Source organism: Carassius auratus, unplaced genomic scaffold (genome assembly GCF_003368295.1).
Source record: "Carassius auratus strain Wakin unplaced genomic scaffold, ASM336829v1 scaf_tig00216111, whole genome shotgun sequence".
Classification (NCBI taxonomy): Eukaryota; Metazoa; Chordata; class Actinopteri; order Cypriniformes; family Cyprinidae; genus Carassius; species Carassius auratus.
In genome coordinates, this window is record NW_020528413.1 from 562,851 (window position 1) to 677,864 (window position 115,014).

A 115,014-nucleotide genomic window follows, 5' to 3' on the forward strand; every position below is an offset into this window, starting at 1 on the left:
GCCAGTTTTATAAATACTATTCAAGATTTGAATTTTGTTTGCATTATTGATGCACTTTTTACATAGTTAACACTGTAGATTTGAATCTTGTTTGTATTAACACTGTGATCCCAGCTAGAATTTTTGTGTTCTAAAAATGTTCTCAGAACATTACCATGATTGTTTTAACAATGTTTTTAGTGGGTAGTTTTATTTTTGTTCCCAGAACGTTCTCTCAAAAGATAGGATAACGTTCTCTAAAAATATTGCAAAAATGTTTATTAATAACATTATTAGAACATTATCCCCTAACATTCTAATTAAGATTTAAGCAGATGCCTTGCCTTGTCTTGTTTAAAGTAATAGTTTGGTATGATGTCACCATAATGGTGGTAAGTGTTGGCTTTAGTTGTGCAATTTGACACTTGACTTATCAGTGTTGTTCTTTAACTGCTGTAATCTTTATTGTGGCAAAAACGGCAAGAAAACATGTGGTTTGATGGTGCTGGTTGCTTGCTGATGAGTAACACATCATCACATATGTGGTCTGTTTTACCCTTTTTTACCAAATCTAATGTACAGTGTTACTTGCATATTAATTATTAAAGCAACTTAATGGCTAAATAGCCTGAGACAAAGCTGAACTTAAAGCAGATTATTTCAATGATTTGAGAAAAAAAAAAAAAAACTTTTTTTTTCTTGTCACACAAACATCAGGATTCAGTGTATGAATCTCAACAATGGTGACATGCTTCATGCTGCAATGTATTCTGGGTACATCACACAAAACTCATTCATGTCACCCAGAATGCACTGCGGCATGAAGCATGTCACCATTGTTGAGATCCCTACAGTAATTCTTGAGGTCTCTGTGTGTCTAACCTTTCTCTGGTTCATTAACAATGTAATTTAAAAAGAACAGACAAAATATGACATAAGTTTGCAAGATCTTATGCATTGCATCTGCTATAGTCAGTAATATTTAATTAATAGCATAGAACTCCAGATAAAACATACTGACCAGATTACTACATGAGGAAAATCCTAATATTAGTAAGTAACCAACATAATCTGATGACATTTGTCTCTGACTGTTTTCGCTTTAACAAATATAGCTACAGCAGTTAAATGAACCGTAACTGAAAGAGTCATACTGTCTAAGGACTGATCACCATAATGGTGACATCAAGCTAAACTATTATTTTCAATAAACCATCAACACCTCTGTTAATCTCAATAAGAACATTTTTACATTTACGACATAAATAAATCTTGTTTATAATAAGTGAAGTTGGTAATACTGTTTTTGGAGTTATTTACGCGAGAGTTTGACACCAAACAGGGGTTGGGTTTTCACTTTCAACCAACATTTGACTTCTGAGCCATGTCAGTCCACATCTAGTGTGATGGGAAGCTTTATTAGAATGTTAGAGAATAATGTTGTAACAACGTTATCAATAGATATTTTTAGAATGTTTTTAGATAATGTTATCTTAACTTTTAGCAGAACATTCTGGGAACTAAAATAAAACTAGCCGCTGAAAACGTTCCTAGAACATTAAACATTTCTAGGTGGGTATCTGCTTTGACAAAATCTGTATTTTATAAAGCACTATATAAATAAAGAAGACCTTGCAAGACTTGACAGACCTCTATTACTGTACATTTCTGCAATATGGACATTACACTGGCAGTCATTTCTGCAGTGGTGGGCCGCCAGAGCAAAGCCTTCTCTGCTGGCTTAAACCCTATCAGAATCACTGACTTAGTTTTAATATATCTTTTCCATAAATATGCATTCAATTATTTCCAATGGTCTATTCTCTTCATTTCACAGATTTTCTCTGGTTGCACTGGTCTAGCAGTGTATGTTTTTTTTTTTTTTTTTTTTTTTTTTAGAGCTTTTATGCAACCATATTTCAGCAATCGTGTTACCAGGGTCAAAGAAATCTGCATGATATACCTATCTGTGATGAATTCAGTTATACCGAATTTATGTGTAATAGAAATATAGCTGTGGCATCATTATCATGGTACTACGAGGTGGATTTATTCATGTAGGACTCCACTGAAGGCTCCACTGAATATTTACAATTTGAATAGTGATTATTCCAGTTTTGGGTTGTATTAAAAATGTCCTGCAGTGTATTTTACGATTATTAAACAGCTAAACAGTTTCAAAGTATTGCACAAAAAATTAAAATTTTGGATTTGTAATTAATACCCTAAATGTAATAATAATTAAATTAATAATTTTGCCAGGCACTCCAAAATAAACATTATATATTTTTATTCAGTCAGTAATAGTATTTATAAGTATTTGGATCAAACAATACTATGAAGATTCATGAAAAGTTTGTAAGAGATGACATTTAACTTTCTGTAATCAACACATTTTGGTTATATGATTATGTAGCACATCCATCTGTGAGAAGGCTGTTCCGGAGGTCAGTGATGCCGATGTATCGATCTCTGTGTACTGGAGTTTGGCTTTCCTCTCTTGTAGGCCAGTATTCAACCCAGGTCTGCTCTCCAAAGATGTACTGCAGACTAAAAACAACAGAAAAGTGAAAGCAGAACATACAAAATTACAAACTTGGCTACACTTGGTACAAGGGTCAAAATAAAATTGTTTCATACACTCTTGAAAAACGTTTACACCACTTAAAAAAAAAAAAAAATTCTCCAAAATAAAATTTTATATTTTTAATAAAACATTTCTTCAAAATAAAAGTCCAACATTTCGGCCAATCAGACAAAAGTATTGGCTAATGCCTATATTTAAAGGGGTCATATGATGCTCTTTAAAGATCATTATTTTGTGTATTTGGTGTAACAGAATATGTTAACATGCTTTAATGTTCAAAAAACACATCATTTTTTTTAATACTGTACATTATTGTAGGTTCTCTATGCCCCGCCTCCTTCCGATAAGCGGAGTCTCCTCTGATTGGCCAATTGACACTTTGCATTGTGATTGGCCGAACACTGCAAGAACTCGTCAGAAATGTAACACCCCTTTCCATAATCTCAAGCTTGTTCTTTCAAAATAAATGTATACAGTTAATAGTGCCCTTAGTTTTACCATCAGTTAAATAAAGTGCTTTTTCTTTCTTCTAGATAAACAGACTTCTCCCTGACATGACTGGATCAACACTAACTGCAGTTACTGAAACCAATCCTACTTTATTTGCGTGAACATTTGGGAGGCATTATGCAAATACTTCCACATAGTGACGTAGAGATGTTGGGGCGTGTTGGAACAAGCCATTTCAGGGGGCATGGTAGAGTCTTAACATTGATAAAGAATATCTCTTCGGATTCGAGTCTTTGGTCTTTGCAACTTTACAGATCTTCTTCATGCACCAAGAGCTTGAAACACTCCAAAGAAAAAGGACAAAATTAAATAGCATCATATGACCCCTTTAAACAAAAATGTCAGATATGGGCTGATATATCAGCCTTGCAGATATGTCAGTTGAAAAATAAAAAAAAAGTATTGATCGTAAAAGATGTGCATTCAAGTCTGTTACCTATCTCCAAGTTTTGACACATCTTTTAATAACATAAAACAGAACTTAGCATAATTTTAGATGAAGAATATAGTCACATCATTAAGCCATGCACAACACTCAACAGACTTCAGATGCATAAACCTCAGGCAAATCCTGCTATCTTGAAGACACACAGTGGACACCTACCTTCCCCCGAGCTTTGGCAGGTCAACAGATCTGCCCATGATGAGGTACGACTTGTCTTTTATCAATCCTAAATGTTCTCTGCAACTGGGACGGGCCAAAAATTCTCTCACTGTCCCTTCAACATTCTCATCAGTACCTGCAGGACACAACAGCATTTAGGAAAAAATTCAACTGCAGTGCAATTTAGCCTTCTGTAGAGCATGTATTAGAGAAAGACAACAACATTTAACAGGAATCAGACACATTTCAAGTTAATTTCATGATCAGTGGAGGAAACAATGATCCGTACCTTCTTTTAGTACCTCTTCCACCTTCATTTCATAGATGTCAGTGACCATTTTCAGATCCATCCCCACCACCTTGACTTTATAAACTGTAAAGCATATTATATCGTTATCTACATATGGAACTATAAGGGTCAGACCAAAAAATTTGATTATGTTGAATTAACAGACATAGTCACTATAAAGAGAGCAGTGTATATCACTTTTATATTGCATCCCATCAGGAACGAACAACTGGAGCATTAAGGTAGAAAAAATTGAGTAAATGGTGAATCTTAATTTCTGGAAGTATGAAAACATGAATTAACACACAGAACTGAATGCGTTTACCATAATCCATGCCAGCTTCACAGGCTTTATTGAGACGCACATCATCTTCAACATGGTTTTTCTTCTGGTAACTGCAGTCCTCTGTGTTTCGAGAAGTTAATAATGTTCATACAAGCACATACACACTTGAATTTCTCTTCTTTCACATTTCAGATTAAAATAAATCATAACTTCTCCAAAGCTTAAATCTGGTAAAATAGATAATTTCAGTTCAACCTCAGCAGTCTTACAGACTGGTCTGTTTCACTACTACATTTAGGACAGATTTTGCAGGCTAACATTATAAGTGGACTTCAAGGAACCACATGAAAGTATTTTTGTGGCTGATAATACCTTCTGCGCACTGGCACTGGTCTCCCTTACACAGTCTGTATAGAGCGGCATCTTCCCTTTCAGGGTGGAAGAACTTTGTACAGCGTGCATCTGAAAATCACACACAAAATAGATATGGATCACACAGAAATGTTTCATCAAATGACCATATTACCAAATTTTCTGGAATATATAAGTTACGTGAGCACAGGGTTATTTGTATAGTGCATTTCACACAAACAAAGTTAGGCATGCTGTTTATGATTCATGTTGTTTATAATAAATGGCGCTATATTTTATGTTGGTTTCATACTTGTATTTGTAATTTCTGTTTAATATACCATTACAGGATTTGTTGTGGTGTGAGGGGAACTAAAATGCATGCTAATATAGTTTGCAAATTTTCCATTTTACATTATTTTCTTATTTCTGAATGTGAAAAAGTGACTATGCAATGATGCGTCTTATCTTTTCTTTCTCTATTATTGTCTTTTTTTCTGTTTTTGACAAGTTACAGTCATGTGATACTTATATTTTCCCATAATGCAGCAATATTACAATATCTGCTTAGAATTTTTTTTTTTTTTATTAAGATTATATTAATTACCTAATATATGCATGGCATAAAGAATAGTGTTTATTTTTCAAAAATATTTGTTTTTATAAATAATGGAACTTAATTAATATATTAATGTGAGGTGTCCAGTTTAATTAAATATAAATGTGTGTGTGTGTCCATGTCTGTGTGTGTGTGTGTGTGTGTGTGTGTGTGTGTGTGTGTGTGTGTGTGTGTGTCTGGGTGTGTGTGTACCAATAGCTTACCTGGTGAGTAATATTCATATATTGTGACTGCAGCAGGTTGTAGCAGACCCACATTTTGTATTTTGTGCATTCTGAAGGCAATTCTTTCTGTCTCTCTATGCAAAACCTGATCAAACAGAAATCAAAGCAAATGTATAATTACATGTCATATTGTATACTGGAGACGCAACATGTTAATATTTGCAGTAAATGGGGGTGGGGTGGGGGGGGGGGATGTGGACATACAGCCATTGGCCATATGCCACATAGGTACTTTGTTTTGTGCTTATAATATTAAAAGAAATATGACTATCCACCTTTTTCCTAAGACCCATATCGCTTTGCACAAATTATGGGAGTAACTTCCATTTACACTGTAAACAATCAGCAAAAGTTTCGCTCTATGAATGCAAAAATAAGCATTTTCAAAAACTGGGAGCAATGAGGTGCCATTATTTTACTCACCCTTCAACCATTTATCATTTAAATAGGAAATTTAAAAGTGTAAGTCTAATAACATTAACAAATTACTATCAACATACAATGAATAATTTCTAAAGAACCTATTTCTATCTGCAGCAATATTAAGAATGTGTTAAATATCATTATAGTAATTTAGATCTAAAAATGAAAGACTCTTAGTGCATTCCATGGTTTATATTGTAAATGAAATCGGGAGAACAGGCCACAAATGCATAGTATTTGTATACATTTTTCAATTGCTTACAGTAGAATACAAAGGAAACATGAAACTATTTAGCAGGAAAATGCAGCGGGCTGAAAATAGGTATTCTATAGATATCTTTGTTATATCATGTCACATTAATATACCAAATGTAGCATCATTCTCCTAACTTCTGAAAATACAAAATTAAAGAAAATGCACAGCCCATTCAGTCAAAAACACTTGATAATTATTTGTAGCGCAATCTTCTGATTTGAAATCATTTGTTACAGTCTTTTTGAGTTGAACTTCCCCAAACCGGAAGTGCCTCCCATAATTTAAAATGCATAGGCTTTTAGGTAATATGGTAGGTATTACCTACTTTACCTACCTATAAAAGGTAGGTAATATGTCGGCCACACGGTACACAAACATGAGCACAGAGTCACATGGAACCCTGTGGATGTGCAGCTATTGAATATTAATGAACACGTTGTCCGCCAATCAGAATCAAGCATATTTTTTAGAAATATACAGCAAAAGCACATACTTGATAGTATGCTGACATACCTTTTCTAAGTAGAGGATAAGGGATCCTCGCTCTGAAAGCACTTTGTCCATCTCAAATTTCTGAATGTATCTCTCCTTCCCTGTGGACAACTAAGGGCAAGGAAACAAGAAATACATGATTAAAATGCTTTATGTCCTGCCTGTATATGATGTGTATATGTGCATGCACGATCAAGTCACATTAAAGGGATACCCCACCCCAAAATGAAAATGCTGTATAAATCACTTATACCCCCATGCTGTTCAAAGCCCGTAAAAGCTCTGTTTGTCCTTGGAACACAATTTTAGACATGATGATGCACTGTTTTTACATGTATTGAGATTTTATTTGAAATAAAATAGTGCATCCTTGTGGCAAGAGCATACACAGCATATGCTGATGTGGAGAGACAAAGAGGAGACTGTTGACAAAGGAATTGTTGAATAAAGTTATTATTTCTGTTTTCTTTGCTTACAAAAGGTGTTCCTGTCGCTTCATATAAACCAGATTGCACGTCTGATGGCAGATGGAGTATTCTGACGATGACTTTTCATACCTTTTATGGACCTTGACACTCTTATTTACTTAGCAGTCTATGGGAGAGTCTCAAGCATCCAGATTTTCATTCAAAATATCTTAAATAGTGTTCTGAAATCGAAACAGAGCTTTTACGGGTTTGGAACGACAAGGGGGTAAGTGATTAATGACAACATTTTCATTTTGGGGTGGAGTATCCCTTTAAGTTATATAGCATTTATATCTCAGACATTGTTTCAAAGCAGGGTCACATTAAGCCAGACAGCAAACATATAACAGTGTCATGGTTCAGACGTGTTAATGCAGCTCAACTGTGTCAAAATGGTGAAATTCATAAAAACAAGTAAATTTCAGCTGTAAGTCCAACAGAATTCTGTTGGCATCTGATCTTGTCTGATCGTAACAGCCAGACATAATACTGAGGAACCGTGCTAGTGATAGCGGTTTAGATTAAAACAGCTACTAGAAGCACTAGAAGCAATTAAGGGTTGCTTCTAGTATGTTCTAGAATAGTGTAATTTAAATTAATAATTTTAAAATCATACAGATGGGAGGCATCACTTCATTGGTTAAGTATCACAATACCTCTTGCAGATCTCTGCTATCCACAGAAAATCCAGTCGGTATGCCAATATCCAGAATAGACATGGTGGCATCGCGTTGATCACTTTTGTAGCTGTGAAATCGGAGATCAAGAGCAGATTTTATTAACAGGTTTTGTAGTTTGCTCCATCTTCTTCATCTCCGTTAAGGCTGCTTTCAAAGTAAAGCTTTTGGTGTGAACCTGAGAACCTATTATATTGTAGTAACACAGAGCTGCTCATCTATGAATGAACATGTTAATGTTCTTTGTAATGCGAGTCTTTATGATGATAAGCAGTTTACTTGGGCTAACAGCCTGAATAAGCACATGCTGATCAATTACAAATAAAATAGTTTCTTGGCATAAAAATAAACTAATTAGAATATGTGTTCACATACTAGAAGTCCATTGTGAGCTTGTAAGTTTCAATGGCTCCATCTTGATTTGCTAAAGATAAAAAAAAAAAAAATAATAATAATAATAAAACAATAATTAAAACCAACAACCAACACAGTGTTTTGGAGGTTTTCTTTTTGTATGGAAAGGGCAGGAACTAAGTCTTACGTGTATCGTCTTTCTCCATTTTAACAGTCAGATCAAATAAAGTACAGTCAGACTTCTTCTCAGCAGGTCTGGCGTAGTACATCGTCAGAACCTGAACACAGCAGCACGTCTCTGATTAGATGTTCACACGCTTTTATCTTTCTGTTGACTGTATAAACGCTCATGGACACTCACTGAGAGAGTGGCTCTTCCAGTTCCTCTAGCAGTCACATTGAAGTCCTGCTTTATCTCCACCTGTGGAGTGAACACTGTTGAGTCTCAGAGTAATAGACATAATAATATATAATAATTACTATTAAATGACATAGACAATACAAATGATGGACGATGCACAACTCCCATAACCCAATAAAAACAAAACTGACATGAGCAGCAAATCATTTTACTCCTCACCCTGTCTGATCGTATATGATGTGCGTTTTCTCTTTTAAAAGTCCATCTGACAGGTTTTCGTCTTCCTGACACGGACAGCTCCACGTCCAGATTGAAGTTTTGTTGGTCCCTCACCTGTGTGCGATACTCAGCCACGGCCTGGAAAACCATGATGGTCGCCTAGAAAAGACAGAAAAGCATTCAATACCTGTCCTGCAGTGTCAGTCACAGTGTTTATCACAGTCGGAAGATGAGGTGTTGATGTACCTGTGTGGTGCCATAACCACCATAGTAAGCCTGTTGTCTGGCCAACCAGTGCACTGCCTCTCCTGCTTTATCAAAGTCTTTGGCCTTCACAAGAGCCAGCACAGCGTAAGCCGTCGCTTCTAGTGAGATTGTATCCCCTACAGGGACAAGCCAGGACAGACCGGCTGTTTCAAACACAACACAGAATTAGAAACAGGACTGTCTTGCTGTTACCTAAGACATTAACAAGCAGCATTGTAATTTTATTGTTCCATTATGTAAGCTTGGTTCAAAGTGAGTACTGGTGCAAAGTGCATCTCTCTCTCATGGCTTGCTGACTCGACTGACCTTCTTGTTGGGTGGAGTGTCTCATCAAGATGTCTTTTCTGAGTTTGTTCTCATTGGCCATGGCGTAGCTTGTCATCACAACAGTGTAAGGATTGGTCATTTGTGGAAGTCGACCTTCCAAGAAGGAAACAGCTTTTCTGATACTTTCTCGCAGACTCTATAAAAGTGTATGTTAGAAGTTAAAACCAAGAGGAAGAGTGTATAGTTCTGGCAAACACAGTGGTGGAAGAGGTGCACTTACAGAAACTGATTCAGCACAGATCTCTCTGCCCTCTTGCATGGCAATCACGACAAAGGCTGTTAGAGAGCCATCTGCATTTTTGCCCTGTACGTCACCCAGGAATGAAGGACAACCAAAGAGAATTTCACAAAAAAAAAAAAAAAAAAAAAATTAAAAGAGTTTATTATTAAATTAGCAAAGCATGCTTGCTAAAAGAGCTTGCTAAAATATTTCTCCAGGACTGCAGGACTATAAAATATTGTAGGATAGTGGCAGAAGCCTATAGGTATTGCAAACCCATCTTGCTTTGGTTTCATAATTCCTAAGAAAGAGAGAGAGATAGTGAGAGAGAATTGAAATCCCTTTGTGTTCTTTCACCAAACTTTTCATTTCCACTCAGAAACTTTGTATTTGCTCACAAAACGTTTATGTCCACTTGTAAAACTTTTTGTGTTCCCCAAGAAACTTCATTCATCAAACTTATGCAGTCCCCCTAGAAACTTTATGGTCACTCGAAAATATAATTTTTCCTCCCATCACCATTTCCACTTAGGGGCTCTGTATCTTACAAATGCACAAAAGCATGTAAACGTATTATTGCATTTTAATCATTAATTGTAGATCAGCGTAATTACTTAATGCAGTTCTACTGCTAGTTTCCATTGTTGTCCTCTACAGGCGAGTTTAAATACAGTCTGTCATAATGACATTCAACTTACCACCATTCCTGATGAAAGCACAGCTGAATCCTCTTTAAAGGAGCCGTCTGGCAGTTGTTTGTGGAGAACCAGCCACTTGAGGGCGCTACAGATCACATTTTCCTCTATAGTAACAAGGTTATAGGCAATGGAGAAGACTTTGGCCACATATGCTGTCAACCTTTAACAGACAGAAGCAAAATTATGCTAAAAAAGTTAAAATTTGCTACCAATAATCTCAAAAACAATAATAATAAATTATTGCAGGGGAAACTGGGAATGAAATGAAAACAAATCAATTGATTGAAATTATAATACCATGTGCTGCTTGGCCTGTGTGTGTATACAGAATAGGAACCATCTGGTTTACGGTAGCTCAACTCCCCTTGATAACCTTCATACAAAAAATAAATAATATTTATTTGCTTATTATCTGTTTTTGATCTAAAGTTTTCAAGAGAGCATCTAAATCACCTGTTCTGATATGGTTAAGGGCTTCAGTACGGCGCTCCATGCCAACAGCCTCCCACTGATTGGTGTTGTCCAGATAATGAGTGGCAATGACAGGTAGAGTCATTTTTGATGATGTTCTGCTCTCCACATCCACTGGGTTGGACAATAAGGCGACCCATGAAGTCTCCACTGATGGCCTGCTCGATGGTCTGACCGATCTCCTCACCTGAAGGGATGAAATTCAGGCTGAGTATTCGGTTTTCAAATGAGCTCTGTTACAATGAGCTGTCATTTCTGCAACACTTTCAACACTGGTTTGATAGGTAGGTTTTTAACTGACAGCACAATCAGTATTATTTTCAGACTGTAAATAGTGGATCTGGATATTCTTTAGGTGTAATCCATAATACAATCCATAACTTTTTATTATCATTACTTCTAATGGTCTTCTTTTTTATTCTAATGGTCGGAAAATCACAATTTCGTAATTCTGTCATATTTCCAGGTCTTACTCCGGTAGTGGACACACCCACGCTGTGGTTTGTGTTGGTTTGACTCGACACAAGAGCGCGGGAATTGGAATAATCAAGAAGGGTATAACTGCAGCCTGGAGATCTCCAAATAGGGGCGGGAACTCCAAAATAGGTTGTGGCTTCCTCCCATTGAGAAACAGGCACATGACACACTTACTCAATATTTCCCCCAATCCACTTCAGTGCAAACTCTGCCCCACAACTGATTCTGAAGTTTTTATTGGTTGTGTCAGTTAAAGTGTTTCCTAAACTATGCAACAAAAAAGCTAACCGTTTGCTAAATTAACTCAGCTGGGAGTATATGTGAGACCGCACTCAAGAGTGTGAAGGTGTTAAAATAGGAGTGTTAAATTAACACTGAAGCTGAGTTAAAGTTAATGAGATAATTAAGTGATTTATTGAGTGATGATTGACCATTATTGACGGTACCTGATGTTAACATGCAGAATCAACAATTTGATCACTATTTTAATGGTGTCACCATTATAGTAGTCAGTGTTTGCTTTAGTTGGGCCCTTGAGCCCTAAAACGTTAAAGTCAAATTTTAATTGGCTGATATAACTGAGTTATAAAACTGATGGACAAGCAAAGACTATTGTTATTTCTGAACTACTGAGTTAAAGTTACACTGTTAATTATTGCAGCCCTATGATTCTTCAACCAACTATTTCCAGCATTTTAAATACAATCTGAGGAATTTCTTAAAGGTTGTTCAAAAATCATTCAAAAGAGTCTTTCTGTTAGACATGCAAACATCAAGAATTACCTGTGAATCTCAACAATGGTGAAAATCCAAAAAGTATGTTGCAGTGCATTCTGGGTGCCACCTATCAAAATTCATCCATTGCTCCCATGATGCATTGCAGCATGCATACATTATTAGCTGAATTGTTTCAGTAATTTTCTTTATTCTCACTAGTCTATTTTTTAATGTTCCTTTTAGTAGTTTGTTTACTAATCACAATCACAGGGTTGTTATAATCAATGAGTTCAATCAAATATGTTTAGGCTTTAATTGAGTTTGGTGAACACCCATGTTTTGATTTTCTCTTGTCTGCTTGTCACAATTCAGTTTTAACAGCCAAACCAAATCTGACTTTAAAAATGTAAGGCTCAAGAGCCCAACTAAACCAAACTCTGACCACTATAATGGTGAAATAGTGATTTTCATCTTTGTTGATTCTGCATGTTAACATCATGTCTCGTCAATAATGGTCAATCATCCCTCAATTAATCACTTAATTATCTCATTAACTTTAACTCAGATTCAGTGTTAATTTAACACTCCTATTTTAACACTTTCACACTCCTGAGTGTGGTCTCACATGTACTCCCAGCAGAGTTAATTTCTGGATTTTTTGCTGTGTACGGTCAATTCTGTTCTGTGATTTCTCAATAAAATAGCTTAGAAACAGAAAAGTTTTGGCATATATTTGTTGATTACTAAATCCCACAGTGTCACTACTACTAGAGAGATGCTGCCATGTAGAAATAAATTCACACACGCAATCGCTCTCACTAATGCATTCATATAAATGTAATATTTACTGTGCTACTTTATCTGTATATGTTGAAGAAAGTGCAGAAATCTGTTAGAAATAAAATGACACAAAGGCAAAATAACTGATAAAAATGAGCTGTTATTTGAGCAATAGCCATTTATGCAGCTGTGTTATATGCCATAGCTGTGCACAAGGTGTTTTTCAGAGCTCCAGACTTATTTGCTCATTAATGACGTCATCAGCGACTATTCGTAGTTGACTCCACTTTCACCACGTAAAAGTCGACTTTTAAAAAATCTGTAGTAATACAACCCCTATATATATATATATATATATATATATATATATATATATATATATATATACACACATACTGTAAAAAATTATTCCCTTTATTTACTCAATAAAATTGTTAAAAGTTTTACATCCAATATTATTAATTAGGTTTAACACATTATAATTAATTAGAAATACTCACATTAGATGGTTACAAGCAACCATTCAAAATCAGTAGAATAACATGAAAAAATAAGTGAAATTCACACAAAAAATATTGATTTTATTGAAAACAAACAAACAAAAAACACTATGCTAAAGAATACTATGTTATGCATGCCAGGCCAGTAGCTGGTGATCATGAAACACTATACATGTTCACATTTTTGTTGCTTAAATAGATATGATACAGGCATCATGTTCAGAATTGTTTGTCTTCAGTCCCCCAAAAAAGAATAATTGAAGACACCTAAGGTTCACAAACTGAATCACTGAAGAAAAAAAGGGTACATTTATAGGGTTACCATTATAGTGGTCAGTGTTTGCTTTAGTTGGGCTCTTGACCCTTGACTTTTTAATGTTACATTTTGTATGGCAGTTGTAACTGAACTATAACAGCTAGGCTTGCTAAGAGAATTGTGGTCCTGGTTATAATTTTACATAGTCATTGTTTGGCAAGTGTGTTATAAATTGAGCCTGTTCTCTGAGACAAATTAACATTCATCCAAGCAACACTTACAATTTTTCCAGACCTTATACTGTTCAAACATAGGACAAAACCAAGTCACAAATCCAGACCAAATGCTGTCAAAACAAACAACACCCCATGATCTCTTTCTTGGCTTATCTAGTGGCTGTCTCACAATTACAGAAACCAAAAAAAAAGTTTTGTTTAAAAGGTTAAGGGTCAAGATTCCAACTACAGCAAACACTGACCACTGTAATGGTAACCAAAATTTAGATTATTCCATTTTTTTACATCAGGGGGCCCGTTCTTCGTACATCGCTTATTACATCTGAGATCAAATGACACATCCAAGATGATATTATCGTGCTAATCATGATCCAGCTAATTGGGGTCTTCGAACACACCTGTTGTGTATGATCAGTATCGCTGGATTGAGTTATCTGAGATAATTGCGCGTTCATGTGTTGGCTTAAAAGGGGAAATGTATCGATACTCGAAACCATGATCAGCAGTGCAGTGATTGGCTGGTGGCAAGACGGCAATGTAATGACGTCATATAATTTAAAATGACACCTGACGAAAAACTAGAAAAAATTCTGGACTTTTATAAGGAAACAGCCAAGCAAACAAAACTACATAAATGTTATAATAGATACATGAAACATATAATAGATACATGTTTTTATTTTATTAGAATTTTTTTCATGATTCCCAATTATTTAGATTCCCAATTTATAATAGTTGTGCAGTCTTTCCATTTTTATTTCAATGTAGAAATTATCTATTCACTTAATTTTATATTTGGACAGATTTGTTCTGTGACAGCATTAATGAAAGTTTCAATATCATGTTATCTGCATCTCCTGCACTCCATCAAGGCTCTCTTATAATAGCAGTCATCACTCAAAATAATGCACGACTCTATTGTCTGTATAGCATGTGTGTAAGACTACAATAGAATTATGAAGTAATAATTTTATGACAAATAAATATTTCAGTGAGTAAAACTGGCTGTGTCTATAGTAGGCTGTTATGGACTACACATCATTTTTATATTATTTTTAAATATTTTTTTAATGATTATTATTTTAAATTATTGTCCCTGGATCAGTACGATACTTTTGTAATAAATTAGCGGTGGTAGCAGACATATTTTGAGTATCAGTTCTGGTTGAAAAGAAGCGATCTAATCCTGTTTACATGAAATAAGCCTGCTCCCGAGCAGGTTTAAGCTTATGGACCTGTTGCTATGACAGCAGCTCCGGGATGAGCTTCGGAGAACCAAATGATCCAAGATCATGCCAAATCGTCAACATTCAAATCCAGCTAACTGAGTTAGCGATGTACGATGAACAGGCCCCAGGTGTTTTCAATAACTCTGTTTTGGGGTGCTTGAAAACATAAGCTTTTGAACATGATGCCTGTATCATCTCCATGTAATCAACTAAAACATGAATTTGTGAATTACATTTTTGCACTATGTTTCTTAGTTGCCAACTACTGGCCTGGTATGCATAACATAGTATTCATTAGCATAGTGTTTTGTTTTTCTTTCTCAAAGAAATGTTTTTTTACTTTACTTATTTTTGTGCTATTTAACTCATTTAAATGGTTAATTTCTAAGTATCTCATTTGATTAATTCTAATGATTTTTTTACGTTCATGGATTTCTGTTCCCTTATTTGGTCACCTTCCTTTTCTTGTTTTGGTTAATTGATTATTCCCCACCTGTCTCCAGTTCCCTCAATAACGCCTGTGTGTTTAAATACCCGGTCTTTTCAGTTCCTCCTTGTCCGTGATTGAATGTAACTTAATGTATTTGTATCTTAACCTATTGTGAAGTTAATGTGGTGTTGTGTATAGTCTGTAATCTTCTTCGTTATCCAGTAAACTCCTCATTTGTTCTAGATCCTCCTCAAGCTCTTTATTTTACGTTAGTACACACCCCAACTTGTAACAGAATTGTTATGTGTTACATTTAATAATATTGATTGTAATCTGTTGCCATGATTTTATTAATTAAATATAGTGTATTATTTTAACAGTGTACACCAACTACACACACATTAAGATTAACGTGCAACCCTTCCTCTATATGCAGGCTGCAGCCGGGTGCTTCTCGTTTTATCCAACAAAATCAATATTTTTGAATACATTTTAATTATTTTTTTATGTTATTTTACTCATTTTGAATAATTGCTTTTAAGCATCTCATATGATTCATTCTAATTAATTCTAATATGTTAAATTTAATTAACAATATTGCTTGTAATCTGTTGCCACAATTTAATTGAGTAAATATAGAGTATCACTTTTACAGTGCATAAATATTATTACATTTGACATTTATGTCCCCCTCACTTCTGAAATGATTGCTAGTCTCCTGCCCTGTAACATAACTGATATAACACTTTAGCTATAAGCCGTTGTATGTTTATTTGGGGATCAAAAATCCTGTGGCTCCATGTGAATTTTATTTGGTGGGAAAGGCCTTTTGACTTTTTTTTTTTTTTTTCAAAGACATGTCTATAAAAAAATACGTTAATGTGCTATTCAAACTATGGCCTAATCCTGTTTTATATTCTAAGCCCTCTCTGTGAAACCAGAACATAGAGTTCATTTTAAATAATGTTGTCAGTCTTTATCAAATGTTTTTGGTCATGTGAATTGCTGTGAATTATAACTAAAACAGATGATGCATGATGCAGCAAATGAGGTAGAGCTAAAAAAAAAAAAGTGATTAGTTGTTACAAACCAGCCCCAGCATGAGGTAAGGATGCAACAATTTTTTTGTGGACATGAAAAAAATTGGCATTATAATTGTAGATAGACTTCACCTCTATTTACCTTAAAAAAAGCAAAAACAAATCACTAATTAATTTAAAGCATCTATTTCCTTACCAGTTATTGAGATGTACGTGTGAGCAGGTGTGTCTGGAACCCGATCAGCTGGTATTGCACCTTTAAGAAGAATAGGTTTATCTCCTGTACCATTTGGGATGAGAAACAGAGAAGAACAGTGAGATGGAGGAAGAGTCATGAGTCATGTTCTGATCACATTTTGCACACATTTGGTGAGTACTGAGCAAGAAAAGATCAGGGACCTAATTTATCAACAGTGTGTAGAAAAGTTAACCGGTTCTTATGCACACCAGTAAGTAATCATTGTTGATAAATCTTAAGCACAATGCTCATTCACACTCATGGACATTTGCATTCAGAAATGCCTCCAGTGAACCTATATGGTGACAACACCTCCCTTTTTGAATCACATGAATGTATATTGTATGTCCTCACTGAAATCATGGCAAAGAAAGCAATACTGACCGAGAAGCCATTCTTTGCTCTCACTAAACAGATCAGCATGTTCTTTTGAAAATTTACTCTGTACAGGGCATTTGCAAGATCAGCCATAACACCATGGCCATAACATCAAATGACTTCCCAGCTGTCTTTTATAGCTTTTCACACCAATTATGCATATAAATGTTGAACTATGAAATTAGTAATATGAGTATTTGTAAATAAAGGACACAGGAATCATGTGGCAGCACTTTCTTTTTGTAGTATCCGACTTCTAGCACTAGATTTTTTTTGCAAAAGCATGCTCAGAGTTGAGCTTGTATTTACACATGGGGGAAGTCATGGCCTAGTGGTTAGAGAGTTTGACTTCGAACCCTAAGGTTACTGGTCGGCGATACCATGACTGAGCTGCTGAAACCCTATTGTAATTGTTAGGATTTTTTTTTTTTTTTTTTTAAGTGAAGTGTGACGTGACATAAAGCCAAGTATGGTGACCCATACTCAGAATTAATGCTCTGCATTTAACCCATCCAAAGTACACACACACAGCAGTGAACACACACCTGGAGCAGTGGGCAGCCATTTATGCTGCGGTGCCCTTGGAGCAGTTGGGGGTTCAGTGCCTTGCTCAAGGGGACCTAAGTCGTGGTATTGCCGGCCCGAGACTCGAACCCACAACCTTAGGATTAAGAATCAAACTCTCTAACCACACATTATTACTCCACCCTAAAACTGATCGTGCAAACCAAACCGTAAATTGTAGAAACTTGAAACAAATAATACAAATGGTCAAATAATAGAGCTCGATTTGGGGAAAAGCCACCAATGTATTATCCCAATTGGCCAATAGGGGGCACTACAGTGATCAAAAATGTGTTTTGGTTCATAACTCCCAAACTGCATGCCGTAGACTCCAAAATTGTAGATTTATAGGTCCTTGGGTCCTTGGGTCAAGGCAAATTTGTGGTGGTCACTGTGATTTGGGGTGTAGGAGGCCTGGTTTTTCAGCAAATTTATCCAAAACCTACTTTTACAAACTTGTCCAAGGTTCTTCGCACTATTGGAACCAAATTACTGCAGAAATGTTCTCTAGACAGTAAATGTCAATGATTATCACAGTCGCAATGGGGCACCAAAATGTCAGAAAGTCGAGGACCAATTTTATGAAAACGTCTATAATGAATGAAATTTGATATATTTGCCAAACTCACTTAAATCTTTGGTCAAATGAAAAAAAAAAAAAAAGTGTGCAGCTCTCCCACTTGGGAGGCACCAGACTACCAGTTAAAGCATTTTATATTGACCACAAATATGTTACCTTACATTATAAGCAAAAGACTCCTGAATAGAGATGTAAATTAAGTTGGTGTTGTGAACCCTTGCCCATGCTTAGTAAAAGTATAACCTGTGGGAGAAAAGGTGTTTTAAACCTTATTTTGGGGCAAAGTCATCAAACTTTTTCAGTGATTTTTATCATGTTTTACTCCTGTTTCTATACATGCAGATTTATGTCCTGGTGACCAGTGAAAGTACAGTTCTGACTCTCTGCCCATTCATTTAGATAGGAGCCTGGTCTTGTTAGTCTGATATAGCTGCTCGGAGGCGTTGCCAAGATGGCGGCCGAGTGGCACGACTTGCCTAAAAAGAGTTTGTTATAACTACCCAACCATTGGTCCGATCAACTTAAAAATTGGTATGCAGTGTCTTGTCCAAAGTGGCACAAGTACCTACAGTATAAGAAAATTGGCGAATCTTAAAAACATGGCCGCCATTAACCAATGAAGTTTGAGCACCTATTTGACAAGGTTAATGGAGTTCGATTGGAAAACAAAACTCAGTGGACATGTTTGACTCGTGGCCCTAAAGTTATGTAAGACTCAATAACACACAAATGGTGTGCACATCCCAAACATCCAAATAGGATGCAGGTGCAAGACAACTGAATACTATAATCAAATAAAAAAATGAAGTCTGCACACTGAGAACTACTGCTCCAGAAGAATTTAATTAATTAAGCTCAAGCTTGAGCTTAATTAATTAAATTCTTCTGGAGCAGTAGTTCTCAGTGTGCAGACTTCATTTTTGTATTTGCCTAAAGTTATGTAAAACATTTTAAAGAAATCGGCCACTAGTTGGCTCTAATGAGTTTTTTGGCTCTGTAATGACGTGTTGTTTCACATATCCACACAATATGCATATAATTTGATAGAACTTGATATAATTTGATAGAACCTTTGACTCAAAAACCATCGCTGTCAATGAGATCACTTATTAAATAGTCTCAATTATGTAAAAAAACTACTTTTGCGAACTATTCTTGGTTTTCTTTTTCTTTTTTTTTCTTTTTTGCATAAGCTCACTCAAACCACTGCAGTAATATTCTCTGGAATCTCAAGATCAATAATTATCAAAAAAGATCATTGTCATTTGGTTAGCTATAATAGGGTCATTTAGAAAACATTATACCCCAAAGCCTATAAAAGGTAAACAAAATCACAAAACTTGATAGATGACTCTTAACAAGTAAGCACAGTTTCATGGAGATCAGACCATAGGTGAAGCTATAACAGTTAAAAAGCCTTCAGAAACACAATATTTTAAATTGCCTCAACTACTTGTGAACTAGTCCAGTTTTTTTTTTTTTTTTTTTTTTTTTTTTACTCAAAATCAGTCAAATCAGTGCAGCACTATTCTCTAGGTCAATAATTATATATATAAAAAAGTTGAACATTTGCGTTTAATCAAATATAAACCTGTCCTTTTATAATATGTTCTTTACATTGTGTACCTAAAGCCTAAAATCCCAAAGGAAAGCCCACACTGTCTCTCAAAACTGTGTAAAACAATGCATAATTTCATTCTAAAAAAGCATGCAAACTTTAAGAGAAATTGGGAAAAACAAAAATAAAATAACACTATAATAGTTATAAAGGTTAAACACAGTGTTGTATGAGAAATTGCAATTATAACCACTAGATGGCAGCAGAAGACCACTAATGGGCTTAATTTATGCATTAAAACAGTATTGTTCATAGATTTGATGGATTCATGCTTAGACATTATAACATCACTGTTATAACATTTAAAATCACATTTAGTCATAGCCTACCATTTTGTTCATACAGTTATCTTATTTTTTACAATTATGCCAAAATTATGATTACAGTGAAACCTCAAAATGACAAAAACCCTTAAAAAAGAAAACTTGCAATAAGAATTGAGTCACCTATCGTTTATGTAAAATATCTATATCTGCAACAAAATGTGTGTGCATGTATGTCTGTATATGTGTGTTTGGTTCTGCATGTATGTGTGTTTGTAAGAATGCTTATTAGAATATTAATATACCAGTTCAACCATTTAATTTTTGTTTGTATGTATCTGTGAGTCTATTCTCCATTTTAAATGTCTTTTACTGTCAGCCATTCACCTAGGTTTGCCTAGACCCTAAAAACATACCACCTTAAAGGCCTTAAAGTGCTTGAACCCCTTAATTGCTGCTTGCAGCTCTATTCATAATTATTTGTCTTGTCTGGCCAAAGGTAAAATCACATTAATGCACTGGATTTTGTGACTGAGTGCAAGTTTATGTGGTCCACAGTAAATCTCACCATTCTTAGCTGGATTGAGCTCCACATTTTCTCTTTTTAATGGAACCAGCACACCCTCAGCCTGAAAGAGAAAGAGAGTGCTAACTAACCATGATGCTTTAGTTTATCTATTGAAAATATGTCAAACATCTATTGATGATACGTATGACCAAGTAAAATGAAAAATTGACATCAGACGTACCACCACTTTCAGCGGCTTTCTCACTCCATCAGTGTAGATAGAATCATATGCTGAAGCTTTCACCTCAATCATGTGATTTCCCAGTGTCATGGGAATAATCACATATGACACGGATATGCTGGAGCCTTTGTCAACATTTACTGTCGTTCTGTATTTGCCTTTCTTACTGGCAGAGCTGCAGACATCTTCTGTTTCCATGAACTCCACACGAACCTGGTGAAAACAGGTGAAAGAGATTTAAATCACTTAAATATCTAGACAAAACTTCCTCCAAACTAAATGCATATGAACTTTGTTATGAAATGTGAGATGATAGGATATATTTCTGTTTTAGCACAGAACAGTATCTTACACTTTTCTTCAGTTTGAGTCAAGATCAGCTCAGAGATCTAAGTGATTTAACTCCAGCAGAAATGTTTACTACAACGCGTATGGCTATTATGTACATAAAAACTGAATACATTTTTAATATTAAATCTGATCTACCTTCTGCTTCTTTGGGGTGTAGTTGTGAATAATGGCCCTGATTTCCAGTTGTTCGCTGCGCACAGCTGAGTAAGGCATCTTGAGGTCAATGAAAAGGCTTTTAAAAACAACCATCTCCTCAGGTTCTGCCACACAGATGCCTTTGAGGAGGAGAACAGACACACACAGAAGTTCTTAAAGCAAAAGATCCTGGATGCTAATGTTGTTTTTCAGAGCATGTATTCTGGGTTTGCAGCTCGCCTTACCAAGTGTTGGTGACAGACTGACAGCTAAGATCTGCCAGGTAGTGATAGAGTCTTTCAGGTAGATCACCTTTTCTTTGGTTGGTATTTCACTGGAATATGCAATATATATGAGAAAATACAAATATGGAATATGAGAAATCACAAGTAAAACTAGAAACTTTTGAAGTAGAGTTCAAACACTTGTTTACCAGCCTAACAAAGACTTATGTTTTACCAGGACAAGGTTCAGATGTTCATTTATTTATTATTATTATTTTTTTAAATATAAGCACATTCAGTACTGTTGTATATCCCTACTCCGTACCAATTAACATTTATCTATTAACTCTTAGTGGATGTTATTGCATGTTGTTGAGCTAAAATAAACATTCTAGAGTGAGCCACATAAAATGCATGAAATAAAAGATATTAGAGAAACAATGCATGCTCATTTTCGGAGGAAGTCATGAACTTGTCAGCTGAGATCATGGGATATTCTAAGACTTATATAATGTCTCCAAATCACCATTTGTCACATAGCTCAATCTCCTCCCAAAGCCAACTCTCAGGGAACTGTGTTCGTGACACGATCTCTTCAGAGTCTGTATAATAGTCGTCATCATCATCACCTGTTGCAACAGATCAAGAAGAGAGAAAAAAGGAACACATCAGATAATCTAAGCAAATAAATTTTACCATTTTTCTCTTTGGTGACTATCCATTTTCTTTATCATCCATTACTACCACTTTCCAAACTACCCGAGACTCAAAATACCATTGTCAATCACTGCCACCAGATCCTTGTCCAAGTGAGAATCTGATGGTTCATTCTCAATTTATTTCATGCATTGAAAGCACTGCACAAGTTAGCGGAGCCATCAGTTCCTATACTTACTACGAGCCAGAAGCAACTCCTCCTCTTTATCCTCCATGTCCTTGTGGGTTTTCATCTGGTTGCAGCAGTGCAGGAAGGCATCTACACAATCTTTTCCATCGACTATGTACCTGGATCTTCGCTTACAACAATAGCCGAGTTTATTTTCCCTCATCCCATCAACACAGCACTGTTTCAGTTCAGCTTTTTCAGAGTATTTTTCAGCTGAGAAGACAATGTTAGTGTAGAACAATGAGGGGAGAATGAGAACTACAGAAATACATAAGACATGAAAACGTGTTTGAGAACTGAGTTGACCTAAATTAAAAGAGCTTTGGGTCTTTAACATAGTAAAGTTCCCAATATACTTGAGAGAAAAAAAAAAATCATTCGAAACAGCTTGCCAAACTAAATTTACTTAATCTTTCTGGCTGGTTAACGCCTTCAGACTACCATTGGTCTGTGACAATTATAGGTAGGTGTGGCTCTGAAAATCTTGTGAAAATCTTCTCTGGACCATTTTGTCTCTTTATTCTATTGAGGTCAGACATGAGTAAAAATACTAATAGAATGTTACACAGTTTAATGATGTAAAGCTGTTTGCCTAAAGCAATGTGTTGTGTAAAGTGCAACGTGAATAAACGTGACATGTCTTGTCTAGAGTGCTGAGCTGGTGCAAACAATGCTCATTACTATAACCCTGTGCTTTCTTAACTGCGGTTTTCTCACCACTGTTATTCTTTGCGCTATTCTGTTTTTGGGAGGAAAGCATGAAGCACATAATTACATAATCATTACTCCTAAGCAAAGAACAAAAATAGTATGAAAGTGACATTCAGCCAAGTATGGTGACTCATACTCAGAATACGTGCTCTCTGCATTTAACCCATCCAAAGTGCACACACAGAGCAGTGAACACACACACACACACACACACACACACACACACACACACACACCCCCGGAGCAGTGGGCAGCCATTTATGCCATGGCTCCCGGGGAACAGTTGGGGGTTCGGTGCCTTGCTCAAGGGCACCTAAGTCGTGGTATTGAAGGTGGAGAGAGAACTGTACATGCACTCCCCCCACCCACAATTCCTGCCAGCCCGAGGCTCAAACTCACAACCCTTCGATTGCGAGTTCAACTCTCTAACCATTAGGCCACGACTTCCCCAGCGTATATCCGGGACTTAAGAAAAAGCAGAATATCCTTTCTGGTTTGAATTGTAAGAGCAAAATCTGTGCAAATGTAGCTTCTCACTCAGTGTACTAGTGATCTTCTGGAGACTCTCAGCTCTTCGTCTTCTCTTTGGAGGTTTGGGACAGTCGGGCACTAGAGGACAATTAATTGGAATTAATTATTTTATTGTAAATATACTTGGGTGATGTTATAGAATTTAAGAGCAATAATACATATTTAGTAAACTTAATCCAAGTATATACCAAAACCACAGAACTAAGACATGGGGAGACAAATAAGAGAAAAGTTACAGTACAACATTCAAGATCTGACCAAAGACAAAAGAAACAAAGGGACAAAGTACATGTGAGAAAAAAAGAAAACTTGCTACAGTAAGACGCCTCAGATTTAAAGCCAAAAGTACATTTAATGGGATTAAAAATGCCTTAGTTGAAGGACAGCTAAGTTACCCTTGGAAATTTCTTTGTCTAGTGAATAAAACTGTAGAATAATATGATAATAATAATAATAATAATAATAATAATAATAATAATAATAATAATAATAATAATAATACTTGTTCTGATGTTGGTGCCTCCTGCAGAGCTGGACTGAAACATCAGACCTGCGTCAGTGAAAACCCCCATACGGTCCCTCCCACCTCCTGCTGTACAGCCAGTGTCATGCTTCTCTATGATGTCCCAGATCTAGAGGTGCAAAAAAAGACACCAGTGATGTATGTTTTAGCCCAAAAACATCATGTTGCACTGTGAAGTTTGAAGAAGATCCTTCACCTGAGTCTGAGTGAGTCTGTTCTTATTAAGGACTTGCACAGCCTTGTCAACCACCACCAGACCAACTTTAGCTCCAGGATCTCCAGTTATTTCCAGCTTCACCTCATCTCCTGTGTCATAGGTATTCATCTTTTCCTTAACCTTAACTTGGAGCTGTAATTAAAACAAGAGATGATGTGTCAGAAAAACAGACCTAGTTGACACATCAGCTACTTCTTGTGATGGTTGACCCACCGTTCCCATGCAAGTGTCTTTCACATCGACCCAGACTGAGTCAGACACCACCTCAGATGATCCCACATGATAATAGGCCACAAAGCGGAAGGATGGCACCATGTCTTTGGTTACAGGCACAAGCAGAGACACTAAAGATTGTCCTTTTCGCTTAAACCTGTCTACGCTTACAATCTGACCTTTACTTAAGATCTGAAAAGGAAGCAGATGAGTACAAATATCGTTAGCAGCTTTGTGTGGTTTTAAACACAAGCTGTGGTAGTAATCAAACATAGATGCAAGTAACTGATACATTTGTCGTACAGATGAATAAGAAATAACAATTATATTTACCATGTATGTGTAGTCTTGATCTTTGACTCCTGGACTTTGTCCAGTGTTCAGAAAGACTTTCATTGAATCACCCATCTGAAGCTCAGCAGCATCAATACCAATGTGCATGTAGTTTTTGGAGCCATCTTTGGGAATGTAGGCATCAGCTGTCATCTTCTTCACTGCCTGCTGATCGTCTCTTAATTGTGGATCTTTGGTCTTTGCCTGAAAAAAAAGCATGCTGATCCACACAGACAACAAATAAATGTAAATAAACAGCTAATTGCACGCCTTGGCAGGTCTTACAGTGATCTCTTGTGTAGAAGATCCTCCCAGAGTGTTGACTGTAACCTTCGCAATGCCATTGTGTTTTGTTTTACCTTTGACAGCCCCCTGACTGCCCACCACTTCCACTTCCACATTCACAGCAGGCGTCTGGTCAGGATTTGTTACATAGACCTTTTTTAAAACCCAGTCCAAAACAAGAGTGATCTCTGTTAATAAATTGATGAAATTGTTGCTCATTTCCTATAACCCTTCAGGTTCTCAACTATCTGGGCAATGTTTTATACCGAGATGTCGAAGGGCATTCCAGGTTTGAAGAATTGTGTTGTTTTTTTGAAGTGGATGGTGTACGGTGACGTCACAATCTGAATACCTCTCCTTTCTGCTTCCACCATTTCACTGCCTGAAACACACAAATGACTAGCTTCTCGCATTCAATCACACACATGTAAACATGCATACATATGTACAGTATCTGTTGAGTCATACCACTTTCTGTTAAAACACTGACAGAAACATAGATTGATTTTCCAACCAGCTGGTTAATGTTTGGAAAGGTCTTAGTGATCATCTGATGTGTCAGTTCTGCAGAACCCTCTCCTTTAATGATCTTTTCATATGAGAAAGAAAAAATAACAAGATGAAGTAAACGGTTTTAAATTTCTTTTTTTTTAAATTGTCCTCTAAATTATGAGAAATTGGACTTATCCTAACTTGGAAGATGTTAAATGTCTCTCACCGGAACTTTTTTCAGAGATGCAGGAATACTTATTTTCTTCTCACCGTCCATCACACCAAACACCACAAATGCATAGCCATCCACCTTCTGTCCAAACAGGTACCTATAAAAGGACATCCAATTTCAGCTGTAAAAACTGATTACTAGTTAAAATTAAATTCACTTAGTGTAACTTAACCATGTCTACACTGTAAAACCCAACAAGTTAACTTAACTCAAAACATTTGAGTAAACCGATTGCCTTGGCTGTAAAACCCGACAATTAAACTTAACTCAAATGGTTTGAGTAAACAGATATCCTTAAGTTATGTTAACTCAAACCGTTTGAGGAAACCGATTGCCTTAAACCATTTAAGTTGAAAAAACTAACCGTTATGAGCACTCTGAACTTAATTCAGTTGAGTTCACTGAAAGAAGATATACATTGCAATTAAGTGATTAAGTGATTAACTGAGTGATAATTGTGCATTAGTGATGAACAGCTGCTGTTAACAAACAGAATCACTGAAGAGAAACACAAGAACTACTACAACTGACTTCAGACACAGCCTTAGATGAAATCAACTGAAATAAAATACATGAAATCTCTCAAGATCTGATTAAACAACCCCACAAACAGCATCACCAGCTCCACTTATTAATAACCAGACTGACTTTATTTCTGTCAGACGTCTACAGAAGATCTTATTGAGAATGAACTAAGGTTTAGATGTTGATTTATTGTTTCATTTGAAGTAACCATGTTAGAGATCAGTGTCTGCTTTAGTTGGGCTCTTGATCCTTGATTTCTGTCTTAGTCTTTTCTCTGGCTGTTATAACCGTGTGTTTCTAAAACACATTTGTTGTAATTCAAAAGCCCAGAAGAAATATCATCAGGTGTTAACCTGTACCTAGGTGTAGGTTCTTATACTTTATATTCTGGTGATTCTGTTTGTTAACAGCAGCTGTTCATCACTAATTCTCAATCAGCACTTAGTTAATCACTTAATTACTTGAATGCAAAGTTTTAAAACGTACATGGTTTAAATCAAGGCAATCTGTTTACTCAAACGGTTTGAGTTAAGTTACTAGTCGGGTTTTACAGTGTAGTTGATTCAGGCATAATAAAAGTAAGGGAACATTTAATCATCACAGTATAACACCAAGTCAGTTAAACTCCAAGGATATCAATCTGTTCAACTGACCCTTTGCAAAGACCTGTCCACCTTAGTTACTGTTGCTATGTCCGAAAAGCCATGCTGCTCTCACACCACACATCATCTTCTCACACAGTGGAAAATACATCGCAGAGCAAAGTGGAAATAGACAACACCCCGACAGCAAGACAGAGCAGTTGACTTTTGGTTAGAAACAAAGTCTTGTTTTGACATATATATATATATTTTTTAAAGAAATTAAATAAATAATATTTTGTGGCTCTTTAATGTGTCAGGACAGATCACTGTATTGCCTCAGTTCAAGCAGCACATGAACCGATCAACTTTTTATTTTCTTTTATTTATACAGTAGAAAGATGTCAATGAACACCATTTTCAAGGATTCGTTTTAAAGGAATTTAAGTTAATTTTATCGATCTTTTCACTAAATATGATCCTTATTCCATGGGATCATTAAGAGCCCATTAAAGCTGCATTGAAACTGTTATTTGGACCTTCAGTCCGTTTATCCCCTTGAAGTCCAAAATATGTAGAAAAATACTGTAAAGTTTTCCTCAAAAACCATAATTTCTTTTTGACTGAAGAAAGACATCAATGTCTTGGATGACATAGGGGTGGGAGGTAAAGCATCGCAGAATTTTTATTTTGGAATTGAGCTAATCCTTTAAAGTCACAACTAAGCTGCCAGCGGCCAACAGTGCATTTACCATGTTTGATCAATCAAGTCTTCACAAATCAACACTTTATTTGCTTACAATAAAATCCACAGATGTAAAATGCTTCAAGCATACCACAATCACTTATATATTTTTCCAGATAAAATTAACAACAATTAAAATACACCATTATTTTTGCTCAAAGATTAGGAGTAATACATCAAAAGAAACGGTTTATTTGTGTACACTCACAATAACAACAAAATAAATAAAGAAAATAAAGAAAACACTATAAAAGTCACACTATCCACATAGCAACATTGTGTCGGCCCAGATGCGGTCCACATCTGGCACCCGTGGAAAGATGATCTGGCCCACATGCAGTGTGGAATGATGGCCCTTGGGCGGACCGCTCCTGTTGAGAAGCACCCGGCTGCAGCCTGCAGATCGAGGCGGGGCTGCACCTGGGGCGGGGGTTGCACGTGTAGCCCCACCCCATACCTACTCTGATTGGTTCAATCGTCTTTCATAGACTTACATGATAGGAAATGTGTGCGTAGTTGGTCTAGGATGGAGAAAGTGGTTTAAAAAGCTAAAAACGCTGTACAGTTTTATAAAGCCTTTACTATAATGCTTTTTTTATTGTTAACTTGACTCACTATTTCTGATTTATTGAATCAAGAGATTGCTCCGAAGCAAAAATCTAATGATAAATCTATTTATACCCGCTGACAATGGGAGTGGCTCAAGTATGTTAAATCCACTAGCCAATTTTAATTGGCATTTTCTCTTAGACTCAGAGATGATTGGCCTCCCAAGTGAGACCCCATATGTCGTTCGACATAACTCGTAGTGACCGACAGATAGGGAACTAAGTGTTACCTTATTTATTATTATTATTTTATTTTTATTTTAATTTTTTTTTGAACAGTGCACTATATTATTTATGAATTAAACAAGATCAATAAATGCTGTAAAAATGTATTTGTTCGTTTCTAAAACATAACGCATTGATTACCTTAAGTTAAGTTAAGTTTCAGTGCAGATCTACTGGACAGTGACTAACACAATAGAAACAATGTTCATACTACCAAAAAAAAAAAAAACTGAATTAACCACAACTCAAAGTCATTAATCTTGAGAAAAGATTAATGTCTCTGTTACTTTGGAAGTTTTACTATCTCAACACGGAAATAAAAGGTTTTTTTTTTTTTTTTTTTTTTGGTTGTAGTGCATTAATTTGTGGTTTACACATAGATCTATTTTAAATCAAAGCATTGACACTGTAGATTCATTTTCAATAAAGTGAAGTAGAATATATTTTCTCTTACTTAGCTTCAATGTCGACTGTCAGACTCTGATCACCCACATAGAAGAATGACTTGCTGGGCTTTAATTTGACTTCAAATGTTGGAAGTACTAAAACCACACCAGACAAACAAATAAATAAATAAAAAAATACTTATCAAATCCTTACACAACAAGATTTTGTTGACTAAGGTCTTACCATATTCTTTGACCTCAAAGTCTGCAGTAAACTTCTTCTGAGGAGTGTTTGAGAACAGTGTGATAATCTTCCAGATCCCAGGACTGAAACAAACAGAACACATCCAGAATCATGCACATGAAAACAGGGGATAACTTACCATAAACAGAGTTTTTCTGCTGTTTATTGATAAATGATTAAATATTGACCATATAATGTACATATATATATATATATATATATATATATATATATATATATATATATATATATATATATATATATATATATATATGAATAGCTTCATCCCTGATATTGTTTTACACACCTGGCAATCTCAGGAATGAGATATTTTCCGGACTTCATTCCTTTGACTGGAAATATCTTCTCTGATGAAATTGTGATCCCTTGAGGATTCTTCAGAAACACAGAAATCAGCATTAACACAAATAATGCTCATACAGATGAAATGTCATTAATGAGAGTGTTGGTGTGTGTGTGTGTGTGTGTGTGTGTGTGTGAGAAACAACAGTGTTTACCATGATTTCCACTGTGATTCCCGACTGACTGAGTGGTTCCAGGTTGGGCGTCAAAGAGAAAATCCTGTACTGAACTGCAAAAGAGGTCAAAGCAGAAACTGGAACACTTTGTTTGAAAGTTTAATGTATTATGATTGTGGTTGTTGTTGTGTGTTAAATGTGTTAAAAATTGCACCATCAATAGTTCACAATATCTAACAACTAGAACAGTATAATAGCTATCAAGTATCTTGTATTCCAACATATAATATGTTTTTTTTTTTTTTTACTTAGCTTCAGATTTGACACAATGTAATTCATAGTCACTTAAAGACTTTCTTCATACAAAATAATTTCAGTTTAAAAATTAAATTAAAACCTCACCCTTTTAAAAAGTAAATACACCCATTTTGTGGAACCACCCAGAGGCCACTGACACTCCAGATGTTCTACTGTAAATTTTAATTGCTAGTATATTGTGCGCATGCACTAGGGATGTCAACGAGCAAAGTCATTAAGCAGTTTAATTTTAGGCTGCATGCAGCTTATGCACAAAACATGTGCAAGCGACTTTGAGTGACATGACGGGGCTAAAACATTTGGAAAAGTATTCACAAACATACAATTTACACATGTAATGTGATCCAAACTTTAAAAGTACATTAAAACAGAAACAATACAAAGTTATTTTGTATTGAAAATGTACACCCAATCTGTATGATCTCATGCTGAAGTAACACATTTAAAATTCGCATTGTGCATTCAAGGGATACTCCACCCCTAAATAAACATTTTGTCAATAATGACTTACCCCCATGTCGTTCCAAACTAGTGGTTGCATGACTAGTGATTTCTGCTAGTCGATTTCTTGTTAAAAAAAATATATATATAAAAAAAAAAACACTTTAGTTACTCGACTACTTGGGGTTCATGTTACTGTAAATGAAAATACATTAAATAGCTCTTATCAATAAATGCATATTAATTCATAGCCTTGTGCAACAATTACATATGTAAATTGTGTTCAGAAGGTGAACGGAGCTTTTACGGTTTTGGAACGACATGGGGGTAAGTGATTAACCCTAAATTAGGCAAAGTGACCCACGAGTCACATAGTTTTTATTGTCTTTTTTGGGGCATAAAAACATTTTATTAATGTTTTTTAATTTATCAATGCCTGGTCTTTTTCAAGTATGCTGGGCACATGCTTCAAGTTTTCAGTGATCTATTAGTCAGCCTGATCTAAATCCAACAAGGCTGCCAGTCGTGGAGAACATTCAGATTTTGAGGTAGGTAATTATATATAAAACTTACTTTTCTTTTGGAAAAAAAAAATATATATATTACTGCTAACATTAATTCTGAGCATTGTCTTAGGGTGCTGAAGAAAAAAATTTAGTCATATGTTGTTTATGTTATTATTTAGCACGTTTTGAAATGTATGTGACTCCTGAGTCACGTTGCCTGTTTAGGCTATAAAAAAGAGAGTATTGAGTATATTGAGAATATATGTAACACTACACAAAATTTAAATGGTTGTAATTTAAGAATGTTTTGGAATATAGACATAAGTTTGGTCTTATTTTTAAAAAAAGAAAAAAAAGAAAAAGTAACTTCAAAAAACAATTACATTTACTGTAAATCAAATGTACTCTAAATGTTTTATATAAAATATATATTTTACAAAATAATTTTTACTCTAAAATTACTATCAAATCAAAATCATATGTCTAACCAATTTGTGTTCTAAATTTTAATTTGATATCACAAAATTTAACTTCCCATGAGATTTTTAGGCATTGTACCAAAAATAGCCACTGGGTGTCTTTTATGCATTCTCCTGTATCAAATTTATACATTTCAGTCTCAATATCAAAAAACAGTTGGCATATGGGACAGTGAGACTCAGAACTTTCAGATGATATGTGTTTTGTCAAGATGAGAAAAGTTTTTTTTTTATAAAGTAGTTCAAATAAATTGTGTAATAAAAAACCTGACACCACCCACTAGGTGAGGAGCTTGCTAAAATAAATTAAACCCATAACTGTCACCGTCCCACCTGTGGGATGCTTGGCACTCTTTTTTGTTGTTGTCTTTTTCTTTATAAAATCTTTTAGTAATCATCATATGTCATTTGAAAGTTTAGAAGCCCAAGATTCATTGTGTGAAAACCATTGTGGTATCGGACATTGCTTTACCATGGAAATGGTACTTTAAATTCTAATAGCGGTCACCTCCTCCTTAGTGGGCAGGGTCAAGTGTCATAAAACATAATGCATTACGGTCTTCTAGAAACCAAAACTTTTTATAATATTGGTAACAAATATATCATTGGAAATATCTGAGTCTCAGGATTTCATATTTGCTGGTTATTTTGAGATAGAAGTAAAATTAACAGAGAAATCTTGAGAAGAATTCAAAAATTTCAAAATAGTTTTGATGACTCCCAGTGGCTGTGTGTGGTATGGCACCCTAAATAAAATCTCACAGGAACCTCCATTTTTTCATATCAACTTCAAATTTGTAACGTAACTTATTTAGACACAATGCTTTAATTTTATACAAATTTTAGAGTAAAACCTGTTATGTAAAATATTTATAATAAATAAAATAAAATTAATATAGCACATATTATTTACAGCACATTTAAACTTCTATAACTTATTTTTACTTCAATTAAAAAAAAAAAAAAAAAAATCCACTTTTGCCAAAATCTGCTAATTATCTTCTTTAAAAAGAGACCAACCTTAGGATAACCTTTGGATAGTGCACTTTAATGCCTATTTAAAAAGTGGGGGTAATAAAGTACCATTTTTATGGAAAAGCAAGTGAAAATCCGGCAGCCATATCACCCTGGAGCCCAAGACCGGTTTCCCACTGAAGCTAAGCAGGGCTGAGCCTGGTCAGTACCTGGATGGGAGACCTCCTGAGAAAACTAGGTAGCTGCTGGAAGAGGTTCTAGTGAGGCCAGCAGGGGGTGCTCATCCTGTGGTCTGTGTGGGTCCTAGCGCCCCAGTGTAGTGATGGGGACACTATACTGTCAACAAGCACCGTCTTTCGGATGAGACGTTAAACCGAGGTCCTGACTCTCTGTGGTCATTAAAAATCCCAAGATGTCTTTCGAAAAGAGTAGAGGTGTGACCTCGGCATCCTGGCTCAATTCGCCCATTGGCGTCTGACCATCATGGCCTCCTAACAATCCCCATATCTGCTGATTGGCTTCATCACTCCGTCTCCTCTCCACCAGTAAGCTGGTGTGTGGTGGGCGTTCTGGTGCACTATGGCTGCCGTTGCATCATCCAGGTGGATGCTGCACACTGGTGGTGGATGAGGAGATACCCCCTGACTATGTAAGCGCTTTGAGTGTCTAGAAAAGCGCTATATAAATGTAAGGAATTATTATAAAATGGTTTTCAAAAGCTGAATCTTGAGTTCGTAAGCTTTTGAATGATATATAATTTGTCAACATTACATCAGGTAAAGTATAGGATATAATTGTTTTAAGCATGCAGTGGCAAGTAGGCCAGTAACAGTTAAGAGATTAATGTCATTTTTTATACCCTAATCAGGCAACGTGACCTGGGAGTCACAACTCATAAAATCCAAAATATATAAAATATTTCAAAAATTATTTTGGATATGTTTTACTTAAGCTCAGATGATATAAAAAAATGACATGCAAATATTTGTTGCTTATCATTTTCCACTCTTGCCTGTTTAAGGGTTAAATACAAAATTTTGGGTGAGTACACAGCAAAATCTCCCGTGTTAATTTAACACTCTGAGTGTGGACACATATAAACACTGAAGCTGTGTTGAAGTTAATGAGATAATTAAGAAGTTAATTGAGTTATGATTGAGCATTATTAAAGACACCTGATGTTAACAAGCAGAATCAACAAATGAGAAAATCAAAATGTGTGTGTCACCATTATAGTGGTCAGTGTTTCCTTTAGTTGGGATCTTGAACCTTCAGTTGTTAACTTTAGATTTTGTGTGGCAACTGAGTTAAAACATACAGAAGGACCAGAGCAAAGTGGCATTGATTGTGGTTTTAAACTATTGTCATGGAGTGACCTGAAGGTCTGAGTTGTGATTTCTTTATTGCGTGTATAAATTAGGTGAAAGATAAATAGATTCAGCATTTTTTTGACATAATACGAAATGTTTTTTTTTAATTATTTTTTTTTATTTAGTTCTACATTTTATATATATATATATATATATATATATATATAGCCTAGACACACAGACATCAATAATTAGCATGAGCATTACTACAATGGTGACCATCAAAAAAAGCATGTTGTAGCCAATAAAAATGTATCCATGGCTCCCATCATGCATTGCGGCATGAATAAATTATGAACTGAATTGTCATTGTAACATTTTATTCTAACTATATTTTATTTATCACAAGCCAAGATCCCAACTAAAGCAAACACTGACCACTATAATGGTGACACACAAATTGCGATTTTCTCGTTTGTTGCTTCTGCTTGTTAACATCAGGTGTCTTCAATAATGCTCAATCATAACTCAATTAACTTCTTAATTATCGCTTTAACTTCAACACTGCTTCAGTGTTTATATGAGTCCACACTCATTTTTTTTACACAGAGATTTTGCTATGTCTCCCTTTAATGCTCTCTATATTTATATATACATAAAAAATGCTATCACTTAATCATACCTGTGCTAGCAGGGGTGTAGATGGGTTTGTCTGTTTGTACAAAAATATATCCAGACTGGAATGAGAGCAGGACCTCTTTCTCCAGAATGGCGGATGGAAACTGAGCTTGTAGATACACATACTGCTTCTCCAGAGGATCGTCAGAGAAATAGTCCTGATCATCAGGGATCTAAATAACGGGAAATGAATTAGTCCCCTGCCAGTTTAGAATAAATTAAAAGGCATTTTACAAATCAAATAGTTTTAACCGTACAAGAGACATCACATATATGCCAACACAAGTAAAACGGTATATCAAAGTGATGTCACCTTTATATCTTCAAGGATTTGGAAGTTGTTCTCTGGAGTCAGTCTCACTGATCGAGACAGTATCTCCTTGTCTTTTTTGGGGTGGTTCTTAACTATGATCTTCACTTCAAAAGCTACTCCAGTGTAATCCTGAGCCTCCACAAACACTTTCTCAGAGGAGCCCACCCTCAGCAAGTTAGGAGCTGACAGAACAAATCTGAGGATATCAAATCAGAGCATTTGAGAACAGATCAATTAATGGCTCCATGAACAAACAGTGTTTGATACTCACAGCGGTTGACATAGTGTGAGAAGCGGTGAGGAGAGAAGAACCACAGTCAGAAGCAGTAGCTTCACCTCCATCCTGACTGTCTGTGTGTCTCTTCCTGTGAGTGTCTGTGAACCCGCAGTAGCTCAGATTTATACCTGCCTCCACGACCCTGAGTCCAAACTGCTCTCTCGCTTTGATACTCCTCTTCCCATCATGGCGATTAGGCAACACATATGGGAAGGGGTGGATCTTGAATATATATATTTTTTATACAATTTCCAAAAAGAGAACAAGAAGCTCCAGTCGTCGTATACAATATTGTTTATTGCTATTTTTTTGTGTGTGTGAGAAAAACAAATCAAAACAAAAAACTAAGTGATTAAGCTGTGCATCCCTATATAATTTAAATGTCTCCTAATATTATTTAATCACATTAATACTATTATTTTATCTTATTTATTATGCATGTTATTATGCAACCCATATGCACATGAAACCAAACAATTACATATTCAGACTATTATGGTTGCAGCTCACAAATGTACTGAACTAGAGGCATAACCATCTGTTTTACATGAATACGTTTGCATTCCAAAAGTCCTAAATAATAAAATTCCCTAATTATTTTTTTACAGAACAAAATGTAAACTATATGTCTGAAATGCATCACACTTTCCATAATGACCTACGGAATATTAAATAAATGTTGTGATGTCAAAATGTTGTGGAACTGAGTGTAGTTTTGTGTAACAGACAGGAGACTTATAAAGAGCTTGAAGAATTAATTTCAGTTGCTTTAAGAATCAGAATGATTTCCTGTAAATGATTACACTTGTTGTGTAAATTCAACCTTTGGTAAATTGGCAGCTGCTCTGTTGATCTTTTAGGGATCCAGAGAACTATTGAACAGAAGGCCTAAATTGTCAATAAAAATGATGGTGATGTTGTAAGCTGTGCTTAAATGAGAATTGCTGAACAAATTTTAACTTGACTAACAACATCATCTTTCCTCTAGAATTCATATACACGTTATTATTACTTTTTTATTCAAATAAATGTTAACAATAATTAAGAAAGTGGGTCTTTCTAATCTCAGGTTGCTCCAGTGAGAATGTCACTGTCAGTAGAGGAGAAGTGAGTGTTGTAACACATTTTGTTAAACATCTTTAACAAACAACTGTAGCATTTTTATTATGTGCTTTTATGAGCCCTATATATATATATATATATATATATATATATATATATATATATATATATACACACACACAGCGCAAAATCTCCAGTGTTGTGTTAATTTAACACTCTGAGTGTGGACTCATATAAACTCTGAAGCAGTGTTAAAAGTAACACTGAAGCAGAGTTGAAGTTAATGAGATAATTAAAAAGTTAATTGAGTTATGACTGACCATTATTGAAGACACCTGATGTTTACAAGCAGAATCACCAAACGAGAAAATCACAATTTGTGTGTCACCATTATAGTGGTCAGTGTTTGCTTTAGTTGTGATCTTGCCAAGAGCAAAAATCATCGAATGGTGATAATTATGTTTTAATATAATCATTGCTTGACCTTAATCATTGAACTCATTTACATTCTCTTCTTATTGATTGTAACTGCTTTGATTCCACAACTAAATAGTCTGTATTTTCTATACATTTTGTAGGCATCTCTTGTGATTCTGTTATTCAGATTTTTTTATTTATTTATTTTTTTAATAGAGTTTTAATTTTAGGCACACACAGATAATAAGAGTCATAATATGAATCTCAACAACAGTGACAAACAAAAATTCACATAAAAACAGCAAAAATAAAATATAGTTAGAATAAAAAGTCAAAAAGACAGTTATCACAGGAATAAATTATAATTTAAAGTATAATCAATTTAAAAACAATTATTTTAAATTGTAATAATATATCACAATATTACATTTTTTTTTTTTGTATTTTTGATCAAATAAATGCAGGCTTGATGAGCAGAAGAAATTTCTTTCAAAAACATTAAAAATAGTAATGTTTCCAAACTTTTGGTCTGTACTATAGATAGATAGATAGATAGATAGATAGATAGATAGATAGATAGATAGATAGATAGATAGATAGCTTAATGTTATGATTTCACTATATTAATGAGCTGACCCTCACAAGAACAATGTCATGGTCAGTATCACTAAATAAACACCTAAAGTTATCGGGATTTGTATAGCCCTTTAAAAAACTTTGCTATGATGATAATGATATTGACATTTAATTTTTTAATACATTTTTCATTTTATGAGATTGAATATATAAGTAAATTATCATTTAGAATAATTCAATGGTTCTACCAATGCAAAGAGTCCATTACAACTATTACAGCAAAAGATGAAACCTGAAAAAAAGAAAAGTAAACAAATAATAATAATAAAAATCATTAATGTCAACTTCATGTCCGCTAACCTGTCTCCCATTTGATATTCATTTTGAAGTTAACTATATTTTGAATAATAATAATTTATTATTATTATTATTATTATTATTATTATTATTATTATTATTATTATTCTGTAAGTGATGTAGGCAATTTAGGGATAAGTTAGTGTGAACGCACGCTTTGGACGAAGAGTTTCGTGAGAGGAACAGGTAGAGCGAGTTGACGCGCTTCCGGACGCAGGTGCGAGAGCAGCCGTCATGAGCGCGTGGATGAAAAAGAAAAGCGACTGCCTCGCGCTCTTCGCGTGGACGCTGCGGTCTTGATCTTTTGAGACTGAAAAATAATCACAATAACAGTTCCTCCGCGGGAAACACATCAGTTTCTCAGGTAAGCTGAGTTTCTCTTTCAGTCAGGTGGTTGTTCGTGTTTTGAAAGCAGCTCGTCAAACCGGCTTCTCCACCGGCATTCCGTGACTGACTGACTGACTGACTGACTCATCTGATAAAGCTCACCTCACTCCAACCCAGCCGCTGCTTGCTTAGTACATGACTTCCAAACTCGGAATTTAAATAATCTGTGAAGAATTGATCATCAGTAACGAAAGTTCCATATAAAGCAACTAGGTGTATAGTTCTGCAGTGTATTGAAGAATACCCTGGTATTATCGTGCTTGAGGGATGTAATGTGAGGTATGTCTAAATTAACCTTTGTTTCTTAGGATCTTAAATAGTTCGTTGTAAATCTCAGGAGAAATGTTTGATATAGTTTTGAAAATTAAATCGTGTTTGTGTATGAATTCACCAGGATTCACTTTAGAAAGCTGGTTAAGCTCTGAAAACACCACTTGTGGTCATTATGTAATTTATATACGTCAGTTGTTGTTGTAATTTAATAGTTTGTTAGTCTTGTTGACTTTTTTACTCCTAAAATGTGAAGGAAAGAAAAACAATATATATAGCTTATAGTTTAACACTTACTGTTTGACTATAATTTATTAAAAATATATAAACATCACCATCCTGGTAGGGACCAACATTTTCTTATGCTGCATCTATGCTTCTTTGTGTGTGTGTGTGTTTACCCCCCCAAAAAGTAAATTCTGTCTGTGTGACTTGTTTTGAAGAATTGTCAAGTACAATTCTTCAAAACAAGTCACACAGACAGAATTTACTTTTTGAATGAATTTACTTTTTAAAATGAATAAACACTGACGTTTTCAGAAAAACACCATTAGTAAATTGCATCATGTCAAAATTAGTTAAGGACACCAGTTTAGTTCATTTACTGAAAGCCTTGGTTCGGCTTCACGGTGAGTTCAGCTGTGTGTTATGTGTTTTTTTGTGGATGTCCTTGTAGTTAGTTGTAGGTTAGTGTTCTCCGAGACTAATAATTAACCCCGTCAGTCCACAGCCGAACAGTAGACTCTTTTGAAATGATCTTCTCATCTGAGAATGTGTTTGTGAACTCTAGGAATTTACCTCTTGCTTTTATCTTCCTCCTCCACTAGGTTAAAGTTCCCTTCCAAAATGTAAAAGGATGACCACTGTGTAGTCACAATTAACCAGGTACTTTGCTCACACACACACACACACATGCAGATACTCACATCTTGTGTCTTCTTGAACGGACAGTCACACAGAAATTCTCAGTGTGTGTTTGTGTTCACATGTGCCTGTGTGGAGCATCATGAGTTTGGAGAGCGCGTCGGCCCTGTTCATGCCGGTGTTGTTGCTGCTGGCTCTGGTCTTGGTTCTGTTCTCGTGTGTCCTCCGTAAGAGGCAGAAGATGGAGGGATCATACCAGCCCGGTGCGGAGGAGCGCAAACAGGCCAGGAACCACAGAGCTGAGAGACCCGGGCTTGCTCTCCCACTGCCCAAAGAGGAGAGACTGATCTGAACGATGCTGCAAGCCCACCACAGAACTTTCATTATAACTTAATATTGATATTTATGTGGAGTCCACACACGTGTGCAGTCCTGACAAACAAGTGAAAGATCATGGATGGAGAACCTATGAAGTGGTGGTGGGTATTTATTTGACATTTTTGAGAGAATGGCGAGAATGCTTTCACATCGCAATGCACTGCTAATGCTGACATATCCATTCAAGTATGCATGAAGAGGTTTTGCTATCACACTTGGGATAACTGAAGACAATGGGAAGTGCATTCATCAAAAGTAAAAAAAGAAGCCATAATGGTTTACAAGTAGAGCCAAAGTTTGACTTCCACTGTACTTTGTTTACTCACCTGAGAGTCTTTATGAAGGAGCCACATGGCAGCTTTACCTCCAAAATAGTTTACCATTGTAATACTGAATACTTTTAATGACTTAAATGTGAATGTTATGGTGCAGGTAATTTATTTTGTTTATTTTTATTTTTTTGGAGAGAAAAATATATACTGCACAAATGTTGTTTCGTATTAGATTAGCATTTCTGTAATATCTGTAACACATCCATATTTTTTGATCTTAACGTGATGAAGTGACTGTGTATGATTAATTAAAATGCATCTGTGAGTAAACAACCTTGTTTTTGGTTTTGGCTGTGTCAGTGTTTGCTCTGAGTTAGCAGCATGGTGCTTTGTAATCTCTGATAAGGGTATTTTGTTTTATAAATTATTAAATACATCTGGATAAAAAAAGTACCGGACTTTCTTTATTGGTCAGAATCGGTGCATTTATCAGTTTATTTTAATAACATACTGCATTTAGCTACAATGAAAGGTAAAATCAGCCTGATTTACTTTAAAGCAAGCGATATAACTTGCATTGCCTTTAAATCGACTTTATTAACTGATGTCAGCATTGAGTTTTAACCAACAGGTACATGAGACAAATAAACTTCCACAATCTCAAAGTTCAGTATGAAACGCCGAACTCAAACTTGACTCGGCAATGTTGCCTCACCAGAATCAAAATGGGGTTCAAGTGGTGTTTCATTAGACTTGTAATTGACAATCTTAAAAAGTCTTTTCAGTATAGTTTTTGCTTCAGTATGCTTGGTTTGTGATGAGCTAATGTTCAAATCTCTTCTTCAGCTCTGAGACCTTTACGGGAGCCTGGGTTTGTTCTTCTGGTGTTGATGAAACAGGCTCTTTCAGACTTTGTACTTCAGTCGGCAGGCCCGCCATTGAGCCCACATTGATTTTTTGGGACCTGGTGGGAGCTTTTAGAGATTTATCCCACCCTCGGGAACCAGAAGAGTCAGCCGAGGACTGGAACAGAGCTACGGTAGACGAAATGTTTGGTGATAGAGGTTCAGTGCTCTTCTTATCTAGCTCTTCTTTTTTGTCTATCTTTACATTGTGAGAATCTGCGGAGATAATTCCTTCATTTGTTGGTCCGTTTGGGCCAAAAGCATTTGTCGTCTTAAGCTCTTTCTGAAGTTCTTTGTCAGGTTGCATCTCTGTCCTCTCTGTAACTACTGTCTCGGTTTCCAAGCTTTCCTCCATTGATCCATTCATTTGTCCATCATTGTTCGGCCAGGCATCCTTTCGCTCCTCAGAACCCACTTCAGGATCCAGAGAAGCATCTTCTAGAATTTGTAGATCTGAACACAGATTTTCCCCTAACTCGGTCAAATCCTTCTCTAATTCATTAATCTCATTTTCTGGCCTGTCAATCAGGACATCAGGCTCCTCCCCTTCGTCAGCAGGCCCCTCCCCCTCGCCAGCAGGCCCCTCCTCAAGCTCCTCCTCCCAGCTCACGAGACTTTCGCTGTTACCAAAAGAGAGACTTAGACTCTCCTGACTTGGGTTGGCCAGACTCTTCTGAAAGAGAAATTAAATTGTGAGAGTGTGGCCTTTCCCACCATTTCAAAAAGTTTTCAAAAAAACAGCAGTCAGGTAAGACTGACACTAATTCAGTTAACTAGTGAAGTCTTTCTTGATCATGTTATTTTCATCCAGCAAAGCCATCTTATTTCCTCAGTTCACCTTAAATATGTTTGAAATGATTACTTTTTGCATTTTAGTCATTAAGTATTTAACCCTTATGGTGTATCACTAATGGCTTCCTTTACTTAACCTTTTAGAAAAAAACTAAATAAATTGGAAATAAAAGGTTGGACTTTAAAATAAGCCTTATCATGCTGTTGATATTTTATCCAAAATTATGCTACAATTATGTTGCTACAATTATCTCTAACTGATTCAGTCTCATTAATATGTCACATTTATTTGAATTAAGTAATTTTGTTTTGTAATATATATTAACAGTTCTGGCTTGAAACTTTAAATGTAATGTGTGAGAGGATCCAGGCCTTACATGAGAGATGAAGTCACTGCTGTCGGAGCTGAAGAGGTCGAGGCTGCGTGTGCCATACAGTAAACCTGGCTCTCTGGAGCTCTGGGAACTCAGCGTGTCGAAGATCTCCCCGAGCAGGTCCATCTCCTCCGGGTCAGCCAAGAGAGAGAGATCATCCTCTTCCTGTAAGTCGCTGGTGCCAGAGCACTGCTCAGGACATTCTGTTACACTGAACAGGGAAATGCATTGTTAAAAAAAACAGAAAAAAAAAATAGCAAGTCATCCATGCACCTGTGTCCTCTCATCTCACCTGTCCTCATAGCTGGTGTTGTCATCCTCTGTCTGTTGTTCATTGCCCTGGTGGCTGGGATGCTTGCGTGTCGGCCGGCGTGGTCGAGACTGAGACACAAAGTAGCATAGAGAGTATTGAAAAACGAACTATATTTACAAAGTAAAGTGAATCTGTTGTGTTGTGGTTGAACACAAGGTGGAGCCAAACTGCATGAATTATATTCATTAATCCAGTACACAGTATATAGTAGTCAGTAAAAAAAAAAGAGAGATTATTCAACAAGGTTGCACTAAATTGATCAAAAGTGAAGACATGTATAATGTTATAAAATATTTATGTCTCTCATAAATGCTGTTCATTTAAAGATTTTTTATTATTATTATTCATTAAAGAATTCTGAAATATATCAGGGTTTCCCCAAAAATATGAAGCAACACGAAATGTTTTCAACATTGATAATAATCAGAAATTTCTTGATCACTAAATCAAAATATTACAATGGTTTCTGAAGGATCATGTGGCACTGAAGCCTGGAGTAAAGTTGCTGACAATTTAGCTTTGATCACAGGAATAAATTACATTTTTCAATATATTCACACAGCAAACAGTTATTTGAAATTGTAATAATATTCCACAATATTGCTCATTTTACTGGATTAAAAATAAATAAATAAATAAATCTAATTAATGCAGCCTTGAGCAGAAGATACTTCTTTCAAAAACCAACCCCAAACATCTGACTGATAACATACAGTATGTTTTGCTTTATAAATATCATTTCTGTGTTAGTTTGGATGCCCTCAGGAGTGACTCACCCGGCCAAAGTGCTGTGTGATTGGTAAGCGATTCTGAAGGCAGTCTGATTGGATGAGGCGATACGTGTGTGGTTCACACACAGACCCGCCCCTCTGTAGCTTATGAGCTTCACTTTGGTCCTGAAAGTGCCAACAATTAAACATTAACAGACAGAAATGTGCGTTAAATCACATATTTAGTACACACAGAGGAAGCATATGCAATATAAGGAATATAAACTCACCTTTGATGAGAGGAGGTTTTTCAGCCCCAATCTGTGGTGTTTGGTCTGAGATGTAAAGAGTATTATGTCATGCAAGAACGTATTCATGTAATATTTAATAATTCCCAACAGCACAATACAAATTAATACGATTGTTAAACATATGATTTATGATTTCTTTAAATGAATCAATGTTCAACATAGACTAAATGAAAAGTTACAGTAAAGACATTTAAAATATATCTATTTTAAATAAATGTTTTCCTTTATTGTATGGTAATTTGTACAGTATTTCGAATTGTAATTATATTTTACGATAGTACTCTCTTTACCATGCTTTTTTTTCAGATACTGTAAATGCAGCTTTTTGGTCAGCAGAGAAAATTATTCTTACAACATAATCTTAGCGAGCCCAATCTTTTGAACAGTACTGTCTAAATACTCACTGCTTTGCTCGCTGTAGTCTTCCATGTCACAATCAGAGCTCCACCCCCTTTCTGTGCAAAGAGAAAGTAGCTTTTTTAATCTAGTTTTGTGTAAAAACAGCTTTTGTAAGTCAACTATGAGTTATAAAGAAAAACAAAACAAATTTGATGTCCATTCTAGTTTATTTGTCTGACAGGAAGTGGAGGGTCATGCATGAACGTGGAGAAGACGAAGGAGATTGTTGTAGACTTCAGGAGAGCACACACTCAGCACGTTCCTCTGACCATCAACGGTGCGACTGTGGAGAGAGTGAGCAGCACCAAGTTCCTGGGTGTGCACATCACAGAGGACCTCTCCTGGACTGAAAACACTGCAGCACTAGCCAAGAAATCACAACAGCGTCTCTACTTCCTCCGCAAACTGAGGAGAGCCAGAGCCCCGCCCCCCATCATGTGCACCTTCTACAGAGGCACCATCAAGAGCATCCTGTCGAGCTGCATCACTGTGTGGTATGGCGCCTGCAACGCGTCCTGCCGAAAGACTCTACAACGCATAGTGAGAGCAGCTGAGAAGATCATTGGTGTCTCTCTCCCCCTCCCTACAGGACATTTATGGAACACGTCTCACCCGCAAAGCCCTCTGCATCACAGGTGATCCCACCCACCCATAACACAGCTTCTTCAGCCTGCTACCATCAGGGAGGAGACTGCGGAGTCTCCAGGCCAGGACCAGCAGACTGAAGGACAGCTTCATCCACCAGGCTGTCAGGAAGCTGAACTCCCTCCCGAACCTGCCCCCCCTCCCCTCTTCTTCCCCAGGCACCACTGAACTATGACCCCCCCCCCCCCCCACTAATTATATGATGACATGCACTAGTCACTTGTGCAGCATTGGTCTGCTCACTCACCGCTCACTACCTCATTCGGCATGGAACTGACGTCATTCCACTACCTCATCAGTCAGTTAAATAACTGCTCTTGGTCACTTGTCACTTGTCACTTTAATCAGACTTAAGATATTTTTAATAAGTGATTTTTTTGCACTAAAAAATCTTTTAACTGCACTGTTGTTCACTTCATTGATTTGCACTATATCTGTCATTTACCTTGCGCTGCTTTATTTAACTTTATTTTTAACTTTTATTTTTATTATATGTCTTTGTTTATCATTCCCTTATTGTATAATTGTATCTACATTTTATATTTGATCTAGTTATTTTTTTAGGCTTTAATGTTAATGTTATCTGTATGCACCGGGGTCTGAGAGTAACGCAATTTCGATTATCTGTATGTATGTACCGTACATGTGGAAATTGACAATAAAGCAGACTTGAATGCTCTGCTGTAAACTGAACATTACTGTACAAGAACGTGTACGTAATCTGTGTATACTGAAAATAATGTGCACTGTATGCATACTGCAGATATCATAAGAATAGTATGGTTGTCTTCCAGAGTTATATTTCCTGTATTAGTAAAATGTACCTTTAAATTTCCCACCCACTGCCGTCGCAGTTTAGAGCCACCTGAGAGGGATCACAAACAGAAGAGGTGTTGAAATCATCCAACGAACAAACAAGTCTGATTCTGTGAGGAACGTAAACACGCACCAGATGAAGCACCACACTGAAGCACCTCTTCTTCAAACACGTCATCCGGCTCTTTGCCCTGGTCAAGTATTTTCAGCCGGCCATCAATAAACTGAGAACAACATGACATGATAATGGGAGAAACAATACAGCTGTGCCACGGTTATTCTTAAAATCATCTGCTGTGAAACTTAAATGCCATTGTTTTTTAAGACTGGGAAGGCACTAAATGCCATTGGTTAACATCATTAGACCTCATTCAGCAGCATGAACATTCTTCAAAACATCTCTATGAAAAACAGCCTCCGCAAGTAAAAGGTAGTCAAATGGTTTTGGAACAATGTTAGGGTGAGAAGATGATTTTTGGTTGTAGGTGGAATTAACTAACATATTTCACCATACTTCTGCAGTAAATTCTTCATAGCACATTAAGACGATTGTTTTGTATAACAAGATTTCTGAAATGTTTAAATATGCAAATGAGGCACTATCTAATTTAATGTGTGCCGATATGCACACATTTCCAGAACAGAAATATGAGCTTTTAATAAGCCCGGGCTCACAATTCTTGTTTCATTAACTCTATGTATTTTAAAGGATTTTACAAGGGGGATTTCCCCCCTTTTAATCACTTTTTACTTATTTTTTTTTGTGTGTTCTTGATACGATATAATTATATATTAAAATACTAAGTAATATTAATCAGCTACTTGTAGTTACTATATGGTTAGGGTTAGTTTCATGCAATTATTCATAATTTATCGTTATCATTATAGCAAGTGCATGTAACATATGTAACAAGGACACCATAAAATAAAGCACTACCCATTTTTATTCCAGTTTTAGTTATTTTAGTACTTGAAGTTAAACTAAAATGAGAAAAGATTACATTTTTTTTCATGGTTTTAGTTTTAGTTACTACTAATAACCCTGTTTGTTCTCTGTTGCATTTTGAGAAAAAAAAGCATTTAAATATATGAACTTTAGTTTAAATCTGCAGATACAAATAGAAAAAGTACATGTGTATTTAGCTTTTCCCCCACTTGTCTGAAAGAAGATATTCTCATAGAAGCAAAGCAGCCCTCAGAATTGACACTGGATGAAATAAAAAAAGCTTTCGTCTGTAGAGTCTTGCCTCATGATAACTGCTGATGTTGCGGTTATGTGTTTGCTGTTACCTCTTTGAAACACTGCAGGTGGACCGCGCTCTCCAGAAACTCCCGCATGCTTTGAGACTTGTGACTGAGAAACAGCTCATTGCAGAAGACCACCGGCCCTTCCTTCAACATACAAGAGAGTACGCTTTTATAAAGCTCTAGGTAATGTTTTGTCGTGAATGTGTGTCACTCACAGCAGGCGACTGTAAGGCATCCCTGTATCCTCCGAACAGCAGAGCCTGGGCTCGGAGGAAAGCGTGTGCGACCCCTGACCCGGGAGACGCCGCCTGTCTCTTCAGCCTGACCTTCAGTCCCGCCACCTGCAGCGACAGAGTTCACCGTAAACCTTCGTCCTCCGTGAGTCAGAGATCTGCGCGGAGGCAAAGAGTCTCACCACATCAGCCGGGATCTTTTTCAGGTCCTCGTGGGGCGACTCCAGGGTGTTGGTGTCCACGTTCAGTATGACCACGTCCTCCAGAGCTCGACTCTTCACTCTCTGCCGCACACAAACACACAGACAGAGCCGCAGGGTGAGTGTTTGTGACCAGGTGCCGCTGTGAAAGAAAACCATGGGACGAGGGAAGTGACATACCTCCGCCAGGCTGGAGTGAATTCCAATGAGGTACGGCATCGGAGCACTAAAAACGGTAAATGTGAGATGAAATTAGGCAGCATTCACACAGAACAGGTTGTATCTGCACTGTTTTAAGGCCGGGACACACCAAGCCGGAGGTCAACCGTCAGCGAGCGTTTGTCTTGATTTTTTGTTAGCATTTCTTATTTTTTGAAGACATTTTTCTAGCCTTGGTGGTTTTTAACCCCTTTAATTTAAAGGCTGTCATTCTTAAGCACAATAAATAATAATTTGTTTAAAAAAAGGATACATAAAATAAAAGAAAGAATAAAAAGAAATGTATTACTTTTATTAAGTTAGGTTATTTTAATGCATTAATAATATCCCGTCTCACCAGCAGTAGTCCAGCAGATGAGGAGGCAGCACTGGGATGAAGATGTGCTGCCAGTACATGGGGTACAGCATCCCGTTACACGCGTGTATGCAGGCCGTCAGCTGAACACACACACACACACAACAGTTAATTGAAGTCTGGTGCGTGTTTTAATAAAGCTGCCTCCTGACTAGATTCAACACAAGACATTCTTAGTGTCAAGTGACTTATCTGCCCTCAGTGAAAGAGGAGCACGCCACATCAAATGACAAATTCTCAGCCAATCAGAGCACATTTAATTGATTTTTGGAATAGAAACCAAACAATGTGGTGCAGCTGGTTGGGACACAAACTGTGATTTGTCTTGTGTAGGGTCATTATGCCACTCCTAGTTAGGTGTTACGCCGTTTTCACACTAGGGTTTGAGACAAGGAAGCAAATCCATTCAACCATTTTTGGTTTGTTTGGTTGGTGTGAAACACAACACCACAGTACGTATGCAGTTCCCAAATGGACATCAAAGCAATGATTTGTAATGTGCTTGTTGTGGCATAAAGCACTTGAAATAACCGTTTGTAAATGGAATGATCTGTTTTATCCAAAGTGAATTACAGTATATTCAAGCTATGCATTTCAGTGCTTGCGTTTCATTAGGAATCAAACTCATGCCCTACTGTTGCAAGAGTTGCAAAAGCTGTCCCAGTTCTGATTCACAAAGGCATGCTGAACTCACAGTGCTGAGTTTGCTGCAGTAAATGAGGATCCGTCTCTCAAATAACATGCTGGCGTAGAGCTGCAACAGGTTTCCCACATCCACCGCCACCACCAGCTCCGTCAGGTTCCTCTGATTCACAGACAGAAATACCAGTCAGACATTAGGGGAATAAAAAAATATGTTGTGAAATGTAATTCATTCCTGTGATGTGTAGCAGGATTTTCAGCATCGTTAATCCAGGCTTCAGTGTCACATGATCCTTCAGAGATCCCTCTAATATGCAGATTTGCTGCTCAAGAAACATTCCTGATTATTATTAAATTTAAAAAAAAATTATAATAATGATTGTGCTGCTTAATATTTTTGTGGAAACCTTGATATTAGACAAATCACGTGACACTAAAGTCTGGACTCAGGAGTAAAGATGCAGAAAATTCAGGTATAAATGATAAAAAAACTGTTATTTCATATTGAAATAATGTTTCACAATATTACCAATTTACTGTATTTTCTGATCAAATCAATTAGAAGCAAATTTAAAAGTTTTTTTGTTTTGTTTTTTTGGACCAGTAGTGTATAAGAACCAAGGATACAACATAAACAAACCCCCCACAAAGAAAAAAAAAGAATAGAACTCACACTCTCTGGAATAGACGGCAGGGCTTTGGGATCTGGCGCGATGAAGTATGGGACCTGATGGGGAGGAAACATTAATCCAGAAAATATCAACTTAAAACCATAAAAGTGATGCCTTCGAGTGAGTCCGATCTCAAGGTTCTTAGGTTGAATTCTTTGTTCATATTTTTTATTAAGTTTTAGTTAAGCGCTGTTAGAGATCCAGGGTTAGTTTTGGACACTGGGTTAATTGGATTTCACATTATGGATAGTATTAGGATTTATTAGAAGCTGGAGTGAAGGTTTAGTCCGGTCGGCTGGTTTTAATGCGGATCGGGGACTCACCCCCTCCGACTCCTCCCCTTTAGGGGCGTGCCCACAGATTCCAGACATATGGCTTCCAATCATTAGCTTCCCTTCCTCAGTGAAGAACACACCAACCTGATTGTGATGTCACACGTGATGTCATGAACAGAACTTCCACTAGCCAATGAGCACTTACCATCTGCAGCGTGATGGAGCCATTGACCAGAGGCACGGGGTGTTTGTAGAGGGCCGAGAGCAGCTCTTTCATCTCCTTGGTCTGGCAGGGCATTCAAATGAATGAAATGGTATTAGATAAATGACTTTTTTAATGTAGATCATCGGGAGACTGTTAAAATCATACTTGTCCTTTCGTTGAGTAGTCGGCTAGGTTATTCAGAAGTTTGTAGAAGACCTCAAACCAGGGCAAATAACTGTGTTGAGAGAGAAACTGCTCTTTATAGTCATGGCAGATAGTTGGTAAAGAGTTTTATTTGTAGTTACAGCTGACTATTCAAACGTATAAAGTGTACATTTATAATGAGACCTGAAAATTAAAAGAAAATGATTGTGGCCATGAGAAGCAGACTGTGAATAAATAAAGGGGCTTCATCAATGAGAATCAATCATCACTCATTTATTTTGGGTGTATTTGGAGACCTGAGGATGCACAAGCAGGTCTGAGAGCTGGACGTGAGTCTGCAGAAACCAAAGCGCTGGCATCCTTCCAGATCGGTCAGGACGAATGTGAAGTGCTGCACGGCAACAGTGTCCTTCACCCTGCCAACCACCCGACCAGCCTCAGTTAATCAGTTATAAACGGTAAAAAGACTTGAGCAACCATCTTTAATAATGAATGAGTAGTTTTCACCTCTCTATGTCATAAGGGAAGCAGAAGCGAGGCAAGCACTTCAGAGACTCCTGTGTGAGAATAGAAGAAACACCATCAAATACAGTTTCCAAAACAAGGCTTTCACAGCGATACCACTGAAGAATCATTTTCCATTCTATAAAGAACCGTTTGCAGAATGGAAAGTTTCGGTGGATGTTAAATGTTCTTCATGGAATCATCAATGCCAATAAAGAATGTTTTATTTTTAAGAGTGCACCTGCTGAGAAGTCACCTCAAAATCAATATCCGTGCAAATATTCCTTCACAAACCATTTACTTGCATAATGTGAGATATTTCTGAAGTAAAAGGAAAGAAACAAGACTTTTATATTTATGTTAATATTTGTAAAACTGCTGCTATCACCATTATACATCAGTTTAGAAAGGCTAAAACAATGTCTGTATGTTGTTCCCTGTAATACTATTATTTAACATTAATGCCTAGTGGCCTCAGTGCCATTGCCAGAAAAGCAAAGTTGCTGCAGTAGTGGAAATGGTTATAATGTTTTGATGAAAGATAAAATGTAATGTATTATTTATAACTTCTCCTTTTTCTTAAAACCTAGCTATTACATTATGAATAGCAGAAGCTATTTATTTTAGTGATTTAGGTTATTCAATTTATTTGTGCATTTGTTTTATTCATGCATTTATTTATGCAAGTATTTATTTGAGAAATGTTTTATTTATTTTTTTCTTTTATTTTTTATTTTTTTATTTTTTTTTATTATAATTTTCCCCAATTCTAAAATGTAACTAGTACATTGTGGTAAGCAAAAGCTTGACTTATTTATTTGTGCATTGATTTGTTAATGCAACTGATTATTTATAGTGTTTATTTATAGTTGTTTATTTGCAAAAAAAAAAAAATATATATATATTTTTTTTTTCTTAAAAAAGAAAAGTTGTGTTAGTTAGATGTATTTTTTGTTATTTTTACTTAATCAAAATAACCCAACTGCAGTTTGATCGAGATTGATCGGAGTGCACAATGAAAAAACATGATTTTTGAACATGGTTAAAAACTGCGTAATTTGTTTTTGCAAATGAACTCTTCAAATGAAAATCAAATGAAAACAGGAGGAAAGAGCTACAGGGATCCTCGAGTACTAACCTCATCATTAAAGTCTTCAGGGAACTGAAACAGCACGGCAGGATCTACTCACATAGAAAACACACTTGCGTCAAGTCAGTCACACCAGTTCATTTTATCAACTAGAGGATGTGGTTAAAGTCAGGTCAAAGTTAGCCACACAGGGTTACCAGTCCGGCTCAGCCAGACCTCACACAGAACCTGTCAGTCCCATCTCTCTTCAGACTGTCAGTGGGCTTCCTTTCACCCATTAGCAGATCACAGCATACTAAATAGTTCCTCTGAATTTTCTCATTCTGATGAGTGTGTATCTGCCCTGATGTGTGGTTTTTCTAGTTCAGCCATGTGACAGGAAGAGCCATTCTCAGAGTGTGTGTTTATTACATCATGGAGTCAGTGTGTGTGTGGTACCCACCTTTATCTCTGGCAATTGGGCATGAAGCTTGAAAGAACCAGTAGAATGTCTTTTCAGGGTTTTCTCTGAGAACAACAAAATCATGAACAAAACAGTCATCATAAGAAAACAGCCAAAAAATATTACACTCATCTGATGTGTGAAGCATTAACATTGTAAGAATGACCAGCGACTGAATGCGATCGGCTCTGAATCATTTTCTGCTGCTCTTCGGCGCTTCATTGGTGGAGCAGGATGTGGTTGACTACTAAATTAGAAGCACATCAACAGAACATATTTCCAGTTATGAGCTCGGCCGTCTGTCTAAAATAGAGTTATGCAAATGACACGATCCTAACTGTTCAAATAGAAATTTTTAATTGCAGGTTTTGGCAGATCTGTTGTTTCTCAGAAAAAATAATAATAATAAATTGGACTCCATTTACAATTGAGTTGAGATATCATATTCTTTATTTTTCACTCCCAAGAGATGAGAAACCAATAGATGTAGTGCTGAAGATGGTTACACGTTGATACTCAATATGATTTTCCACACCTGAGTGAACTTGAGAACTGACTTCATACATCTATAATAAATGACCAGAACCCCAGCTGATTCAAACACACTGAGACTGATGGAGAAAAGTGCACTGAGGTGCTTGGGATGACATTTTTCTAATTCAGTGACATTCAGACTTAAGGCCGTTTTGAGGATGCTATGCATTTTCGCAAGCTGGCTGAAATGAAGCAGGGAGAGATGGTGCTTCTGCGTGGAAAAGTGTGCAAACTCTTCATCTGTTCTCCTGCAGATGTCAACTTAAAACTCCCCAAATGTTGATGTTTTTGTAAGTGAGTTTTTTTCATTCAATTGTGACATGATAGAAAGACTCGCATCCGAGAACGACAGAGTGAGGAAGAGGAAGTAAGCAGCAGACCACAAAGTGAGCAAATGGAGAGAAATCGACAGAAAACGGCGAGATTCTTACTTTATCCTGGAGCCCATGATGCACTTGAATGTTAGGGCCCATTCGGTGGTGTTCAGGGCGTCAGCAGACTGAAGTCATTAAATCCTTTATTAACGTGCATCGACACACACACTTCTGCACACACACATCCTCACATCAAACAGTTCCGCCGACTAGCTCACAGCTTCCTGATCTGTGTGTGTGTGTGTGTGTGTTTGGTGTGACCTACATGACGTTTGCTGGCCTATTGACACTATAATATCCACTTTATCAATCCATATTCTCTGTAAAAACTACAATATTTTGCCCTTTTGTAGATCAAGTCTAATCTTTAGGTTGATTTGTTTCAGAAACATATTCATTTTATAGTTTTATTCCATGTTGTTCTTACTCTTTTATAGTATTTTTATCTGGCCTGTCACTAATGTGTGTTCGTACTTTATAGGCTAAACTCACACTTTCATCTAGTGATGGTTGAAAACACATAAGCACATGTTAAAGGAAACACTGGATTGGTTTCAGTGCTTTCTCATCACTCTGTTTGTATGCTCTCATCATCAATACTTGTGTGTTTGCTCTCTCTCTCTCTCTCTCTCTCTCTTAGTCTAACAATGAAACGGATCAGCATGGATGTGTTGAGCAAACTGTCTTATTCACACAGACACACTCTTTCAGACAAACACAACCTGTTCATACAGCTCCTTTAACTAATATTGTCATTGCAATGAATGCACATCCAATTCTTGGTACCAAATGTTTTGTGTGAAATGATTCCCTCTAGTGTTTACTGGAGGAAAATCATTTTAGTTGTAGAAGATGTCCGGTTTTCTGAATGTGAGTACATTGTTATTTAACGGTTATGACTCAATGGTATCCGAGAGCGTTCTCAATTTAATTTCTCAACTTTTTGTGGAAGCACTTTTCGACCTCAGAGTAAAAAAAAAAAAAAATTGTGACTTTGGGACTTTATATCCCAGCTAGAATTTTTTTGTTCAACAAATGTTCAAAGAACAGTCCCATGGATTGTTCTAACAATCTTTTTAGCTGGTAGTTTTATTGTTGTTCCCAGAACATTCTCTCAAAAGATAGGATAATGTTCTCTAAAAACATTCTAAAATGTTTATTAATAACATTATTAGAACATTATCCCTTAACATTCTAAGTAAGATTTAAGCAGAGGTTTGGATGTTGATGTCTGTTTAAAAGTAATAGTTTGGTTTGATGTCACCATAATGGTGGTAAGTGTTGGCTTTAGTTGTGCAATTTGACACTTGACTTGTCAGTAGTAATGGAAAGATGAAGCCTCACGAAGCATTAAGATTTTCAGCCAAGTGGTTCACAAAAGGGTTAACTTCTGGAAACTTAATTTGCTCACAATACCACCTGGTGGTCAATGAGTGTAAAACAAGCAGATACATAATTAATATATATAATTCATTACAACTATTAAACCAATGGTTCATATGCATGTGGCGGCTCCACAAGGTAGGTTATTTAAAAACTGAACATATGTTAAATGAAATAAAATTATTTTGGAAATAAACAGGCTAATGCCTAATAATTCCTTCATCATGTAAAACCAGCTAGTAAGAGTTTTCTGCACTGCACTGATTGCACTGCTTAATAACAGCACATGTACTTTTACAGAGAAATCTGTAACTCAAGAAGACAAAGTTCAAGAGCCCAATTGAAGCAAACAATGATCTCCGTGATGGTGGTATAATTTTAACCAATAAAACATCAAAATCTGATCCTCTGTAATTCTCAATAACAGCAGGTGTTAATCACTAATACACAATCATCATTTAATTAGTCACTTAATTATCTCATTAACTTTAACTCTTTGATGACTTGAGATTTAACTTGAGACTCATTTATGACTTGAAAGGAATGACTTGGTTCCTCCTCTGGTGAAATCAGCTGCTGAGTTCATGGGTGGAGCAAAAATATGGCAGGACTTTTACACTTTGTCCTCTCTCTCCACTTCTGTTGAAAGTCTCACCTCTGCTAACAGATCTCTCTAGATCAGGGATCCTCAAATCTGGACCTCGAGATCCATTATTCTGCAGAATTTAGCTATAACCCTAATCAAACACACCTGAGCATGCTAATCAATGCAAATCAATGTCTTTGGGATAATTACAAAATCACAGGCAGGTGACTTTGATTAGGGCTGGAGCTAAACTCTGCAGTGCATTGGACCTCCAGGGCAAGATTTGAGGAAGGGGGCTCCAGATCTTAGCATCTTCACTTATAACAAACCAATCTGACTTTATTTTTTTCTATATATATATATATATATATATATATATATATATATATATATACAAAAAAAGCTTCTTATTGATAATTAACAGAGGTTTAGATGTCGATGCTTTATTTAAAATTATTGGGAAATGATACTGTTTAAATTGTGGGCATTAGGCAGGGAGCTACTATACGTCTTGTATTGATACTGCTTTTAAGCCCCTGGGTCTGACAAATGCAAAAAAGTGAAAATGATTAGACAAAACATTACAGTGATAGGCTATTCTCTGTTCATTTATATATATCCATATATTTTTGCATACAGTGCAATTATTAAAGAATATAACACAGATGAAAATATAAATAAATATAGCTATGAAAGAATGATATAAAAGAAAACAATAAAAATATAAGAATAAAATATAAAAAGATGTATAATGTAGAATTAAATATAGAATGGAAAATAATGTGCATGAAAGTTCACAAACTGCATTCTTAAATATTAAGATACTCAGGGATGTACAAGAGGCAATGTGCATATGTGCATTATACTGTATTGTTAAATATTAAGATCACACTGAGATACATTGAGTCAATACACTATCAATGGCTCCTGAATAGAAAGTTTTCAGGATTGCTGGTGAGACCCTGAATTTCCTCAGCTGTCGCAGATGGTACACAGCAAAATCCCCAGTGTTAATTTAACATTCTGAGTGTGGACTCATATAAACTCTGAAGCAGTGTTAAAAGTAAAACACTGAAGCAGAGTTGAAGTTAATGAGATAATTAAGAAATTAATTGGGTCATGATTGACCATTATTAAAGACACCTGATGTTAAGAAGCAGAATCACCAAACGAGAAAATCACAATTTGTGTGTAACCATTATAGTGGTCAGTGTTTGCTTTAGTTGGGATCTTGAACCTTCAGATGTTTACTTTAGAGTTTGTGTTGTTGTGTTAACAGAATTATAACATACAGACAGACCAGAGCAAAGGCAATAATTGTGTGTTATTGATTGTTGTTTGAACTAATTGTCATGGAGTGATCTGAATGAGAGAGTTCAGGTTTCATTAATGTATACATAAATTAAGTGGGAAAAAAAGATAGCAATCCATCATTTTTTGCACAATATGACATGTTTTTAAAAGTTAGTTCTACATAAAGAAAAAAATATTTAGTTTAAAAACACAAACATCAAGAATCACCGTGAGCATTCACAACAACGGTGACCATCAAAAAAAAGCATGTTGTAGCCAATAAAAATTAATCCATGGCTCCCATCATGATTTGCGGCATGAATAAATTATGAGCTGAATTGTCTTTTAACTTTTTATTCTAACTATATTTTATTTTTGCTGTTTTTATTTTGAATTTTTAGTATCTAGTTTTGTGATGTTCAGAGTAGATCTTTTTATCTGGATATACTGTTTGTCACCATTGTTGAGATTCATTCGCTGATTCTTGTTATCTCTGTGTGCCTAAAATAAAGACTCTTTAATTAAAAAAAAAAACAGAATCACTTTCAAGAGATGGCTACACAATGCATAGAAAATGCAGACGCTTTCATTGTGGAATCAAAGCTGTTACAATCAATAATGGAAGTTTTATTTAGGGAAAACACTGCATATTAGTTCAGTAACTCAGGTCAAACAATGATTACATTAAAACATAATCATCAACACCCGATGACTTTTGCTCTTGACTTGCAAAACACATTTTTAAAGTAAAAGGCCACAAGCCAAGATCCCAACTAAAGCAAACACTGACCACTGTAATGGTGACACACAAATTGTGATTTTTCTCGGTTGGTTGCTTGTTAACATCAGGTGTCTTCAATAATGCTCAATCAGAACTCAATTAACTTCTTTATTATCTCATTAACTTCAACTCTGCTTCAGTGTTTTACTTTTAACACTGCTTCAGAGTTTATATGAGTCCACACTCAGAGTGTTAAATTAACACTGGAGAATTTGCTATGTACAGTCTTTGCCTGGCTTTATTAACCTGTGTTTGAATTTTTGTAGTCCAAGTCAGGTCCTCCGAGATGTTAACACCAAGGTACTTGAAGCTGCTCACCCTCTTCACAGGGTTCCCACTGATCAAAAGAGGAGTATAGGGCTGCTGCTGTCTCTTCCTGAAGTCAAAAATCAGCTCTTTACTTTTGCTCACATTCAGATAGAGACAATTGTCCTGGCACCATGATGTTAGTATCTCTACCTCATTCAAGTATGCGGACTCATTATTTTTTTGCAAATGAAGCCCAGAACTACACACTGTAAAAAAAAAAAAGTTGCATCAGCTTAAAAAAATAAGGCAACTTATCCCAAGCGCTTTTTTGAGTAAACTTAACAAACGGGGACTAAAGTCCACCCAACTTAAAATAATAACTTAATATTACATGTTGTCACAACATATATAGACAAGGCCTATTATCTATAAGCATACAAAATTTTACATTGTGAAAAGTGAGTTTCGCTTTACTGATAGCGCTTTTTCTCACACATGTAAAGAGAGAGAGAGCGAGAGTCTTACCACGCTGAATCGACACGCTATATGTAAACTATACTTTGTTGTGTTCTCCTGTCAAAATAATGGAGTTCATTTAGAATTATTCATATTAATTTGGCAATTTCATTGGCTGGCGCTGATTTAGTACCGTCCCTGTTTTGATTTCAGCAAATCAGTGTGACCGAACACAGACAACGTGATTAATATTCATGAACCCAGCAGCTCATCAATTCATAGTGCATTGTATAAACATTAGTATGATAGTAGAATTAGTAGTAGTATTATCTTTTAATTATAATTAATATGATCTATTACTATTATTTTTAAAGAAACCCTCAATGACCAAAAATACCTTAAGCATCAGCACCAGTCTTAAGTTCAGTTAAGATAACAAATATGCGGCCTAAAAGTTAATTTTTACATAAAGGCATTGTGCTAGAAATATTACTTTTATTTAGTAAAATGTATGTGATACTGCTACTACTGTTGAAAAATTTATAAAACTTTATTTCTTAAAGAAATAAATCACAATATTTCTTTCATGTTTTAATTTCAATAGCAAATCCCTTTTATTTACCAAAAATAAAATGTTTACATTTCATAATTTAAAAGACAAATTAAATTTGGGTGAAACTTGTTTACTGTTTTTCATAATTATATAACTTGTAGAAAAAACTTTAAACACAATTGTAAATAAGTATAAAGAATGGCATTGGTTTTATTATTAGTACTAAAGAGTTTTTTTTTTTGTTTATTAGCATATTTTTGTGTTTCGCTTTGGTACCGAAATTGGTACCGAGAACCGTGGATTTTCACTGGTATCGGTACCAAATACTGACATTTTGGTACCGTGACAATGCTAATCTGGCGTGTGGAAAATGGCGGCATGATCCGATTTGCCAAAAGCCGGTAGTGAGTGAGCTTTTTAGGCATTCTTAAACTGAGTGTAACAATGATCCAGTGTATTCGGTCCTCTAGATGGACAGGATATATGTTGATAAAAATTAGGCATAACTTGCCTGAGGTTGCCTTTGTTAAAGTCCCCAGTGATGATAACAGCAGCGTCAGGATGTTTGTTGATGTCGTGAAGCTCAGACAAAGTCAAGCCGCTGTCTGCTTGTGGTGGGATGTAAACTGCAGTAACGATGGTCAATGAGAACTCCTGGGGCAGATAGAACGGACGGCAAATAATGGATAAATGTTCCAGATGAGGCGAACAGGAGCGCAAAGTTGAAATATTGCTGGGGTCACACCATTTCTTGTTAATCATGAAACACACTCCTTTGACTTTACCGGCCTCGGCTGTCCTGTCCATCCGTAAAACAGAGAAGTTTTCAGACGGCATTACAGCAGTGTCCGGGACAAAGGGTGTGAGCCATGTTTCAGACAAACAAAGGATGTTACAGTACCTAATGTCCAGTTGTAAACTCATCCTGGCTCTAAGATTGTCCATCTTATTCTCCAGAGAGTGGACATTGGCGAGCAGAATGCTCGGTAGTGAAAGTGAAAGTGACATACAGAGAATCTCAGATTGCCACGATGGATTGAGGGATAAAGTGTCCAGAAACAAGTTAAAAGTAAAAATCAACACAAACCAAAGCTCCTTAACCAAATAAATATCTTGCCATGTGTTTAGTTGACTTACTGTTTTGATGATGCAAATAGTTTGATGTTTGCAGAAAATTAGTCAGTGATCTGTTTGGCATCTCAACCTCAAATCCCTTTTAATAAATCCTAAAGCACACGTAATATTCATGTCTCACGTGACAACTCCGGTCTTGCATGCGTGATATCACATTCTGTGATTATCTCCTCAACGCTTCAGATTAACAAATAAGACTCATGATAACAGCTAGAATAAGATAATTTTAATATAGAGCTGCTTGTGATGGAGCAAAACATGAACACATCAGATGATTGGGGTCTCAGATCACCCTGATAAACACCATGACGAACAGAAGTTTATTTTATCAATAAGAAAATAACGATACATAGTAAAATAGTAAAATAAGTAAAAGTGTTTAATTTTTACATTTCAGCTCTAACAAATTTTGACATCAGCTGACAGTGTTTCAAAAAGCAAGTATTCAATCAGAAATTATGCATTCACAATTTTATTCAAGTGTGCTATTAATATACTTCTTTTGAACTTAAAATAGGTAAGTATGCTTTTAGTTTACTTTTTATGTACTTCTCAGAAATGGGCTTTATGTACTTCTTTGAAATAAACTTAAAATGACGTTTAAGTATACTTGACTTATACTTACAAAAAAATCTAAATATATTTGAGCTATACTCACATTATTACATATATACATTATTATACGGTAGAGGGCGCTAGTACACAAAAAAACAACAAAAATTAAGAAGAGAAAGGAAACACCAGATACTAACACATGTAACACGATCATCTGACATGAAACAGCATCAAAACTGTAACGTTATGGAATAGAATTTTGACCGATGAAGAGGTAATAATTACAGTCAAGCTTTGGGGTGTTGATCGACTCCATCTACATTTTGATTATCATTCTGAATCCAATCCATAGTCTTCAGCTTTTTGTTCAAAATTTTATTTCTTTGTTTAAGTGTTTAAAAAATAATGCATGAAGCTATAATAAAATGTCTTAGTTTACAAGCAGATACCCTGTTCTTTCTTTGGATGTTTTGTATGTTCATGCAACAAAATATATATGCATTAAAACCTAAATAGGGACATAGTAGTATACTTAAAGTATGATGTAAAGTTCACTTAAAGAAAACTTATGAGTATACTTGAAGTATACAACTACTAAACTAGTAATTTACTGAGACTACACTTGTGTACAAAGTATTTAATTAGTAAACTGTCAGTATACCGACCAGTTCACTTTTAGTACAATTGCAGTACAAACTACAGACATAGAGGTAAACTATTAGTGTACTCAAAGTTTGGTACTGTTATACTTAAAGTATACTTAAAAGTATACTTTTGTATACAAAAAAATAAATGGGCCAATTTAGTCCCAAGGAGTATTGAAACAGTACACTTACAAGTATACTACTGGAACACTGATATTTGTATACTGTATACTTAAAAATATACTTGAACTTTACTTAAGTATACTTAGTAAATTAACTTGAAGTATACTACTTTTTCATAAGTGAAGACAAGATACACGTTATTTCTCACAAACACCTTTTCTCCTCGATGAGCAAGGGAAATCATTCCAGTTGTCCTGTGCAGCATGTAAAGGCAACATCTCAATACAGTCCTCAGTTCCACCTCGGTCATTCGGCTCTTCTTTGTACCAAAACCTGAACAACATGTATCGAATGTTTAATTATTCAGGATGACAACTTTATGAATCAACAATACCCACAGTATAACAGCATGTTTCGAAGGGAAACTAAAGTAATACAGAAGCTGGAGAAAAAGTGAAAGTACGGAAAAAAAAAAAGTTTTCTTAATATAATGTATGTATTTAAAATGTATTTGAGTTTTGTCTTGTGCTGTTTTCTAAAGGTTGTGGTTTCATAATGAGAATCAAAAGATTAAAACAAATACACTGTGATATTTAGCACTTACCCTTTATTCAGTGTTGAATTATCCACCCATTTCATGATGCCCTCCTGCTCTGTGTCAGACAAACCAATCCACACTCTATCTTTGATTAATGAAGTTATCAACCTCTGTGGGAATAAAAACGAGAGTAAGTGTGATTGCTATCATTCATTAAAGGGGACCTCATATTCAAATGTTGCTTGGACATAATTGTTTGTTGGCAGTGTGTGTAAACAAACCCTATCATTTAAAAAAAATCCACCCACTGTTATGTTATTCATTTATTTACGTTTTCAGCATTGCTGCTAATGTGACATCACATTTCGAGCGCTGGAAATAGTCGAGCTCATAATCAAGTGGGGCTTATAAAGTTTGAAATAGCACGAGTTATTTTTTATCGCACTGTGATCACATCTGTGTAATTCATAAAGTGCATTTTTTTATGCACAGTACAAGCAAATGACTACTTTTAAACCAAGTGCATTTTCTGTAAAGATAACAGGCTTGTGCTAATAGTGGAGTGTTTATTAGGAAAGACATGCACCGGTATTGCAGGAGCTTGAGCTCTTGATGCTCTGCACTATTCTCTGGAGCACCGGCTCATTTGCTTTTAAAGGGGAAGACATGAAAATAATGCGTTTTGGCTCATACCCTAAAAGTGGCATATTCAACAAGCTATACAAATTAACCGTAAAGTATTTTGAGTTAAAACTTAACATACACACTGTGGGGACATCAGAGACTTATTTTAAATCTTGTGAAAAGGGGCATAATAGGTCCCCTTTAACAGGCACTGACACAAACTCACCTGCTTCTCTTCACTCTTGATAATGACCAGATCAGCTCCACGATCCTTGCAGTACTGTCTGCTCTCAGACCAGCTCTTCAACTCAGTGGATAGGAAAAAACTAACTGAGCCCACCTTTTCAAAATCTGTCTGTAACTGTGTTTTCTCAGCAGTGAGATTGTCGACTCTGGCCTTGAGCTCCGTGTTCTTCTGTATCAAAAAGCTGAAGTTGCTCTGCAGTTTTTCATTCATTAGATCAGTGTAATTATCCTTTAACTCTTCAACTGTGCTCTTGTAACTCTTCATCAGGTCTCTCTCTGCTCTGATGGTGATGTGCAGCAGTATGTTGTTGATCAGCAGAAGAACACAAATAATCTGGAAACTGACTGTGATCAACACCAAACATCTACTTCCTCCTGACAAACAGAAAGAAGACACAAAAATCAGTTAATAACTATTCACTCCCTATTATTTGGTAATTATTATTATGATTGTTAACATTTCAAATTGACAATTGTAAGTAACTGACAAGGCTTTTTAAAAGAGTGACCTATTATAAAAAACAAAATTCTAGAAATGATATACAGTAAAATCTGCAACCAAGAACAATATTCTGTTAATACTTTTAATATAAAAGCAGAAACATAGACACATTGTTCCTAGAGAACAGTTTTATATAACAATTTTCAGTTTCTCAAACATGAACTGTCTCTGCTTCAAATGAAACTTTCTGCTTACTGCACTTTCCAGCGTTTCCATCAGTTTGGTGGCGTCCCTGTGCTCGAGGTCCAGATCTGTTAACATTTTTTCGTATATAAATTTTCGCAGATTCCATTTTTGTTTCTTATGTCTTGCAGTTTGTGTGCTCAGACGAGCTGTGCTCTCTTAGAGAGTGCACCTTGTTTTTTAAAGAGTGCTAAACTTACATAGGATGTGGTTTCATTATCAGAACATGTAGACTTTTTCCCTTTTACACTATCTGTAGATTCCAGCTATGATTTACAAGTAAAAGGATGCTATGATGTAAAAGTATAGTTACTTGAGTAAGAGTAAAAAAGTATCGGAAAAAATAACTACACAAATAGTAAGTTACTAGTTACTTTGGGTCACATACTGAATATCTATAGTCTATTTTTATTTATATTTATATTGTGTATTAATGTGTATTTGCTCTAGAGACATGCTAATGTAGTTTTGTGGTTCACCATTTTTTGGAGAGTAGTGCCTGTGCTTCAGTCAATGGTGAGCCACAAACACGGATGTTTTGTTTAAAAACAGTAACTGGCATTGATTCAGAGATAATCTCTTCGCAGTGATCTGAGTTAAATTCGTGTTTTAGTTACTTTACTTTCACACATTAAGTGTTTACAGTTTTATGCTAAGAAATATTCCTTCTCAATGGACTCAAATAAAATCAGCTAACCTGTTAGCCAGCACCCCCATTATGGCACTCACAGCAGAAAGTGCTCTACCAAACTTATAATTGTAACAGCTTCCTACTTCAGTGTGTTACAAACATAATTTTGGTGTTTTTGGAAAGAAAACCCTTTTGGGCTTTACTTTTTATCAACCAGATTTGATAATGCTCAAAAATATTAAAGGTTATAGACACTGAAGTGCCTTGATTTTTTTTTTTTTTTTTTTTTTTTTTTTTACTACACTTTTTACTACACATTTGATAAAAAAATACATGAAATGAGTCCTGGAGCAATCCAGAAGTTACATGTCTCATGAGTTTCTATTTCAAATCTGAATATAATAAAAAAGGACTCCTGCAAATATTTTTCTAAGACTATGTCTACATTCCCCACCCCCCAAATATAAGAAAATATATTTCCCAATAGTATTGAAGGCTTCTACAAACTATTTAGTCAGTAAACATACCACTGCATAGTTTTTTTTTTTTTCAATTATAAAACACTAGACAGAAACTTAGACATCATATAAATGCATTGTGAACAAGCCCTGATCTGTCTCCAAGCTGTTGCGCTTCGCAGCGCTTCATTCTGAATGGAGGTGGGATGAAGTTACAAGGTTTCCCTGACAGTTTGACAAGCTCTTTTACATGCTTTTTATTGGTTCAATATTTGATAGCTATCTTTTCATAGAAATCCACGTTTCTAGCATTTGTAAAACTTAATTTTTCTATCTCAAAAATAAATTACTAAATTACTCTAAATTACAACGTGCTCTTCATGTCACATGCAGAAATGTTAATCCATGCATTTATGACCTCAAGGTTAGATTATTGTAATGCTTTATTGGGTGGTTGTTCTGCACGCTTAGTAAACAAACTACAGCTAGTCCAAACTGCTGCAGCAAGAGTTCTTCCTAGAACCAGGAAGTATGACCATATTAGCCCGGTCCTGTCAACACTGCACTGTCTACCTAAACATTATAAAGCCCTGAATGGTTAAGCACCTCAATATTTCCACAAGCTTTTGTTACATTATAGTGGTCCATGTCTGCTACATTCTCAAAACTCACGCAATTTGATAATACCTAGAATATCAAAATCAACTGCGTGCGGCAGATCCTTTTCCTATATAGCACCCAAATTCTAAGGTTCTTAGAATGTTCATCAAGCACAAACAACATAAGGACGTTCGGAGAATGTTGTTCTAAGAAAGTTTTTGATAACATATTAAAAGATTAATCAAAAGTGAAAAGAACTTTCCATAATTTAGAATGTTCTTTCTCCTAAAATGTATATAACATGAAAGAGAGAGAGAGAGAGAGAGAGAGAGAGAGAGAGAGAGAGCATTTTGTGAAATCCCCAAGATAAATCTATCATTGTAAAAGGCTAATGTAAAATTTGTCAACTACTGTACATGACAACAAACGCTGAATAACCAAGAGAGGCACTGCTAAGACTGACTGACATGTTTTTCAAAGTTTGCTTCCATTGTAACAGGAGCATTTAGAATCAGGTGTGCTGATGTCAAACACCAGGGTAAATGAAGGATACAAACAGCCCCAGTTTGACTGCACAAATCTTTTGTAAATGACACACAACTACAGTCTCAGAGCTATTCCCGCTCAAATTATCCATTCAGGTCCGTAAAAGAAATGCTGTGGAAATGACGACGGCAGGCTTGTGAAACGTTTATCAGGATGTGAGGTCAGAATCTGTGATGGGAGAGAGGTTGATCAGACCATATGCTAGAGAACAACGCTGAAACATATATGAAATAGCTGCCTCATTAACAGAAATTACTGCATCATAAAGATTGAGAGGAAATGGGCTTTCAGCAAATGACCGGAGAAAAGAATTAATGAAAGGGGAATAATAGGTACCTCCTTCACTTGGGCAGGCCTGTGTATGTGTGTGTGTGTGTGTGTGTGTGTATACTCATATATATATTCACTTGCACTTACACTTATGATCAAGCTGCTTTGTTCTTGGCTAATCAATGCATGATGGATGATATTTGGATGTTTACAGTGGTAATAATGTGTGTGTGTGTGTGTGTGTTGTGAGTGATTTATGGAGCCACAGTGGTCCACAGTGGCTTCAGCGAGTTCCCAGAGATCTCCATAAGAAACAATCATCATGCTACAGTAAATCAGAGCCATCCACAACAGACTAAACAACCAGACTCAGAGAGTTTTATTCAACAGTTTTTCTTTCGGTTTTGACGTCTTTTTCTCCCTCTTTACTTCTTGTTCTCGCAGGCAATAACAAAATCGATTTACACATGTACCATAGCTTAACTCTTCCATACGAATTCTTTCCACAAAGCACAAAACATTCAAATGATGCAGATCACAATCACATGACGTCCAGGACTACATACGAAGCTTCATGTTTATGATGCATTATTAATACGTCATTGAAGCTCGGTGGTAGTCACTTATGATTCAGTGGTCAGGTTTTAACTCTTTCAACCTTATAAGCATAAAAAATGGAAATGATTAGCAGCATCCTAAACTGGTTCTATTAAACTGAAAAAAAAAGGCTTCTGATTAGTAAATATATATATATATATATATATATATATATATATATATATACATATACAGTCTTGTTCAAAATAATAGCAGTACAATGTGACTAACCAGAATAATCAAGGTTTTTAGTATATTTTTTATTGCTGCGTGGCAAACAAGTTACCAGTAGGTTCAGTAGATTGTCAGAAAACAAACAAGACCCAGCATTCATGATATGCACGCTCTTAAGGCTGTGCAATTGGGCAATTAGTTGAAAGGGGTGTGTTCAAAAAAATAGCAGTGTCTACCTTTGACTGTACAAACTCAAAACTATTTTGTACAAACATTTTTTTTTTTCTGGGATTTAGCAATCCTGTGAATCACTAAACTAATATTTAGTTGTATGACCACAGTTTTTTAAAACTGCTTGACATCTGTGTGGCATGGAGTCAACCAACTTGTGGCACCTCTCAGCTGTTATTCCACTCCATGATTCTTTAACAACATTCCACAATTCATTCACATTTCTTGGTTTTGCTTCAGAAACAGCATTTTTGATATCACCCCACAAGTTCTCAATTGGATTAAGGTCTGGAGATTGGGCTGGCCACTCCATAACATTAATTTTGTTGGTTTGGAACCAAGACTTTGCCCGTTTACTAGTGTGTTTTGGGTCATTGTCTTGTTGAAACAACCATTTCAAGGGCATGTCCTCTTCAGCATAGGGCAACATGACCTCTTCAAGTATTTTAACATATGCAAACTGATCCATGATCCCTGGTATGCGATAAATAGGCCCAACACCATAGTAGGAGAAACATGCCCATATCATGATGCTTGCACCTCCATGCTTCACTGTCTTCACTGTGTACTGTGGCTTGAATTCAGAGTTTGGGGGTCGTCTCACAAACTGCCTGTGGCCCTTGGACCCAAAAAGAACAATTTTACTCTCATCAGTCCACAAAATGTTCCTCCATTTCTCTTTAGGCCAGTTGATGTGTTCTTTGGCAAATTGTAACCTCTTCTGCACATGCCTTTTTTTTAACAGAGGGACTTTGCGGGGGATTCTTGAAAATAGATTAGCTTCACACAGACGTCTTCTAACTGTCACAGTACTTACAGGTAACTCCAGACTGTCTTTGATCATCCTGGAGGTGATCATTGGCTGAGCCTTTGCCATTCTGGTTATTCTTCTATCCATTTTGATGGTTGTCTTCCGTTTTCTTCCACGTCTCTCTGGTTTTGCTCTCCATTTTAAGGCATTGGAGATCATTTTAGCTGAACAGCCTATCATTTTTTGCACCTCTTTATAGGTTTTCCCCTCTCTAATCAACTTTTTAATCAAAGTACGCTGTTCTTCTGAACAATGTCTTGAACGACCCATTTTCCTCAGCTTTCAAATGCATGTTCAACAAGTGTTGGCTTCATCCTTAAATAGGGGCCACCTGATTCACACCTGTTTCTTCACAAAATTGATGACCTCAGTGATTGAATGCCACACTGCTATTTTTTTTAACACACCCCTTTCAACTAATTCAACTAATTGCCCAATTGCACAGCCTTAAGAGCGTGCATATCATGAATGCTGGGTCTTGTTTGTTTTCTGACAATCTACTGAACCTACTGGTAACTTGTTTGCCACGTAGCAATAACAAATATACTAAAAACCTTGATTATTCTGGTTAGTCACATTGTACTGCTATTATTTTGAACAAGACTGTATATATACCTTCTATATAAAAACAGCGATGACGAAAAACACCCACTCATCCAATCACTGCATTTCTGCTTATTTTGGTGCATAGCAACATTCTGTTTTATTATGAACTAGATCTTCAAGCCAGAAGATGGCATGTGACACTAAAGTGTGGTTTTGCATCCTTATTATTTTTATTAGCTAGTATTTCTTCTATAAAAGCAATAATCCACTTAAGGTTGAGAAAGCACTGCATGCTGCGCTCAACACCACACTTTAACAACATATATTCATATATTATCAATGTATATTCATAAATATTTATAATCATAATGTCTCATACCCTTACTTCAGTAAATAATGCATCATGGACACGGAGACTGTTTCAGTCTTGCATTGAAATACACAATTTTCACCCAAATACAGAATGATTTAGCATGTCATGTTAAGTAATGGTCTTGAACGCTGTTAAAGATCCGCCACAATTCAAGAAGCCTCAAAGATGAATGTAAGAATGGCACTCATGCGATGTGTGTGGATGATAATATAGTGAGTAAACACTGTAAGTTTAAAAGCTTCCACTGAGGGTCTGACATCGTTTATTAAAGCACCTGGTCACGATAGCAACTGAACACCCCACATGAAACATCAAGATCAGGTGATTGAATGTTGAGTAAATTATGAGTTTCCTTTTCTGTCCGTGGTTACTGTTCAGTAAAAATAAAACTGCATTATGGATGCTCACAGCTTATCTGCCAGTGTGAGATGTTTTGGTGAGCGTTACTTAAAGGGCAATACAATGAAAGGGGTTTTAACTCCTGAGTGGGTAAATAACCAAGTGCCCTGCCTTTCCTTCACAACAGGGCATAAAGACCTTTTCCAGACCCTTCACCCTCTGTGCTCCTCTCTGTAGGACTGAGCTGCCAGCCTCCACTCCAACTGCTGAGACAATCAAAACTATCAAGCAGCAGCCGGAGACACATATTTTCTAAAGTCTGCTATTCTAGGTTTCTAATAAGCCTGTTCTTAAATATTATGAATATTGTTAGCTCGGTAACACATAGTTTATGCTCCTCTATTGTAAGTCGCTTCAGTTAAAAGCGTCAGTAAAGGCACATATAATTGGTATTTCCACCACAAAGACATTATTCTGGGTGGTTTCCAGGTTATTGTTCAGTCAAAAGAATAGTATGTTTTTTGCCAAAAAATTAACAATTTCCCAGCCAAAATCGGCCATTGTCTCTTAAATATATAATATAAATAATACTATTTGGTAATTTACCAACTCAGGAGGAGATAACTGCGATTTGTTTTTAAAGGTTACTAAATCCACGTCTCCATGCTTTCTCATGATAGAAGCCTGTTTGGTAACATGAAGACCACATCTGGATTGTAACATCATTTCCATTGATCCATTAGTAATAAAAAATGCCATCAGCGTCATGTTCTCAAACATTGGTTTCTGTCATGGCTGCCGAGCATTCACTGCTTAGGGGACGCTCTTCCAGACAAATGTCTTCTGTCAGAGAGCTGCAGTTACTAGCGCCATCCTGTGGCTCGGAGGTCAACTGCAGCCTCACACGGCCCCGGTTCCAGCTCGCTCCATTCTGAAGGCCTGTCACCAGACGCTGGGACTCTGTTGAGGCCGAGGCCGCCAGCTCTGGGGTTTCGGGGCATTCGTGGGTCATCGCAGGGGCCATGCTACCTCCTTTGGCATGCGCCGTCTGACTGTGGGTGTGACGGTACTCTTCCTCAATGTCCTTGCCTAGTTTCCACCTCTTCCACTTCTTCAGCATCTCGCTCTGGACCTGGAGAGCCGGAGAAATACAGACTATTGAGACAAAGTACTGTTGACAGCAAGAGTGATATGACCAAAAATCAATAAATAAATACTGATTGTGAAAAAAAAAATGAATCAAATAGATTAAATATGAAAAAAAGGTCAAATGTTCATGCTCAACATGAAAGGCTCCACAAGGATGCTACTTGTAGATGCTATAGATCATGTGTAGCTGTGACTTTAAGTAATGCTTTTCGAAAAAGAGACACATCTCTCACCTCTTTGTTGACGAAGCAGTAAAGGATGGCCACGAGCAGACCCTATGATTACAGACAACAACACACATGAACCTCAACCATCTGCTGTCATCTCACAGCAGATACTATCCATTCAGAGAGCATCTCTTTAAGGGCTCTAAATGATATGATCTGATGATGATGGTGGGCAGGCGGGCGACCTTTGCCCTCTGACCTGAAACGAGCTAAACAGGAGATCGTAGAAGAGGCGGATCAGCCTCAGAAGAGACTCCTTTGGCACGGACTCATCGATGACGAAGGTGAAGAGGATGGCGTGAATTCCCAGCAGAGGAATCAGTGTGAGCGTGGACTTGGCCAGCCTGAGGCGAACAAACAAGAGAGAGCAAGAGACACACATTTAATGAGAGCATGAGCCCTGGCTGCATGAGAAATAAAAGATGCCGGTGCTTACCTGAACTTGTAGTCGGTGTATCTCATCTGATGCGCCTTCAGCTTGGACATCAGAATCTTTATTATACGAATGAATATAATGAAATTAATCTATTCCAGAAGGAAAGAAAGAGAGAGACAGAGAGGTTCAAATCTCTGGGACTGATGTGATGTGTGTTTCATTACTGTACATGATAACATGTCAAAGTGTAACGCATTATCACAGTCCTCACATAGACATTAATGGGATCACTCTATTTGAACTTTATAAAGCCTGACCAAAATTACTGTGACAAACACAAATCAATAAGTGAGAAAAACAAACCATTGTTATAAAATCAGACTGACGGATTTCTCTTATATTTGATTCTTACTGAGTTTATGGGATGATCGAACACAGTAACTGACACAATCAACGATAATTTCAGTTTTGAACAGCTGATGATTTGTTGAACAGATTTTTTTTACTTTTTTCAATGTACACTTAATATAAGAAAAGCAATAAATGCACAGTTATGAGCGCGTGTAAATTGATGAGAGCATAAATAAATAAAAAAAATACATAATGGTACCCTAGTTAAATACTCTAAAACAACAAAAATAATGCCTGAAGGTGCGTTTAATTCTGCATCATATATTAGCCAAGGTATATCAACATTATGTCAACATTGTAATTGCTTTTATTACTTTGTAAAGCCCCCAGAGTATTTTTCTATGCATTGATGAGTGTGCAGAACAAACGCTCAGTGACACGCAGAGGTCATGAAGTGTTCCTGAGCCCAAGGCACTTGCTGAATGAACGTGTCCTCAGATAATGTGAGCGTGCGAATGCAGAATCATATCAGAGACCACTTGAATCTCAATACTCCAGCCCATCCATATGCAACACATAGATGCATGACGAACAGTTTCATTGATATTCGAGGCTGCATTTATACCCCTAACAAACACAGAACGTTCCCCTAACGTTCAATTCCCATTTGGTTATTTTTTGGGAAACCATATAAGAATGTTCCATGTAGGTTCTTTTTAGATTTTATTTTATAACCTAGAGAGAACGATCCCAGAATGTTCCCCGCAGGTTATTTTTAAATATTATTTCTCTGCAACGTTCCCCTCACCTCTAGAGAACATTCTATGTACATTAAGAAAACGTTCCTGGCTAACCAACAGGGAACATTCTTGGAAACATTCTGGGAGCTAAAAATTGTTAGCTAGGTTCAGTTTCATATGGATTGAATGGGATGAGATGTAATGGTCCGTTTACAGCAAGATCAAAACACTTTAAAAGAAAACTTTAAAAGAAAACCAAAATTCCCACCACAGATTGATGATATAGTTGGAATCACATTGACAGCCCGTCACAATAGAATCAGTGGAAACATTTAAAGCAGAAGATGATGTGACTTCATTGTGCATTATTAACAGAAGAACGATATTGTGCAGTATTATGGATGATAACAGGCCTTAAATCTGTGTGTGAGTCTCTTACCAGATACGCAAACAGAATGGGAGAACGGATGATCCACCAATAGCCCATGTTGATATTCCTTTCCCAGCATCTGCATATGATAAAATTGCATAATCCATTTAAGGATGAAAAATGTGTCAAACTGTTCAAACCTAATCCATCATTCATTTTTTCATAACACTGGTGACACAAGGAATTCAATTTTGAGTTCAACCTGGAAAGCTTTTTGCAACCCATTTTTCATACACAGTTACAGTATGGACATATTTCAGAATAAAATAGCATTTTTAATGAGAAACAACATAAATCTGAAGCACATGACTATATTTAATTCATGAAGGATTGATTGTATGGTTAGAACGAAAAGCCCTTCCATATAGGTAGAGCAAGTTTCTTGCGATTTGATGAAAGATTATAGAGAAATAGTTCACAGTAAGTCAACAAACAAGTAAACAGAGTGAGTTTAGATTTTATATTGACTTGCAGGTGTGTGTGAGAGTGTTTCTGTTCTTTCCTAAACTGAGCACTTAAGAAGTTTTTTCTTCAGCGGCTTAATAACCAGTTCTAATAAATCCCTCTCACACACCTGTGAACATCTGTTCAAACTGTGATCTCATTAGTTCTCAGAGTTATTTGTACATTTTTGTCCAGTTTTAAATATCTAAACCTTCACAAATGGTTCTGAATCCTCTGTAGTCGTGCATGACTGGAAGTGTTTGAGCTCTGTGCCGTCCAATAATCCCTCACCAGGACTCTCATTTATTCAGTTCAAGAAAGACTTTATAAAGTCGTGCTGAGAGATGTGCTGCGTTTGGTCTTGTACTCTATCGCATACGTTGTTAGTGTTGTGCACTTGCTTAGACATTTGTTGTGATAAACAGTAACGTGCGTTCAAGCGCTAGCCAAGACAGTGTAAAGAAATACCATTTGTGAAAATCAGCGGCAGTTAAAAGCAGATCGTAAGTCTATTTATTTCTTGTCTCATAAGTGTTTAGCGCAGTTGTTGTTGCTAAGAAACACTTGACAGCATCACACATTTGTTGTGATAAACAGTAAAGTGCATTCAGCTGAATTCAATTTCCGTTTTGTCAGGTATTAAAAAAAAAGATTAGTATACCGTGGCAGCCCTCCAGTTAAGCCCTCCTCGTGTGAAGACCGAAGAGTGTAAAGACCATCGACTCTACCATGCGACTCCACCGGGCAGGGACACCGGCAAGGAATATAAGTATTGTTTTGATTAATCTCTTTTTCCTTCTCCTTGTTTCATTTCTGTTTCAGTTGTTTTTTGTTTATAACCAATTGGACCTTTTTTATATGCATCACTGCTCTACTGATCATGTTCTGGTTACTCCACTGCACACGTCGGATCACTTCCTCCTCACTCTTAACCTCAACATGGTCCCTGACACATCACTTTCCCCTCCACATGTCATATTTGACGTAACCTACGCACACTTTCACCCTCCCGGCTATCTGCAATGGTTTCATCTTCACATCTTAAGATGCTAACAGTGCTACTGATACTTTCTCCTCCACTCTTACATCCTGTTTAGACACTGTTTGCCCCCTATCTTCCAGGCCAGCCCGTAACACCCCTTCTGCCCCTTGGTTATCTGATGTTCTAGGCGAACACCGTTCTAAGCTTAGAGCTGCTGAAAGGATGTGGCGCAAATCTAAAAATAATACCGATCTTAATGTGTATCAGTCACTCCTATCTTCCTTCTCTGCTAATGTGTCCATAAAATGACATAATACCATAACAAAATTAACAATTCGTCTAACTCTCGCATGCTTTTTGAAACATTTTCCTTACTTCTTTGTCCTCCTGCTCCCCCTCCTGCTTCATATCTAATAGCTGATGACTTTTAATTAATACAATTAAACACATCAGTGCTCAATTTTCCACACCACAATCAGTCAAGCTCATATCACCAGCAAACATACACTCATTTACATCCTTCTCTTCACTCTCTGAGGCAGAAGTCTCCAAACTCATCCTTTCTAATCACCCTACTACTTGCCCGCTTGATCCTATTCCATCTCATCTCCTTCAAGCCATTTCTCCTGCAGTTGTACCTGCACTCACTCACATCATCAACACATCCCTTCACACTGGGGTTTTCCCTCATCATTAAGACAGGCTCACATAACTCCACTACTTAAGAAACCCACCCTAAACCCATCTCTTTTAGAGAACTACATACCAGTTTTCTTTTTTTCCTTTCATTGCAAAAACCCTTGAACGAGTTGTGTTCAACCAAGCCTCTAAATTTCACACACACAACAACCTCCTTGAAAGAAACCAATCTGGCTTCAGAAGTGGACATTCAACTGAGACTGCCTTGCTCTCAGTTGTTGACGATCTAAGACTGGCAAGAGTGGAATCCAAATCTTCAGTAATTATCCTGCTTGATCTGTCCGCTGCTTTTGACATGGTTAACCACCAGATCCTCCTATCAACCCTACTGACAGAGGGCATCTCAGGAACCACACTCCAGTGGTTTGAGTCTTACCTATCAGATAGGCCCTTTAAAGTATCTTGGAGAGGTGAGGTGTCCAAGCCACAACCTCTAACTACTGGGGTGCCTCAGGGCTCAGTTCTTGGACCACTTCTCTTCTCTGTCTACATGGCATCATTAGGTTCTGTCATTCAGAAACATGTCTTTTCATACCACTGCTATGCTGATGACACTCAACTCTACCTCTCATTCCATCCTGATGATCCAAAGGTGCCTATTTGCATCTCAGCTTGTCTAACAGACATTTCTTTCTGGATGATGGACCATCACCTTCAACTAGGGCTGGACGATTATGGCCTAAAGTCAAAACCTCGATTAATTGAACAGTTTACCTCAATTACGATTAATGAAAGATTATTTTGTTTCTGTTTTGTTTTTTTCGCCCTCATAGTTTACTTAGAAGGTTTATACTGTAAACAAGGCCGTAGTTGGGGTTTGCGGGGCCCCGGTTCAGGTTGTACCAGTGGGCCCTGTTTGAAAGTGTTTAATTTGTATGTTCGTTCTGTTTATTTGTTCATCAGCATGCCCGCCACGTCCTAGAATGCAACGCGGCGCCCAAGCCCTATTAGGCGCAGTCACTTTAAGAGACAATGAATGCATCCAATATAATACACATACGATTTTTTCTCAACTGTTTACTTTAACTTAAGACATAACTGACAGTTTTTTCGAACATACTATCCAAGACAGGTATTTTCACATATTTTTTATGTATTTGTCGGTACAAGAGCAAAAACAGACAAATTCGGTGTTCAAGTGTTTTGAGACGCCTCTCTCTGCGTGAGCCCTGAACACCAGAACACCTCGGTGCTGAAGTGGGCTCTTACACATCCTTTTCTGTTTGTTTAAACTGCGATTTGTTTTTGTTCGTTGAGGTGCAGGAGGAACTTAAAGGAGAACTTTGCAAACGAGAGCTCGGTTCAGTGTTACTGTCTGTGAGGCGCGGCTCTCCTTCCGCGTGCGCACCGAGCACAGCACGAGTAACCAGCTACTCAGTTCAGTTTTTCCGCGTCTTGTGTTTGAATACTTTAAAGTCTTTTGAATGGTTACATTTGCAAGTGGCAATGCTAAATATTGCCTGAAAATGATATGCTTTTGTGTCGACACGCAGCAGCGTTCTGTCAACTGTCCTGAGATCATCTATTAAAGGTGGGATATTTTTTCATCTTGAAAGAACGGTCATAGCTCACTATCAGCAGTTATTTTATCTATGTTTGTAACATTTCTTAGATATTATTGCTCGGTGTAAGAGATAAATAAAGATTAAAGGTAAACAATACCAGAGTGATTGCGTGTGTGAATTATTCATACCGTCCCTATATTATTGTGAAGCTGTGGGTAGGTAAATAGCCTAGTTACACCTGTTTATCAATTTTCACTGGCTTCCAATAGCTGCTTGCATAAAATTCAAGGCATTGATGATTGCCTACAAAACTACCACTGGCTCTGCACCCATTTACCTAAATTTGTTACTTCAGACTTATGTGCCCTCTAGAAGTGAACGTTGGTTGATTGTGCCATCCCAAAGAAGCACAAAGTCACTTTTACTGACTTTTAAATTAAATATTCCCCGCTGGTGGAATGACCTCCCCAACTCAATCCGAGCAGCTGAGTCCTTAGCAATCTTCAAAAATCGGCTTAAAACACATCTCTTCCATCTTTATTTGACCCTCTAACTTTAACACTCACTATTCTAATTCTATTCTTAAAAAAAATCTAACTACCTTTCTAATCTTTTTGTATTCTATTTTCTTTTCATTTATTATGCAATTGTGTGTGTATGTGTGTGTGTGTGTGTGTGTGTGTGTAAAGACCTCTAACACTAGCTTGCTCTATTCTTTTTTTTATTCTGTTTTCTTTTTATTTATTATATTATTTAAAAGCCCTTGCTATGTGTACTGTGTTAACCTAACTGAGACTTGTTGTAGCTCTTTTGTTGTTTTTGATTGCTTCCACTGTCCTCATTTGTAAGTTGCTTTGAATAAAAGCATCTGCTAAATGAATAAATGTAAATGTAAATAAAGTCTTTCAAATCTAGACTGAATTTACAATGGCATATATGAAGTCATATGAAAGTGACTCATAAGTGATTCATTACTACCAGCAGCATTCGCAGGATCATGTTGCTAAAATAAAATATGAAATAAAATAAAATAATTTTTATAATTTATGATAGACGTTTTATTTGTCTGTTATTATCTTAATAATTTATCTCTTGATTTGTCAATTTTTGTTCCACCATTTGGCTCTTCCTTTTTCATATTTTTGTTTATTAGTATGTTGTGTTTTTATTTAACATTTCTGTTCTGCATTTATTTAATTTTTCCTGATTGTATATCAGTTAGGTAAAGCATTTGTTTTTAAATGTGCATTATAAATCAACTTGAATGGGGCCAATTTTTTTTTAAATTTAAAAGCATGTAAGGTAAAAATATAATGTAATTGTATAAAATTTTCATCAATTTATTAGACGTACTTGTAATTATTAATATGTTAAAACGTGCATATCTGAGCAGTAATATAGTTTAAATCTGTTAAAATGTTTTATGGTTTATTACATTGCATTGTCATTGCAACAAAAAATTTAAATAAATTTTTTCCTACACATTGTTCATGTCATGTGGCTATACTCTTGTTATAACAGAGTAGGTTGATGGATCTTCTCCATTCACTTCCACTGTATATTAAGTGCCTTACTGTAAACCAGATTTTACAGAATTGAACTTGGTTTTTTGAAGAAAAGGAGGGAAAGTCAATTAAATGAAACAATTTGCCACAACAATAAAAAAAAAAAAGATCCACCAGTAGCCAAGTTAGCAACAATTTTCAATTGTAATAGAGCATAATTTACACTTTTAAAGTATAACAACAAAGAAAACTAAAAGGAAACTAAACCTTATACAAACTCATCCGTGGGTTATGAAATATGTTGTGCCACAACAACACCCACTGAAGAATCAAATTAAACTCAAACGATAAACACAATAAACAGAAAGGCAAATAAAAGAGAGGGAATGATATTCGCTGATTCGCCGCAGAGAGGAAAGAAAGACCAAATACAGACGTGATAAGAGAGAAACAGCAGCCCCCTCAGACAAGCTTTTACTCAACCGCCAACTCATCATCATCATAAGAGCATCTGATTGGTGCAGAGGGAGAGGGGGCGTTTCTGAATCAGGACCATTGGCCAGAACCAATGACTAAACCAAATGCACTTTAATCACAAGATATCACACCAGTTCACACACGTGTAAGAGTTTCTCATATCAGTGTGTATTATTTAACAGCAATGGGCCGTTTTATGACTCTTTTCTCCTGCTTTCAGTCAGAACATGACTGTTTGGGGAGACAGGCGATGTGAACGGCTCATAAAGAGCTATTAGTCTCATTGTCCAACACTTTTATCCTCCTATATCTGTGCTGATCCCACACAAACTCATTCCCTATCCATCAGCACATCAGAATTTACTGTACAGCAGCTGCAGTGTTTCATTTATCAGATGCATTTTAGGGTTAAATTCACTATATCTGATTTGATAGGCCTCAAATAGTACATTGTTCAGAGGACAACACTTGGCAGGATGTGGAATATTTGAGATATTTACAGGTGCAGTTATTATATAGAACTCTTTTATTACAATTTTTATTATATACAGAAATCATATATTATATATATATATTATATATATATAATATTAAATTTGCTATAATTTATAATTTGCTATAAATTTGCTATAATATTAAATTTTTAATTATTTATTATTAAAATAAAGCATAACATAACATTAATTGTAACAATAATTTTCTCTATACATAAAACACCATACTCATGAACACTAAAATATAAGTTATCTACTAAAAAACTATTTTTTTTATAAATCAGGGCAATATACATGCTTAAATTTAGTAACACCAAATGTATTTGGACATTTCAGTCACAAAATAAAATCTGAATGTCACTGCATTACATACTAAATATGAACCTCAGTGGCATTTAATTTCAAGAAACACAAAAAAGCAAGTCAAGATTTGACAAAAATAGACATCAGTTCAAAAACACTCAAATCAACAGAATGCCAGCTGATATAAAGACACTGAGCAATAAAAAAATAAAAAAAAGTGGGATGCAGGTGTTCAAACACTTTTTGGAGCCATTGTTAGTCAAAGTTAAAGTGGAGGAAACTTACTCTTCATTTTCATACAGGTACTTGACTGTCATCCACGGCAGCACAAATATGAGCGGCGCACCTGCAACACAAGAGAGACAGAGTCACCGGACCGTCAGTCTGCCAAACAAACACTTCCTCGTTCATTAGTGATTTTGAGCTGACTTCTCCAACTTCTTAAAACTTCTTCAAAGTCAGCCGGGTCAGAAATACTTCAAACGGCTCAGGGAGGGCCGAACGTTGCCTCAAACCCCTCACGGTGTTTCATGGTCGTTCTTTGTGCTAATTCTGAGCAGACCAGACTTCAATTATAAGATGAACCCTCTTCTGAAAGGACGTGATTATGCATGATTGAATGATGTAGGCTCACGCACCCCAGCCGATGCAGAGGTAAATGTAGAAGTAGTTCCTCTCGGAGAAGACGGTGGTGACCAGCAGGCTGTGCAGATACAGACCCTCCACCAGCAGCCAGTAGTTGTTGGCCATGACACTGTACTGCATCATCACCATCGCAGCGCGGCAGCTGCCCACCGTCTGAGGAACACAGACACCCACATATACAGTATATAACAGATGGACAATGAATGGATATGGATATGACGTTTATGGCCTGTAATAACTAAACAATAATATCAATAATAATCAAACTGGTCAACAGTGACTTTGATTAGCCATAGCATAACCATAGCATAACCTACATGAATTCACTATGTTTCTTTTCACAGTCCTCAAATTGCATATTGTTTGGAGCACAATGTTGAGCAGGATGTTGAATAACTGTTTTTTTTAATAATAAAATACTTGTTCAGAAAGTATAACAATTCTTAAAAAAAAAAAAATAACAATAATTGTCAATCATTAGCTGCAGCATTGTAGTATATTATGTATTACTATTTTATTTTATTTTAAAGCTGCCTTCTAATCACTTATAGAAATTGGTGATATCTTTTATTTATGTATGCATGTATGTATGCATGTATTATTATTATTATTATTATTATTAAGTATATAAAAGCTAGTATTTTAACAGATCACATACATTGTAAAAAAAATAAAATAATAATTTACTTACTTTTTTTTTTTTTTTTTTTACAAAATGTACTACATTAATCTCACTATTTTTCTTGGTATAAATATGACTTATATGCTTAGCATTATTTTTTAAACAATCAACCAATCAATCATCGTTTCTTGTTAAACTGACTATGATAAACATTCATATATTTCTGTGCTCAGTTTCACATTTAGATTGAGTCTTCCACTTTTTCATCAGCTTTCAACTTGTTGTCAGTTACAGTATATGCAGTGCAGTTTCTCAACATAAATGCATTTAGGAGAGACTAACTGACAGTATTTGGCAGATTCATATCTCCTGCCCCCAATTTGATGCAAACAGATGCAACACGACTGGCCGTCTTTACACAAGGCCATCAGCATCTGCCAGGAAACAATGTCGTTTCTAGAAGACTCTGATCGGAAGAGCTTTATCACAGTGAGTAAACAAGACGTCCTTGAGCACAGCTGTACTTTCCTCTGGATCCAGCTAACAGTGTGCAGAGTGAGGTGTACCTGAGCGCTGACCCAGTGCTGTCCCTGGAAGTGATGCGGGCCGCTCTGAGCGCTGTTCATCTGATCCAGCAGCGCGTCTTTGATGAGGATGGAGACGGCGCGCAGGATGAAGGAGCCGAACAGATTCATGTGGATGTTGTTCCTCATGCAGTGCAGCTTCCTGTGAGAAACAGACGGTTACTGTGTGATCAGTGCATGTAATCAGACTCAAACACACTCAATGTTTAGAATAGCTGTAGTCAGATCACTGCTGCTTTTTTATTGACTACATGATTACGTTGATTGATTATGTTTACTTTTATTCATTTAGCTGAAGCTTTTATCTTAAGTCCAGAGAAATGAGGAATACAACAGGAGATTGATCATGAGGCAATAACACGAGAAGTGCTAGCAGTACAGCTTCATCATTCTCCTGAAGAGTACAAGCTAAAGAAGGAGGGAGGTAGGAAGCAGAAAGCCTATAGATAGAAAAAATACGTATTTTTAAGAAGTCAGCTGGATGCTGTTATTCGTTCATTGGAGAGATGAGTTTTCAGTTGATTCAGCTGTCTGGATGTGATTAGGAAGATCGTTCAACCAACAAAGATTCATTCAGATGAATAAAGATCAAATATATTTACCTGAAGCTGATCAGGATGGCCAGCGCGAGAGTCAGTGCTGCCAGAGACAGAGAGTATCCGACGGTGTACATGGCTCTGAACCTGCCGAGGATCTGACCGTACTGCTTCTTCACACACACACACACACACACACACACACAGAGAGAGAAGGGTTAGCCGAGCGCTAGCGTCATCGCTCAGAAACATCAGCTCATTAAACACACATCTCACCTGTCCAGGGTCATCCTGCTCACACTCGCTGGTGTTTTTCCCATGAGCCCATCTGCCGTCAGCGCCACACACACGGTAAACCAACCCCTGATGAACTGATCAGACACAAACACAGCGGGAACACTCGCAGATTAGCATCACATCGATTTATTAACAACGATATCTTCATACAAAGTGTGCATGTAAACACTGCATTAAACATTAAAGAGATCACTGATGTTATCATCAAACTAAAACTACTAAAAAGTTTCTGTTTTGGGAACTGAAATAAACCTCAACTACAATTAAATATAGATGATGAAAAACTTAATTAGAAGTGTTGCTTTGGCAACTAGTTTTATTATAGTTGTTTACATATTTTATGTTATTTTTCAGTTAGTGTTTATTTCAAGTAACTCTTTTAATTAACTGTGCTCTTTTGTGTCAAACATTCATGCTGTAGTTAGGTGACAGATTTCTGCCCGACAGCTGCTAATGAGCTGGTATTACCTGTTAAAGACTCGAGATCTCTTCTTTTCTCTGTCTAATCGAGACCGAGGACATTTCTCTAGGTGTTAGTCAGAGATGAATGTGAGGAGGACAGTGTTTCTGTCGTGTTAGATGTCTGAAGTGAGAACTGCTGTACGAGAGCGTCTGAGAGCATGAAGCGGAGCAGTAGTTTGGGGGAATCCGTCATTATACAGCCTTCATCTCATAAATGACTCCGGCAGCGTTTACAGGTCACATTAAGAGAGCAGTCACTTATTTCAGCAGTCTGACAGCATGAGATTAATGCCATCTCCAGCAGTTAAACTAAAGTGTTATGTATACTTCTCTGTCTGAAGTGCTGCATTTTAGCGTCCTCTCACATTAAGTTCAGCATTAACATGCATTTCATTTGGACAGAATCAATTTCAACACGTTTCTACTCTTCACCTTTCCGGTACCAGGGCAGGTACCAGGGGCAGGACACGTTGACCGTGGTGCCCGGCGATCCATCGGGCCAACACACGTACTGATCAAACGTCCTGTTACACACCGGCCCTGAAACACACACACACACACACAGGTCAGCTGCTGAAGTACAGTAGCAGGCCTGCACACATTACCCAGCGGTCAGGAGCCTGACCTGCGGCCGGCGCTGCGCTCATGAAGCTCTGGATGCACTCATTGGTGTAGATCCTCCATTGCTCCTGCAGCAGCTTCAGAGCTTTTCCAGAAGACACCTACAAACACCAGATCACTTCATACATGAGCCGAACACACGGACATTTACAGCAATACTACAAGTAAACACATGATTAAATTATAATAATATAATGTAATATCATAATTTGAAGAAATATTTTGAACATTTTGAATGGGCTTTTTTTTTTTTTCATTTTAATTTTAGTTTTAGTCTTGGTAATTTTGTTATGTTCTTGTCTTCTTTATTACTTGTTATTAGTTCTTTAAAACAACAACAATAATAACAATAATTGTAAGCTATATTTTCTATTTTATAGATTTTCTTTAGTTTAAATAATTTAAGTACTTCAGCTTAAACATATTTGTTTCAGTTAGTTCCCAGTTTTTATTTTAATATTTTCTGTTTTCATTTTAGTTGAAGCTTTAGAAATTATGTTGTAGTTTCTTGTCTTTTGTTCTTTTTTTATATAAATATGTCGGTTGCACTTTATTTTACAGTACGTGTACTAACATGTACTTAAAGTGTACTTACAGTGTATTTATCTAAGAAAGTTCTGGTAATACAAGGTAACTACATGGGGTACGGTTAGGTTTAGGGGTAGGGTCAGGGTTAGTACCTAGTTATTACATAGTTATTGTAATTACTATAATAAGTACATTGTATGTACATGGGGAACAGGACTGTAAAATAAAGTGCTACCAATATGTCTATATAGTTAATTACAACCCTGTTTCCAAAGCAGCATTCATCACTTCAGTAAAAAGTTTTTTAATTGATTATTCCTGAACAGCATGCAAACTGAATCATTATCAAACTTTTTTAAAACGCATTAAAAAACTCCCCCAAAAATCACAGAGATGTTGATACGAGACCTCTAAAAAATAATCTCTGAGATTTTAATTGGCGTTCATATGTTGAACGCTCTGTATTCATCAGACGCTTCCTCAAACGCGGGTCGTGCACCTCATAAACGGCTCAAACGTACCTGAGCAGCGTTTTGAGATGAATGTACTTTCTTCTTATCTGACTCGCACTAATTGTGCGGTTTTTAATCACACAGAAACATAAGAAGTAGAGCCTCTTTGAAGTGAAAGTAGATTAGATCCTTTCAAGAGGCTGAAATTCATCTTATGATGCTTTCTTAAATAAAAATCGGTTTCTTCAACAGGAAAATAACGTCCCCAGAAGGAACCTGATCACATCTCGTGTAATGAAGGCCACAAAAGAAGAAAAGTTCACATGAGACGAGAGGTCACGGCCGACCACACAGAGAGTAAACCTGAAGGCGCTGAAGCTTTAGTGTGGGACAGATGAAGGAACGTGACGTGACTCTCCACAGATGAGATTTAATGACCTGAAGGTGACCCGAGGCTTTCCTTCAGTTTTACCTCCGAAGAAATGAAAACTACATTTATTAGATCTGAGTATGCTGATAAACACTCACATGAGATAAAGACAACGCAGACAACTGTTCATAATCAGTATTTTCATTTCATTTCAGAGGACCGAAAAACGCATGCAGAAAGAGAAGACGTACTGTTTTTGTGACTATAAAATATTATGGCTGGAACACATTCCCTGCCGCAATTCAGAAGACTTTACACTATGCACTTTTATTGTTATTTGCTTATGGGTTATTGTTTTAATATATATATATATATATATATATATATATATATATATATATATATATATATATATATATATATATACACTCAAAAAAATAAATCGTTGGTCTAACTTAATATAATTATGACACCTATTTCCACACATTTGAATGGTGTTGTCTCAACTTAATTTAGGCAAATGGAACCCAAGAGCAAAATTCATTTTGAACCAACAAGATCAAATCATTTTCATTTGAATCATATTATCGTATTGATCTATAAACTATTTAATCTTGTTGAGCCAATTAATCTTAATCACTTAATTTAGAAAACGAGAAATATAGTGTCAACTACTATCGTTAAGTTAATTGTACAACTTTATTTACATCAAACAAATGTTTAATTGTTGACATGTCTATCAAAATGTAATTTACTGCACAAATAAAATGTTGAAAGTGAATGTCAAAAGTTTCTCTTTATTCTTATTTCAAGGCAAATTTTCAGGTGAAAAAATACAAAAAAAATCATCCAAGATGAACAACATTATATTTCAATGTATATGCACAGCTAATACCTTCTTGAGTCAAGATTTAGTCTTTTGAGAATACACACGTAAGGTAACTTACTCCAACATCTTGTTCTTAAGGGCTTGTACCTTTAGTGAAAGTTTTTGTCCATCCAAGATAAAGAACACTTTCTGGATGACCTCAAATGTAGCCTTGAGTTCTTGTGGGTAGCTGAGGTTCAAGGCGTAAGTAAGTCCAAACAGCATGGCCACTGCTACACGTTCTTCAAAGAGCAGAGAACCTCGGTCCCTTCAATCAGGATACCAACGTCCACAGGTTTATCCCCTGGTTGGTGTCTATGAATTGGACGATGTAGATCCCCATTACCATCAACTCTATGGCTTCTTTAGAATTCATCCAGTCGCAATCCTGGGCAAGACAAATAAAATATGGTAAAATTGGACTACTGTAAAATAAAAATTAATAAAAACAATTAATAAGAACAAATAATCAAACTACAAGCAACATTACAAATAAATACAATAGATCAAAGATTCAAATAAAATAAACAGTGCTTTTCAGGTATCTAACAGTAGTTTTTTTTTTAGTGAAAGTGAAAAGTGAAGTGACATTCAGCCAAGTATGGTGACCCATACTCAGAATTTGTGCTCTGCATTTAACCCATCAGAAATGCACACACACAGAGCAGTGAACACACACACACACACTGTGAGCACACACCCGGAGCAGTGGGCAGCCATTTATGCTGCGGCGCCCGGGGAGCAGTTGGGGGTTCGATGCCTTGCTCAAGGGCACCTAAGTCATGGTATTGAAGGTGGAGAGAGAGCTGTTCATGCACTAACCCCACCCACAATTCCGTCCGGCCTGAGACTAGAACTCACAACCCTTCGATTGGGAGTCCGACTCTCTAACCATTAGGTCACGACTTCCCCTTAGGTACAGAAAATGGATAATCAAATATAAAATAACACTGCATATTATCTTTACTGAATAAATTAAAGATTAATCATTATTGAAGTAACATCAGCTATTCAGTCAAGAGCAGTTAGTAATTTCTTTGTCATTTCTTGTGTGATTTAACATTAAAAACACAGGCAGTGAGAATAGTTTTTTTGACGATCCAGTACATACTGTTACACATACAATGTCTTTCTCTTTTAATAAAACTTCACTTAAGACATAACAGACTATGTTTGCTAGGATACTCACCAAGACGGTCATGTTGATATAATTTTTGTATGAATTTGGCCTCTGAAGCACAAGACTTTAAAGAGAACTCAGTATTTGCACGTTTTCTGAAGAAAAAAAAAACATGTGGGCGCTTTGGATGAGCACACTCACAAATCATCTCACAGTTTTCTTTTGCGTCTTGCTCTTGAATGTTTAAGTTAGCAAGGCTTAAATGAGTTTCGTTTACACAAAGATAGCAACAGCGTTCATGACTAGACGTTAGAGCAGCATACGGCACTCGCATCATCATTAGAGGTGGACCACGGTTCAAGTGCGTGGCGAACCGTAAGTAGAGAATGGTACGGTTAGATATTTTACAGAGAACCATTGCACCCCTAGTAAACATATGAAAGCTGTAACAAGTGTACAAAATGTAACGGATATGCAGATCTTCGATTCATGGGTTCAATTCAAGCCACAAATGAAACCCTGTTTGTACTAAACGGCTGGCCTGGCGCCAGCCCGGCCGGACTTAAATTATTTTACGATACCCATGCGAGCCTCAAAGGGGACATGAAAACCCCCACATTCTTGAACACACACACACAAGCACACACACACACACACACACACACAAAAAAGAAACCTTTCTTTTTGTTCCTTACTTTTGTAAGGCCTTTATTAAATATGTATTTTGAATGTTTGTGTATTGCATAAAATGGTTAATCCTGGGTAAATGGTTAAAGTGCTGACTTATAAGTGGAAATGTTTGAATTCATTCTAACTCTTTCTCAAGAGAGCCATGTTTTCTGCAACCCCCTCTCCTGACCAGGTCGTAAAGCTTTATGACTCCACGGGGCAACAGGAATTCTAACCCTTACAAAAGAATGGTAAAATATTACCTCAGACGTAGTCTAAAAGTACATAGTATTGTTTTTGTTAGTGCTTTGAGATGTTTCCCATATAAATTGGGACTATTTGCGGTGTTATCATGTGTTAATCAAATCTTTAAATATGTGTAATTCTGCATTTGAATGTAACTTCATGTTTTGATCATTTATACATATGTTTAGTATCGTTGTGATCGTCATGTTCTGACAAACCCATTTATCTAGAGCAAAGTAATGAAAAATGTATGTAATCTGAATTACAAACTTGCTAGAATAACCCCTGGAATTTGGACAAGCCCTAGATCTCCAGGGGGGTTTGTCTTTTCAGAGACAAAGGAACTTTTCCCTCTGTTTCAGATCGCGGACTTTCATTGGCTGTTTACGCGAAAAAGGGGCGTGAACCATTTCAAGCCATAAGAACGACCGAACAAGGTCCGCCTCCCTCTTCTTCTCATTCTCTGTTCTCGGACACGCTGCTCTCCAACGTTGCTTCCGCGCGGCCATAGGCCGCGCTCATAGCGCAAACCCCCTCAGCACAGGGGCTGAGAGAAAAAGCCATTTTAATGGCTCCTTTAGAAACTTTCATTTTCGTTGTTTCGTTTTCTTTTCTTTACTAAGTTTATTCAACTATTCGCCTCTCCACGCAAGGAAGACGAATTCTGGAACAATGTTTGTTGAACCTTTCAAATACCGCGCGAGGACAGAACAAAGGACCACGTGCTCCACGCTCACGCCAAGCGCAGCGTGCACGCGCGTCACATGGCCTCCGTTTCATGGCACATGGCTGTTTCAACGGGAACAGCGCGCAAAGCTCACAAGCTCGACGCCGATCTCACGCCACTCACATGGGACACTTTTGCAAGTATCACTTTCTCTATGGAGATTTAAATGCTGCTTTAAAGTGTCGCTATTATTTGATTCGTTGTTGGTTTCACTAAGGTTTACTGACTGATTTTCATACCTGAGCTCATTCTGTGATCTCTCCATTTCTCTCTCTCTCTCTCTCTCTCTCTTTTATTTGGATTCCGTTATGTCTTGTAAATGTTTATTGTCTGTATTTTCGTACGCATATTTACTCTGTGTGATTTGTAGTTTGATGTATTATTAGTTTAATTATTAAAACCCATATTTAAATGATTGGTTTGGACTCCACCCCACTCACATTACGAGTCACTGAAATGTTTTGGTCTTTAGCTACAAGCTTTAAATTTATCATAATGATAGGATAATGTTTTCATGGCCAGAGAATATTTTTCCTTGAATTATAAAAAGTGATAACGTTATTGGAAATTGAAATTCAATCTGGTTTGCTGGACAAACCATATGTTTGATTTGCAGTGATTTACAGTAAGAGATATCACAATAATTGATATGAAGAATGGAATATTGACATATTAATGAGTAAGTTACAGTGCCCTGTGATTAGTTATTAGTATAGGCAATTGAGCTATTTTTCATAATCAATAAATTTAAATGTAACTGTCACCTGAGAGCTAATTAATCATATTCCTGATTAATTATTCAAATTCCCTATATATCATTTGAGTTAATTACTACGTAAAACTCATTGTTGTTACAAAAACGTAACGTAAACATAGAAGTGAAGAAGAGAAAAGCAGTTGCTTACATTGTTCTCCTTGAACAGCTGTAGATGGTCCTCCTTTAAGTTTACACACAGTGCTTTGAGGATGCATTCTCTTTCCATGTCTACGCTGTTGTTCTGTAAAAAAAAAAAAAAAAGCACAAAAACATTGATTATTTGACCATATCATATCGATAACCAAGTATAACAGGACATACAATCTATATGAAAGTTCAACGAATAATAAAAATTCTATCATTAATTACTCACCCTCGTGTCATGCTCGAAGACATTCGTTCATCTTTGGATCACAAATAATTTTTTTTTATGATTATTATTATTATTAATTCTGAAAGTTTTCTGTCCCTCCATAAACAGCTATGCAACTGAGACTTTGATACTTCAAAAAGTACATAAAGAGATCATAAAACGAATCCATATAAATTGAGCGGTTTAGTCACATTTCTCTGAAGACTCGCTTTATATTATGAACAGATTTAGATTTGGATTTTATTCACATATAAACATTCATCAACTCGCACATCAGTTGTGGTGAACGGAAGCATAAGCATGTTTGTTTGACATGCGAGAACCGATGAGGTTCATTCTCGTTACACCTAAATTAAATCTGTTCATCATACTTTCAAACATCGAACTTATTAAAACATCAAAGTCTCAGTTGTGTCGCTGTTCATGAAAGGACAGAAATCATCAAAAAGATCTTCATTTGTGTTCCAAAGATGAACGAAAGTCTTCCGGATTTGGGACGACATGAGGGTAAGTAATTAATGACATCATTTTCATTTTTGGCTGAACTAACCCTTTAAGAACATCACTAATACAACTTACCACATGAAAAAGTTTACTAAAACCCAAGCATGGGATGCTGTTTATTGCTCTTGTAAACCTGTAAAAATAAAAATAAAAATATAAAAATCATTTTTACATAAATTTGCAGTGTTCTCATCTTTACCTGAACAGAGAAATCTCCTACAGATTGCTCAGCAGCAGTCGCCTGAATGAAATGGCTAATTTCATAACTGAAACAATATAGTAAAACAACTATCAAATTGTATGAAATCAGAAAATTACATTATTCATTCGTCATTCGTATGTTGGTTATGAAAACATTAGGTATTTCCAAGCACACACTAATACAACACTTTAAACTTTCCTTTATTTTATTACAGTAATGAGCCATTTTTCTAAACCCATTTAAGAACATACTTAATACAACTTACCATGTGAAAAAGTAGACTATAACCCAAGTATAGGATAACATTTAATGAGCTCTTGTAAAAACCTGTAAAATAAAACCATGTTTACATAAATTTACAGTGTACTTGTATTTACCTGTACAGATGTTTCACATATTACATGCTCAGCAACAGTAAAACTATAATATATACAAACACAAAACAATTCTGAAGAAAAACGGTCGATCCTGCTCTACCGACGAAACCGAGGCTGATTTTCCCATGCAATATGCATTATAACTGAAATCAGTATAAAATGTAAATGCTGCCCGGAAGGGAAGTTTCGATCATTATATTTCATACAAACAAATATCAAATTGTCTTTAAATCATTCTCATTCAATTACAGCAACTGTAACAATAATACAACGTATTACAATAATGTGCAGTAGCAATTACAACACACAGTGATAAGATTAAAGTAGAAATATCACGTTTAAGATCATAACTACGAATTTGAACATGTAAAACAAATGAGGGAATCCCTTACGGTCACAGTATTCATCAGTGCGAAATTACAACGTGTCCACCCTAATCCTGTGCGATCATAGTCAAACGACACATGCCTAGTACGCATGTGCTCTATACTGTATTCCACGCCGCCTGGCTGCTTGTTGATTAACATCAAGCATATAATTGTATTGACATCATTGTTTGTTAATTCGTTTTTACATTAATTCGCAGTCTTCTCGACTTTACTTGTACAGAAGCATCACTTAACAGTACGCTCAACAACAGTAGCCCGAGTACGTTAACTGAAACAATCTAGTAAAAAAACGCTTGCAACAGGAATTAGAACTAAGCAACTACCCCATTAATGTTAAATTATGTACATACATGCAGGCGTTTATATCGATTTACTATGTTTTTACCGAGTATGAACATGTGACTAATAGAGTAGTTCAAATATTCCAATAAACGGTCAAATATCCGCTTAATGTTGAATTCTGACTGATTTAAATAGTTTTACTCTCTATCAGCACAATGCAGAAAAAGAAAATAAAGGATTTTTGAACTTACCATTTCTACAGCATTCCACCATAGACTGGACTCCACCACATAATGGCGCCCGCGATAACTGACGAGGTCACGTGGATTTCCTGTCATCAGCGCATGTGCAAAAGTAGTAGTTTGACTCGAATCATTATTTTTTGTTGTTTAGACACAAATGAATTGAGCTCTTTTACGGTTGTATGGATTTAGTTCAGACTGATTTAAAATAATTGTGTACATCCCTTAAACTGATTAATTTTATTTGTTGCAAAATGCTCTATTTATTTTTATCGAACAACACCCAGATTTCATTTTTTTGAGTGTATATATATATTAAGCATAAATAAAACTTTAAATCTAAATTTATTTAGGATTTTGTTTAAAATGACAATTTGAAATTAATAGGTACTGTATATAAACTTCATTTCCCAAGCACTCAAAATGTTAGTGTCAGTAAAAAAGTAGGTTAAAAATACATATAAATTAATATTTTTATTCAGCAAGGATGCATTAAAATGAAAATAAGCAACATTTACAATGTTTCAGAAGATTTTTAATCTAAATACATGCTGTTCTTTTGAAATTTCTATTCATTTGGGAATCCTGAAAAACTAAATTAATAACAATTTCCACAGAAATATTGTGCAGCACAACTGTTTTCAACACTGATAATAATCATAAATGTTTCTTGAGCAGCAAATCATCATATTAGATTGATTACTGAAGATCATGTGACACTGAAGACTGGAGGAATGATGCTGAAAATACAGCTGTGCATCACAGAAATATATAATATTTTGCAATAGATTCACACAGAAAACAGATATTTTAAATCATAAAATATATTTTTTTTAATGCACATTTAATCAAATAAATTCTGCCTTTCTGAGCAGAAGAGACTCAAACACACTCAAACCCCTTTAAACCCCCCTCTCTCTCTGAACGTAGCTAACGCTGTGGTTTTCACCTGAGTGTTTGTGGTCAGTGTGAAGAGGACCAGCAGCAGACAGACGGACATTCCTCACAGCGGCTCATCACTCGCTCGTCATCACACCTCCTGCAGAAACACACACCACACACATCTCTGAAGTGTTTCAGCTGAGGTGTAGTCATCCATCACCGGAGGTTGTTTGTTAAACTGTGAGAGTTATGAGTTTAACTGGTGTCTCCATCATTGTTTCCTCCTCACAGAAACGCTCATGATCATTATCGTCAGGAACACACTCCTACAGCGAGTGTGTGTTATGAGTAAACTCCTATTTTGGCCGAATCCCTGCGGAGCGTTCGGAGCGGAAGAGATTTACTCCTCAGATTTCCCACACTGACATTCCTCTGGTAACATGCCATGGCATCACACACACACACACACACACACACACACACACACACACAGAGTAACAAGCGCAGAAAACATCACAAGGATGTGTTTTGGTGGAAAAGATCAGCTCCGTCCAGCGTCTCCTTCCACACCACAATAGACCGTTTTTTTTTTCGAAGCCGGAGAACGGAACGAAATCTGAAACGTTTCTGCAAAAAACACCTTTACCATGGGAACATTTTTGGCTAAAACGTTTCAAATTCCATTCTGTTCCAATCTCTCTTCTGGACGTGGTGCTGTGTGTGTTTACTTCAGTCCTACGATGAAGAACGATAGAAGACAACCAGGAAAGCAGTTAAGACTTCCATTACTTTTCCTGTGAGTGATTAAATGTAATCTGGATTACAAGAAACACACGTGAGAACGGCATGAAGTCTCGTGAGCCATGTAAGAGAATAAACATGCCCCACACATTCCTCCTTTCATTTCTTCCCCATGCTCTTTCTCCTTTTCTCTCTGCAGTAAACCTGTCAAACCTCTTTTGTCTGATCTGACCCTTCACATCTGGAGAAAGAAGATAAATGGAGGGAGGAGAGATAAGATGCTGAGGGGCTGAAGAGGTCAGAAATGTTAGACCTCCTGGATGATAACACATCTTGCAGTCGCACATTAATTCAGACAGAGATGGGGAGAAACCCACAGCATTATGGGGAAAAAGTACAATTGCATTTACATACTCTGTGTTTACTGGTTAATGGTGATTTAATTAGTGCCACTACAAAATACAAAACCCAGAATACACTCGAAACCTGCATTAAGAAGATCTACTGGTGAATGTGTGTAGTCAAAAACAGCTACTCCGCTGACATCCATATAGAAGAAGAACAACATTCTTCAAAATATCTTCTTTAGTGTTCAGCAGAAGAAAGAAAGTCACAGGTTCTGAACTTTAGGGTCAGTAAATGATGGCAGGGTTTCCTCTTTTGTCTGGACTGACCCTTTAACTACAGAAAATCCTTCATTTCCCAGTAATCTCTCTGAATCACTACACACAGACAGAGAGAGAGAGAGGACTGTCATCAGCGCTAATAAAATACAGCTTAATAACAAGAAAGCAAGTGCTGACTGGAAATACCATTTACTAGCTATTGTGTGTGTGTGTGTGTGTGTGTGTGTGTGTGTGTGTGTGTGTGTGTGTGTGTGTGTGTGATGGTTTTAGTAATAGGCTGGATCTGAACTGTGTGCTGAGCCTCTTTAGTTCATTGCTTTTTAAATACTCTCATTATGTGTAATAGATAATGAATCATCTGGAAGTAAACGCTTATTGATTTGGAGGAACTCAAGCACCGTTTTCAAAAGCGATTAGGACCACTGACACAGAATATAAAGAGTGTGTAAATCAGCCGTGTTGTGAACCATCAGACGCGTGCGGTGGTTTAATGTGGATGTCTTCACTGCTGCTGCATCCTAATGTGTTGAATGCTTAAAAAAGAATAGGTAAAACTGTAAATATGTAACCTTATTATAATAGTTTTAATAGTATTATATATATAATGTATATATAGCACTGTATCATAATGTTGTAATAACTAGTATATTTAAATTCTTAAAAGTAATAATGAAATTACACACACACACATATGAACCGGTCATTCAGTATTACGGCAGAACTCACATCATGAATTGAAAAAGATAAAAATAACACCCTAGCAACTCTAATCACATCTAGTCAATGACTATACCTTGGAATAATTAAATTCATGATTAAAATAGTCATTTTATCTTCAATAGATGGTGATCATTGACTGCAGACTTCAGTAGCTGTGATTGTACAATAACATCATCTGACACCTAGAGCTTCACACAGCGTGAAAACAACCACGACATCTGAGCTCCAGATCTCCAGGAGGCCTCTGAGAGCCGGGACAAGCTTCTGCAAAGTAGAGCTTTCCTTCCATGAAATGACATGTTTGAGGTTAACAAAATACTGTGAAGCAGGTGTTTGAAGGAAGATGAATGCAGGAAAACACAAGGAAGACTTGATGAAATCTCCAAGACAAGTGAAACATAGTGAAGAATAGCTTTCCAGCTGAATGCTGAAACATCAAGCCAAATCTGTGCAGGAGCAGCTTAAAAACAGCACCATTTGCATGTCCTACTCAGAGTTCAGACATCAGTCTAGTTCATGTTTTATTAGTGGCCCCTAAAGACTGAGCTCGTTCTTCTGAGATGCTCTGCAAAGAAGAATCAGGAAACATTAGTGACCAGACGCCAAGGACGCATACACTGGCACTTATGCACTTGATTGTTTTAAGTTTAATAACTTCACTTTAAATAATGTTTTCCTATTGATCCAAATAAAAAACACCAAATTCATTCCCTGTGCTTCAGCTGATTTACACCCACAAAACATCCTGTGAAATACGACTGAAGCTGCGCTGGATAGTGATGGGGCCTCTGGGAACACGGTTGGGCCGAGTGTACTTGTTTAATAAACACACTCTGGTGTGTAGAATGTCACAAAACCACTCTTCTTGTCATTCGTCTCAGCTCATACACTCCTAAATTCACAAGAGCAAAAACATCCACTTATTTACACGGACATTCAGGAATGAATATGTTCATTCGGCAAGGAAGCATTAAAGTCTTCTTCTGAACTCTCTGTAAAAATGTATCAATCTGAAGCAGCACAACTGCTGATAATAATCAGAAACATTTCTTGAGCAGCAAAACAGTTAATTAGAGTGATTTCTGAAGATCATGTGACACTGAAGACTGGAGTGATGATGCTGAAAATACAGCTTTGATCACAGGAATCAATTACATTGTAACAAATATTCATATAGAAAATAGCTATTTGAAATTGTAATAATATGTCACTGTTTTTACTGTATTTTTGATTGAATAAATGCATATTGCTGAGCAGAAGAGACCCCAAAACATAAAATAATAATAATAATAATAATAATTACCAACCCCTGCTTGCGTGTGTCTTCAATATAGACTAATGTACTGTATAACTGTAAAACATGAGATGTCTCTATTTCTGTTTCTGTCTATTCACAGCACTTTTCTAATGTAAATGTCCTCTGTGATGATTTCTCACCATTTGATCAGGCACAGTTATTCTTTAATGGATTTTCTCTATTCATTGAATGTGAGATCACTGATATTAAACAGTGTATGCTTCCTGTCTGGAGAGGAAGTCATGCGACATCACTGTCTGATTTACAGACAACTCAAGAATGAGAGCTTAAAACTAAATCTTAGATCCTTGACTAAGTTTAATGAGTCATCTATGCAAAAGTTAATGCCCATTTGTAGGACAGTTTCTGACACCCATTAACAAAAGCCCATTGTAGCAGAGGTTAAGGTTACGCAGGTCAATGATATATCTGGCAACATAAGCTGCACTTAATCGACGTCACGAGTGACACTTTAAAAACGTCTGGCATTGCACCGTTTGGATCATTGCTCTTCAAGCGTCCTCATTATCACGACGGGCAACATGAATCAAAGCAAAGTTATTACTGAGAAGATGAAGGTTAAAATGATGATTTAAAGCAGCTCTATAGTGGCCAAAATCAACAGTGGCTTCCAAATACAAGAGAGGTCATTTTATCTGATGGATTTAAAAACGGACGTGTAAAAAAGGGTTTGCCTTTTCTCAGTTATGATTTTGTTAACACAAACAACACAACAGATTGAACTCTGTCAGTTCTGAAACGATCCACATCTGTGAACACACTTTCAGACACCAGTAAACTCAGAGCTGAACGTGTCTGACAGAGATTACACAGAGACGGAGACATGTTCCTGTGCCATGATGTGGACGCACGCCAACATCAACATGCCACGTTTATGATGAGCATTTACTCTGCAGCAAAGCAAACAACATGAAGACTGTGTGTGCAAACATGTGCATGTGTGTGTCTGCAGATGATTAAGAGATCGCAGTGATGTCATCCGTATCCCAGCATTCCACGGCTGCAGATGTTTTCAGTCACACACACACACACACACACACAATTCACAGGAAGTCTAAAAACTAATATCTTATTTCATGAAATGAAAAAAAATAAATAATCAATAATCAATGAGTAATTGTAATGTCTCAATACAAAAAAAAAATGCTAATCAGAAGCAAACTTTGACTGCAGTGTATATTAAACTCTCTCTTTCTGTGTTTTTTTTTTTTTTTTTTTTTTAAGGAGATCTGAACCTAAAGAAACTGTTCCAATATAAAGAAGTTTCTGTAGAATGGAAAGGTTCCATGGATGTTAAATGTTCTTCATGGAACCACAAATGGAAACGAAGGGCCTTTATTTTGAGAGTGCCTGTGACCCGAGGACTCGGCCGTCCCTTCAGCCGCTTGCAGATGGCTGAGGTTCTCCGGGGTGTTTGGTGGTGTTAATGTGGGCATCAGTCCAGCACCCAGCTGAGAGACATTAAACTACAAGCCCTCCAGTTCTCCACAGATCCCAAAGGAATGTTGAATAAACAGAAACTGTACACGTCCAAATCTCCCATACAGTACACACACTGACATATACAGTCAGATGCTCACACATACAAACACTTCCATCTCTAGGACTGAGAGTTTGCATGAAGTTATGCATTTTTGGCATCTGGAGTCTCACATGTGCTGCAGGTGCACGAGTCACATAACCAAACATCTGCTGTACAGAATGAGGAATACGACTGCAGGAAAACAGGTTAATGATGGGTTAAAGTGATAGACGATAGTGGAACATCTAATATCAGGCGTACATGAAGCCCTGAGCGGCTCTTGTTCTTCATCGGCGTTTCAGTGTTTAATTGCACTTACATGCTCACTCCTTCCCAGAATGCCTCCACCGTCAGCACAGAAAACGCTTGCAGAGTTTATTTCATTACTCCGGTCTCTGGTTCATTATCTGTGGAGCCGTCCTACACCTGAGAAAAGTGAAGTCCCTCTTGTGTTTTGTTCTCTCTGCTTTTTTCTTTTCTATTGATGTGTGTGCAGTCAGGCCTGAAGAACAGGCTGTGTTTTTACATTTCTCTCTCTCTCTCTCTCTTTCATTCTGCATCTGTCTCCTGAGACATGAGCTCAAGCTCAAACTCACATACTCACACAGACGCTCAACAGTACAGTCAGACTTTCAGTTACACTGTTCTTCTCTGAAAGTGTTTCTCTAATTCAGTTAGACTAATTGCATCAGAGGTTTCCACTAACAGAGAATAACCCACGTGCTATTTAAAGGTGTTGAACTTCATGTAAAGATAGAGTTTGATCTGATGAGCTAAATATATAAGATAATAGAGCCATATGAATTCAGTTTTCATTTTTCCATTTTAATTCCATTTTTTGCTTCAGTTCATTATTTTCTGCTTGAATTTTTGTTTTACTTTAATTTTAATCATACAAAAGCATGTCTACTCAATTGAATTGACAAAATATTTAACAATTAAACAATTACTTACATTTTTAACAATAATAGGGTCAAATTCTGTGACATTTACATACTAAATTCCATTTTTATGACTGGATCGCACACTTTCTGCATCATAGAAATCATAGTGCTGGATGTAAAAAAAAAAAAAAAAAAAAATAGAGTGTACATGTAGCTCCTTTATTGAAGCAATAATCCACTCGAGTTTTTCCCTGGTGTTCTGTACATTCTTCCTCATGGTAAAACTGCTGTCATGCTCAGCCTCACATTGCTTTATTTGAAGATGGAATCAGACACTAGGATTCCTGAGCATATGGTGTTCCGGAATCCTGACAGGATGGAATGTCTATGGATTCTAGAAGTAGAAACACTGGGTGTGTAAATCAGATGGTGACCTGGAGGAACGCGAGGACTTCACAGATCCGTGAGCGGCTCCATCGCTCCCAGCCAGATGGGCTCGAGTGAGCGTGTGTGTGTGTGTGTGGGTGCGTGTGTGTGTGTGTGTGTGCACGGTTTGAGCTCTGTTTGGGGTCAGTTTCATACTTTGTACGCTCTGCTGCAAAACCATAATTCCATATTCAGACAAATCCACAGGGACTGAGGAAAAATGATATAAGACACAGAGAATGAATCTCTGGCGGTCAGATACTCTCATCAATGAGTGTCCAACAATATGATTTCAGTTAACAGATAACTGACATGCTCTGCTTTAACTCAACATATAGACTGAAAAATAGTAGACGCTAGTTTCTTTTTGACATATTTGATAGTTTAGAAAGATGGTGATAAATGACTCAGAAAGAGAAAGCAGCATCATGATATTTTCACACAGATAGTATTAAAAGCTGTTGACTTTAGCAGTCTTTACGTGCCAATGGTGAGCTGAAATATGGGAAAAAAAGCACTTCTTGTGTTTTCTTTCTTTAAGATTCTGAAGTTTCAATTCTTAAAAATGTCTTAATATTCTTTTAAATTCTAGTTCTGAATAAACTTATTTTGTAATCTTCATTTTTAATGCCCTATATGGTTCAGTCCAAGAAATATCACAAGCCCAATGAGACCTGATCTCCAAATTGGTGAATTTTATCAATTTTTACAGGTTGAAACCCAAATGTGGGTCAATCTGAATGCAGCTGATACTTAATGAGTTTTAAGAGCAACGTCTGCAGAACGAATCATACAGAAAGAAGAAATATATCTTGTTTCCTTAATCTTTCCAAAGGAATTTTTCCTGTAATTTAACCATTTTTACCCTGTTATTTAGCTTCAAATCTCAGTAAATATACATCTGTAATATTTAACAGTTTTTTGGCTTTGGCATTCATCACTATTTATGTTTGTACTCTTTGAGAAAAAGAAAATGGACAGACAGAAATATTAAGCTCGCCATGATGACCATTACTAGTGATGACATGCAAATGAAATGGTGAGTTGTTGGGAGGAGCCGTGACACGAGGGCTTGTAAGTTAGTGAACTGTGTGTGTGTGTGTGTGTGATGAAGGTCAGAGCGTTCACCGTCCAGCGCACCGCTCTTTAATCGGAGCGTCACAGGCAGATAGAGGGAGACTAATAGATTGAGGTAATTATGTCAGTCTCTGCAAACGTTTCTGGCAGGAAGTGACGGATCAATGAGCGTCTGTGTCGGAAACAAAGAGCAGGAGAAACCCGAGGCTTCAGCAGATCTATCATTAATCTGTCACTCATTCTCAAACACTGAGAGAAGCACTAAATGAAGGTCAGAGCACTTTAACATCAGCATTGTGAGCAGAGATGAAGACAGATGGAGTTTTCCTGGCTAATTCTGGCAGACGCTGGAAACGTTTTTGGCAGGAACCGGTGGATCGATGGATGACGGTGTCAGAAACAAAAGAGCATTAAAGGAACCTGAGCTTCTGATTTACACTTTCAAGCACCATGAGCTCATCCGTGCGATTGAGGAGAAGCTGTTTAGATGCACAGTTCGGCTCGGAGTGTAAAAGTTAAAGGCAGTGGGAGTCTGGTGAGTGTGAAGCAGTAAATGTACAGTAGCTGCATGAATGATCTGGTGCCAGTGATCAGAGTCCATGAGATGAACTTTGATGATTCATTTACGACTCCAGTGAAGAAAGATCGGCCGCGCTAGAAAAGTTAGATAATCACTGTCAAAAAATCAATCCTGGGTCGCTGTGGGCCAAACATATCTGAGGAAATAAACATCTCCAATTCTTGATTTAGTGAACGCAGCGCTCAGATGTGTGTCTTCAAACAACCAGCAGAGCTTCAGGCTGATGTTTCCACATGAAGACGTTTATTTTTGCCATTACTACATTCGTCATTCAGAGTTTGGGCGTAATGGTGCAACTAACTTTTAACTATTTAGTTCAGTTGTTCATACAGTCTCTTAAATTCAAGTTTCTAACTCATAAAGGAGCTGCATGACTATACTGATCAGAGACCAATCACATCTAACAGTCCTCACCGGTTAAAAAAATCAAAAATCGAAATTAAATTTAAATTATTGTAAATGCAATATAAAAAATTATAATGATTAATTGCTAAATTAATAATAAAAATTAAGACTAGTTAAATTTTACAACTGATTAAGTTGAAATGTTACTCTAATCTAATACTCAATCTTCATTGTTTTTGTCAGAAAAAATGAAATTAAAAATGAATACATTCCAAAAATAAATGTCATTAAAAACAGTAAAATAATATTATAAATAAAATTATAATGCAAAATAATAATGTATAAAACGTAACTTTGTTAATTGTATAAACTATATAATCTAACAAAGAAGTATTCTTCTGGCAGAAATATACAAATATTAACTTAATTTTATATTCCACTGTTTAAATATTAAAATACATATCAAAAATACAATAATTAGTAAAATAACAAAATAAATTTGTATAAACTTGAAGTAAATAATTTTACATGCACAAATATAATATAATACTTAAAATAGTATTTTACATCATATTTTAATACAAATTAATAGTTTAAAATGTTACTTTGTTTAATTATGTAAACTATAGAAATGATATATTAAAAAGTGTCTCAATGTTAAGTAGCCTAAATGTAGCTAATGTTTTCTCAGTAGAGTCTGAATGCATTATTTAAAGGCTATCAGATGGAAATACTTTATATCAGGAGTAGTTTAAAAGAGCTGATTTGTGTCTTCTGGACTTTATGATGTGGGATAGTGTCTGGAGAAGGACCACAAACCTTAATGCTCTTACTATCTTCACGGTCCATGAGCTGAGCAAAGGAGAGGTTACACACACACACACACACACACACACACTCACACACTCACACACACACACACACACACACACTCACACACACTCACACAATAATGACACTATAGCATAGTGCTGCAACCTAGTAGCATTTTAATTACATATTGTTCCTGACAATAGAGGTAAATTATTTAAATAAGACCGCGAGCGTCATGAGTCATACACACACACACACACACACACACAAAGAGAAAATATGCACCATTGTACTTTTATGAACTAGATTTTCTTATGGAAATCTGTGATCTTCTGGTCTTTAGACATTAGATTTTTTCTCACCTGTTTTATGGCTTGCCAGGTTAAAATCATAGGTCTAAGGCACATCTTCAACTGTTAAAATATAACAGTGTAAGATGAGACGCTCATAACAGCACCAGCATTGCTTTGAACAACCAGCTATATTGTGTTGTGCTTCTCTGTTGTGATTTATAAAAGCAGCCCACATCACTGCTCCTTCATTATCTAGAGCTTCATTAATATTCCAACAACATCAAAGACCAGATCCTTTACTGTCCTCACTGGAAATATGAACAAAGTACAGAGTTATAAGAGAGGACTGCATACATACAGTATGCATATGAATAAATAAGGTTTTGTAGAAAGACCAGAATCAAACAAATAAAAATGATATTAATTTAGCAGAGTAAAAATCAATCGGCACAAGCTCCAAACCTGTCAGACTTACATCTGAGACTCTCTGCCCTCGGCGATGAAATCTGAAAAAGGCTCATTAGCATAGATTAATCTGTTATGAACTCAAGAAGACACATTAATGACTAGTTATGAACATATACATAACTACTGAACAAATGCATACAATAAAATAACATTTTTAACAAGCAGCTGGAAGAATTCAGCACTCAAAACAGCACTGAGCAAACCACAGGTGTTATATAGTGTAAAACTCCCTGAATGCATTGAATCAATCAGACTGATTCTGAATCACTGTGAAGAATCAAATGTGTTCGGACTGAGTGTGCCGCTCCTGACTTCAGGAAATAGTTCACTCAGATATTCAACTACTCTCATCATTTACTCTGCCAAAATCATTTTTTTTTCCCCAGTGAAAGACAAATTCAGGTTTTCTGAAGACTTTCTAAACCATTGTTTTCAAATCAACAGAAGCAGCAGTGAACAGAAACCGCCAAGCTCCAAAAAAAAGCCAAAACACATTAAAATTCACACACATTATAAATTAAAAGAAGAAAAATCTGTACAAGCAGCCTTTTGGAAATGCAGTGCATGTGGAAAGACTCAGAACAGAGGATGTTAAGTGCTAAACCTCCCTGAGTGAACTGATTCAGTGAACTGATTCAGTGAGAAGAATCAAATGTGTTCAGACTGAGTGTCCTGCTCTGAGTTAAAGGAATAGATCTCTCAAATATGCATCTTCTGTCTTCATTTACCCACTAAAATTCACATGACTTTCTTTTCTTTTCTTTTCAAGATCTGAATTCAGCAGAAACAGCAGTGACCAGGACACAGTCAAAAAAGACACCACTGAAGCATGATTACAGCAGTTAAAGACTCGTACGCACTATATCCCACGTCTCTGAAGGACATAAAGTGGCTTTGTGAGAGAATATATTCCCATAGAGCTGCCCCGCACATGTTTGAGAGCTTGTGATGAATGGCTCTGAGAGCTAATCAGGATCCTGCTTCATTTATATACGTCACTATACATCAACCAGCAGCTAATGCTAATGCTAACAATGTTTTCTTTAAAGTAATAACCCTTTCCCTGAAGAACGGCATTTTGTTTCTCAGGGCTGGTTAATCTATTCAGTAGTGTGTGTGTGTGTGTGTGTGTGTGTGTTTCCCCATGAGACGGAGCAGTAAATCACAGCCCTAGCTGAATACAAATATACTGTCAATGTGCTTTAAGGGAGATCCGACTGGCCACATGTTAACGGGGTTGTGTTTCTAATCACGTGTGTGACACGCTTGATGTGACAGCACTGAGAGTGATTCTCTCACAGAGGATCCGGCTTCATCACTGCACCTCCATCTACAGAGTCAACTACACCTTCAGCTGAGCAAACTCATGCCACAAACCTACAACTGATTCAAGATTGGTGTTAGAGAATTAGACTGAGTTAATAAAGGGTAAATAAATAATATTGGACTAAAAGATTAATTATAATCAGGATCCTGAAACAGAGATGCTTCTGTATTTCATTGCTTACAACACACACACACACACACACACACACACACACGCACACACACACTGAGAGAGAGGAGGAGGAGGAGGAGGAGGAGGAGGAGGAAAAAGCAATTTATTCAGTAATGACTGTTTTCACACTTTTCTATCAACAGACTAAATTAAATAAGCTAAAGTGAATTTAATATTTGATAAAACAGTTCAAAAATAACTTAATAGACAATGACACAAACGCACACATAAACGACTCGGCCTCTTACAAAATTACAATTCTGCCATTATTTGCTCATTTCCCTCTTATTGCTTTACCGTAACATTATTTATATACTTAATGTTTTGAATAGCATTATTTATTTTAAATCAATAAATGCACACACACACACACACACACACACATACATACATACATATATATATATATATATATATATATATATATATATATATATATATATATATATATATATATATATATATATATATATATATATATATATATATATATATATATATATATATATATATGGTAAATTCGGCTGCTGTCATTTATAGCCTAAACAGATAATGGCAGAACTGTATTGAGTTCATATGTAACAGTATGTAAGTGAGGTGAGGTTTCACAGGACTGTTGGGCAGTTTGGGTTAATCCAGGACAAACATACATGACCAGTCCCTCACAGAAGAGCCAAACCCAGAGCAAATAATCTGCTAATGCAGGAACGCTCCTATAACAATCCCAGGAGATTATAATAACAGCACATCTGAGCTCCAGAGCAGTGATCACCAAACTGATCATGTTTTCACTGTATCACATTCAAACACTCCTGGAACATAAAGTCAATATGTGACTAAAGCTCTGGATGCCTGCTTCTGATTATTGACCAGTTTGCTTTACTAAAGTGTCCCTCACACACACACACACACACAGATCCAGCGTGTGCTTTATTCATGGGGAAGCGACGTGTGCAGCCTCTCAAAGAGCACACTCAGGTGAATGACTTCTACATGAGATAAACATCTCATTTAACGACCAGACAAGAGAACATTACCGGCCAGCGAGCAGAAATTATCTTTTGCCACACAGACTGATTCCTCAAACTCACTATTTATATCCATCAGTGTCCTGTTCATCACTGAACATCAGGAGCGTCACAGTGACGGAGAAGATCGGCTATCAGACGGGTGCACACACAGCCCTGCTGACCCATTCAGAGCACGCAAACAGAAATGTGTACTACATTCATTAAACTGTGTGAAAACATCAAGAACATGTCTCCTGGAGGTCATGTGATTCATTCCACACAATCAATGCAATTCATAAACCATTTCCAAGACAATTAAACATTTTCTTTAAATGTGGGATGGGGTTGCTGGGCATGTTTCTGTACATAAAAAAGTGCAGTTGTTCCCTTAAAACACACACACACACACACATTTACCTTTAAATGATTCATAAAAAAATAATAATATTTTTTTTGTATATAGAGGGTTAACTTTTACAAATCTCAGATTTTTATATACGTATTTATGTATGTATGTAATGTATTATTTATTTATTTCCGTGTAGCCTATGCATCGCACATCATAATTACAGTATCTTATTAAAAGTATAGGCATATTAGCCTATACTTGTCAAAAATAATAACCAATACCAATAATCATCTTTAATCTGCTCACCAACTGCAGGATTTCTTAAACTTCTCATCTGGATTCAGATTCTGCAGTTTTTTTCTGTACAGAAAATATGATTATTGTGGGGGACATGTGAGTATCTTTGTAATTATTTCACAAGTTTTGACGCGTTTCTTCTTAATTTGTATTCATCACTAGAAGTCTCAAAGTTTCCTTCATCGTGGTTTATTCTTCCAAGTCAATAAAGAATCACATTTCTCAAATACAGCATAATCCTCTTGTTCAGCGATATCTTCTCAACAACTTATTTGAAGAGATACTTGTTAGCCAATTTATACTATATGAAAACAATTATGAACGGTCAAAAGCTTTGTGTTCTTCCGTTCGTATAAACTTACTGCATATGCGTCAATATCTTTTCACACAACTACCAAAATGACGTCACTGAACATGCGCAGTAAGAGCAAATATAAACCAAGTAAATATATTCAACAGTAAATAACTTATTAACAAAAACAATAAAAAATGTGAAAATATAAATTCTGGAATATGAAATATGGCTCTTACATACCGGGCCCTAATTGACAGGCAAGCAGACTGACAATTACCTTTTTAACAAAAACAAAAGAGCCAAAAAATACTTATATCATGCATTACCTTAAAGACAATAAGTGTCTATTATCTATTTTCTGGAATTTCCAAAGTCTTTATAAGGTATAGAAACACCCATTAATTTTTGAGGAGTAGTTAACAGTCCATTTCACAGATAAGGCACAACTTGTCAACAGGCCTTTCCAAGGTATTGGTTTTGGTTTTAACCAACACACGTCTTACAAGCCCTTTTTCATCTGGAAACGTTTTCATGATTCTTCCAAAGACCCACGAATTTCTTGGAGACGAGTCGTCTATTATCAGGACAACATCTCCAACTGAAAGGTTTTTCTTTACCTGAGTCCATTTTTGACGCTCCTGGAGCAAAGGTAAATATTCACGCACCCACCTCTTCCAGAATAGGTCAGCAAGATACTGAATTTGTTTCCACTTGCGACGTGCATACAAGTCCTCCTTTCTGAAAAGACCAGGAGGTAAGGCTGGTTGCTTTTTCATTAATAGAAGGTGATTAGGTGTCAAGGGTTCCAGATCTGTGGGATCATCTGTTGCAATGGTAAGTGGTCTGTCATTTATTATTGCTTCCACTTCACACAGGAATGTATGCAAGCTCTCGTCAGTAAGTGTTTGTTCTTTCAACACAGATCTCAGGATTTTTCTAACAGACTTTATCTGTCTTTCCCACACTCCACCGAAATGAGATCCAGAAGGTGGGTTGAAAATCCACTGAATTCCTTTTTGCAAGAGAGTACTTTCAATTTTTGATTGGTTCCATTGTTGAATTGCTTTGCGAAGTTCAACCTCAGCACCTATGAAATTAGTACCGTTGTCACTTCTCATAATTGACACTTGTCCCCTCCTGCACACAAAGCGACGGATGGCATTTAAACATGAGTTGGTGTCCAGTGAATGTGCAACTTCAATATGCACAGCTCTTGTTGTAAGGCAAGTAAACAATACCCCATATCTTTTAACATTACTTCTGCCTTGTTTGACCTCAAATGGTCCAAAGTAATCAACCCCGACATTGGTGAAAGGTGGTTGATCTGGTATTATTCTGTCTAGTGGCAGCTCTGACATTTTCTGCTCTGCAGCCTTTGCTCTGATCTTTCTACATGTCACGCATCTGGAGAGAAACTTCCTAACGATGGAATTTGCAGAAGGAAGCCAGAATTTTTGTCGCAACTTTGACAGCATATAGTTCCTTCCGCAATGTCCAATTTTCTCATGAATGTCTCGTAAGATTAAAGTTGTGACATGTGAGTCTTTGGGTATAATTATGGGATGCTTTGCATGCTCAGACATTGCAGATCTGCCAAGACGACCTCCAACTCTTAGCAACCCATCCTGAAGTATTGGATCCATTTTAGAAAGGCAACTGTTCTTTTTCACAGATGGATTACCTTTTTGCAACATGGACATTTCTTCCTTGAATCTTTGACTTTGAGTGAACTTGATGATCTCATTTTCAGCTCTTGTTAAATCCTGCATTGTTAGAGCTTTGCAGTTTTCTGTTGTGGAATTTGTTTTACAACTCCGAACTTTTCTGTTTTTGACTGTTACTTGATTGCTGCGCTGTATAACCAAGTCTTTGAAACGAAGGATCCATGCCACGGCTCTCTTTAATTTGTACCAATCTGAGTAATAATTGATCAATTTGTTCACAGCATCTGTGTCATCCACTGCATACAGAAGATTTACTGATTGCTTAACCTCACTGTCAACCAAATTTGTTGATAGGTCATGATTAGTTTCAGGCCAGTTGCTTTCTGATTCTTTGAGAAAAGAAGGACCATTGATCCAGTTCACATTTTTCATGAACCTTTCACAAGTAAGTCCTCTGGATGCGCAATCAGCAGGATTCATTGAGGTATTGATGTACCTCCACTGTTGTGGTCTAGTTGACTCTCGTATGATGGCAACTCTGTTGGCAACAAACGTTTTGAAACGAAGTCCTTCATTGACAATATATCTCAAAACAGTGGTGCTGTCAGTCCAGAATACAGATTCATGCAATTCTAATTCCAGTTCATCTTTCAGCATCTTGTCTGTTTTAACAGCAACAACTGCAGCAGCCAACTCCATACGTGGAATGGTGGTCTGCTTCAGTGGCGCCACACGAGACTTCCCCATCATGAAGGCGCAATGTGCAAGTCCATCTGCATTTAACAATCTGAGGTATGTGACAACTCCATATCCCACCTCACTAGCGTCTGAGAAGTGGTGTAGCTGCGCTGAAGTGGACACTCCAAAGTCAACTGGTTTTATACACCTTGGTATACTGAAGTCAGTCAACTGATTTAGACCACTTAACCAGGAAATCCACCTTTCTGCACTCTGTTCTGGAATGTCATCATCCCAGGCAAGTTTTTCTCTGCATAACTGTTGCATTAGAATCTTTGATGGCAATATTACAGGTGCGAGAAAGCCCAAGGGGTCATAGATGGAGCTTGTGACTGACAGAATTCCTCTTCTGCTTACAGGTTTTTCTTTCAAATTGATTCTGAATTTGAACACATCTGAATTGACACACCATAACACCCCTAATGCTCTCTCAACAGGTAGTGCATCTTTGCTTAAATCCAAGTCTCTGACACCTGCAATTCTTTCACTTTCTGGCACAGAGGCCAACAAGTCACGACTGTTGCTTGCCCACTTTGTAAGACGAAATCCTCCACTCGCACAAAGTTTTGTGAGATCATTGTGCAAGGCAACTGCTTGAGCAGAGCTTGAAACAGACTTTAAACAGTCATCTACATAAAAGTTCTTGAGAACTGTATTGACTGCTTCAAGTGTTGACTTGCTACGGTTGTCTTCTGCTGTTTTCCTAAGGGCAAAATTAGCTACACTTGGAGATGACTTAGCACCAAAGAGATGGACAACCATCTTGTACTCATCCAAGTTCTGATTTAAATCCCCATCTGGCCACCATAGGAAACGAAGCATATCACTGTCTTTTTCAGGAACTCTTACCTGATAGTACATAGCTTCAATATCTGCAATCATGGCAACTGACTCTTGTCTGAAGCGAGTAAGCACTCCAATGAGTGTATTTGTCATGTCTGGACCCTGTAGGAGTTCACTATTTAAAGACATTCCTTGGAAACTGGCAGCACAGTCAAACACCACTCTCAGTTTTTTCTTCTGAGGATGGTATACACCGTGATGAGGTATATACCAAACTTGACCATCTTGATGATTTAAGTGTGATGTATTCACCTTGACTGCGTAACCTTTGTTTAGCATGTCAGTCATGAAGTTTGTGTACTCTGCATGAAAGGAGGGATTTTTCTGAAGTTTTTTCTTGATATTTAGTGCTCGCTGAACAGCAGCAGTGCGATTGTTAGGCATTTGGATGACTGTTTTCTTGATAGGAAGGTCAACGTAATAGTGACCATCGGAAAACTGCACTGAATTAGACACAGATTCCAAAAACTGGTGATCCATCAGCGACAATTCAGCTTTGTCATCACAATTTCTTTCAGGAAAATCGTGGTTGTACTGTTGGATCAGCATCTGTTCTACACTCTCAATGGAGATTCTGTTGACTGTAAGATTTGTTTGAGCATCTCGATGAATGCTTTCTTCAACAGGTTCCCTAAGAGGTCCATTTAAAACCCATCCAAGGGCAGTTTTCACTGCATACGGCCCATTGTGCTTACTATTAATTACTTTCCAAGGTTCCAGAAGCTTGAATTCCTTGTTTCCTATGAGGATTTCCACTCCAGCATCAATGTGAGGCAACTTCACTTCACTTAGGTACGGCCATTTGTCAACATCATGTTGTTGTGGAATGTTTTCCATTGACACTGGTATGCTCATTTGTGTGAACACTTTGGGAAGTTCAATGAAGTAGTTTTCCTCCAATCCACTCACTTCCAAGTCTGTGAGGACATAACTTTCCACTCGTTTCTTTGAGTTCATGGTGCTTAGCATCATGTCGATCTTTCTACCCTGGACATTCAACCGTCTTGCTAATGCATCAGTACAGAAGGTGGCAGAGCTGCCTGGGTCCATAAAAGCATACACTTCCAAACACTTATCACTCTTTTTTGACTTTATCTTGACAGGAACTATGGCAAGAACACAGTTGTCTCCGGACCCAGTGCACGCACTTGTCTCATGACTCACTGTGGCAGGTAAATTGGTAACTTCAGTCCTTTCAACTTTTACCATTTCCTTCTCAGGAATCTTGTCTTGTATGGTTAAGTGTAACATGCTAGGATGTTTCTTTGAGCACAGCTGACATGTGCTTCTTCTGTTACAGTCTTTGCTTAAATGTCCTTTCACTAAGCATCCAAAGCAAAATCCACTTTTTCTTAAAAAGTCCAATTTGTCTTTATATGGCTTAGCACTGAATTGGTAACATTGCTCCAAGGTATGGCCTTTCTCACAGAATGCACAAGGTTTTGTGTAGGCACTGATGACTGATGTACTGTTGGTTTTTAACATAGTCAAGTCTTTTTGAGTTTCACCAACCTGTTTGACGTCAGTTACAAAACTGCTGCTTCTTTTTGCTTCCTTTTTAAACTTAGATCCTTGAAGAGACTTGTTGGTCTGTTTTTTATCACCTGCCAAAGCATCCAGATCCCCAAAAAGTGGGTTTGATATTACTTTTGCTTGGCGATCCACAAACTCCACCAACTGAATGAACTTGGCTCTTCTTCTGTTGCGCTCCTCATACTCGTAAGCATGTGCTCTCCATTTTTCACGCAACTTGTAGGGTAGCTTTGAGATAATAATCCTCATGTTGGTAGGATTATCTAACTCATCCATATATTCAATATCCTCCATTACATTGCGGCAAGTGACTAGGAATAGTGAAAATGCACTTAAAGACTTTCCATCCTCTGACTTAATTTCAGGCCATTTGAATGTCTTTTGCATTAAGGCTGTAGCAATTTGCAGTTCGTTTCCAAACTTCTCGTGCAAGAGTCTCATTGCCTTTGCATAACCACGATCATCTGGCATATGCTGACAACTTCTTACAAGGTCTCTGGGCTCACCTCTTGTATACTGCTCCAGGAAGTACAACTTGTCAGCACTACTTTCAGCTCTGGAGTCAACAGCATGTTTGAACGCTTTCATAAAAGACCTGAACTCAAGTGGATCTCCATGAAACAAAGGAATATCACGTTGAGGTAGACAAGACATCTGTTGATTCTTCACTAGCATTGCTGTGATATCTGTCTGACGTTTCATCACTTTTTGAAGTTCTGAAGTATCATTATTACGGCCAGCTACTTCATTGACTGGTGCCGACCATTCCTTCGCAGTATTTGTTTTCTTAGGTCTGACACTTACAGGTATACTTGAGTAAATTACTTCAGGATACGATGACTTTTTGCTGTGATTTGATGTTACACTATATTCATCATATTCATAATGTTCGTGGTTTGGAATGCACACATCAGCTGCTTGGATAGCCCCGATTTGACTTGCACACTGTTGTTGTTCTTCGCAATCTTGATACACTTTAATTTTGGCATTAGACATCGCAAGAGCCGTTTCTATTTCCAACTTTTCCATTTCAGCCTTTAACTGTGCTTCTTTCATTTCCAATTCCTGCCTTTCCTTCAAACTGGCTGCTTTAGCCAACAAAGCTGCTCTGTTAGCTTCTTCCTTAAGACGAGCTGAGGATGCTGTGGATATTGAGGACTTTTTGGAAACAGACGTTGCTCCACTTCCTGACTTATTAGAAGTGATAGTCTTGGAAGACACCATTGACACACTGTCCATTGGTGTGACATCGTCACAAATTTGAGACATCTTAATGCACTTCTTGGTTTCCTCAATCCACGACTCCACTTTTTCAATGAATTGTTTGCAGCAGATTAGTTTAGGCTGAAACCAGAAATCCTGATCGGCATCATGCTCTTCATCTTTTAAATACAGCAACACTGATGCATTACTTTCAACAAATTCTTCAAACAGCCGTTTGTAGACTTTAAATTGGTGGTTTTCAACATCATTCACGTTGCAAACATTCTCCATAAGCAGTTCAATTTCGCTTGATTTTGCGGTTAATTGCCTCAACTTGCCTCTTCTGGCGTTTATCTTGCTGTGGAGCTTCTCTTCTAAACCTTTGTCAGTTGGCGCCCTCTTGCGGTCGGACCGCGTAATAGCATCATCGTCGTCGTCTTTGTTGTCCGCCATTTATGAAACTTAATAGCGTGCAAGTTCACTTACGATAGAAGTTGCTCAGTAACACTTCTTGCAAAGAAGATGATCGATATCCCTTCATTCATACCTCCAATATACACAATACTGCACGATACTGTTTGTCCAGCAGCAAACGAGCCCTTCTGACTTCGCATGCACGGTCTTCCTTTAACGTGCTGTAACGTCCGCACTTGCAATAATTCTTTAAACAACGGATAAAGCTTTTGACTTACATGTGGGGGACATGTGAGTATCTTTGTAATTATTTCACAAGTTTTGACGCGTTTCTTCTTAATTTGTATTCATCACTAGAAGTCTCAAAGTTTCCTTCATCGTGGTTTATTCTTCCAAGTCAATAAAGAATCACATTTCTCAAATACAGCATAATCCTCTTGTTCAGCGATATCTTCTCAACAACTTATTTGAAGAGATACTTGTTAGCCAATTTATACTATATGAAAACAATTATGAAACGGTCAAAAGCTTTGTGTTCTTCCGTTCGTATAAACTTACTGCATATGCGTCAATATCTTTTCACACAACTACCAAAATGACGTCACTGAACATGCGCAGTAAGAGCAAATATAAACCAAGTAAATATATTCAACAGTAAATAACTTATTAACAAAAACAATAAAAAATGTGAAAATATAAATTCTGGAATATGAAATATGGCTCTTACAATTATGGTTGTGTGAGGCTCATGCATCTCTCATAACACTCACAATGAGAGTTTGATTGCTTTAATACAAAGTCAAATCCTCATAAAACGCAGGTCCGCTGTGACGAAAGTAATTCAAACTGTTGTCTGAATGACCAAACATCATGTAAAACATGTTTCTGAGAGAAAATGAACTCGAACACTTTTAGGGATCAACAGACCCTCACATGATGAATGTGATGAACGCTTGAAATCAGTCACTCACCAGCGCGAGCTTCATCTCTCCAGCTGCTCACCTTCTTCACTAAATCCAACACTTCGTCAATCCACTGCAAACTGACTGAAACTCGGTGATCAGTGAGAGCAGAAGAGCTTGAAGACTCAGTACTTTCTCTCGTGCCTCATGTGCCGTTGTTTCCTGCGGCTGAGCGCGGAGCGCGCGCGGATCAGCTCCGTTACCGGGAGCCCGGCGTGACGTCACCGCGGGCGGCGTGTTTACTACAGCAGACTGCGCGCACCTGATCAATATCGGTTCAAATATAATTAAGACTTCAAGCAGCGAGCGAGAACATCTCCGACTGCTCTGAACAAATAAGATATAAACACATCGGCACACAAATACTCTCTAAATACTTCGATTAGTGACAGTTCTGCAGAATAACTGCACCATGATAAAACATAATCTAGGAGTCCAACTAGACCGGTCTAACCAGCAAACCTGCTCTGAGCTCAAGGCAAGCAAGCTGTTCTTGTGACAGTGCATTTTTCTGGGTCATATTTCACCCCAAAATCAATATAAAGGGAAAATAAGACATTACATAAGCTATAAGCTAAATGGAAGTTGGAAGTAGTTTAAGGACAACTATTTGGAACTTGGTTTTTATGACAATATTGTGATGCAAAACTAAACAAATATATGTTTTGTAAAGTGTTTAAGAATTCAAATAGTAGGTTGTAGGGAGTTTAAGGGTGACTTTTATGAATATGTTACGGTAAATGTGAATCTGATTAAAGTTGCCATTGAGAATAATGAAATACCAACATTTTTTTTTTTCATTCTGACATAAAGGTTTCATAAACTGTCCCATTTTTTTTCTTTTTTTTAAATAAAATATCTCAGTATGTTATTACAAGAGCATGCATTTATGCCTGACCATTAAAAATGGTTCAAGCTCTCATCTCTAGTCTAGCATCAGCTCTCAGGTTCAGATCGGCTTTGTACAAATAGCTCAGGGATTGAGTATCTCAGCATAAAGAACCAGGATATATGATACTAAAGCCTGGCCAAACCACACACACACACACACACACACACACACACACATGCATATCACACTTCGTCCCCAAACTCTCCTTGAACAGACTGTAAGCATCATGTAAATATATTCTTTACAGCTGTTAATCTGTCCCAGTTTCTGCAGATTTATTCCAATTGTACATAAAAACAAACAAAACATATTTATATACCGCAGAACAGCTCATGCAAATTATAATGACCTTTGACCCTCGGCTGCTTAACATGTTTGTCAACAGCTTTATACATGAAAAAAAAATAGTAGTAAGAAAAACAGCATGCATTATGCAACATGCATCTCAACATTATTGAATGCTACACTGTTTTCACATGACCCCAATTATTCCGATCAAATAATGAGTCAAGAAAACTGCTACTGATAATCAGTTAATTTGGAAAAGGGGAGCCTTTCAATAAACCCAGAAACCGCAGTACGGCTAAGTGCAGCCATATCTTTGTGCAAATGATGATTTTCCTTAAGGCATGCATGAAGAATTTATATGCTGTATATGGTACTATTTTCTGCAAATAAAATATTCATAGTAGGTGATTCCGAGCACAGCCAGAGTCTGTGATTGTGTGTGGTGATGCATTCGGATGTGATCTGAATTCATAGCACACGTGTGTCTCAGGCTTGCGGTATAGATCTCAACCGAACCCTCAGAGATGTTCAGATCAGAGCCACTCCAGGCAAGACAACACAGAGGAGATCCGGCTTCATTAAGCACACCGTATACTGACAGAATAAAGGAGAATCTGGGAGTTTCTGCTGAACTAGCATCTATCTCTATCAGCAGAAAGAAACACACGAGTCAGGACATCACGCCATGAAAACAGCAGATTTGCTGAACATATGGAAAGAGGGCAAGAGCTGTCGGACAGCTTATTATGTAGTTGACCTTTTCGTCTTCATTAAATCAAGCGTTTGATTTCTGTTTCAAGTAAATGCTGTACTGAGCTTAAAATTCATCAAAAACTAAATGTATCACAGTTGCAACCAAAATCTGAAGCAGCACAAATGATTTCAACATTGATAATAATCAGAAATGTTTCTTGAGCAACAAACCAGCATATTATAATGATTTCTGAAGGATCATGTGACACTGAAGACTTTCGGTGAAAATTCAGCTGCGCATCGCAGAAATTAATTTCATTTGACACATTATTCCCATAGAAAACAATGGTTTTAAATTGTAATAATATTTCACAATTGTGCTCTTTTCTCTGTATTTTAAATAAACTATTTTAGTTTAAGCACCAATGAATGTGTAACTGCACTGATTGTTCAGCAGCTGAACTGACAATCATTATCAGTGACCTCTCTTCCATCATACAGTACTGTATGAGAGCTCAAGTGTTTAATACTAATTGCCGGGGTTGAGGGGTCAGTGTCTTGCTCAAGGGCACAATGCTGATGGAGCCGGGGTATGAGCTCAATTACTACTACTGGAGATCACCAGTAACCTCTGTGTCAGCAGCCCAGACGTTTAAACCACTAGTTCACTCAGAAATACAAATGCTGCCATCATTTACTGAACTCTGAGCCAGTATGATCTTCTCATGTGCTGCCATCATTTAAGACAGATATAAGAAGCCAAGCTATTGCTTCCAAGGAGAGTGAATGGTGATCTTTTTTAGGCAAGCTCTGAATATATATATACATGAAGCTCTGCATTGAAATATCACCATCGTATTTCACTTTTTAAAACAGAAGCTCAACATCTGTAATTCACAGAAGTCAATGAAGTGTCCTGCCTTCGCAGAACAAATCATGCTGCATGGCCTCGAGCAGTTCTCAAAAGCACTAAATTTAGAGTTCAAATCATATGAAATCAAATTATCCTGCAGCTTTTTAATTAAAATGGTCTGATGAGCAATGGAAATGTACAAGAACTTTCACAAAATCCGTGATTTTTGGATGTCAGAGGCCCAATTAAATTAGCATATAACCACCAAAATTGACATAATCAACACTTTTTTATGATTTCAGCAACTTTTATGGTGATATAATACAGAGGATGAAGGAAATAAACTATTATGCCTTAGCACTAGTCAAATGAAATGTGAGAAAGTCCCAGTGTAAATTGTATGCATACTTAATAAGTGTATACATGAATAAATGAATGTACAAGATACACTGTTATATTGTGAATAAAATCACACTTGTAGGGCTGAATGTTTTTACATAAAATGTATTTATAATAAAAAATGTATAACTAACACGCACACACTAAAAATGCCGGTAAAATATTATTTTACTAAGCATATTAATTTAGCTATTAGCAATAATCTAATTTCATGTTGTTTTACACATTATAGCTATTATTATATACTTAAATTCTCCACTGATACAAATGTCTTTAACCAAATCAGGGCTGTAACCACATGTATTTTAAAAAACTATTTATGCACAAAAATAAGAGAACTTCAGAGCAATAGAGGATGTAAAGAAAAACACGTCTGATGTGACCCTTTTAAGAGCTTGTGTGTATTATGAGAGGATCAGTGGGAATAACACTTATTTATGACTAAAAGCTTGTAGAGATGTTATTGAAATGCCATAATTACACAGCAGTTCACAGACCCTGTAATTAAACCCCTCGATACGAAGGTTTTCTGGAGCTCGACACCTCACCGGAAGCACAAATACATCCTCGAGAGCTGTCAATTGATTGCGTTGTTGTAGTTTAATATCCCAGAGTTTAATTGAAACGTGCCTTACCGTGTTTGTGTGGGCACGTGCGTGGGCCTCAAACCTCATAAGCAAGCTCCAGTTTCAGATAGAGCCCATTTTTAGCACATAAACACAGTGATTTGCTAATAAGAGAGATTAAATGTGAAGCAGGCAGCCCTCCACCAACCGCTGATAAACTCAAGAGGATTTGGAGAATTAATGCATGTTCTAATCAATGAATCATCACGGCCACTCAAAAAAACAAAACAAAACAAAAAAAAAAAAACACATCAATATACTTCAAAAACCTTAATTCCGGCTCTCTAGCACTCAGACGTCGCCGGTGGTCGTGAAGGTGACTTATCAGCCTACTACGCCAAACAAAAATTAGTATTAAACACTCCGGTGTGTTTTGCAGGTCGTTTCCGTGGAGATTTACATCATACACATGCAGCGGGAGAGAGTTTCTAACAGCTCACAGAAGACTGAGTGACCGATGGCAGACATAATGTAGCGTAATGTGCACAATATCACATCCATTACACATGATATCGCTCTCTCATTACAGCTCACTTTCTTTAATGGCTCTCTCTCTAATTAGGTTAACATTCATCATCATCATGGAGAACATACACATTTCCATAAGCAGCAGGCTTTAGAGTTAGTCTCACATATTGAGAAGGTCTAAGCTCTTCATTTATGGTCCGTAAGTTGGAAGTGGTAGCTGGATAGAGTTGGTAGAGCAACTATGGCCAACAACAAACCAGTCTGCCAACTTAAAACTGGTGTGAAATATTTCCTGAATGCACTTGACGGTTTAAACCGGTCCTTTTTAGTCCAGGTTGGACCTAGTAAA

The 115,014-nt window shown here is 36.7% G+C and overlaps 3 protein-coding genes, 1 long non-coding RNA gene and 2 pseudogenes across 4 annotated transcripts; 1 reads left to right on the forward strand and 5 right to left on the reverse strand.

Moving 5' to 3' along the window:
* Positions 1-2,252: 2,252 nt before the first annotated feature.
* On the reverse strand, positions 2,253-35,024 carry LOC113097114 (complement C3-like; annotated as a pseudogene).
* On the forward strand, positions 32,516-32,632 carry LOC113097132 (uncharacterized; annotated as a pseudogene).
* Positions 35,025-39,988: 4,964 nt separating the features above from the next.
* LOC113097105 (DENN domain-containing protein 1B-like) lies at positions 39,989-52,158 on the reverse strand. Its single transcript, XM_026262310.1, has 22 exons — positions 52,022-52,158; positions 51,057-51,121; positions 50,663-50,706; positions 49,528-49,577; positions 49,317-49,436; positions 49,021-49,090; positions 48,856-48,936; positions 48,378-48,431; positions 47,757-47,867; positions 47,045-47,145; positions 46,669-46,714; positions 46,471-46,572; positions 46,271-46,396; positions 46,098-46,199; positions 44,941-45,031; positions 44,816-44,856; positions 43,352-43,402; positions 42,927-42,971; positions 42,703-42,822; positions 41,906-41,994; positions 41,617-41,824; positions 39,989-41,120 (listed from the first exon to the last, which is right to left on the reverse strand). Exons 1-22 carry the CDS (start codon positions 52,036-52,038, stop codon positions 40,365-40,367), a joined length of 2,490 nt encoding a protein of 829 aa, XP_026118095.1. The 5' UTR covers positions 52,039-52,158; the 3' UTR covers positions 39,989-40,364.
* A 7,760-nt stretch (positions 52,159-59,918) lies between these two features.
* LOC113097124 (CD209 antigen-like protein A) lies at positions 59,919-61,892 on the reverse strand. Its single transcript, XM_026262325.1, has 4 exons — positions 61,832-61,892; positions 61,110-61,504; positions 60,326-60,429; positions 59,919-60,054 (listed from the first exon to the last, which is right to left on the reverse strand). The coding sequence occupies exons 1-4, from the start codon at positions 61,890-61,892 to the stop codon at positions 59,919-59,921; spliced, it is 696 nt and encodes a 231-aa protein (XP_026118110.1).
* Positions 61,893-67,955: 6,063 nt separating this feature from the next.
* On the reverse strand, positions 67,956-110,598 carry LOC113097109 (glucagon receptor-like). The gene is made up of 14 exons (XM_026262313.1): positions 110,456-110,598; positions 89,895-89,984; positions 80,844-80,940; positions 80,651-80,758; positions 79,736-79,830; positions 79,526-79,632; positions 78,906-79,065; positions 77,711-77,870; positions 77,358-77,418; positions 70,673-70,742; positions 69,203-69,291; positions 68,966-69,110; positions 68,773-68,814; positions 67,956-68,522 (listed from the first exon to the last, which is right to left on the reverse strand). Exons 2-14 carry the CDS (start codon positions 89,943-89,945, stop codon positions 68,163-68,165), a joined length of 1,545 nt encoding a protein of 514 aa, XP_026118098.1. The 5' UTR covers positions 89,946-89,984; positions 110,456-110,598; the 3' UTR covers positions 67,956-68,162.
* On the reverse strand, positions 86,733-88,020 carry LOC113097110 (uncharacterized). The gene is made up of 3 exons (XR_003288774.1): positions 87,921-88,020; positions 87,529-87,586; positions 86,733-86,817 (listed from the first exon to the last, which is right to left on the reverse strand). It is a non-coding gene; the product is annotated as an uncharacterized LOC113097110 (long non-coding RNA).
* Positions 110,599-115,014: the final 4,416 nt, after the last annotated feature.

Excerpts from the sequence above, each read along its gene's own strand:
- LOC113097109 (XM_026262313.1), bottom strand. The coding sequence starts at position 89,945 with ATGTCCGTCTGTCTGCTGCTGGTCCTCTTCACACTGACCACAAACACT. Across the intron at positions 77,871-78,905 it reads AGCACTGGGTCAGCGCTCAG|ACGGTGGGCAGCTGCCGCGC; the intron begins GTACACCTCACT and ends TGTGTTCCTCAG. Across the intron at positions 69,111-69,202 it reads TACACCGACTACAAGTTCAG|GCTGGCCAAGTCCACGCTCA; the intron begins GTAAGCACCGGC and ends TGTTCGCCTCAG.
- LOC113097105 (XM_026262310.1), bottom strand. Across the intron at positions 49,578-50,662 it reads CTGAAGACTTTAATGATGAG|GAGTCTCTGAAGTGCTTGCC; the intron begins GTTAGTACTCGA and ends ATTCTCACACAG. Across the intron at positions 49,091-49,316 it reads ACCTGCTTGTGCATCCTCAG|TTATTTGCCCTGGTTTGAGG; the intron begins GTCTCCAAATAC and ends CTCTCAACACAG.
- LOC113097124 (XM_026262325.1), bottom strand. The coding sequence starts at position 61,892 with ATGTTAACAGATCTGGACCTCGAGCACAGGGACGCCACCAAACTGATG. Across the intron at positions 61,505-61,831 it reads ACTGATGGAAACGCTGGAAA|GAGGAAGTAGATGTTTGGTG; the intron begins GTGCAGTAAGCA and ends TCTGTTTGTCAG. Across the intron at positions 60,430-61,109 it reads TCAAGAGTGAAGAGAAGCAG|AGGTTGATAACTTCATTAAT; the intron begins GTGAGTTTGTGT and ends TTATTCCCACAG.